The sequence below is a fragment of the Mytilus galloprovincialis genome, chromosome 2, assembly GCF_965363235.1.
Source record: "Mytilus galloprovincialis chromosome 2, xbMytGall1.hap1.1, whole genome shotgun sequence".
Classification (NCBI taxonomy): Eukaryota; Metazoa; Mollusca; class Bivalvia; order Mytilida; family Mytilidae; genus Mytilus; species Mytilus galloprovincialis.
In genome coordinates, this window is record NC_134839.1 from 89,030,218 (window position 1) to 89,174,396 (window position 144,179).

At 32.2% G+C, this 144,179-nt stretch overlaps 4 protein-coding genes across 6 annotated transcripts; all 4 read right to left on the minus strand.

Annotated features, from left to right (window-relative positions):
* Positions 1–334: 334 nt before the first annotated feature.
* Positions 335–41,631, minus strand: LOC143064780 (ATP-dependent translocase ABCB1-like). Of its 2 annotated transcripts, XM_076237877.1 has the most exons (26): positions 41,398–41,631; positions 32,117–32,299; positions 31,698–31,858; positions 30,613–30,876; positions 29,824–29,995; positions 29,282–29,406; positions 26,812–26,989; positions 25,446–25,670; positions 24,742–24,867; positions 23,714–23,917; positions 22,992–23,162; positions 21,773–21,934; positions 21,298–21,325; positions 15,985–16,148; positions 15,539–15,694; positions 14,445–14,546; positions 13,755–13,832; positions 11,039–11,122; positions 10,069–10,272; positions 8,271–8,371; positions 5,927–6,067; positions 5,255–5,411; positions 3,943–4,140; positions 3,061–3,267; positions 2,158–2,304; positions 335–1,621 (listed from the first exon to the last, which is right to left on the minus strand). In XM_076237877.1, exons 2-26 carry the CDS (start codon positions 32,249–32,251, stop codon positions 1,424–1,426), a joined length of 3,888 nt encoding a protein of 1,295 aa, XP_076093992.1. In that variant the 5' UTR covers positions 32,252–32,299; positions 41,398–41,631; the 3' UTR covers positions 335–1,423. The 2 variants fall into 2 exon arrangements, with proteins under 2 accessions (XP_076093992.1, XP_076093993.1); XM_076237878.1 differs by lacking the exon at positions 32,117–32,299 and having other exon boundaries at positions 41,398–41,630.
* A 9,442-nt stretch (positions 41,632–51,073) lies between these two features.
* LOC143064781 (ATP-dependent translocase ABCB1-like) lies at positions 51,074–86,037 on the minus strand. Of its 2 annotated transcripts, XM_076237879.1 has the most exons (27): positions 85,886–86,037; positions 84,751–84,986; positions 83,271–83,431; positions 78,962–79,228; positions 77,824–77,995; positions 76,999–77,123; positions 74,806–74,983; positions 73,309–73,533; positions 72,815–72,940; positions 71,811–72,014; positions 71,129–71,299; positions 70,193–70,354; positions 69,830–69,857; positions 68,844–68,921; positions 67,492–67,655; positions 66,210–66,365; positions 65,830–65,934; positions 63,802–63,879; positions 62,728–62,811; positions 60,581–60,784; positions 59,892–59,992; positions 58,521–58,661; positions 57,761–57,917; positions 57,065–57,262; positions 56,345–56,551; positions 55,161–55,307; positions 51,074–54,541 (listed from the first exon to the last, which is right to left on the minus strand). In XM_076237879.1, the coding sequence occupies exons 2-27, from the start codon at positions 84,913–84,915 to the stop codon at positions 54,344–54,346; spliced, it is 4,002 nt and encodes a 1,333-aa protein (XP_076093994.1). In that variant the 5' UTR covers positions 84,916–84,986; positions 85,886–86,037; the 3' UTR covers positions 51,074–54,343. The 2 variants fall into 2 exon arrangements, with proteins under 2 accessions (XP_076093994.1, XP_076093995.1); XM_076237880.1 differs by lacking the exon at positions 68,844–68,921.
* A 9,400-nt stretch (positions 86,038–95,437) lies between these two features.
* Positions 95,438–112,656, minus strand: LOC143064779 (UPF0047 protein YjbQ-like). The gene is made up of 7 exons (XM_076237876.1): positions 112,443–112,656; positions 101,418–101,452; positions 99,889–99,908; positions 98,661–98,700; positions 97,318–97,359; positions 96,788–96,905; positions 95,438–96,202 (listed from the first exon to the last, which is right to left on the minus strand). Exons 1-7 carry the CDS (start codon positions 112,585–112,587, stop codon positions 96,153–96,155), a joined length of 450 nt encoding a protein of 149 aa, XP_076093991.1. The 5' UTR covers positions 112,588–112,656; the 3' UTR covers positions 95,438–96,152.
* On the minus strand, positions 111,026–112,173 carry LOC143064778 (uncharacterized protein KIAA1958-like). Its single transcript, XM_076237875.1, has one exon. It carries the CDS (start codon positions 112,084–112,086, stop codon positions 111,121–111,123), a length of 966 nt encoding a protein of 321 aa, XP_076093990.1. The 5' UTR covers positions 112,087–112,173; the 3' UTR covers positions 111,026–111,120.
* Positions 112,657–144,179: the final 31,523 nt, after the last annotated feature.

Consider the following 144,179-nt stretch of genomic DNA (forward strand, 5'->3'; position numbering starts at 1 on the left):
GTGGTGAAGCAGATGACAAAAAAGAATATACTCTGAATCCAGATTTTCCCCATACCTTATAGTGTTAAATATTGAAAAAAAAGTTGATTGATAAGATTCGAAAAACAAAAAGTAAATATGTGCCCTTTTCGCGACAAAAGATTCTGTCTCAGACAAAAAACATATCTCTCTTTTGAAGTTAAATGGTTGCTCTCCTATGGTATAGGACTATTATGACTATTTTCTCAGTAATCTCTTAGGTTTTTAAAACCAGTCAAGGTCATCAAAACCCCCAATTTATAACACCATCATCAATCCTTTATAATGATCAGAGGGTTTGACGACATACGAAGCGTTAATAATTCAATATTTTATTCTAGTCTCAGTTGAGACATACAAATATACAAACATAAAATTATATTAACAGAATTAAATATAAAACAACAATCTTAGAATGATATATGAGAGCTTTTAAAGACACAATAAATAATGCATATGAAAAAATTTAGACACATTTTTACACATTTCCATTTTCCATTCATACTACATGAAAGTAAAACATTTGTTTCTTTGAGAACTAGTGAATGCGCATATATATGTTTTTTTAAGAGTACTCGAATATCGCTCGGTAAAATCAACGAGGACTCGATTGATAATTCCTCACCGAGTTAAGAATCCTACTTTTTAAAACCACAGGGTCAATACACCTAGACTCGTAGCCGTTTCTTCCCCGATGGTATAACATACCCATTAGCTAGCATTCCCGATTTGGCATGAATTGTTATACAAACAGACAATTGCTTTAAATTTACTGTTGGTATAAGACATATATTGTTAAAATTGTTTAAAAACCTAAGGTTAAAGATGGCCTTTGCCAGATTTGACGCAACTATCTGTAATGTATAATGGTTTAATGCTTCTCAACTTAATACTTTATTTGGCCTTTTAAATCTTTTATTCGAGTGTCATTGCGTGAAAAAAACCAAGACCAAGACAAATAAACCATACCCCTCCCCCTTCTCCTTGCTTGAAATTCAATAGTTGCACCCTTATGTGTTCCAATCAGATATAAAATGCATACAATCCTAAACATATATTTTTAACACAAACTATTAATGAACTATATTTGAGAAATGATTTTAATAAGTCATTGTCAGCTACAACACAGAATTCAGAAACAAGAAATTCGTAATTGTTGAACAGTTTCATATTTCACATATGGAAATTCGAGTGAACCATTCTAGCTGCAGAATCTCGGAAATTTACTGTTTAGAAAACATGTTAACTTTCACTTCAATCACACATTACTTTAATACTGATAATAAATAGATTGTCTATTTTCTCAATCGTAGGTGAGTTTGTCAACTGTCCTCAGTAGCATGTCTAATACAATCTACCACTGATGTTTGATGCATGTATTTGTCTTGTTATTTTATACAGCCATTCATTTCCCTTGATTGTGGGTACTTAATTTGTAATAAATTCCTTTAAATGCCATAAGTTCTGCATGGTTTCCTAACTCTACAACCTCTCCTTTGTGTATGATGGCTATTTTGTTTGAGTTTTTGATGGTGGATAGTCTATGAGCTATAACAAAGCATGTCCGTCCCTGCTGAGCTTTATCAAGAGCCTCCTGAACAACCTGAAACATAGTTTGATAACAAACTTAGAAATTATTCTTGTCCTTGTTAAGGTACTTTCAATATACAGATAATGATGATGGATGACTGTTCACCGTCAAGTAGAAAAAAAAATACATATTCAAGGCAAGAACTTGTAAATGCGATTTGAATACGAACACTGGTGTGTACCAGACCGACATATATAGCCAAATTTTCAACATGCTAGTACAAAAGGTACGAGGAACATATGTCACCCTTCTTGCATATATCATTCCAACTCCGAGACAAACGGCCTTTTCACTTTCTCCTTAATTTGTTTGACCTGATCTGGGGTCGAACTTTCGACCTCATGTAATCGCGGCTGTCAAATGAAATCACGAAATATTTTTCTCATTTAGCTTGTTTGTAAATATCTCTTTGCTAAATTGTTACAAGTATATATGTTATTTTAAATGCAATACAGATGATACAAAATTACATAGAAAAGTGATAAGAACAAAAAATGGTATTAATAATAAAGAGTATATAATATTTTAGATTTTGATACATTACTTACTCGTTCACTTTCTGTATCTAATGCTGATGTTGCCTCATCCAGTAGAAGTATTTTAGGATTCTTCACTAAAGCTCTTGCTATTGCAACTCTCTGCTTTTGTCCACCACTAAGTTGTGTTCCCTTGTCACCAACATTTGTATCATATCCCTGTTAAGAAGTGTAATTATTTTACTATAGTATTACAACATTTGATTAAAAGTCTAAGCCATATCAGACTTCATAAAGAATATATCATCATATATATGTAAATATTTATTCATACATAAAGCCCCCCGAGTGTTGGCTCAAATATATCAAAATATGGTATCTTAAAAGAGGGACGAAAGATACCAAAGGGACAGTCAAACTCATAAATCTAAAACAAACTGACAACGCCAGTTAGCAAAGAGATATTTACAAGTTAATATGTATTGTCCGAAGGTTAAGAGAACTTCATCTTCATGCTCCTTAATCATACGTTAAAATGGTACCAAAATACATGACGAATCATACTAGCGAAAGAATGTTGTTAGTTACTATGAAATACCCTTTCACCATATTACCACAAAAGCAGAGCACTTTACTTTGAGGAAGTTAGACACATAAACAATATGTCACAATAAAGAAATATCTTGTAAACATTTTTAAAAGAGGGACGAAAGATACCAAAGGGACAGTCAAACTCATAAATCTAAAACAAACTGACAACGCCATGGCTAAAAATGAAAAAGACAAACAAACAACAGCACACACGACACAACATAGAAAACTAAAGAATAAACAACACGAACCCCAAAAGTTTTAAAGTTTTAAAGTGGCACGAGCTTACCATTTGAAATTTAAAAAAAAGTGTAGCTGAATTTTACTGAATTCGTATAAACATATTTCCAATGTTTTGGTAACAATTATTGGTTAAGTAATTACATGAGGAAGCTTTTCAATAAAAGTATGTATATTTGCTGATCGAGCTGCTTCAATGATCTCTGGCATGGGTACAGTTCGTGAAGTATCACCATAGGCAATATTCCCTGCTATACTGGCATCAAACAACACTGGTTCCTGGGACACTATTCCAATCTTAGATCGTAACCAGTTTATATTCAGGTCTTTTGTATTTGTACCATCTAACGTCTGCAATTGGAAAGTGTAAATGTATATGAATTTCAAGACTGTAATTTTTAAAGAAACTTCATGTATCAGTGTTAGTTAGCTTAGGATGCCTGTATAATAGTCAGCATATACGTGGTGCAAAGATAAGATGTCATCCCTAGCTACTTTTGAGTAAATATCATTTTGTCAATGAAAACGGCAGAAAAAAATTAGCTGAGACATTTAAACAATCACATAATCATCAATTTCATGAGAGCAGGGACTTTCTATACTAACTTATTATTAAGTATAGACAGTCCCTGGTGAGGGTTTCGTATTTTTACAATTTTACAGCTCGATAAAAACATAAGCAGCATAAACTTTAAAATTTGTAAAAAAAAATGAACACGATTTGGTTTCATAGATTGGCATGTTATTATCTGAGGATAAGGTTGAAGAATGGGCATATGCAATGCTTTATCTTAAAATGAGTCCATATTTTTCCTGCATGGCAACTTGTTATTTCCATCTCTTCAGCTTGACTTTATATACGCCCTGATATATTTTTCTAAAATCGATGTCTGAATAAAGGATTTTCAAAAACAAGTGCTATGTTCAAAATCTTTGCGATTCATTTTACCATTCATTCAAAATTTGAATGCATTTTAAAAAAGGTTCGGTGTTTTTATTATTATGTGAAAAAGATACAAAACTTACCACTCGACCATCTTCCTGATCATAAAACCTTTCCAACAACTGTACTGTTGTACTTTTGCCACAACCACTTGTCCCAACTAAAGCCACAGTTTCTCCTGGTTTGGCCCGAATAGTAAGTCCCTTAAGAACTTGTACATCTGGTCGACTTGGGTAACGAAATTTAACATTCGTAAACTCAATATCTCCTTCAATGTTATCCTGCAAGACAAAATTATTCAGATTAGTATAGTACTTCACTTTGAAATTTAGTATTCTAAAAAATATTTTTAAAAATTATTGTCAATACAAATTAGAATTTCATACTCATAAAACATAAACTTATACTTTATGCTGACACTATAATTAAAGACAAATCCGATCTCGAACAAATAAAAACAGAAATTGGGATTTGACAACATAACTATTTATCAAGAAAAAACATGGTACAATACTCTCTTCTAAACCTGATTCATAAACATGGAAAACAAAACCAATAAGATGTTATAGTTTTGTAACAAATGACCAGTTGCAAACCAATGTTTTCAAACATTTTAACAAACATAAATTAGTTTTTTTGGTCGAGATTTGGAAAAACATACGAAGAATGTGACAAGGGTTAAAACCTCTTTGTTTTCACTCAACCTTCTTATAAGTGGACAGTGATGTAACAGCGTAAACATACTAACAAAATGTGAAAATCAGTTAGAAAGGCCTTATCTCACCAAATCAACACGAAGCACGAAAAAAACTTAACAGATGAAAAATAGAAAAATAAGAATGTGTCCTAAGTACACGGAAGTCCCATCTGCACTATCATTTTCTATGTTCAGTGGACCGTCAAAATGGGATAAAATCTCTAATTTGGCATTAACATTAGAAAGATCATATAATAAGAAAACATGTGTACTAAGTTTCAAGTTGATTGGACATTAACTTCATCAAAAACAACCTCGACCAAAAACTTTAACCTGAAGCGGGACGAACGGACGGACGAACGGACGCACAAACCAGAAAACATAATGCCCATAAATGGGTCATAAAAATACGACAGACATGTTGATTTTCGAAACAAACGGATTATTCCAGGTTTCGAAACTTTTCTAGTTTTAAATAATGTGATGTTCAGGGCTGGTATACATTTAACCACTTAAGTTAAGATATTCAATCTTAGTAGTAATATGTCGTCAAAAAATCCGTCAATGCAGAACAAGTCTTAACATGAGTAGTTTCATGCATATCAGCCCAGTTCATTTTATCAAAATGTTTAAACGAAGTCTAATACATAGATAATATCATCACAGTCAGTCGTGCACAGCACGTTGTTATAGCTTACTAGTTTGTCCCCCTTTTCTTCTTGTGCATCTATATCAGGCTTTCTTTCTATAATATCGAAAAGTCTGGCTGCAGCTATTTGTCCTTTTTTAAAATCCATCGACATTGACAAAGTTCTACCAGCGTACATTCCACCAATTATAATTGCAATAAATACTCTGCAAAAAAGTACAAAGAATATTGGAATATGTAGATGGTTGACTTATTGACAATTACAGTGTGTGATTTGGGACAAAACATTTCACCTTGTGTTGTCATGGTCGTGGAAAAAAAACACCTCAAAGAAGTCTTAACAAAAAGTCATAAACATGAAAGGATTGACTCCAGTACATGCTCTCAAAGTACGTCTCCTCATGTTTCAGTATAAGTACACATTTGATTTTCTCTTTTTATAACATAGTCTCATTTTGGACTTTAACACAGTTAGAAAGAATGTTTGTGTATAAAAAAGGTTAACGTAGGTGAAAATAATTTGTTTAGGAAGAGACAAATAATGCCATAAACTGATCATAATAAGTAAGTTAGATGCTTTTAATAGAAGACAATTTATTTTAGAAAGATTTCACTTTTTAAGTGTATAAGTGATATAGTAAACAAAAATACTGAACTCCGAGGAAAAGAAATGAGTTAGACGTTTGTTTATTATTATGTTTATTGCTGCCGTAGTGCTTACCTGAAAACAAGGTGAAACTCAAGTTCTCCAGTTTGAACTAAATAAGATCCATAGGTGAAGGCACCAGCATAAGCAAAAAACATAATACTGTTAGATAATCCATAAACAAAACCATTCACAAGTGATCGTTTTCTAGATGATCTGTAAATGAAAACGAAACAAACAGTTACATATACCATAAACAAAATAATTCCAGAACAGTCTCCTTCTAGATAATGCATATCTATCCCGCATTGATAAACACTAAAAACATTTTTCTCACAAGTGATATCTTTGTGGATGGTTTTGACAGATATATACATAAAATATTGTGTACTTAAAATAAAAAGAGACGAATGACATCACAGGGGCATTCATAAGTCGAATAGTGGTAAAGGCGTGGTAAAAAGAAAATAAAAAGAGACGAATGACATCACAGGGGCATTCATAAGTGGAGTAGTGGTAAAGGCGTGGTAAAAAGAAAATAAAAAGAGACGAATGACATCACAGGGGCATTCATAAGTGGAATAGTGGTAAAGGCGTTGTAAAAAGAAAATAAAAAGAGACGAATGACATCACAGGGGCATTCATAAGTGGAGTAGTGGTAAAGGCGTGGTAAAAAGAAAATAAAAAGAGACGAATGACATCACAGGGGCATTCATAAGTGGAATAGTGGTAAAGGCGTGGTAAAAAGAAAATAAAAAGAGACGAATGACATCACAGGGGCATTCATATGTGGAATAGTGGTAAAGGCGTGGTAAAAAGAAAATAAAAAGAGACGAATGACATCACAGGGGCATTCATAAGTGGAATAGTGGTAAAGGCGTGGTAAAAAGAAAATAAAAAGAGACGAATGACATCACAGGGGCATTCATATGTGGAATAGTGGTAAAGGCGTGGTAAAAAGAAAATAAAAAGAGACGAATGACATCACAGGGGCATTCATAAGTCGAATAGTGGTAAAGGCGTGGTAAAAATACATCACAGGGGCATTCATAAGTCGAATAGTGGTAAAGGCGTGGTAAAAAGACATCACAGGGGCATTCATAAGTCGAATAGTGGTAAAGGCGTGGTAAAAAGACATCACAGGGGCATTCATAAGTCGAATAGTGGTAAAGGCGTGGTTATTAAAGACATCACAGGGGCATTCATAAGTCGAATAGTGGTAAAGGCGAGGTAAAAAGAAAATAAAAATGACGAAAAGACAAACAACATAATTTCATAGAAAGCTTAACTCAGCAACACGACCCCCTCTAACCCCCCCCCCCCCCCCCCCCCAAAAAAAACCCACACATAAAAATACAGCCGCGTGATCTCAGTGCTGCATGTATCCCTTCAGTTCAAATCCAGCAAGCGTATATTTAGTATTTATGAGATTGGAAATGATGAATGTTAAACCGTATTTCATAGTATAGTTTGTCGAAATCAAGTTTATAACAAAATTTCAGGAGGTTATACTCAAGAAAAAAATAACGGCAAATTCACGGGACGGACAAACGGATGCATAACTACAGACAAATGGGCATGCAGACAGTGGGGAACCAATATACCTCTTCCATCGAAGCGGGAAATAAATAACGAATAACTTTATTTTTTTAATTATGATGTTTCCGTTTGTTTATAAAAACTCAACTAAATTACCAAACGTTCATCTTAGTGCACTTAGACTCACCAATTACATTCAAATAAAAAAGTTGAAGAGCATTAAAACCATATATCACAGAAAGTTCTATCAAATCTTATCTTTAACCTTAGGTTTCCAAACAATTTTAACATTATATGTCTTATATTAACAGTTAATCTACTGCAAATGTCTACTTAAAGAATAAATCATGTCAGATCAGGAGTGCTAGCTACTAGGTTTGTTATAACATATGGACCGAAACGGCTACCAGTAGATGAGTTGGCCTGGAGATTTTGAAAAGTAGGATTCTCAACTCGCTGAAGAATACTCGCTAGTAAAATATCGAAATTTATGCACACATATACGAACCGGTTTACTACTGTTGCCTTTATTTAACACTTTGTAAGTCGTCAAACCCTCGGATCATTATAAGGGATTACAAAATAGTCACACAAATAACATAATTGATAGTTCATCTACTACATGCAATAATTAAACAATAACATATGCAATAATTCAAGTAGCACCTACTGAATAAACTACTTGAGTATTTGCGTACTCGTTGACATTCCGACGAAAAACGTTTACGTTTCCACCAATGTGTTATCAGTTTTTTCCTCGACTTATGAATTTAATTATCACTTTGGCATCAAGCGCCTCTCTTTAAGACAAGCAATCAGGTCATTCGATGACTCTAACCATCTTGCATGGCCTTCAAATCAAATCTAAAGATAATCTTACGTGTAAACTTGGTCTATATGTTCATCATACCGCCCTACGAATGTTTCTTCTCTTGTAAGTGATGCCACTGTTCTTATGTTATCTATTGCTTCTGATAATATCTATAAAGAAATATCACGATCATAGACCACAACGAGGGTTGGTCGAAGGTCGACAGAGTCGCTCGGGAAAGATTTTGGATAAGAAAGTTACGGACAGTCTCCCCAGAGGGTATAAATGAAAAAACATAGAACGAGTCCCTCATTTTCCTGTGACTACCTGTTTCAAACAACGCCGGATTTAGTACTGGCTTTACAGTTCGAAATTATTTTTAAAATAACAGTTTAAATTACAGGTTTTCATTGATTCGGGATGATGTATAAGTACGTTGCCACGTTCAATTATTTTACCTCATTATACAAAACTTATTTTTTCAATCATTATTAGACTGATATTCGTTTGGGAGGCTTAAATATGTAGTTTCTGTTGTAATTGCCCTACCGTTGTCTAATTTATACCATCCTGGATCGGTTAGGACATTTTTGATTTTTTTGTTTGAGGACTGCCCTCAATGCAGTTATAACATCTCAACTGTCACAACCTTTGGAAATCTAGAGTTGTGCCATTTCACATCGTAAATAACTATTTTTATTTTTGGCATATTTCTGTAGTCTTTGCGGTGTGTTTGGAAATTTTAAAATTGTTCCAGCGTTCGCTTAAATTGTATAAATCAAGATTTTGATAGAGTCTCAATTTGAATTGACATGATTCATTTGTCATTGTGCAATTACCGAAGAAGGATATCTGTTATCCGAAATATCTAATATTTGTATATTTTATAGTTATTTAATGGTGATGTTGTACCCTTTTTGACTTGTTATATAAAGAAATATATATATATAAATTTATAGAAGTCCAGAACAAACTATTTATAGACAGAAAAGACGTTCCTATTATACACACATTTTTCTGGAGGTAAATGTGATTCCGTAATCAAATTAAACAATTTTACCATGATAATTTTTACTATTGATGAACATGTCTTCTCTTAAAAAGCTATTCGAGTACCATTTATGCTTTGCTCTCCTTAATTTCATGTTTCAAATTGTTATCAAATAGTTCCTTGTTTTATGTATGTTTGCGATTGTTTTTGTTGCTCTTCAGGGGTCCTGTTGTTCCTTTGTTTTCCTCTTATTGTTGATGTGTTTCACTCGGTTTGAGTTTGTATAACCCGGATTTGTTGTTTTTTTAATCGTTTTATGACTTTTAACACCGGTATACTACTGTTGCCTATATTCATTGTTGTTCTAAAAAATCGTTTTCCATTACTCTTTGAAACTTCGGTCAGGTTTAAAGTATAGGGAATTTACATGACCGAGGGTTTTATGAGGTTTTTTTATATTTAGATTAGGTAAGGGACATTGAACTATCCGCTGTTGTATTACGCCTACCCAATCACCAATAAATACTCGTCAAAAGTATTTCCAAAAAGGTGGGTGTCACAAGGTATAAGTAGAACTTACGAATTCTACCAAATCAGCCGACTTTACCACATTGTTTCAGATTTTACTGGTTTTTTCCTATGTAGCGTATTTTGTTGTTATTGACTTTTGTCGTTAAGCTTTTTGTACAAAGTTAAGTGTGGTTTGTTTTCTCCCATTCTTCTATTTTTTATTTTTTCAAACATATAGTCTCCATAATTGTATCTCCTGGCTAGCTAAGACAATTGTTACCATTATGTTTCCGACTGTTTAGCGAACTTGCTATCTTTTAACGTTTTGTTTGAATAATCCTGATCATTTAATTAGAAAAACATTACCTTTCCAGCATGGTCCAAAGAATCTTTATCTCCCCTTGCAAATCCTGTTAGGATTTTACTTTGAACAATTCCTGTAACTATCATTAATGGCAAAAATCCAAGTGTAACCAGTGTTAACTTCCAACTGTAGTAAAATGAAATGCTTAGAGCAACTAGGATGGTAGCCATTGCTTCAAGAGTGACTCCAATCTTGGATCCAGTAGCCTACAATACAACTCTCAGAATGAAATATGCCGAATTTAACACATATTGCTCCCCTCAGGAATAGCTTTGATGCTAATACATAATTTGATAATTTCTTGGAATAATATAAACGATACCAATTTACAGCAACAGGTGCGCAACAGATTCGAAGAATATTGCTATTTTATTTGAAAGGACTGCAAATCTTTACTGTCAAAAGATAACTTAGATTTGAAAATTATTAAGAAATTAAGGTTCCAACTATCTTAAGCAAAAATCGGACTTCTGATGATTTGGGGTATTCTTTTTTATGTCACCTTTTGTAATATAACTCCTCTCGTATTTAGGTAGTTGAGAGGATGTGGATGGGGTTTATAAAACATAGAAAATAATGTCCATAAACAAAAAACGAGGGGGATAAATAGAAGGAAAGAAAACTAAGCATAATGGGACATTAAAATATATAGATCAGATATGCTTGACAAACACTAAAGAAAAGAGAAAAAAAAGGTTCGAACTTCCTCAAGCAAAGTTAATTTCAGATTATTTCGTCTATTCTCTTTAGATCTATTTTGGAAAGTTGTACAGTTGTACAAGTTTTTCAGTTTCTTTACATTCTTGAACATCTTTTGTCAGAGTTTGAGCATTCATAATCAGGTCAAATACATAAAAGTGCAACATAAGCAGCAAATTTATAAAGTGTTCTTTTATTACTCAAAGAGTGTAAAAAGACACAATATTATGAAGACAAAAATGTAAATTGTTTGAATTAATCCATTCAACTCACCCCTTGAACAAGAGCAGCATCAGATGAAAGTCTAGTTGTTAAGGAACCAACAGTATTTTTAGGGTCATCAAAGAATTTTACATCCTGATTAAAAAAAATTGCAACATTGATATTTAACAGTCGATATCTATAGATAGCTTTTACCAAAGAAATCCTTTATTGATTATTGATTATGATTTGTAAAGAGATAATAACAACTTCCCAATTGTGAACTTGTCATTTGTCTAAAGCATCATTCCAATAGCGCCTGCATAAGGAGTATATATCTCCCAGTTGAGACGACATACAATGCCTTTAGGGCTTGTGTTTCCTATCATGATTTCCTTGGTAGAGGGTTGCTACTCACAAGAAAGCGATTGGTTTGGTTCGTGTTACTCAGTTTTATATAGTTATATATGCTGTGTTTTTAATACAGTTGCTTGTTATTTGGTCTTTTTCATTTTGTGTTTGCCTTGGCATTACCGTAGCATTTTATCTTTCGTATTTCTTTTTGAATCCTAGTGAATGGTACAATTACATTTCTCTAATTCAATTAAACTTTCCTTATTCATTTTTTTTTTGCCCACCGTCTTGGTATGAGATGCAACCATGCGACTATGTATTTAAGCACAAACTCAGGTAGAGAATTTAAATAAACAAGGGTAAAACTATATGGCACCGACAACTCCGTTGCGGAGCCATAAAAACCACTGCACTAACAAAAAAAGCCAAATCAGAGACGAAGTTTTAGAGCATTAAAAACCTTTTTTTTTTATCAAATTGTGCCAAATTTTCTCATCTAAATTGGGAGAATTTGGGTAAACGTCAATTGGACGACAACATAAAACCCAAAATGATAATAATAAAAAAAGACATTACAGAAAAGGTTCACAATACACATACATATTTCATGTATCAATAATGATCATACGATCTTGTAATGTTCTATTTCTCATATAAAGTCTAATGAAAATAATTTCAAGTAAATTCATCGTCTTTTGACTTGGTGTAATTTTTCAAAGACTCTTACTTAAGGTAGCACTACAGTCAGAATTTTCTGACTCCAATCAACAGTCTTTAAAGATTAATTTCTCCAAAACTACTCAATGGATTTTTAAAATCTTTAACTCATTTTAAAGCTGAAATATAACTCTTTCATAATTTATATATAAATTTATTTTTGGTTTGATTTATCTCAAAATATAGCTTATTAATTGTCAAAAAAGTGGTCTTCCAACTTGGATGAAAATGGTACATTCATGTCAAATGGTAGTAACAATTTGTTTTCATCCCTGTAATCAACCATATACAATCTCCAAAACCGTGTCTTAGATTTTTGATATATGCCTCCAGTAAGAAGATATATTGATTTAACTGCTGGGTGCCAAACCTCATTTCACCTTTCATCTTTGGAGACCTATAAATTCATTTAGAAACAAATTATCCCAAAACTGGGACACGGTATTGTAGAAAATACACCCTTTAATCATATATATCAAAGTCAAGCCAAAGGGGGTACCCATAAAGTTTCTATTTTCATTTTTTCCTTACAATTCTCATGAAAAATTGTTCTGAGAAATGACCTAAAAACTGATTTTTCCCCTTAGAACCCCTATAAAGTCAATATAATTACAAACGTTCCACTGGGAACACCCCAGGAGTGTTCTGATACCATTACTATATCAATATAACCACACACTTTGTGTCTTTGATGCTCTAATGCTGTAAATTTTGCATTATATGTGAACTGTCCAACACTAACTTGGTATTTGGCGGGAGTTTGACGTCACAGATATGACCAACATCTGTGATGAAGTAATTAAATATAGACAAAGCTCCGCCTCTTTCCAGACAGTCTAAGATAAGAGAATAACATGATTGACCAGCTGCATTTAATAAATGTTTAACATCATTATTCTCTATATATAAAGAATAATTTTCATTTGAATTTTAAAAAAGAAATAAACTATGTCTGAAATTAGCTAAACATTAAAAGTGTGCATCAAAAAACATGTTCATAAAAAGATCAAGACCACCCTTTTCTTGAAAATACATTTAATTTAATGGGACTGAAAAAATACACATCAACTGAAAATTAGTTAAAATTCATAAAACTGTATTTAGATGAAGAAGACCAAAGAGGCAGTCAGAGGCTTTCAAAAATACTTCCCCACTCTTTTCCATAGTACTTTTTTTCTTTTTTGGTAGATTTTTTCCCTTTAGTTTTTTTTTCTTTGTTCACTTCCATGTTATATAAATAATTTGTGTTGCAAAACAATGAGATAAGACTACAATATTTATCTTGTGGTCAGGGATTAACAGCTGGACACTGGTATCAACAGATGATTGACATATAAGCCCCTCCCAAATGCCTATATATTTAGATTAATTACCATGTGCTTTTATTTACATAAATTCATTATCAATTTACTCACTGTTGTGATATGATAATAACTTTGGGATTTTTACAAACTGTGCAGAATAATACTTATTTCAAAATTATGTGATAAAAAAAATATGATCAAAAAATCATTGTTAGACTGTAGTGGTACCTTAAACACAATTATGTCTGCAATGCAAAAGCTTGTTTTAAATTGTATTTTTTTTTACACTAGCTTTTCTCTAATTGATTTTTTTCTCAATTTAAAGTTTCATCCTCATTATTTTTTCTTTTATTTTTCACTCTCTATTCAATTATTTAACGATCAGTGTTGATAATCTTTTAATGTTTACTTGCCTGCCAAACAATTGACTTAAAAGCTAACTTTCTAAATCTTGTTGTCAAGTTTCCACCAGCTGTACCGAACGTTACAAACTACAATACATAATTATGTTTTGTTAACAATATATGTTAATAAAAGGCATATTTGACTGTACATCAACAATAGTTCCATCAGAAATTTCCATATAAATAAATATCAACTAGTTGGTTCTGAAAAGTTGGTAGTTCTACCGTTTCTGATGAAGAAATAAATTAGAGAGCGCTACAAAGCCAGGAAATTTATAAAAGATTTTCATAAACTAACACATGGTTGATTCCACAGCTGATGGACTGTAAGTTTTATAAGGTATCATTGGCCTGGTATTCATTACATCGGTACAAACAACATGTATTGCTTTCATAGAAATTGAAATTTATGGTTGTAAGGCTATGTCATATTATTCGTTATAGTAATGATACAGGTATCATTGACTAAAGTTTTTATATTTTTAGGTCATTTTCATGATTTTTCCTGATATTAATTTTTAACAGATATATTTCATTTGTTTTATTTCATTAAGTGCTGACTTACTGTTTATATAAAATGTAATATACATATTGATGAACAATTACCATGCTGTTTTAGAGGAAAAGTTGTATTCTAAAGCAGACGACGAATGACTAACGACTAAAACTAGCAGGTGAACTTAGATTATCATGACTTACAGTGATCATTTTGAAAATTGCTGAAACCACAGCTATGGTCATAATATAAATAACTAACATTTCAGATGTAGACTCTGCTTCGTCATCGTCATACGTGAACACCTTAAACACGAAAAAAAAGTATTTAGTATCAAAACAAGTGTGTGCATTAACATTCTCACACAGAAACCACATATGCTGGTGTACCTGGTTATAAAAAATAAACAAAATCTTCTCTATATTAAGACAACTAATATGTATCATATTAAATAAAGAATCTGCCGATTTTTGGAGTAAAAACGTGGTTCAAATGAAAGAGATATAGGTTGAATTGCATAGGCTGTTTTGGCATTTGTATATATTTTCTTACATGCATTCATGTATATAATTTTTGCCTTTATAAAAAAATGCACTTTGTGTGCACTTTTAAATACCAAATGTTCCCGACAGTGGAGTATTCTGGAAATCTGTGACGTCATGCATATTAAAACTATTTTATAATGAAGAGAGAGTCTCATATCGCAGGCCATTTCTTTTCCTTTTCTTTAAAGGTATTTGTTAAAGCTTCTACAAGGAGTATGAAATATTTTGAAGTGTACCAAATAAACGAGCAACACATCAAAATAACATTTGAACATGAGACTACAGTAACCTCAGCTTGAACAAACAACAACTATTTACACGTTTTTAGATTTTTGTTCCAATCAAAGTGAGTTTTTTAATTATGATATATATCTTCCTCCGCCAGACTTATTTCTGCGTTTTTAAATCTTTGTTCTAAGCGAAATTTGACTTATTTTGACAATCTGTTTTTAAGTTTAGTATGAAAAATACTGGAGTAAAGATTAGAGAATTCAGATGTTTTCCTATAAACTATTGAAGGAGGGGATTTGTTTGGTGTATTTCCTAACAGGTCACTAGATTTATAGTATCAGCACTGAATCACATTGTAAAATAGAGTATGTTGGTGATTGCAGATATCATATATGATAAAAATTAGGAAATAGGTTACGATGACGACTATGTTTCTATGACGACTCGATTAATTTTTTTTCATTACTTACATCAAATACCTTAAGAAAATTAAATTCAATAAATTTGAATTACTTTTTTACCTTCAAAAATTCTGACAGGATGATGGAAAATAATGGCTGAGAACCTCCAGCAAGTATAGATATAATGATACCAATCACAATAAGATGAAATTCTGGTCCATTCATCTTTAAAATTTTAGTCATTGGAACATTTGGGATATCTTCGGGGTCGTTTTTCTGAAATTAAAATTCATTCAAACTTATCTAAAACGAACTTGGTTTGAGCAAGTATACTATAGATAAATTGGTACTTCTTATTCAAGAATTTTTATGAAAATCCGAATGATTCAAATTTTTATTCCTAGCATAAACTAACTAAACATTGTTAAAATATTATGGAGAATATATATTGTATTTTAGATAAAGGCATACATTGTGAAAAATGTACAGAAACACAACAATTTAAACTTGAACAATTTCGACATTCAGTCAGATGAATTTGTTGAGTATAACAAAATAAAACGTACCTTTTTCTGTTCACTATCACTTGCTGAGCTAACAACAGACACTTCAGTATGAAGCTTGGGATTTTTCAATGAGGATGAGCTGAATGTCCGTGGACGAATCAATGAACTTTTCTCCAACTTATTATTTTCGTCTGTAAGTAGTGTATGTTCCAGCTCCTCAACAACTGTAAATGATAAACCATATGAATTTATATATACAGTTGTTTTAGAATATATATACATATGATAAATTTGAAAATGCAAAATGCAGCTGAAATGCATATTCATTTTCAAAAAATATCAAAGTCGGAGTTTAAAAAAATGGAATGAAACCAATGGGGATAAAAGGAACTCAAACAAAGTGAAAGTATATGCTTTTATAGGATAAACCACTACAAAACTATCTAAACGTATGTCCCAACGTAAATACTTGGACAATCCCGTATAGTATATAATATTGAGATTAAAGGACAGGTGAAATATACAATGTCACTAGAGAGTTGACTGAGGCACGAAAAAGACGATCTACAAATTAAGGATGGTGACAAACATTGTGATACATTGATTTCATTTTGTTATTTCTAATTTTCTGTGCGGGTATGGAAAGAGTTAATCAACCAATCAACCAATCACGTAATTGTGAAGTAATATATAAAAAAAAGGTCGAAGTAGATACAGAGTCTTTGTGTAAGGACTCAATGATCTCACTTTGTAAAGCATCATCCTAATTCTTAAAACTAAAACGCCGAAGAAATTATAATCCGTTAGAATTAGATCAAGATTTAACCTACCCACTGATACACAGTTTTCATTTATTGCTACTCGGGATTTGGATCCTTCCGCGGATTCAGGATACGAATACCCGGTGTGAAGATGATATCATGCAAATGCTGGACTTATTTTTATCGACAACACATATGTTAAGTTGTGTGGATTAATTATTCCAGCAAGCAGTCGGTAATATAATGGTAACTAATTAAGCACTATTTTTGGCCAACTTGTTTTTGTACTCGTGTAGTAGAACTTATACAAAATCAAAGACAAAAAGAAAAATTATTTTGCAAAGATTTTTATTACACTTTCATAAATATTGATGATGTTCTGTTGTTCAATAAACCAAATTTCAATAATTGACAACATCTCATATATCGAAGTAAATTTGATATTAAGAATACACTGTTAGGAGGTTACGCTTATTATCTTGTATTTTCCCACGATATTGACAAAGAAGGATGACTTCAAAGTAGAATCTATGAAAAACGTGGGGATTTCAACTTTCAAATATCAATCACACATTTCACAGCACTAACATATATCCTCTGCTCCATTTTCATATCTCAGTTAAAACATTACGCTGTTGCATGTGTACACGATGATACGGAATTCATGAACAGCATAGTGTTTTTTACTCAAAAACGAACTGAAATCGATACCGCAGAATTTTGAAACAATTTTTTTTCACAAACTGGTTGACCAATACGACGTGTTGGTGTTTGAATTCATGTAATTGCGATATAAGATTTTCAGATACGAGTATAGTTATCTGATCTTAGTGTAACGACTGTGTACTATTCTCGATTGCGCCATTTCCACGGCCGACACTCGGCTAACCGAGAGATTGGTCGGTTAATCTATATTGAGTATGCGGCTATATCGGCGGTTGGTCTGTTAATCGGGTTGGCTAAAGTCTGTTAATCAGGTGTTATCGAGAAAATCATTGAAAGTTCAGCATGTTTCATTGTATAACTTTCTAAATATATTTTCATCATAAAAAGTATTCATGTCTAACAAAACAATTCAATGTACTGAATTCAGTGGTGTAATTATTATTTTTCTAGCTTCGATGTACGATCTATAAAATGAAAAGGCGGGTTACTCATCAATAAATTTATACACATTTTACACACATAAAATGTACAAAAAATGACACATTGGTTAAATTTACTTGCATTCCATATTTTGAACATCGAAAAAAGAAAGGCATTATGTTTGTTAACCATATTGATATCATTGTGTGGAAAATCTACACGAAAATCTGTATTTTGGTGACATAAATCAATCTTTATTTAAAACCTGGTCTGTTAATGGGTAGGATATATAAAACCCGGTCTGTTAATTGGTCTGTTAAGAGTTATGAATGGCAATAAAAGTATAATTTTATTGCTATATGGGTTGTTATCGGATCAAATGAGTAGCCTAGGCTCAAGAGCGGCTAAAATATACGAAAACAACACATGAGGAATGAAACATTACTTATACGGAAACAACACATGAAATTGAAAATTGATAAAAATGGTTTCAAAAAGTGTAATATTAAAGTAATATTAATTTCATCCAAGAATGATCGCATATATCATGTTGATTCTGTTTAATTGTCATGAATGACACAAATTTGTCATCTACATTGGTAACCAGTATATAAATCAGAGATAAACGTCGTAATGAAACTAAACATCAGTAAGTAAAATATATTGGGATGACAAAATATGAAAAATAAAGAAAGAATAATGAGATAGATAAATAAAATGTAGAAAAAAAATGACATATAACTATTTAAAGAATACAGAAATAAACAATACCCCCAATCCGGACCTTCATGGTATACACGAGAATCTGGATGGAAACGCAGAATATAGAATAATATATAAGGACAGTAGAGAGTGATACATTGCTAAAAACGAGAGAAAAATAATACTTGTTTAAGAATACACACATGAAACACCGATGGTTGTTGAAACAGTCACGGATTGCGATGTACTTATATTGGTGACAAATTCTAGAAGTTTACATGTTGACAACTATGGTGGCAGGTTAATGCCATTTTGCGTTTTAGCGCTTTAGCGTTTTCGCCTTATATATTCTATATGGCGAAAACGCGAAACCGATTTCTCGTTTTCGACTTCGCGTTTTTTGCGTTTTCGACTTCGCGATTTCGCGTTTTCGCCCTATAGAATATGAAAGGCAAAAACGCGAAATGGACTTCACCGGCCACCATAGACAACTGTTGTTCTCCTCTGCACTTGTGTAGAAAGGAACTAAACGGAATAAAATGAATTGAAACTTAAAATAACCAAATGTAGCTGCATTCGCTCCTTTCCGTTTACTTCTTTAAAGTGATTTGTAAACAACATATGATTAAGTAATAGAAGAAAAGAACCTATTGGATGATGCTGACGAATTAGGGTTCAACGTCCAGTGACAAATATCATGTTCATATGTGAACGAGAACACGTTATATGTACCCTGTGTTGTATTAGAAAGACACTTTCGGTCGGAATTGAGAACGTGCTACATTGTACTTCGAACAGACACAAAAATTAAGGCTGATTGAAAACGTCAATAAAAAATTCATGCATATTCCATAGGGCGTACTACGTTTGCGCGCATTTGGGGATTAAAATATTTTACGTTTGCGCGCATTTATTTTACAGGTAATCTCCGGTAAAAATATAAATAAAAATTATATTAAGTTATAAATAACTATATTTTTTTTTTGTATATTCATATTAATCAATTATTAATTTTAAAAATAGTTTGTTTATCAGTCAAATTATATACTGTTCATATTGAATTCTAAAAGCAAGTAAAAACTCCGTTATAGCTTAAGGTCAAGTTACAATATATGAATGGGCTATGTCACGGATTTCTTAAAATTTTGCATACACCTTTGACTTATTGAATTGTGTCTGAAAATCGAAAAAAAAATCTGTTATTTTATCTTTTTTTCCCCTTCCTTATGAGACTTATACTAATGCGCGCAAACGTAATGCACCGATTCCAGAGGCCAATCCATATCACGCTATATTGAAGTGACACACCCTTCAATAAAATGCAAAGAAAGTCTAAATAAAAATGCTCTTTCTAGGATACTGTGGCACCGTATTGTCATTTTTGTTTACTCAGGAACATCTCATTCTTAAATATTTCAAGGGGAAAATATAAAGGTAGCAAAATTATTGTCGTGGCTAAATAACTCTTAACTGACACAATTTCAATTGTCCAACCCATTAACAGACTTTATTCACATAATTTTCACTAAAACGTGGTATTATTCACGTTATTTTACAATTATGAAATATTTACTAATGTCAATTTATTTTTTAGAACCACAGTACTATTTTTTGTCCTTTAAATGATATCTAAATTTGTTTGTTTCGCCTTTTATTAAAAAAATTGCTATGCGTATAAGCATAAATACTACATACTGACGCGACGCCTTTTAGTTTTACTGAAAACTGCGCAGACAAAGAAATGTTTTTACAAATGCAAAATGTTCTATGATAGATATCATTTTGTCAGACACTTTTCTTTTTTTGATTTGGTTCTTATAACATGCCAAAAATCTGTATATTTAATAGAGTTTAATATTAAATTAAGCGTTTTATTCTTAACAGACGTATAACCAACCCGATTAACAGACCAATCGCCCATATAGCCGCATACTCAATATAGATTAACCGACCAATCTCTCGGTTAGCCGAGTGTCGGCCGTGATTTCAACTTGATGTGAATTTGCATGGTAGTGATGCATGAATAGCACACAACGCTTACCCTGTCGACACACATGGTACCGCTCCCTTTCGGAGTTAAAGCGATTCCGTCGGTTTTTTTTTATTGTTATCTTGATTTGAATTGTACCTAAACGATCGGTAGATCTATGAAATTTGAACATCAGTAAACTGGTGTAGTCTTAATTCTAATGTAAACCTAGTATGAGCGTCAGTAGACTATTGTCGCCTCAATATAAATCTAAACCTAGTTTATTGTATGAACATCACTAAACTACTGTCCCCTAAATTCAAATCTAAACCTGGTAAATTGTATGAACATCATTAATCTACTGTCCCCTTAATTTAAATCTTAACCTTGTAAATTGTATAAACATCATTAATCTACTGTCCCTTAAATTCAAATCTAAACCTGGTAAATTGTATGAACATAAATAACCTACCTTTGAAAAACAAACGAAATATCTAATTATACATCTCTTTACTTTTTTCGTGCAATTTTCTATCAAAACATCATTCATTTCCTTCTCAGTAGAATGTTTTCTTAGCAACACTTACCTTCTTTATGATAAAAAATAAAACGCTCCTAAATTTTTCGGTCGCCTTTTTTTGTCGATGACATTATCGAAAAAGATATAAAAAAAAAAAAAAAAATAAAAAATAAAAAAAAAAAAAAAAAAAAAAAAAAAAAAGAAAAGCTGATCTTTAATAATTTATACGGGTTTGTGTTACTATCTATCAAGATTGGACACAATATTTCTTCAACAGCAAATTTATATGGGTTTTTTTTATTATTTCATTATGTCCATTGATAAATTAAACATACCTGCTTCTAATTTATCATGATGCTTGGTCTGAAATCAAAAAAAGAAAATTTACTCCATTTAAGTTCTAATCAATTTATACAAGGGTTCCTAACAATTAACACTTTACACATAACCCTGCTGAGGGTTTTGCTATTACATGGTGCGCTTAGACCGTAAAGTGAGATGAACACTTAATAGTAAAATTTATTTTGAAAACCGAAAAGATTTCTTAGTCATCATATTTCAGTATTGTTACATTCAAACCTTTGAAGAAAAAGTAAAAAAAAAATAAAAAAATACCGAACTCCGTGGAAACTTAAAAAAACAAATCCATTATCATATGGCAAAATCAAAAGTTCAAACACATTAACTGTCATAAATGATGCCCGATGATTTAAAAAAAAATGTTTCAATCAAAATTACCATCCTAAATAAGTATTCATCTGTTTTTAAAAACCAAAGTATGATACAAAAAAACACATTAAAGCTGCTTACTTGTAACATAACAAGCTGGTGGTACAATCCTTTCTTCCCCATTAATTCATCATGTGTTCCACTCTCTTTTATAACTCCTTGATCTATTGCATAAATCACATCAGCATTTCTTATAGTGGACAGTCGATGGGCAATCACTATGGTTGTCCTGCCTTCCTGGGCCTACAAAAATCATGTATGAACTTTTGAATTCGGTAGGTTGTTTGTTATTATACTTAACTATGATATTTGCAATTTGAAATCAGAGCCGTATTTACTCACCATTGAATAAAACCATATTACTATTGTAAACTGTCTTCGGGCATTAGTAACTACCATAAGAGTGACAAAAAACAGCCATTAAAAGAAAATAAGATTTTTTTAAAATTCAGTTCCTGTGAACCGATTTCCTGGATAAACATTCATTATCAACATTTGAAAGCCAGGGAGGTAGGTATACATGCGTAAAAAACGTTATAAGTTATAATTCATTTGTACATCACATCTGCTGGTGGACTATCATTCCCCGAGGGTTTTTTCAGCTCAGTAGTCAGTACTTCGATACTGACATGATTTAACAAACTTTTCTAAAATTATCCGATTAAACTTTGAAATTATTAAGAAACTAAGGTTTCAACTCCCTCAGGCAAAGTTGACTTTAGATGAATTTGGCTATTTATTTTAATTATTATTTTGTCATATAGCTCTTTAACGGGTTCGGTACTTATACATCTTCGGATTTCATATGTTTGGCTTTGAGCGTTCCTGATGAAGGTCAATCCAGAAAAACGCTTCGGACGCATGAAATTATTAAACGTGTTGTTTTCCATTTTTTATACCTTTATTGGCATATTGGTTTATGCTGTTTAACACTAGGTGCTTTGAAATGTACTAGGTTAGTAAAATTTAATATTTTATTTCTAATGGATTATTTTGTTGTTGATTCCCCTCTAAAATAGACAGTACTTTTCAATAAAAAAAAATAGAAAATTGCCAGAAAAGAGCCATTATTTAGCCGCTGAATTTCTAAGAATGTTGCTAAATTCATTTATTCTTCCCGAATAATCCTTATGTTTGTCAATAAATAAATAGAATGATACAGTCATTACAGTATAACTACTTATATCTCACAGACATAACCATTTTAGAATATCTCAAAGACAAAATAATGGCATCCGTGATTTTGAATTCAAAAACAAAAAATGGCTTTATGAATGTCTTGGAATTTAACAACCCATACCTTTTCTAATGCTTTCTGTACAATTCCTTCACTCTCATTGTCTAGAGCTGATGTAGCTTCATCCAGGAGAAGGATTTTAGGATTCCTTACTAACGCCCTTGCTATGGCTATTCTCTGTTTCTGACCACCACTTAACTGGGCACCACGATCTCCTACCAAGGTCTCAAAACCCTGTTCACAGATATAATTATTTTTTATAAACCCAGAAACAAAAAACACACACCGGTTAACACAAAGGCATATGCACTACACGTTTTTAGAAATACTTTATTATCAAACAACCTACTGATGACATATTAACTTGGATTTCAAGCCTATGTATCAAATTCTTAATTTTAAATATAATGGTTGTTTATTTGACCCGATCAATACAGCCCTTTAGATTTCCCAAGTTCGTATTGATCGTGAAAATGTGGTCCAAATTGGTACCGTTAATGTTATTATATAGTCCTATGGATCCTATGCTTGTATTGTTGCTTATTGGTTCCAATGATTATAGTCATTTGAATTTCATAAGTTTTAAAATACAGAAATCAAAACTGACACTGCTGCAATCTTGGTTGAAAAAAACTACTAGAATGCTATCTTTTGAGCCAGCTCAGTTCAGTTCATACACTAAGTAGTTCGTTCTACATAATGTATCTCTATAAATGATATGTTGTAGTTTTTTGTATTCTGTACAGCTGTTATCAAGATATCTATAAAATTCAGCATCAACTTACTTCTGGTAGCTGTTTTATGAAATCGTGAGCGTTTGCCATCTTACAAGCCTGTTCTATATCTGCTTGTGTCACATCTATTCTACCATATCGTATATTTTCAGCAATTGTTGTGGCGAACAGAACGGGTTCCTGACTGACTACGCCTATCTGCTTCCTTAACCAGTTGACATTCAATTCCTTGATATTTTCACCATCTAAGTAAATCTGGTTGAAATATATTACACTACATTTTTAGTTTTTAGAAAGGGGAAAACTGAACTTCCAAAAGTTTACATTGAGAACTATGGAGTTATACATTCTTTGAGCGTTCCGGATGAAAGGCTAACAACAATGCCAAACTCTAAATACCTTAGATAAACTTGTTTATTTTTGGTCCCTGTCAGTCATGTTGTTATTCATGCTTCATGTGTTTTAGTCTTATACATCCTTAGCTTTCTAAAGTTTGGATATAAACATTCCTGATGAAGGTAAATATAAACAAGAATGTGTTCAAAGTACACGGATGCCCCACTTGCACTATCCTTTTCCATGTTTGTTCCATGGACTGTAAAATTGGATTATAATCTAAGTTGGCATTAAAATTAGAAAGATTATACTATAGGGAACATATATACTAAGTTTCAAGTTGATTGGACTTCAATTTCATCAAAAACTACCTTGACCAAAAACTTTAACCTGAAACTCCCACTTTCATTTTCTATGTTTAGTGAACCGTGAAATTGGGGTTACAAGTCTAATTTGGCTTTAAAATTAGAAAGATCATATCATAAGCAACAAGTGTACTAAGTTTCAAGTCGATTGGACTTCAGCTTCATCAAAAACTACCTTGACCAAAAACTTTAACCTGAACGGACGCACAGACGCACGAACGGAGCCACAGACCAGAAAACATAATGCCCCTCTACTATCGTAGGTGGGGCATAAAAACGAGTAGGACGCACGAAATTAATATAATAGAAGTGGTTTTTTTTTCTTTACCGCTCCATATTCTTGTTTTATAAAATCTCTGTAATAGCTGAATTCCTTACCTCCCCTTGTTCTGGGTTATAAAATCTCTGTAATAACTGGATTCCTGTGCTCTTTCCACATCCACTGGATCCTACCAATGCAACAGTTTGACCGTTTCTGACGTCTAGGGACAACCCTCTCAAAACCTGAAAAAAACCACAATTAAACTGATACAAGTTTCAATTTCAAGTAAATACAAGTGACCGCCTTGAAGGCTTTATTTTCGCATATAGTCTGTCATTACTTTCCTAAGGATATCCCCACACAACCTTAAAGTAAAATGTTTTCGTTTGAGACGTACTTTTATCTTATCCTAAACGAAAACCATAAATGGAATAATCGCCGTAAGTGAGTAGATTGGGATAATAAAAAAAGAATTAATGTAATGCCTCTTTTAGTATATCATTACATTGTAAAACACATAAAATTTAGAATGTTGTGACTTTTTTTCACAGCTCTTTTTGATATTATCTGCATATAATTCAGTGTTTCTGAACTGTTCTCCATTTAATACATCTGTTTTAAAAGTATTTAATTTCTGTTCATTATTTTACCATTTTTTCAAGAAAAAAAATTAGTATTCATTAAGGCTAAGTTGATATATTTCAAATGATTATTTCGTTTAAAGTTTGTGTAGTGCCTCTACTACTATAGATTAAATCCACGACTTCCTATAACTTAAGTTTAATTAATTATGCCACTTTAAACATCATGTCAATGATACCTGAACATCTGGTCTAGCTGGGTATCTAAAATATAGGTTCTTGAATCCAATGTTTCCCTCGACTTTTTCAAGTATGCGTCCTTCTTTTGATGAGAAGTCAATTTCTGATTTCTGGTCAATGATTTCAAATACTTTCTGTGCTGCACCTCTGGCATTACCTATAACCTCTAATGTCGGGAAGGCCTGACCCAGGGACATTGAGCCTATCATTACTCCCATAAATATCTATAAAAAATAGTAGTAAAGTATCAAGATTTATAATTAACAGGAATTGTACCTGCTGTAATGGTACATAAAACATTTCAAACAGAAATACATAAATACATAATTACATAATTATCCTCTATATAAATGGCGTAAAATTTACTACTTCAGCTATTAAAGCGAATTTATGACAAATACAAGATTATTCGGAAGTAATTCGGCTCCGTACTTGTATATCCCGTTATTGTATTGTACAATGATAATTCTCGTATTCTTGTCCTTCATGTTAAATATCCGTTATTGTATTGTACAATGATAATTCTCGTATTCTTGTCCTTCATGTTTGCCTATGTGCTTTGTCTGTGTGCCTTTTGGTGTTTCTTTGATACATATGATGTGGATCTGTACCTTACATCCCGTTGTTGTGGTATTGTGCTATTGTAACATATGTTTGTATTCTTATCTCTCATTGTTGCTAATGTGCTTTGTCTATATGCATTTTCAGGTGTCTTCAAGATACATATATGACGTGGCTTTGTACTTATAAATCATGTCATTGTGTTGTTGTACTATGGTAAATTTGTGAATTCTTGTTTTTAATGTTTGATAATGCGCTTGATCTATATGCAATTTTGTGCATCTTTGTTACATATTTGTTGCTTTTATAGTGATTAAGATTATAACACAATGTTGACGGCTGTACCCCTATTTTTGACATTTTTACCTGTTATTTCTGTTTATTTTGTTCACACATCGTTAACAATATAATGGAATTTGATGTGACTGTCATACAAATTAGACGTATAGCGAGCTTTAAAACCAGGTTCAATCCTCAATTTTCTACATAAGAAAATGCCTGTAGCAAGTCAGGAATATGTCAGTTAATTGTTATCCATTCGTTTGATGTAGTTGATCTTTTGATTTTGCCATTTGATTATGGACTTTCCTTTTTGAATTTTCCCCGGAGTTCAATATTTATGTGATTTTACTTTTTAGAATATCAATAAACATGAAATTGCAGAATAAATCAAATACCCGACATTAATTCAACTTCAATTGAACAATACTTTCAGGTTAAACTTTTCATAAGTTTTGGAATGATTGGAAAATCATGCAGTCCATTTAAAGAACAATAATACTGCTTTCTAGACAGATTACTTACAGTTAGTGTTTCTCCTGCTTCAAATCCAGCCTCACCATTCCGTATTAAATAGATACCATACCAAAATGCAACGGCAAATGCTGAAAATGAAAAAAACCAAAACACAGACTGTCCAAGACCTGTTACGATGCCTTTTCGGATTGCTTGACTGTTAGCATCTTTTAGGTTTTCGTTGTATCTGAAAGATTAACACTTTGCAGTGGCTTTCATTAACGTTTTGTAACAGACGGAGTACTTAGCGGTGTAGATTTACAATATAAAAACCAGACAAATACGAGTAAATTGTAAAAAGGGTATATAAAATCCCGTTTGCATTGAGCTTAAATGGTAGAAGGGTCTGTTCGGGTCTATTTCACTTTTGTACAAAACCTTCAAAAACATGGGTTCAAAATTTCCGCTGTTCTTATTTTTGAAGAATTCCTATGATATATCACAGATGAGAAACCTGAACAGTTTTATTTTCTATCCATACGTTTGATCCGGTGACATATATATTGTAAATATGTCATGCTTTTAAATTTTACATTGATCTTATTATAAGAATAAAATTGAGTAGGTTGTTTTCTAAATGTGTTTATTGATGAAAAGTCCTAATGGTTAATAGTTATCAAAGGTACCAGGCTAATAATATGATACGCCAGACGCGCATTTCGTCTGCATAAGACTAATCAGTGACGCTGATATCAAATCAGTTAGACAGTCAAACAAGTATAAGGTTGAAGATCATTGAGGACCCAAAATTTTCAAAAAGATGTGCCAAATTCGGACTACGGTTGAATATGCCTAGGAAGCGAAATTCCTTACTATTTGAAATATACACATGGAAAAAAGTATTGCAACACCAAATTGAAATTGAAATTAAAAAAAACACTCCTTATTTTTTTGTGATATAATTTGGTAAAATAGAACTAGTTAAACATTATTTAAGTATCACCTGAGTTTAATCAATAAATATCGATTTGATAAGTTTTTATCTGCACATGCAGCTACTGTACCCGTAAACAGCAAAACAGATGTTTTTACCCTCATTGTTTTCAACACTTTAAATAACCAAGTTTTTAAAGTTATGTGATTGACACCTTGTAATGGGTCCCTGACAACTCTTAACTGCAGCAAGATGGCAGATTATCAGCATAAGAGAAGCAGAGATGTCACTGTAACAACTGCACGTATTGTTGGTCATCACCATTCCACTATAAGTCGTTTTGAGAATAAAAATCAGGCAAGTAATGATGTTAAAGACCTTCCGAGAGAATGAAGACCCCATATACCATTTGCTAGAGAAAATCAAGCATAATGAAGGTTGGTCAGAAGGAAACCCATTGCATACAAGACAATCCTAAAAAGAGAGTGGTGGCCATACAGGAGCCTTTTAACAAGAACTGTTCGAGATCAACTCATCGCTACTGGTTATCGTGCGATAAGACCATTTCGGAGACCTTTGCTAACGAACAGACACACAGTTTTCCGTATCTAATGTAGTGCAGAGCTCGCCAAAGTTGGAAATTAGCATCGTGGAGGAAGATCCAATGTTCAAATGGAATTTGGTTCATCTTCCTTGGCCCGATCGTAGCCCGACTTTGAACCATATCGAGCATATATGGGACACTATTGGGCGGAAAGTGCGCGAAAGGACACCCAAGTTCAAACACATCATGAAATAAACAATGCCCTTCATCAGAAATGGTTGCTGCTACCTTAGCATCAAATTAGTCGATTTATGGCAGGAATCAGAAGACGTTAAGATGCGGTTATCCGTTTGAATGGAGGCTGCGCACAAAGTATTAATTCTTTGGCATATAACGATCAACCATGATGTGAACAGTCATCTGAAGATTAATTTTGAAATGTCTGACATTGTAAAGTTCGACTACAGTAAAAGTTGTAAAATGCATTTTTTTTGTACAAAAAACACTTCATTTTGTTATTAAAATTGTGGTTATATAAATCATTTTTTTTCAAACATTTTTTGTTCGTTTCAATGCCAATGTTATCATAAACTATGTTTCAATAATATTATACACATATTTTCTATTTCATCCAAAAACAAAGGCTGATTTTTCAAGCTTTAACAAATCAAGGTTGCAATACTTTTTTCCATGTGTATAGTTCATACTTTTGAAAACAGTTAATTTTTGAAAATAACCATATAATTGATATTCATGTCAACACAAATGTGCTGACTCTGGGTTTGTGATAGCAATGTCCTTCGTAACACCACGAAAATTAAACAATTTTCATTGTTTTGTTTTTACAACACACATCTCACCATATGAATTATATTAACAATATAGACAACAGGGCTTGCAAGCTTGACTTACAAACCACATTTTTTAGTATATCCATTGAAATCCATAACTATGATAAGCTAAAGCACCAGCAATGGCATAAATCTGGGCTTTTCTCCGTGATATATTCAGTACTCACTTAAATGTGATTATATTTAACAAATCAGGCTTAGATAACATACCTTTCACATTCTCTTGTCTGTCCATTGAAGGCCATTACAGTTCTTATTGACAGAAATACTTCCTCGGCCACAGCACCAGCACTGGCATAACTCTGGGCTTCTTTCCGTGAAATAGTTTGTAACCACTAAAATGTGAGTATATTTTTCGAAACATTAATTGGAATCTATAACTTCAGAACTAAGATTATGCATGTATATATAAGTCGAACTGCAGTGTTTCGTAGTCCTTGTGTTTATTTAGCCTTAACAAATTGTGTTTCCTTTCAATAAGAAAAAAATGAATGGCATATCTTTATATTAAAAATTAAAATTACAAAAAAACTGAACTCCGAAAGTAGGGTATGTTATTAACCATTACATGAAAGTATTATTTACATTTATTTTGTGTTTTTTTTTTATATTTATATATCACTATTAATAGTGTTATTTTTTTAAAGGAATCAAGTTCGTGTCGGTAAGTTATTCTTATAAAACAACATTGGAGAAACATGTGCCGTTGCTTGATTAAATACAAGTCAATGTATTAAAATTCTGCGTTTTACCCTTGTCATAAATGCTCCAACCACGACCAGTACTGGACAAAATGCTACAGAAGCCAATGATAATTTCCATCCACTTATGAAGGCTATGATAAAAGCAGCAATGAACGTAGTCATCCACTGAATCATTGTGGCCACTTTGTCTCCAATACCATCAAGTATGACATGCATATCTCTGTAATATAAAACAACACAAAAATAAAACCGCGATCTACTAGGTCATAGTGGCCATTATGTTTGCAATACCATCAAGGATTACATGTATATCTCTGTAATATTAAAAACAATTCAAAAATAAAACCTCACTCAGTGATAATGTGTATACTCGGTCCTTAGTTATTAAAAACATCTACGATATCATATACTAATGTACAAAATAATAAATACTTCAATAACACAAACATAACTTTCTCACAGTGCACGTGGCTATCTTGTCTCATGTACGATAAAACGTGTATAAATTATATACATGTATGTATAAATACAATAGAAAATTTTCCTTCGAGCATACTTGTTCACTATTTTGTTCTTTATGTTGTCTTTAATGCAGTCATTTGTCTCATTGTCAATGGTGCACATCTCCTTATTTGTATAAGTCAAATTTAATGTGATCTTGCAAAACGCAACGCTTAGTAATCTGAACATAGACTATTTTGAACTTCTTCCTTCATTTAACGGCCACTAAAATGTCCTTTAGTCTTAGAAATACTGTCATGACCTCAAATGGAACTATGAGTTTTGTCATTCTCCTCATTTTAAACAAAAAGATAAACAGATTTTAATAAAACTTACTCTGAAAATCTGGTTGACAATTCTCCACTTTCATGAGTATCAAACCAACCAATTTCTTGTCGCATTACTGACGTAAAAAATAATTGTCTAATTGTTTTTATCTGCCTTTCGGCTGCCAGTGTCCACAACGTAACGGCCAAAAATCCAGTTATGATTGCACCGACCCCTATCATGCTGAACCAAAAAGCATAATCCTTTGCTATGCTATAAACATCAGAATATTCCTCTAGTGCAGCTATCCTCTGATTAATCATACTGGTCTTACTGAATAATTTAGAAAATAATGCAAGACAGTTAGGAAATAATTAGAATAAAAAATTTAATCAAATGTGCTAAACATATCGGTAATTTTTGTGCTCCCTTTTACTCCCTTTTTGTGCATCCATAAAATATTTGGATGCATACATATCTGACCGTATACAAACTAATCACAAGTTTGGAACAACAAGCATGAAGGATGGAATATCAGCATAGTTTCATCATTCTGTGATGTAAAATTATAGCCATGGCCGTTTCAAAACAACACGTTTCTTTTATATGCAATAATAAAGTTCGTAATTGTTTTTTTTGTCTCTAAGTAAACTGTTCATAATACCTAAAAAATGATAAAACGTCCACACCAAGGTGGAAATCATACTGGAATACTTGAAATAAAGTGAATATCTTGACGACATAATCGAACTAACTTCGGAACACTCCATAAAATGTCTTTGATTTAACTCATAATGAATCTCAATGAACGCTATCAAATTTAACTGTCTACACAAATCTGTCGCAGAAGAAGTACTTTAACGGAAAAAAAACCTGTTTACTTAGTTTTATATAGATGAGTAAATAACTAACTTGTATTAATTTTTTCACAAATTCTAGTAGCATGCAAAATTTCAAAAGTCCAGGATTACCAATTCACGTACCTGTGTACGGATTCAAGACATTTTATCTGTTCTAATGGTAACCGTGGAATAGTGCAGTCATCACTTAATACTAATTTATCCTTATCCTTAATAGTACATTTTACCAGATAAAACTGTCTGCGAGACATTAAATCAGTCTACCTTTTACCAGCCTCAATTTGTTCAACTTACTTTTGTATTGCTTGCAGATTTATATAATTTGTATACTCAATCAAGGCATTGGCTACCTTGCCATATACTAGAAGGTTCAATGGCATACATGTTCCTAGTCCCATAGCAAATACTGTTCCAAGAAACAATATCACAATATCTAACTTGCCAGCATACTTAAACTGAAAAAAAACAAACGCACCATGTTTATGTACTCCTATCTAAACTAACTTATTAAAATCCTGTTATTGATCAAATCAACTTTCATCTTTTTATATGGATTAATTTCATACAAACCGTAGAGAAATTGATTTCCAAAGATTTGTGAAATTGTCAATTCTTTTAGTTTTGAATAAAAATTCAACATTTTTATTATGTTGTTATCCTTAAAATCAAACTTAGATGTGTGTAATCATTTTTATACAACCATAAAAACTGACCAATCCAAAAATCCCTAGTGTTGGTTCTGTACGTTTTTCGTTGTAATGAGCTCTATTTGATATTCCATTAGACTTTTCATTCTCTTTTCCATTTACATGGACGACAACATCTTGAGTATTCGATGCAGATGTCATTCTCTTGTTTTTCAATATTCTCTATAGTTTTGATATTAAGTAAACATTCTGGAAAGAATAAAGAGAATGTGGCATGTACATGTTATGAGCAATATTTCTTATTTTAAAAATTTGGTCTAGTGATTAGATTCCGTTATTCTGACTTCATCATAAACAAAAAGGTAATGCAAGTAAACTGAACGCCAGTTATCTCCCTTAAATATGCATCGAATCCCTTTAAAATTATATACGTATTTAAAATGAAAACGCAAATACATCTTGTCTAACAATTTTGTTTTCTTTTCTTAAAAACGATACAAATCAGACTGCTTTTAAAAGATAATTAAATGTTTGCTGCATATGGGAGGACACGTGTGTATACGCTGAAATGTCTCAACGGTCTGCTGTATCATTTGATTATGATTGTATTGCACGTCAAAATTCATTAAGATCAAGATAGTAATGCAGATATAACATGAATTTAACATTATAAATTATGCATTCAAATAAAGACAAAGTCAGACGGACATTTAAACGTTATAACTTTTTTCCTACCCTGTTGATATACTACACTGCGTATTTTTAAATGAGACAAGAGCCTAATCATGAAAGTTCTCTGTAAATCAAAAGTCAGATTAAAATGTCTGAAGGACGTATGCACACCAAGGCAGTTAACCTATAAGTATAGTATCTGACAAGCAGACCTACGGAAAACTGAATATGCCGAGTTAACAATGATAATTAGGTCAAGATATGATACCTCGATCCAGTCAGACGGACATGTTTAATACCTAAGAATCAGGAGTCGATTTCACAAAAAAAACTTACTACTAAGATTGATCGTAAGTATACTGGTTTGTTCATGACTAAAGACCGTAAGATTTTTTGTGAAACTTACTCCAGATATTTAAAAGTATCAAGGGCCAGTTCTACTAGATGTACTGCCTCATGAAATGAAAAGCTGGAAACAAAGCGCTGGATTATCGTAGCATCTAAACACGTGTCGCATTCTATGATATTCGTTGCAGGCAATAACAATCATTTACATAACGCGTCAATGTTCAAAGTGTTTCTTATATTTCCAACAACAAAGTTGCTGAACATATCAGTTCACTTGTTGTCATGGGAACTTTCAATATAGAAATGTTGTCTCTGTATCAATATATCGATGAAAGCATATATGCTTATGTGTGTGAAAAACAGGAATGGAATTAGATATATGAAAACAATTAGCCATTCAAATATAATCTATTTTGAGCAATATTTAGTTTAGGTCGACTCTATTAACTGTATGTAACGTAAGGCTAGTTTTACACATATGACATGAGTTGTGACAATAACAGATAACAATTCTATCTATCCAAATATAAGAGAATTCTGTTTATTATACTTCACGTCAAAAACCAGATTTTCATTGGATAATACGAGGGTGGTAATTTACTCTATCCCATAGCTCAGCGGGAGACATTATTTAAATGGTACCCTGTTGTGCAGACCAATCAAACTCGATAATTTAAAGGTCAATGAGAATAAATTAAAGTCAATGCTCAATGTCTACGTTTTAGCAAAGAAGAATTTCATAGAATGTCAAAATGAAAGACAAAATTGTCTTTCTTCACTTCTGTTGTTTTTCTACTGACTATTACGTTATTGTGTACGTGACAACATAGTTTTAAGTACTTTCAATCCAAAATTACAGTAAAAGACAAAAATATAACAATTAAATAGCAGATTTATACCCCTCGAAAGAATATTGTAAACCTCTGTTTCGCCTCTGTTGACAATGTCTTCTCGGGGAAACAATCTGCTCTACCAACCCAGCTATGTGCTATTTGTATAGTATATTTACTGCTTTTAACTTGTTGAACAACATGAACTTAAATTTCAGGAAGTTTTAAATAGGAGACATGATTTTAATCATTCTCAGTCTGAATTAAATGAAACAACGATTCAATGAAAACACGTGTTTAACAACAGCATGGTTTAAATTTATTAACATTTAAAAATAATAAGGAGTTCATCATGTTATGAAGGTATTGGAGGGGTTTAAAGAATAATGGCCAAAATGATAATGAATAGAGAAAATGAGCAAAAAATTTAAAGCATACGGTATAATGGGGTGCATAAGTTAGAAATTAACTGTGGAAAATAATAAAAAAAAAAAAAAGTACAATGTTGATTACAAAAAACAACAATGTACAGATTTAAGAAATTCTTGAATAACAGGATGATAAATAGCAAAATTATTACAAAGGGAACTTGACTAAATAGGCGTTATTTTTTAGATACAGAGAAAAATGGCTAGAACAATTTAGATAATACAGAGACCCACACATCAAGATCCTCATTTCTGTATGTAAAAATATATACCTAAAATCGGTAAGTAAACGAGTTAAAGGCTATGATAATAAAATACAACACAAAACTAATATTTGTATAGCACTAATTAGGTCAAAAGCAAGCGAGTGTAATATTAGTTGATAAATATTTCGGGTTTACGTCAAGACAGTAAACTAACGACACGTCAAAACTAGAAGACACCTAGAGTTTAACCAACATACAAGCTCCAACACCGTCAAAACTAGAAGACACCCAGAGTTTAACCAACATACAAGCTCCAACACCGTCAAAACTAGAAGACACACAGAGTTTAACCAACATACAAGCTCCAACACCGTCAAAACTAGAAGACACACAGAGTTTAACCAACATACAAGCTCCAACACCGTCAAAACTAGAAGACACCCAGAGTTTAACCAACATACAAGCTCCAACACCGTCAAAACTAGAAGACACACAGAGTTTAACCAACATACAAGCTCCAACACCGTCAAAACTAGAAGACACACAGAGTTTAACCAACATACAAGCTCCAACACCGTCAAAACTAGAAGACACACAAAATTTAAACAACATACAAGCTCCAATAATATCCACTAATTCAAACTTTAAACTACAAAAAGTCTATAATAGTTGCTAATAAATCTAATAGGAGTTTTCAAAAATCTTTTATCCATTTAAATGTTTTGTTCTTTACGTTCTCACAAGTTCATATGGTGAACGTTATGATCTGTTATTGGTGGACAAACTGGAACGTTAACCAGTGTCGGTTTAATTAAACACCAGTAGAAAAGCACATTGTCATATTTTCAAAAGACAGGAATGACAAATAGAATATCTTCCTTATTAGTGATAGGCTGAACTGATTTGCAAGAAAGGTGAGTAGTAAATTCACAAAAACTTTATCAACTAGCAGAGTGGCCATCAAGATACACGCTGGCAATCATGCAATCAGGTTTTTTCCCACACAGAACAATCTTATACTCAACTTTAGAAGAAAAAAAAACGTAGACTATATATATAATTATATGATATAATAAAATATGTTTTCTCTTTTGCTCTGATTTTCGTTTCGTTTTGTTTCAAGTTTTGTTTTTGTTGTTCGGGGTTGAAATAATGTATTAAGTGTCTCATTGGTATCTACCTTTAAGTTGGAGTGAGACCTTATTCCTTAGAATAAAAGTCAAAGCAGCAAAAAAAAAAAAAAAAAAAATAACAAAAGGAAGACGAGTAAAATTTCAGTAAAAAGAAGTTACTTTTTGACATCTTGATGCACTGTAAAACATTTTTACCTGTCCCGCACGACAAAAAAAGTTGCCTAAAAAGGACTGGACATCGAATGTAAAGAGATACAAGATGATGTGGTATACATGAGTGCAACTGAGACAACTCTCCATCCAAGTCACAATTTGTAAAAGTTAACCATTATAGGTCAAAGTACGGTCTTCAACACGGTCCACTAAAAGAGTAAGCCCTACATACGTTTCCACCAGACAACCTGTATACGCTGTGAATTATTGTAAATGGCATGATGTGTAATGTGCAGCTACCATAGATATTTAATTTTTAGTCAGTATAGACGGGTTTTTAATTTTCGTTATATCATTTCTGTACATAAATTATTGAATTATTTCATCTTTTCGAAAATTTCGAAACTACCTTGAATTGTTGTTGGCCACCGTTGAGTTTCTGTTAAAAAGCTTACCGTGGCACCAATACTGACGAATTTTGTGATATCCATTTCTGTTGCGGTGTGCGCAGGTATTTTATAAAATTTTACCAATTAATTATGGCATTGCATTCTCAAATTTAACTCACCACTGTGAACCTTGTACAAATTAGGACCCTGTTTTAATATTGAAACTCTTTAGAACTTTGTATAATGTGTGAACCTAATACCCCAGTCCCACTAGGCCACGATCGCACTACGATCTGTGAAAAAAATGCAAATGTTGATGATCGTAGTACAATCGTGTAGATCGCAGTAAGGTCGTATCACGGTCGTTGTGAGGTCTTCAAGATCGTGATGAGCGTGGCCAACTTTGAAAAAAAAACAATGTCCAAAACAATCGTTGTGCGGTCGTGGCGAAATCAGATCGTAGTAGAAGCGTACTGAGAGCGCACTAAGGTCGTAGTAAGATCACAAAGGTCGCTGTACCATCGTTCACACAAATGTTGCTGGTGCCAAAGTTTTAAGCCACAACATTATCTCCTGCGTCAACAATTTGTTTCAATTCTCAAATTGTACATCAGAAACTGAATCAAATTTTCAATCGGTGAGGTCAACAGGGAGGAGATTTATACCATTCAACAACACAACAACTCAAGAACAAAGTGTGTCCAGTCAAACGTACTGGAGGTAAATTTAACCAATAACTTTTCTACTACCAGAACATGTAATTCTATTTTAGGAAATATTGTCAGTATTATTATTTTGTATTTATGTACTGCAACACATATTATATCATCTAATTCCAAATCATCTCCATATACAAACCCTTTTATATTTCCACACAAGTCACTTAATATATGTCACTTAAACATAAATCATATATTGCCAAAGTTTTCTGAAATTAAATATTTGCTATCAAAATCTAACACAGATGTGCTGTGTTTAAGTGAAACATTTTTGTCAGATTCTGTCCAAAACAAAGAAATAGATATTAAGGGTTATGATACAAACAGAAAAGACAGAATTGGAAAATCTGGCGGTGGGTTTTTAATTTATATTTCTAACATGTTAACCACAATAAGACGATATGATTTGGAAAATGATGATATAGAATCAATGTGGATCGAAATTATTTTTGTTCATCAAAAACCTATATTAATTGGTAACATTTATAGACCACCAAAAAGTAATGCAGAGTGGGTTACAAAATTTGAATTAATGTTAACAAATGTCGATATTGAAGATAAGGAAATGATTATTTTGGGTGACTTTAATATTAATTTGTCGTCGAGAAAGATTCCAGCTAAATGGTCACATTTAAAAAACATTTTTAACTTGTCTCAAATAGTCTCAGTTCCTACTCGAGTCACACAAACATCTTCCTCTTTGGTAGACCATATTTATAGCAATGAACCACATAATATTCATTTTATATCTGTTCCGAAGTATTCTATCAGTGACCATTATCCAGTATGCATTTCTCACAAAAGAGGGTTAAAATCGAAAAAGAAAATTCATGAATATATTACGTTCAGATCTACTAAACATTTTAATGAAAATGATTTTGTCAATCACATATCACAGTGCTCATTTAATTGTGTATTAGAAATTGATGACCCCTAAGAAGCACTGTTGTCTTTTTTGAATATTTTTACTAAAGTATTAAATCATCATGCTCCACTCATTAAAAAGAGAGTAAAACGTTTGTATCAAAATGAGTGGATGAATGATGAAATTCTAGATAGCATGAGAAAACGTGATTTTTATCATAAGAAAAAAGATATGTATAGTTATAGACAAAAGTCAAATATCTCATCGAAAACTCTAAACAAAATTATTATACCAATATCATAGAACAAAAAAAGAGCAACAGCAGTAAATTATGGAAGCACCTACATACTGTCAGCGGTACCGACAATCATACCAGTATAAAAATCATAAGTGATTGTAACAAAAAGGAAATTTTAAAACCAAAAGGCATTGCTGATGTTTTTAATGCTTATTTCACAAATATCACAGATAATCTTAATATAGATCAAAACATCAACAATTCTAGTAGTTGTTTTAACAAACTTGGTGATTTTGTATCGGGTCATGTACCAGATGACGTGTATTTTTCTATACCACTTATGAGTTATGATTTTGTGTGTTTACAACTAAAAGCACTAGATGAATCAAAAGCAACAGGCCTTGATACCATAAGTGCAAAATTTTTAAAGATGTCTTCTCATGCTATTTCAATACCACTTTGTCATATTTTTAATCTGAGTATCAAAAAATGTATTTTTCCATCCTCATTTAAACTGGCAAAAGTCATACCAGTTTATAAGAACAAAGGCTCAAAACAGGATGTTTTTAATTATAGACCAATTGCAATTTTACCACTCATTTCTAAAATCCTTGAAAAACATGTGAAAACACACTTAGTAAAATATCTTAATAAATACAAGTTATTGTACAGAATGCAGTCAGGTTTTCGTGCAAACCATTCTTGTCAAACTACTTTAACAGCTTTAATAGATAAATGGCTTAAAGCCATTGATGATGGCGATCTTGTTGGAGCAGTATTTCTAGATCTAGCAAAAGCCTTTGATCTTCTCAATCATGAACTGCTTATTCAAAAATTAAACAAATACAAATTAGCTTATACTTCATTACGTTGGTTTACATCATATTTGGCTGACAGATATCAGAAAGTATCTATTTCAAATACATTATCAGACGTACAAAAACAAAAAACGGGTGTACCTCAAGGATCCGTATTAGGACCGGTGTTGTTTTTAATTTTTATTAATGATCTTCCTTTGTCTAATCCTAATCATAACACCGATTTATTTGCTGATGATAGCACCATATCAGTCATTGGACAAAACAAAAGTTGCATCAGTCAAAAACTTAATACGGTTTTACAAGATATTTTTCGCTGGTGTGATGACAATAAAATGGCTGTAAATGTATCTAAAACGAAAGCTATATGCATTGGATCTAAACAAAAGCTTTCCGTTACATCAAATGAAAACATTAATCTTGCTTTAAATGGACAACAAATTATAGAAAGTACATGTGAAAAAGTTCTAGGTGTTTTTATTGATGCATCTCTATCTTGGTCTTCTCATATCGATTATATAATCAAAAAAGTTAACTCTTCTTTAGCTTTACTAAAACGGATAAAGAAATATTTAAATCATAAAGCTAGACAAATGTACTATAACGCTTACGTTTTACCTCACTTAGATTATTGTTGTTCAATATGGGGAAACTGTAATAACTTTCTATTAGATAGTTTACTAAAACTGCAAAAAAGGGCAGCAAGAATAATTTTAGACGAACATGATTACACCAAACCTTCAAGAGAATTATTTCACGAATGTAACATTGTGCCAATCACACAAAGAATACTTTATCACAAATCATTACTAATGTATAAGGCAAAACATGGCTTAGCTCCAGAATATATGTCCAGTCTTATTGTATCAGCCTCTGCAAACCAAAAATATAATACGAGATTTTCATCCTCAGATAATTTTATTATTCCAAAACCAAATACAGAGTTGTATAAGTCTAGTTTCTCGTACAATGGACCAAAAGTGTGGAATGCTCTTCCTAATTCAATAAAAAAATCAAATACAGTATTCGAATTTAAACATAAATACAAATCTATGTACTTTTAACATTACCATCATATTTTTACTGTAATGCCATATCATAATTGTTTATTGTATTTTAAATTGTACATAATCTTTATTTACCATTATTATTGATGCATTGTTTATTTGTTATGTAATTATTATTGTATTAAGAGAGCCTTATTGAAAATTGGTGTAATCCAAATGAGTTACTCTCTCTAAATAAAGATATTATTATTATTATTATTATTATTGTAGCGGTAGCGTGATTCTATTCGGAGAGATTGCACTACGATCTCACAGCGACGTTAATATTACGACCTCACTACGACTATCACGTTCTCACCGCGACCAACTCCGCTTCAACTACGACTATACCACGTTTATGCCACGCTGTTCAAGACTATAGTACGATTCTAGCACGCCCTTGCCGTCCTCATCACGCTATTCTTACGATCTGACTACGTTCATACTACAACCATCATTCTCATTGTCATTTCCAAATAAAATATATTATATATATTCAGGTATTGTTTGTCTGTGTGTAGTTCTTGTCCATTTTCTCTAACGGCTCAACCATGCTTCTCGTTTATGTAGATATGACCGTTGGTTTTCCCGTTTGAATGGTTTTACACTAGTAATTTTTGGGACCCTGTATAGCTTGCTGTTCGGTGTGAGCCAAGGCTCCGTGTTGAAGGCCGTACCTTTGCCTAAAATGGTTTACTGTTATAAATTGTTACTTGGATGGAGAGTTGTCTCATTGGCGCTCATACCACATCTTCCAATATCTATTGACACATCTGCCTGTGTCATCTCTGCTATCGTTCACTAAAATATCGTTATTTGAGCTTTATGTACCAGCAAAAGGTTGAAATTTAGGTTGGATTGGTTGGTCCGAAATCTCTTCTTGTTCAGGATTCGTTACTATCAGAGCTCCCTCTGCATCTACATCAACACCTACCACCACGCCCACGTAATCTGGAAGGTTTGGTGGCTTGACTGTATTGTTTCCGAGAAATCTATATATTAATCAGAAATACAAGGAATTATGGAATTGTATTGATATGGAACACGATGTTGACGTTATTACTGATAACGTAGTTAGATCGCGGTATGAACGTAGCATAATCGTGGTAAGAAAGTACTATAATCGCAGTAAAAGCGTGGTAAGATCGTGTTGCAATCGGATAACTCGAGGTATGGTCGTAGTGAGAACGTAATGAGCGTAGAAAGATCTTGATAAACGCGGTGAGAACGTTGTATAATCACAACGGGATCGTTGTCGAAGCGTAATGAGGACGTAGTAGCATCGTGAAAGCAATGAAAATTTACATTTTCATGCCGCTCATACCGCGACCTCACTACGATCTGAATTTATTTTAGATCGCGATGAGCGTAGTGCGATCGTGGTCTAGTGGGACTGGGGCTTAACAATAGCTAAATCTACAGACATGATTCGGTATATGATTTAATTTCGTATACATACATTGCAGGTATACATATTAATCTAACATACTAAAATTTCTTACCCCTGTGAATTTATTCCTTCAAATACGACAAAATACTGTTACCAATAATGGGAGTTTGTATCTATATCCAATGTCTTTTATCCGTCACAATCCACCTAATGCTCTATGTTTAAAAAATCTATAGAAATCAATATCATGAGTTCCGTTCCAGGTATTTTTTTCACAGTCCACCTAATGCACTATATTTAAACATTGTCTTGAAATGCTTCCAAAGTATGATCCTAAATGTTGACATTCTGATCGATCTTTTACCTGTATACCGGTATTCATATGGTGGTTTAAATTCTATGAGGTGTCATTCAATAATCATAATATTTATTTTTGTACCGTTTAAACTTCTATCAACTTAATTCCGTTTAATCTCAGCATTTTCACTTCGTCTTTTGTATGAATGAATGAAGATTTGTAACCCCGGGAATACAAACAAAAAAGTAAAATAACAAAAATACCGAACTCCTAAAAAAAAAGATTCCATACGGAAAATCCTATATCAAATGGCAAGCCAACATCAAAAGCTCAAACACATTAAACGAATGGGAAACAACTGTCATATTCCTAACTTGGTGCAGGCATTTCCTTGCGCCGAAAATGTCGGATTCGACCTGAATATATATAATATTCTGTTAAGTATAAAATTCATATTAAGATCAATTTTGTTACATCTTGTGATAAATTTATTTGGCAATCGCTAATGGCAGTCAGCAGGGTTTAAGAACATCAGCTGTTCGACCTGTTAGTTAAATGCGTTTTGTTAAAATATACTTTTTCACTTTTTTGGCCTTTTGGAAAATGTTAATTGTGCTGTATTTAGACCCTTTTACAACGAAATTTGTTTTACATGCACACGTATAAAAAATGCGGTTTTTATCCAACGAAACCATAGGTTTGAACGTAGTTTTCAATTTAGACTTGTTTATATATATCTATAATACTAAAATGACGAGGTCCAATTTGTCAGCCGTCATCAGGTAAAAACGGCAAATAAAAAAATTCAACTTTATATATAGCTAATATAGGACATTGGTGTTGATTAAAAATTACACCACTCCAGACCCTTTTGCAGTCCACATAATTAATATTGCCAATAATTAACAAGTTCCGGGTCGAATCCGATACCGATACCAATAGTATATTCACCTGTTACCTATTACCTTATCTGTACGTTCCGCATCTAACAGGCGCACCACCATCCGGTGTATTTAGGATTTTGCTATATACACGGGTCATGACCACAGGGTTGACACTACTAAATTCAACCATTGTCACATTGTTCCCTATTGCAGTATTTTAATCAGTATGACTTTCTAAGATGACAATACGAATACTAAAAATTTGGACTTAAATTAAGGCGTATAGGTACAGTTTTCAATTTGTTAGCCTGCATGGCGTAAAACAGCGAATCAAAGATCAAATAACTAATATAGGACAATGCTGTTGATTAAAAAATACTCCATCCCAGGCACTTTTATTTTCCAAATAGTTAATATTACCAATAATTGATAAGTTCAAGATCGACGGGTTCAAACAGAAAGCTTTTTAAAGCAGAGAAAACTGTGCATCTTATAATCGGCATGACTTTATCAGATAATACGCCGTATGATAGTTCTATACTTTAATTCAGTCACGGACCCGCGATATCACGGGTGTGTTCTAGTATTATATATACAACTCGTCTAAACATCAACCCAACAATGTTAGATCTGTAAATTTGCTTTGGCAAATTTTTTGTTCTTCCCTCGCCGGGATTCGAACCCATGCTACTGAGATATCGTGACACCAAATCGCCTGCACTGTATCTGTCCCGCTAGACCACCTGGGCTTCATAAAAATGAAGCTTTCGGTGGCCGGATGTTACCTTTCGTCGTCAGTTTTAATCTAGCGGCGTACTACAGTACATGATATATAAGGCATGGAGATGTTATTGTTACAGATCAGCTCAATTATCTATAGTAAAGGATCCTGCAAAGGAATGCAAGATACAGTCACAGAAAATAATTATATTTATAAGTACGTCTGGGTCAGTGACAACTCTACAACAGATTATCCATCGGATCACCAGCAATGATGGTGATACATGGCTGTGTACAATATGTATATACAACTCGTCTAAACATCAACCCAACAATGTTATATCTCTTCCCTCGCCGGGATTCGAACCCATGCTACTGAGACGAAAAGAGAGACGAAAGATACCAAAGGGACAGTCAAACTCATAAATCTAAAACAAACTGACAACGCCATGGCTAAAAATGAAAAAGACAAACAGAAAAACAATAGTACACATGACACAACATAGAAAACTAAAGAATAAACAACACGAACCCCACCAAAAACTAGGGGTGATCTCAGGTGCTCCGGAAGGGTAAGCAGATCCTGCTCCACATGTGGCACCCGTCGTGTTGCTTATGTGATTACAAATCCGGTAAATAGTCTAATTCGGGAGAAACGTGCATCTGGCGTGTTAAACTATAAGCCTGGTACCTTTGATAACTATTGGACCTGAATATATAGATAGCCAAAACTCTCACTTGTATGATACTTGCATAGAATTCCATTATATTGAAACAAAAGATGAAATATCACTCCAATCACCATAATCCGAATTTCCTACTAAACAACTTCCTACAAAACAACGACCAACATCAATCCGTTAAAGTGGTTCATTCAAAATCAATCACCATTCGGCAACACAAGTTCATAGAAAGACAAGGATAAATAACACTCTGTCAAAAAAGTGCATAGAAAGACGAAAGACAAGGATCAACAACACTCTGTCAAAAAAGTGCATAGAAAGACGAAAGACAAGGATCAACAACAGTCCGAAAAAAAAGTGCACAGAAAGACGAAAGACAAGGATCAACAACAGTCTGTAAAAAAAAGACAAGGATCAACAATATCACAGGCACTCGTCTCAGAAAAAAAATCCTTTATACCTTTATGTTATATAAAGGTATATAGGGGGGATCTGAGACGAGTGCCTGTGAACAATACATTAAAAAAAATCCATAGAAAGACGAAAGACAAGGATCAACAATAATCTGTTGAAAAATGTTCACTGGGAGACAAGGATCAACAACAATCTGTAAAGAAAGTTTAGAGAAAGACAAGGATCAACAACAATCTGTAACAAAAGTTTACAGAAAGACAAGGATCAACAACAGTCTGTTAGGAAAAGTTCAAACAAAGACAAGGATTAACAAGAATCTGTTTAAATAATTACAGAAAGACAAGGGTAAACAACAATTTGTTTTAAAAAGTTCATAGAAAGACTAGGATCAACAACCATCTGTAAAAAAAGTTCATAGAAAGACTAGGATCAACAACAATCCGTTAAGAAAAGTTCAAACAAAGACAAGGATTAGCAACGATCTGTAAAAAAAGTTCATAGAAAGACTAGGATCAACAACAATCCGTTAAGAAAAGTTCAAACAAAGACAAGGATTAGCAACGATCTGTAAAAAAAGTTCATAGAAAGACTAGGATCAACAACAATCCGTAAATAAAACGTTTTTAGAAAGACTAGGATCAACAATAATCTGTAAAACCAGTTCATAAAAAGGTAGATAGGGTGTCTTCCTCCATCTTGGATTTGGAAATACCAGAAAACAAGGTCTAGATCTTTAATAGAATGTGCAAATTTTAGAGTAAAAGGTAATTCATGTGTAAGAACTTCCACTTCGGTATAGAAAATGACATGTTTTATCATATTTATGGTTGTATTTTACAAAAAACAGAAAACTTTTGTTTGATCAATTTTTTTCCAACTTTGCCACATAAGGGGAGGCAACTCAAATACAAGGGCAGATAATTCAAATTAAGGTACTTTTATAATAGAATGTGTTAGGAATTTACCTATTTTATAATGTAGCAAGAAAACGGGTCCGGTGACCCCATTGTTTCTTTTTCTTAACTGAAAGCATACTATTAAAGCCATCTTCTCATATGTTATCTCAAAATTCTATGGTGTAGATTACGCTTTATTGCAGAAAATTGGGTTTTCCATGCATAATCTATACAAAATTTGTCAATTTTGAACGCCGTGTAGCGTGAAAATAAGCCCGGTGACCCATTCTTTTTATTATTATTTTTTAAAAAGCATGATATAAACTACATTTTGGCAAATTATTAAAAAATTCTATGGATTATAACTTAAACACCCCATCTACCTTAAAAAAAGTTCAACAAAGACGAAGATGAACAACAATCTGTAAAATAATTTCATAGAAAGACAAGATCAACAATAATCCGTTTAAAAAAGTTCCAAAAAAGATAAGGATCAACAATAATATGTGAAACAATTTCATAGAAATACAAGGATAAACATGAATCTGTACAAAAAAAAGTCACAGAAACACAAGGATCGATAACAATCCGTTAAGAAAAGATCAAAGAAAGACAAGGATCGACAACAACGAACAACACCAAGTCCACAGAGCCTAACTTGGTACATGCACAAAATGTTTGAGTGGTTAAACCAGTGTTTTACCTCACAACCCAGCCCTAACACCTTTTGGAAATTCTAGACCATATGTCTTAAAAGTAAGTTATAAAATAAAAAAAATATTGCTTATTCTATGACCAGTTGTTTCAGGTATGTGACATTAGAACAGGAAATCAACTACACGAGTCTTAAAAAGAATTGAAAAGATTTAACTAAGACTATTCAAGATTGTCATAAATTTTGAATTCCGAAATAACCACCCGGACGTATTGATTAAAGTATGCATGTTTACTGTTATATTCATTGTACATGTATGATGTGATAAAACATTCAAAATGGTTTGTTTCAACGTATTTTTGTTCCAACAAACAGAAGTTCCCATGGAAACGTAGATGTAAAAAATGCCATATTATCTGTTCATGATAGAAAAATCATAATAACTTTAATTTATTCCGGACAGTAATCATTAAGTTCTTCCAGTGGAAAAAATATTACAGAATATTTCTTCCAATTGGAACTTATGTTACGAAGGAACTTGTATTTCACGATCTTTCAAGACAGTTTGTATCGGTCTACAATACTTTAAGTGACGTAATCTCTGTTGAAAGTGTTTGCCCATCGTTGTTTTATAAAAACATAATGGTCAACAGAGATACGAATATCATGTTTAGGAAGGCACAAACCTTGTTTTATAAAAAAAAACAAATCGACTTTTAACTGATTCTTGAAGTTTTCCAAATCTGACGTCATAAAGATGCTTGATTTATTATGACAATATATTTGCTACGTTTGGTGGATGTGTTTGTCATCAGACAATTTGCATTCCTATGGGGAACAAAATGTGCCCCTCTTTTCAATGACTTGGTGTTTTATTTGTATGAGGCGTATGCACTTCATACTTCGGCTTTTAAAAAAAGAAATATAAGAAATATGAAGAGATTGATTGATTAATGGTTGCTTAACATCCAGTGGCAAATATTTCATGCATATTTAGGACGAAAATATGAAGAGAAGTTACCTTCACATTCCGTGTATAGAAGAGGGACGAAAGATACCGAAGGGACAGTCAAACTCGGAAATCTAAAATAAACTGATAAGGGAGCTACCATTTGATTTTTATGGGGGGGGGGCTAGGATGAAAAATTGTGTCCTGCCTTTTTTTTATTTGTAATCTCTGTCCTGCCTTTTTATTTTTCAGTCTATTCGGTCCTGCCTTTTTTTTTTCTTAGCTTATCCTGACTTTTTTACAACAATTGTAATCCTGCCTTTTTTTTTGCCAAGTTACTCATCCTGCCTTTTTTTTTTTACTCAAAATCCTGTCCTGCCTTTTTTTTCAAATTTCATCCTAGCCCCCCCCCCCCCCCCCCCCCCCCCCCATAAAAATCAAATGGTAGCTCCCTAACGCCATGGCTAAAAATGAAAAAAAAAAACAGACAAACAACAGCACACCTGACACAACATAGAAAACTAAAGAATAAACAACACGAACCCCACCAAAAAACTGTTTGATATCATCTACCTGGTTTATTCAACTCGTCAGAGGAATGTATCGATCGCTTTGTCCCATTTAACTTGAAAAAAGATAACATTATAAATACAATTTGATCTTACTATCTCCAATTGCATCTAGAAAGTGATACTTTTCGTCGGTAAAAACTTTATGGTATTTTAAAGAAGAAATAGATGATTTTCTTTTTCTTTTCTATTTTGAAATTTTCATGTGATGTTATTTAAAAACATTTTGCAGCACCTACATTAGTGAGTAAGGGAGCTACCATTTGATTTTTATGGGGGGGGGGGGGCTAGGATGAAAAATTTTGTCCTGCTTTTTTTTTAGTTGTAATCTCTGTCCTGCCTTTTTATTTTTTACTCTATTCGGTCCTGCCTTTTTTTTTACTAGTTTATCCTGACTTTTTTTACACAAATTGTCATCCTGCCTTTTTTTTTTTTACCAAGTTGCTCATCCTGCCTTTTTTTTTTTACTCAAAACTCCTGTCCTGCCTATTTTTTTCAAATTTCATCCTAGCCCCCCCATAAAAATCAAATGGTAGCTCCCTAAATATCACTCAAGTGATATGGTATTCAAGGAATTACGTTTCCGAAGTAGATTGGTATTAAACGATCAGTGACAAAAATTACATGTAATAAGAAAGAGAACATGTTAATGTAATATGAACTAGGACACACCCGCGAAATCGCGGGGAAATAGAGCGTATGTAAACTGTAAACAAAATTATACTGACTGGAGAATTTCAGGAGAGATATCAAAAGTCAAAGGTACTTAGGGACTGGGCACATTTTTTGCCCTCCCCCTATTTTCCAAATACCTATTTTTATACCTTCTGTTTTTCTGTACTCTATGAACATGCATATATACTTTAATTACTATACAGAGAATTGCAGGGGAGGTATCAAAAGTCAAAGGTACTTAGGGACTGGGCCCATTTTTTTGCCCTCCCCCTATTTTCCAAATACCGATTTTTATACCTTCTGTTTTTCTATACTCTATGAACATGCATATATACTTTAATTACTATACAGAGAATTTCAGGAGAGGTATCAAAAGTCAAAGGTACTTACATATATATATATATACATCAGTGAACGCCATGAATAGTAAAGAGCACCCCCCCCCCCTTTTAGGTCAGTCAGTGCCCCCCCTCCCTTATGAAAAGTTCTGGATCCGCCACTGTAAACTAATTGATAGTAAATAGCCAATATTATTCATTTTCGTTTTCCTCCCAAAATAACCCAAACTGAAACACGTTAAGCAAGTATGATGAATGCTAACTCAAAACGATAGCAGATAGCAAATTTATGTACTTTATTCATAGTCTTTGTATGTTCAAGGTACAGAAAAGGAATTTATAGTAAATTATAACAAATACAGTTATTCATAGTAAATGTATACATGTAAGTATGTACAGAAATATATCCACAGTGACCGCCGTTGATTATAAACCATAGGCGGATCCCAGTGGGAGGCCTGGAGGCCCTGCCCCCCATTTCGTTGAAAAAATTTGTTGATTATTTATATGGGCCAGGGGAATCACTGAAGCATGAGAGGAACCCCCTTTTTTAGGTCAGTGAGTGCCCCCCTCCCTTATGAAAAGTTCTGGATCCGCCACTGTAAACTAATTGATAGTAAATAGCCAATATTATTCATTTTCGTTTTCCTCCCAAAATAACCCAAACTGAAACACGTTAAGCAAGGATGATACATGCTAGAACTCAAAATGACAGCAGAAAGCAAATTTATATACTTTATTCATAGTCTTTGTATGTTCAAAGTACAGAAAAAACACAAACCGGAAGTCTAATCCGACTTAAAATTTTGTCCAATGACGGGAAAATATCCGGACGCATTCTTTTTCGTTTTTATCCCCAAATAACCCCAACTGAATGATCATAAGAATGGATGACAAATGCGACTATACATGTTACCTATAGGACACAGAGGCATGATGATTAATTTATTGTGGAAGGAGGAGAAGCGACACCCAAAATGAGGTCTTCTCGTTTAATAGTATAGATATGCAACCTGCTTTTAAATACCCCGCGCAGGAATTTTAAAAACATGCCAGCTTTTAGGTTACAGTCCCCATGAAGACATTTCGCTATACCTAGACAAACTCATGATTCTGTCACTGAGGTGACCGGTCTTTCATGTTGCACCTAAATGTCGTGTGCTTAGTGGAAAAGAAGCAAATACTATTTTTCAACTGAAAGAAGAAAAAATCAGATCCAAGTAAACTGGATCGATACAGCTTGGCAAATTCTTACATGATATACTTTTAAAACAGTACTCATACAGCCATTGCTTTTGTCATTAAAGTTTCAAATTCTCGATTACAACTTTTGCCTTCAGTATATCCTGAATGATGCCCATATTATATATCATTTTTAATTCTGCAACACTCAAGCAGACACAAAGACTTCTATGGTTTTAGTCAGTTTGAATGCGTGTCTCGTTTACACCAAAGTTTTCATATGCATGTTTGTATTTCCTATCATGATTTCCTTGATAGAGGATTGCTGCTCACAAGGTAGCTATTAAACCAAGAGTCCCAAATGCTGAAGTTGAAATCATCCCTTCGTAAATTTTACGAACGCCATCAAGAGTTGGTTGACCGTTATTGAATAACTGTTTCATAGATGATATTGGATATGTTATGTATGTCGTAACTACTATACCCTTTCCTTTTCACGAATGTGACCTGCCGAAATAGACTATTTGCACGATTTGTAATAACATAAGCAACATGACGAGTGCACATGTGGAGCAGAATCTGCTCACCCTTCCGGAGCACATGAAACCACCCCCGATTTTGGTGGGGTTCGTGTTATTTAGTCTTTAGTTTTCTATGTTGTGTCTTCTGTACTTTTATCTGTCTGGTTGTCTCTCTGGCACCTTTCGTTCCTCTTTTGTACAAACTTGACATGAGTAACAACCGAAGAGACGTGAGGAAAATGGAAGAGGCTTTTGATCTTTGAGAATGTCTGGTGATAAATAGAGGCAACAGTAGTATACAGCTGTACAATTGTCATAAATCGATTGAGCAAAAACCAATCTTAAAATGTTAATGATTTAACATTCGTTTATAAATATACCAGATCTCACGGTGTACTATTTTTCTTTCTGAAAGTAAACAAGCTTATTAAATCTTACTTAGAAAAATCTCCCTTTTCCTATGTTTGTAAACAATTTTGTATTTTTGTAAACTACTTTTGGAATCAAAATACGAAAATACTATAGATAACACTAATAGATATTGGTAGTACATGTACAGGCACTTTTATCTAGTTTTAAATTGTTTATTAAAAGCAAAAACCAGATGTTATAATTCAAAATCCTTGATACTTCTACAATGGAAGAAAGTAATAAATGATTTTAAACGGAGATATCGTTTTATATTTGGACAAGCTAAGCATAATACAGCGATAGATACCTTATTTGTGTTTTACAAGAATCCATGATTAAACCTAATGAATATTTGATTTAGCCCTCAACCTATGCCATCAGTAGGTTGCTAATGAATATTTGATTTAGCCCTCAACCTATGCCATCAGTAGGTTTCTGACTCATTGAAATTAACCCCATATTTGCAAATGTGTTTATCAGTTATTGTTCCAATGATAGATAGTGATGGCAAAAAAATGTATAAAATTAGGCACTGAAACATAAAATATAAACACAAATATAAAATAACAACAGACTGAAACTTTTATTTTGAAGAAAAAAAAAACAAAAAAAACATCTTAGCTTCTATTAAACAATATGATATGGCAAGTTACATCAAAATAACAAAATTTAACAAGAAAATCTGAATAAATGGATATGTTAGTCTGTAAAATCAATCTGTATTGATGTTGATTTGTTTAGTGATACATCTTTTGGGAGGCCTCCAGCTACAATACTTTGAAATATAATTGATCAAAATATGGCACATATTGGAAATACCTTTCAAACGTCTTGCATTAAAAAAAAATTGTTAAGTTGCAACATCCTAAAATATTGCCATCAATATTCTTAGAATATGAGTAACAACTTATGAATAACAGCCTTACCCAAACAGATATTTTAATGAGATATCTTAAATGAGCAAAATATCTTTTTGGGTACAGCTGATTACTCAGAGCAAAAAACTAATAGGCTGGTTAAATATTTTATCTGATCAAAATGACACAAGAAACTATTATGAAAGACGTGGAATACATGTTACTAGTAATGTGAAAAGTTGACAGGACACCTGACATTGAAACACAAATCTATGAATTGTTGTAGATTATGTGAAAAATTTAACAATAGACAACAAATGGTAAAATACAAAATTTTCTCATGTAAAACCTGCCAGTATATAATTCATTTATTGTTCTTCATTAAATATTACAAAGAAACCATCTTATATTCAAATAAGCAGAGCTAAGTATATTTTACAAAAGTATCAATAAAATATTTCAAATAGGGGTGTTAAAAGATCTTCATACCTACAAGTTTCCCAATTATCATTATCACTTGATGATTAATTCATCAAACTAACTGTCTATGAACGGCAAGATGTTGAATGATGATTTCGGTCAATATAACATACATTTAAAAGTTACAGCAGATCTTTTTTCAGTAAATAACATAAATCATAAATATAAATATATTGTGATGATATAAGAATACACATGTATAAAGTAGAAATAACAATAAATATATGAGATTCCAAAGATATGCCATAATATAAATAATAAAGATACTATTATACATAGAAAACATACCAATTATAATTTAACCTTTGCTGAATACAATTTAATAAAAATGCTTATTACAAAAAAAAATGAAACAAAACTAAATAAACAAAGCAATAATATTTGTATATTGTTAGCTGCAATAAAATTAACCAATCACAGTTAGAACATTGCAATATATATCAATCAAAGATTTTAATAAAATGTTTGAATTTATGAATTCAATGACATCTCCTAGAATTCACCAAAGTAATCTATGAAAAATGCTAAAATAATGCAACTTGTTCAATTTTAGAATAAAGGGTTATTTTTCATATCAACATTTTTATTAAGAATTTCAAATATAAAAAAAAAACAATTTCAAAGAGAATAAATAGCTCTGCCATAAAAGTTATCAAAGGTACCAGGATTATAATTTAATATGCCAGGTCCGCGTTTCGTCTACATAAGACTCATCAGTGACACTCAGATCAAAATAGTTATAAAGCCAAACAAGTACAAAGTTGAAGAGCATTGAGGACCCAAAATATCCATACTAAATGCATAGTTAATGCACTATTATTTTCATAAAATAAGCAGAAAATCATTACTAACATTTAAGAAAAGTTCATTATTAAGTTATGTCACTGTTAAAGTAAGTGCCATTCAAGAAACGTGTTACAAAATTATACGGGAAAAAAAAACAAACTATTTTCTACCTTTTATATAATTAAGACCTGCAATTTCAAAAACATATAATACAGATTATTGTACAAAGTTTGTACCAATGGAGGGGAATTGTATATCATTTTAAAAAAGTGATTACTGTTAGCAAATCTCATAAAATGATACTCCTGCAAAATCCATGCTTTGGTAAGGGAAACTCCCAAAATAATTGACCACAATAACAAAATAAGACGTGCATTCATCTATATGGTAACACTTGTAAGGAAGTTTTTAAAAATTGTAATAAGGGGTTTAGAAAGAGTAGTACTGAAGTGTTCAGATATAAATGAGTTTATGTGATCTCAAATCTTAACCAAACAATCATGCAGAAACTTATCATATTAGAGGTTATAAAAAATTATAAAATTGGCAGGCAACTACACATGACAGGCAAACAAACTGAAAAGAAAAAAATGTGCAAACATGTGCAACTTATAAACTATCACATTGAAGAATGGCAAATATCTTAGCGAGTCAAAAATGTCTTTAGGACAAATATGACTGGTGCAATCAGCAATTTAATAATAACATTTAAATGAAGTAATATTAATTGATGTAATAAATTTGGCAAGTACTAATTGTTTAAATTGAGGACAACATTCAACATTTATGTGTATTTTCATATTGCAATAAATAAGTCATGTGATAAAATGCTGTAGAACAACAACAAAAACAAATAATAATAGAAAACCATAACAACAAAATATAAAAAACATAACAATTTTTTATTCAACTATTTAAAAACTGTTGGTCATATGTGTAATAAAATGTTCCTGTCAGTATCCTTTTAAAAGGAATAAAACCAGTAATTCATAGTCCAATTACTTTCTGTGTTAAATTTTGCTATTTCAAGCATTTATAGCTATTTTTTCTTAAGTTCAAATAAAGTGACAGTCATGTCAAAACTATACCTTATCCTGACTTCGGCTAAAAAATTCAAAGTGATCACATATTCTAGTACACTTGTTCATGGATATTAGAAAGTGAAAAAACACTTTTTTGTCCTGCTGACCTGAGGAAGAGGGCAAATATGCCCACCTATTTTAATTTCATACTTTAGTTTTACTATTTAAGAAAAAATTACAACAAGGGTTCTACAGTGATTCAAAATTTAAAAGCTTTCATTTGATTCTAAAATTACACAAATGTTTTAATTTGACAAGGTATGTTCCTCTCTGTGCGGCCTAAATTAGTGGTTTTATACCTAAAGGATTGTATGGCCTCAATAGCTTAGTGGTCTATGTAGTTCAGCTGCACTGATTAATAACATGTCAACAATAAGGTTGTGAGCTTGAATCCTGCTTGTGGCAAGATGTGCTTGCTTCCAATCTTAATTAATTTGTTTTTGTGTTGAAGGTTGGTGGTTTTCTATTCAATACTCCAGCTTCCTCCACCAACAAGAACTGGCCAATAGGATGCAGCCATGTTTGCTGAAAGTTAAACACCAACATTCAGCATAGGGAAAAGGAATGTTTCTAAACCCGCATGCATTATACTATAAGACAGACCTGACATTAGCAAAGGTACATGATTGTCATTGTTCCATTTTGGTTACCGGCTGGATTATTTCCCTTGATTGTGGGTACTTAATTTGTAATAAATTCCTTTAAATGCCATAAGTTCTGCATGGTTTCCTAGCTCAACAACCTCTCCTTTGTGTATGATGGCTATTTTGTTTGAATTCCTAATGGTAGATAGTCTATGAGCTATAACTAAACATGTTCGTCCCTGTTGTGCTTTATCTAGAGCCTCCTGAACAATCTGAAAGAACAACCAATGGAATTGACTATTTTTCTGACTTTATTTAAAGTAAACAATCTAAAGAGAAAAAATACTTGTATTATGTAAGAATATTTTAGCTTAACTTTTGATTAATTTCTATCATAGATTTTTTTTTGGTGAAAAAAGCAGCAATGATTCAAATTATATATTGAAATATATGTTAAGTGATTGGTAAGTTAAATGAGGAAATTAATCAATTCAAAGATGTTTAGAAATAATGTTAAGTCATCCAATCTTATCATTGTTTGATACAGTGACATAACAATTTATTTTTGATTCAACATCACAGGCATATTAGTAGAAGTTGATATGATAAGGCCACGATATGGTCCTTATATCTAACTAAAATTTAACATTTGTATTTCATGACTAGACGAGGAGTCATAGCTAAAACATAGCAAATACATGTACAATGACTAGATAGACATTATGTCTTTTTTTGAAAATTTACTATGATATTTATTGTTCTCAAAATGACACCACAATTGCTATAAAGTGCATACCGGTACTTAAAAATTTTCAATACCACACACACAAAAGTATAAGAACAAAGAAATGTTTTACTTGTTGTGCATAATGTATATGTAACATTACTTACTCGTTCACTTTCTGTATCTAATGCTGATGTTGCCTCATCCAGTAGAAGTATTTTAGGATTCTTCACTAAAGCTCTTGCTATTGCAACTCTCTGCTTTTGTCCACCACTAAGTTGTGTTCCTTTATCACCAACATTTGTTTCATATCCCTGTTGGTAGTAATAAATTCATCATATATATAAATATTTAAAAATTGATTCAAACTTCCTGATGTTTAAATTGATTAAGTATGACTTGAAAATTTTGTTAAACCTTTTTTTCTCTCAAAATTTGGTGATAAAATTGAACATTTGTATTTGTGCTCATTTTATTCTAACTTAAAGTCATAAGAAACCTCAAATTAAAAAAAATAATGCATATGTTTTTTTATAACTCAATGGATAGTTTTCATTATAAAACTTATGTACATAAACTTTTTTCTGAAGAAAATTCTTTGATTTATTTATATTTAGAAGAAGTTTACTTTATTTTAATTGCTTCCTTCTAGGAAGCAATTCCCCGACATATTTTCCGTATGCAAAGTGACCTCAGTGTGACCCATCTCTTAAAAATCCGGTGATCGCAATACGCATGGATGTCCTTAAAATAAACTATAATCTGAATTTACATGTTAAACACGTGCTCAATTTCCATGCTTTTTTGTTGATTTTTGTGAATTGTTGACAAACAGGTGACAATCGTTAAACTTCGGCTTCAAAACACGAACTTTAATTACCTGCCATATTTTCACAACAACACTGACCGATTGAAAAATAAATTGACGATTATATGAAATTTATGTGAAAAAAATGAAAAATTCTTGAACAGAAGACTAAGTTTATGATGTTTGTATGCATTGGTTCAAAAATTGGAAGAGCATTATTTTCCAGAGGTCACTCGTTTCTTATGACTTTAAAAGTTGGGATCCTTTTTTTTGAACTGTTGAAATTATTCATAGATTCATTGAATCAACAAACTTGTATTGATTGTGTATGAAATTTCTTACTCCCCTTGAAACAGGAGTAATAGCTTGCTGAAGCTTGCATTACACCTGATTCTTAGCCTTTAACAAGTACAGCTGGTATTTAAAGACACTAAACAGTTATTATGTATACACATATATCACTAAGTACTAAATATAAATTTGTAAGGAATATCCAAATAACATGCACCCAAGATATGGTTCTTCATTCTTATTGTCACTTACATGTGGAAGACTTTCAATAAAAGTATGTATATTTGCTGATCGAGCTGCTTCAATGATCTCTGACATAGGTACATTTCGTGATGTATCACCATAGGCAATATTCTCTGCAATGCTTGTGTCAAATAAGACTGGTTCCTGAGAAACTATCCCTATCTGGGATCGTAACCAGTTTATGTTTAAGTCTTTGACATTTCTACCGTCAAGCATCTGCAATTAGAAATTTAATTAAATGACAGGTGAATTTAAGCTATCTTTAAAATCATTCTGGTTTACTCTACTCATCTTTGAAAATTGTTCCATGGAGATCAAATCTGAGACTCTCCAAAACGCTCTGTATTTTTATATCATTAGAAAATATTTTTTTTAAATAAATATATATATCACCTTGTGAGTATGTATTTAAATCCTTTTAAAATGAAATCTCTAACAGGACCAGTTCATCTACACTTAAATACAAATGTAAAGAAATATTTTTTTTACCACAGCATTCTATTCATGGTATCAATTGTCAAATTAATGTGATAGGCATTCTTACCATAGATGACAACAGAATTGTTGAAAGCAATATAATTACAATTGACAGAGTCTTTCAAAAGAAACTGTACATTGTGTGTATTTTTCAATCAAGTCTCATATAAGAGGGTCAATATAAAAATGTGTTCTACCAAGGTGTCAAATAATTTAATCATAAACTTATCACAAAGTTATTAAAAAAATTACCACTTTGCCCTCTTTGGGATCATAAAACCTTTCCAATAACTGGACTGTTGTACTTTTGCCGCAACCACTGGTCCCCACTAAAGCTATGGTCTCTCCTTGTTTGACCTTGATTGTCAGTCCTTTAAGAACTTGCACATCTGGTCTAGCTGGGTAATGGAACATCACCTTGCTTAGTTCAATATCTCCATCAATTTTTTCCTAAACAGAGTGAAAATAGTCATTTTAATCTGTGCTCATAGTTAAATTAGTATATATCATTATCCTTTTCTACACATTAACAATGCTAAAGCCTAAAAATTGAAATATTAAATTCCACTAGATAGTATCAATCTAAAGATAAAAAAGCATGTTTTCTTTCCATCAACAACTAAAAAGTCTTCTTCCAACAACAAATTTAAGTCTTCTTCCAACAACAAAATTAATAACTACTTGGGAATATGCACATAGAAAAATAATGTTATTAAATTTTGTTGGCTTTTGAACATCAAAGGAATAACTAGTTATTCAATCTTTTCATTTGTTGAAGTCAGGTTAAAAAATACTGTTCATTAAAAAAAACCATAATAATGTCCCACCTTCTGATTTCATGGAATAAAACCTTGGATTGGTTTGAATATTTACTTTGACAAAGGCCATAACTGTATAATACTGCGATTACTGGGTAACACAGTCCACTGAAAAATAATTTTGACTTACTGGCTTATCTCCCTTGTCTTCCTGTGCATCTATTTTAGGTGTTCTCTCAATAACCTGGAATAGTCTGCCTGCTGCTAATTGTCCTTTCTTGAAGTCCATGGAATTTGATAATGTTCGACCAACATGCATTCCTCCAAATATAATTGCACCGAATACTCTGGAAAGAAAAAGGAGTATAATCAGAATTAGGTCATATCAAGAAGAAAAACTTAAAGCCAAAAAATGAAACCAACATAACAGCAGAAGAAAAAACTTGAAGCCAACATAATAGTAGAAGAAAAAACTTAAATCCAACATAATAGCAGAAGAAAAAACTTAAAGCCAACATAATAGTAGAAGAAAAAACTTAAAGCCAACATAATAGCAGAAGAAAAAACTTAAAGCCAACATAATAGTAGAAGAAAAAACTTAAAGCCAACATAATAGTAGAAGAAAAAACTTAAAGCCAACATAATAGTAGAAGAAAAAACTTAAAGCCAACATAATAGTAGAAGAAAAAACTTCAAGCCAACATAATAGTAGAAGAAAAAACTTAAAGCCAACATAATAGCAGAAGAGCTGGTAATTGAAGGGAACAGAAAGAGTTTATAATATAAGCTATGAACATCTTGTTTTGGAATCGTATTCATATATCTAAACTTCCAGTTAGAATGATGTAACACATGTATGTTTTATAAAAATAGCCTATTTTGGATTCATTTATTTTCATGCATTCCAATTTCAAGAAGCCGTAATTATTTGGACTAACTGTTTATCATACCTGAATACAAGATGAAACTCCAGCTCCCCTTGTTGAACTAAATAAGATCCATAGGTAAAGGCACCAGCATAAGCAAAGTACATTATACTGTTAGATATACCATAAACAATACCATTCAGGACAGCCCTCTTCCTAGATGATCTGTATAAAATACAAATACATGTTACACATACTGTAAACAATACCATTCAGGACAGCCCTCTTCCTAGATGATCTGTATAAAATACAAATACAAGTTACACATACTGTAAACAATACCATTCAGGACAGCCCTCTTCCTAGATGATCTGTATATAATACAAATACATGTTACACATACTGTAAACAATACCATTCAGGACTGCCCTCTTCCTAGATGATCTGTATATAATACAAATACATGTTACACATACAGTAAACAATACCATTCAGGACTGCCCTCTTCCTAGATGATCTGTATATAATACAAATACATGTTACACATACTGTAAACAATACCATTCAGGACTGCCCTCTTCCTAGATGATCTGTATATAATACAAATACATGTTACACATACAGTAAACAATACCATTCAGGACTGCCCTCTTCCTAGATGATCTGTATATAATACAAATACATGTTACACATACAGTAAACAATAACATTCTAGATTGACCTCTTAATAAGTGTTATGTACAAAATTAAAATCCATAGCATTTTTTAATAATTAGTCAAAATGTAGTTTATATCATATAAAAAAGAAGATGTGGTATGATTGCCAATGAGACAACTCTCTACAAGAAACCAAATGACGCAGAAATTAACAACTATATGTATAGGTAACCATACAGCCTTCAACAATGAGCAAAGCCTATACCACATAGTCAGCTTTAAAAGGCCCCTAAATGACAAATGTAAAACAATTCAAAGGAGAAAACTAACAGCCTAATTTATGTACAAAAAGTGAATGAAAAACAAATATATAACATATCAATTTTCAAATTGAACAAAAAATAGGGGTCACTAGACTTTTTTCTCGCTGCAAGTTGTGCAAAATTGACAGATTTTATATACATTGAATCAAAATTGACAGATTTTATAAACATTGAATCAAAATTGACAGATTTTGTATACATTAAAAAAATGAATCAAACAAAAATATTCTGTTTTTTTTTAAATACAGCCATCAATATGATAAAACACATAAATTTCTATATCAACATTAACAGTCTTTCACCTGAATTACATACTACTCTCGATATTTGCACATTTTATCAAAGATATAGACCAATCGTCATCTGCTATTTTAACATCCAAGACGGAGGAAGACAGCTACCTTAATCATTTATGAAAAATTAAAACGAGCAACTAACAATTTTTTTTATCAATTTGCTAATACAATGTACTTACACATAAACATGTTTTATATGTCCATTAAACAGTCCTATAAATGTTTCTTCCCTTGTCAATGATACTACTGTTCTTACATTATCTACAACCTCAGAAAATAGCTGAAATAAACAAAAAACGTTTCAAAGAGTTAACTCATCAATTCATGAAATGAAGCAGCCAATGCATGACATATTTACTATACATTTTAAGTTTAGTTTTTTTCACTGAACTTTTCTCTGATGTTTTTTAATCAGACATACAACTTAACCTGAGTCTTTAGATGATTTGTCTCTGGTTGGCAGACTATTTTCATATTCTTTTTTGATTGATCATGTATGCTATGTTTCAAATCAAAATTCATCTTTTAAAAACTGTCTTGAAGGTAATCCAGAAAAATGAGATGATAACCAAACAGTACGAAGAAAAATAATGAGTTGTATTTGAAAGATATCTTTCACTTGCAAGTCTCTTCATTATAAAACAGAATTGGAAGAGTCCAAGTGTTGGTATAGAAAACCCAAAATCACTCAATCAAAAATCAATAAGCAGAAGTGGTCCTCATAAAGCCCCACTGCCTTCTTACCTTTGGCAACACAATTATTATAAAAAGAAATCTAGTTACTTCAGGCCCACCTAGATAATCTATGCTTTCAATGATTGGAAAGAAAAATCTGCATTTAAAATATCATCATGATAACTATCCTTACCTTTCCTGCTTGATCTAATGAATTTTTATCTCCCCTTGCAAATCCTGTCAGGATTTTACTGTGTACAATTCCAGTAGCAATCATAAATGGCATGAATCCGAGTGTAACCAGTGTTAACTTCCAGCTATAGTAAAATGAAATTCCAAGTGCAACAGAGATGGTGGTAAGGGCTTCTAATGTTACTCCAATTTTTGAACCAGTTGCCTGAAATAAGAAATTATGGCACTGAAACAATATCAAATTTCAAAATATACTACAAACGGGTCAGAATTTTAAATCCTCAATTCACTTCAACTTTGTACATTATTTGTCCTTTATAACTGATTTAAAACTTCATTGATGAGTCTTTTGTTAACAAAACATGTGTCTGGCGTACAAAATTGATCCTGGTATATATGATGATTTTATTCACAGACCTTCAATAGATATTTGTAAATAGTGTTATTCTATATGACAATCATTTCAGGAATATACTTCAACTTCTCTAAATATTAATCTTGGATTTTATTTTGACAAATGGAAAATTACTGTTAACATTTCCTGTAAGAATTTTTACTTGTTATAAAATAAGTAAACATTTGTCATGGCTAATGGAAGATGCTCTAAGAAAATCAGAATGACAGGGAGTTAAAAATAATTTAAGCCAGCATTGTAGTACATTGAGTGTATTGAGGGACAAGTGAATCTTAGATACATGCAGTATAACCTGAGAGAGGGGTTAATTAGCAGGATTAAAATATAGTTTATATATAGAATTTAAACCATTCAGGTGTCCTCATTTTCAGTTTGAAGACAAAGAGAATAGCACTAAATGTTAGGTTGAAGTATATAAATTTGAGTTTAAGAAATTAAACTGATAAATTATAACAGATACACTTTTATCACCTGGTTCTAGAAGTTATGTGTCAAAAAACTAATAACTTGTACAACAAGAGTGCACACACTGAAATGTCTCGCCTTCTTTACTAATCATTGATATTATGTTGATATCCTAAGTATAAAGCTTGATTACAACTGTCACATAAACTTAACATTAACCAAGATAGCTAAACAAAGACCAATGAACCATAAAAATTAGGTCAAGGTCAGATGAACCATGCCAGGCAGACATGTACAGCTAACAAAGCTTCCATACAACAAATATAGTTGACCTATTACTTATAGTTTAAGAAAAATAGACCAAAACACAAAAACTTAACACTGTGCAATGAACCGTGCCATTGAGGTCATGGTCAAATAAAACCTGCGGGACTGACATATAGATCATAATATATTTCCATACACCAAATATAGTTGACCTTTGGCATATAATATAAGATAAAAAGACCAAAACTTAAAAACTTAACTTTGACCACTGAACCATGAAAATAAGGTCAAAGTCAGATGACATCTGCCTGCTAGACATGTACACCTTACAACCATTCCATACAACAAATATAGTAGATCTATTGCATAAAGTATGAGAAAAACAGACCAAAACACAAAAACTTAACTATAACCACTGAACCATGAAAATGAGATCAAGGTCAGATGACACCTGCCAGTTGGACATGTTCACCTTCCAGTCCTTCCATACACCAAATATACTAGCCCTATTACTTATACATGTAGTATCTGAGATATGGACTTGACCACCAAAACTTAACCTTGTTCACTGATCCATGAAATGAGGTCGAGGTCAAGTGAAAACTGTCTGATGGGTATGAGGACCTTGCAAGGTACGCACATACCAAATATAGTTATCCTATTACTTATAATAAGAGAGAATTCAACATTATAAAAATTTTGACCTTTTTTTAAGTGGTCACTGAACCATGAAAATGAGGTCAAGGACATTGGACATGTGACTGACGGAAACTTCTTAACATGAGGCACCTATATACAAAGTATGAAGCATCCAGGTCTTTCACCTTCTAAAATATAAACCTTTTAAGAAGTTAGCTAACGCCGCCGCCGCCTCCGGATCACTATCCCTATGTCGAGCTTTCTGCAACAAAAGTTGCAGGCTCGACAAAAACCCCGTACAAATTATAATTTGTACAAACATATATCTTGTACACAACATATATACTAGTTATTCTTTGTGTTGCTGATCATTTGTGATATTTAAATTATGAACTTAGCTTTTTTGAAATATAAACACTCACCCCTTGTACAAGTGTGGCATCAGATGAAAGTTTAGTTATTAAGGAACCAACAGTATTTCTGTGGTCATCAAAGTATTCTACATCCTGAAACAATAAGTTCATAAGTTTACATTTTAATTTATGGACATAAAAATACTGCTTTTGTTTAAAATCTTTATTTCATCCCAACCGAGAAACTTGAGACCTGATGAAGACAGTTCTTCTGAGCATTGCAAAGGATCATGTCTTTCTGTACAGTATTAATCATGAATCTTAAAAACAATTTTTTCAAAAGTTTATTGAGCTTGCTTTTAGTAACTGTCAATTCTTTATTGAGCTTGCTTTGAGTAACTGTCAATTCTTTGAAAATGTATAATATGGTTAATCATTAGATTTGTTATCTTTAAACAGTTATTTGATTCTTAGATGTTAGCATCTGATCATATGTTTCTGACTTGTGAAAGGAAAATCTAAAATATCAACAAATAATAACTGAGAATATTGTGGAAAAAAAAACCCATCTAAATCTAATTTAAAACAAAAAGGGGTTACAGTTTAGGTTGCTTATCATCACTTAAACTCTTTATCTAAGATTGGTTTAACCGCGCCGCAATTTTGCGTCTGTCCCAAGTTAGGAGCCTCTGGCCTTTGTTAGTCTTGTATGATTTTTAATTTTAGTTTCTTGTGTATAATTCAGAGTTATCACTGAACTAGTATACATATTTGTTTAGGGGCCAACTGAAGGATGCCACCGGGTGCAGGAGTTTCTTGCTGCATTGAAGACCCATTGATGGCCTTCGGCTGTTGTCTGCTCTATGGCCGGGTTGTTGTCTCTTTGACACATTCCCCATTTCCATTCACAATTTTATCATAACATATATTTCCTATAGTTTCCTAATACAATGTACTACAACTTTTTAACTAATATTTCTGTATTCTTTGAGTTTGCAAGAAGATATATTAGTTTTGATGATATATTAGTTTTGATGCCAATTTATTCATATATCTGTAATGTTTTTTTTTAATGATAATTATGTGTCTAACAAATATTGATAATTTGTTGCAGGTACAAAAGTATATATTTAGTTAACATACCTGCCAAACAAGTGACTTAAAAGCCAACTTCCTTAACCTTGTTGTCAAGTTTCCACCAGCTATACAGAATGCCAAATTCTACAATAAAATCATCATGTTAAAAACAGTTATCTCCCCCTGTCCTGGCTTCAAAAGACAGCAGCCATATAAACAAATCATGTGATCTGCATAAAATTCTCAAATGATAAAAGCATTTTTGTCAACTTTTCTTCTCTCACAGGCTTAAACTTTCTTTCATCTATACTATTAAACGAGAAGACCTCATTTTGTGTATCGCTTCTCTTCCTTCCACAATAAATTAATCATCATGCCTCTGTGTCCTATAGGTAACATGCATAGTCGCATTTGTCATCCATTCTTATGATTATTCAGATTGAGTTATTTTGGGAGAAAAACGACAAAAAATTAGTCCGGATATGATTCTGTCATCGGACTGACTTTTAGTCATAGATAAGAGTTCCGGTTTGAAAGATGCACAAATACAACCAATCGTATAATATATAACAAAAATGAAAAATAAATAAGCCAATCAGAGCATTCTCCATATCATGGTGTTTAGATCGCAAGAACCAAAACTATTATACTTCCTTATAGAGGACAATTATTTTTCGCGTTTATCTACATGTAAACTACGATTATACTACTTTAATATATAGAGACTCTCTGTATTCTGTCGGGGACTTTCTATGTTAGTATGTTAGTATAGAAAGTCGGCCTTGATTCTGTCTACTGTTTTCTTTGAAATGTTTACTAATTAAAGGGTCATACCACTTGCATATATATTAAAATAAGAAAAAATGCTCAACTTCATCTAAAACTACCTCGACCAAAAACTTTAACCTGAAGCGGGACAGACACGGACAGACGGACGAACAAACGAACGGATGTACAGACTAAAAACATAATGCCCACAAATGGGGCATAAAAAATTATTGTTTAGAAAATAGTGATTTGGCAAAAATGAAAATAAGGTAGAGATTAGAAGTAGGCAGGGCCTTTTTCTGGGCGTCGGGATGGTTGTTTTTAAGCTCGGGATTTGGGGATTGATCCTTACGGGATCCAGGAATATATTTTTTCGATTTCGGGATTTCGGGATATGCATTTCCTTAAATTCTGCATCTCGGGATTTCATGGTTTTAAGCCCGGGATTTCGGGATCAGGACCCCTCCGATCGATCACCCTTCAAATTATCCTTAGTCATTTATACATGATTCATATCCTACCGTTGGCATGTTAATAAGGCTCTCAAAAGAAAAAAGACACTAATAGATTGTCCTAGATGCATATTTTATTAGACTAATAATGGTCTATATATAAGCATTTCCATTTATTTCATGTTTGAAATGGTGCAAATTGTTAATTTGATTTAACTTTTACCAAAAGAAGCATTGTAGCTAAGGAGAAGAATAATTGTGGTCTGATGCCAGACACAAGATAAATAATTGAATTTAACAGAAAGGAAACAAATATCGGACTTTGGAAAAAGGGAGAGGGCTTTTGATACCTTTTATGAAATTCTCCATACAAAATATCTTTTACAAAAAATCATCCTACAACAGTCCACAAGCTGTATATGCCCGCGATTTCGCGGGTGTGTTCTAGTTACTTTGTATATGCAGTTAGCATGCACAAATGCAAATAACTGCATAGTTAATTTCAGCAAGTACAAAATATGTTTGAAACAGCTTTTCAAGTTTTGCTATACAATAAAATTAATAATGGTTCCGCAGGACCCTGTGTATTGCCTGCAACTGCTGCTGTCAGTGAACAAATGTAAAGTTGACCATCAAAAGTGAATGAGATGCTATTTCTTGATTTTAAAGATTACATCATGTCCAAGTTTCATATCAATCATGATAATAAAAAAAAATACACACAATAATTTCTGAAGTTACAGGATCAAGTAACACAAAGTCCATCCCTAAAAACATTAAAAAATAAAGTATAAAATATCAAAACTGAATAATTCAATTGAGAACATGTCAATTTATCAAATAATATAACATAATAGCATTTACAGTTACTTACAACAATAAGTTTACAGGTAGCTGAACCAACAGCTACAGCCATTATTATTCCAACTAACATTTCAGATGTAGATTTAGCTTCCTCATCATCTTGAATGGTAAACACCTAAAAAATATCACATATTTTATTCTATATCATGGGTACTCTATCTAGGATTCCTGAATATAAACACTTTCTTATGTAACAGTCAATTCCTTGGATGGCATATAAAAGGCTTAAAGAAGACTGCTTGAATTTTTGTTTTATTAATCAAGATGCACTTGGTAATAGCAACAGAAAATATACCTAGATAAGCAGTTTAAAAATAGTATATACGATTCTGCTTTGGCAGTGCAGAAATGTACATTTTTTAACAGATCATAAATACTATTTCAACAAACCTTTAAAAATTCCGACAGGATAATGGCAAACATTGGCTGAAATGCCCCAGCCAGGATAGATACAATAATTCCTATCATAATTAAATGCCATTCTGGTCCGTTCATCTTTAAAATCTTCTTCATTGGAACAGTTGGTATATCTTCAGATTCTTCTTTCTGGAATAAAAATTAGCAAATGCAGGCAGGATTTCTTTTAAAGGATGCCAAGAAAACAATGCATGAATTACTTTTATTAGGCATAGATGGGTAGGCACTCAATAAAAATATCTATTTAAAAAATATAATTTAGCAACTGTAGTGGTTCAAACATGATTTTTAGTGAGGCTACTAACAAGTAAAGGGAGAAATTTATACTATATAAATCACAAATGTTTTTGCTATAAGTAATACTTAGTTAACTACATACATTTACATTTTGTGAACAAACAAATATGGAAAGGGTTAAGATAATAGACATCAATGTGAATTACTCATTTAAAATGGCATATTAATTTCCCCTATTCCAAGTATAAAGTATTTGTACACTTCTTGGCACATTTATACTATACATGATAAGAGCCGTTATTAGCCCTAATTGAACTGTCTAAAATGTTTTAATCTATTCAAGACTTTCAAAACCATGCTAATATCATTACCCATTGTGCAAGATCCTCATAGGTAGTTAAACACCCCTAGTAAATTAGTGAACAGCAAAGACAATAATGGAAGACTGTCACTTTGGTGTCACTGTGATTTTGAGATAAAGAACAGCAATAAAAGAACCAAAAATGGCAATTTTACACAAGATTTTTGGACCAAATAGATATTACCAAAGGATTAATCAAAATATATATAAGTATCTATAATACACTTTGTAGCAAAATATCTTTCGGGTAACTGCTACTGAGACAACATGGTACAGATAAATTATTGGTTGATACCTTCCTAGCATCGGATTTCTTTTAATAGATTTGTAAATAGAGTTTCAGGTTTCTTCATTTTCAAATTGATGTGAATTTTGAAACATTTGCTTTTAAAGCACATCAGTATAAATTATTATTTATTTGCATGTCCAAGCAAATTCCATATTTCTATACACATTCAACCCTTTCGGTTGTAAAAAATATAACATGTAGAGATATATACCAAACTTAAAAAAATCTCAGTCCAAAACAACCAAGTTTTAGCAAATGACAATATTTAAAAGTCGTTTATATGACCATTAATGAAGAACAAGCCCATTTATTTGTCTATTCATACCAAACTAGTATGTTTTTACAGACAACTCATCCTTTTATAATACCTCATCATCTTCTTTATCACTATGAGTGCTGATAACAGAAATTTGAGACTGTGGCTTGTGTTTCCTTAACGATGATGTGCTGAATGTCCTTGGGCGTATCAATGAATCTTTTTCCCCAATTTCCTCGTCATTTGCAAAGAATTCATGTTCTAACTCTTCCACAACTGTGAAAATAATTAACATTTCAACTTATCTGTGTTAATAAATGACAAGGATCTGAAGAATATTGAATATAACAGGTTTTCAACTACAAAAGTAACAAAATTACAGCAAAAGAAAAAACACATTACAAATGTTAACACCATCATAAAATTGTTTTGTTAACTTTTAATAAGTTATGCCCTAATGATTATTCGAATAAAGTTTGACTTCAGAAAAACTAAACTAATGACAAGCATTGACAATTATACTTGATAAAAAGTGTCCTCATTTGGTCTGAACAAGGGAGGCTGAAAATCCAAAACATTAGGTTTTCATCTGACAATTTAATATCATTGATGAACCATTCTAAAATATCCCATAAATGCATATAACTTCACCATCATGCATCCTTTTACCAGCAGTCATAATTAAACACATTAATTATACCTTCAAAAGTGGTCAGCATTTGCCATTACCAGTAAATGACTATTTTTTAATGTGCAACTGATTTTGATAGTGTTCACAGTATTATATAAAAATAACCAAAACAATTACAGAAGTTTTTTTAGTAAATTCAGTAGCTTTGTGAAAATTAAGTTGTCGTTCATTATACATATGGTATAAACATAATAAATAGATGACTGTCAGCGATATCATTCCCAACAAGGGTAATATTAGTGTTCTTAGAAATGTTTCATGTAAATTTATCTAGTGCTACATTATGTGACAATAATAAGCTAAGTGACAAATATTTTATCATGCAATCACATATCAATAACCTCATACAACATACTAACATAACATTCCAACATACTTTCAGTATTATACAACAACAAAATAAAGTTCATGCAATTGACCCCATTTTGCATTTTTTTTAAAAGATGCTTTGCAGTAATTCCAATTTTTTTAAATGGCTTGAAAAGTTCATAGTCATTTTAGATTCAATATATAAATTAATCTAATAAATAACATTTTACAGGAAAGTAGAAAGAATTTTATACTTAATTTTACACTTGGATAGAGTGCCTATAAATTTTCAAAAAATCATCAAAAGCCATCATTTAAAAAAAGAAGAAATTACAATATTTTTTTTTAAAGCATAATCTGACACCTAATAAAATAAAAAAAACAAATATAGTAACATGCTAGGACTTCTAAGGACATTCATTAAAAGCAAACAAAGGGAGACAATTCTTACTGTTGTAACTTACCACCACTTAAGGAAGCACCAAGTGATAACGAACTTAATTCATTATTACTTAGATACTTTTTCTCCAGGCCAACAAATTCTGTTATCAAAAAAGTTAATATATATCATATTTAACAATTTATTAAAAGGCTGACACATTTTCAAAGTGAACATACTTATTTCTATGCTTTTGTCAAACTGATCTGTTTGTACAGTGGTGGATCTAGAAGGCCGGTTCCTGGGAGTTGGAACCCCCTTTTTTGGATGATCAATGCATTTGAATGGGGACATATAGTTGGACCCCTCCCCCCTTTTTATAAATGGCTGGATCCGCCCCTGTTGTAAAATATTTTAGTCCACTGTTAAGGAAAGACTTCTGGAAATTAGCAATGTTAAGTGTGCAGGTGTTATAAAAAGTACTTACTTAAAAGCTATCTGTGCCATTATTATTTCAATGAGGCTGTGAATTTATAGCAGTATACTTATACTTGTCATATATTAACTGCATTTTTAATAACAATTTACATTCATTGCAGTCATAGGCAGAAGCAAGAAATTTTAAAAGGTAAGTATACTTTCTTACTGCATATGTACTACTAACAGTTACCAGAGTTTTGATCGAGCAACTATTTTACCAATTGATGCACTACTAACAATTATCAGAATTTTTATTTGTTAAATTTGTTAAAAGTTTTCATCAGACTGCAAAAGCAGTCCATCAACACTCATAGTCAAGTTACAGTAATAAGTCTTATTTCTAGTAAGGCTGTAGTCATTTAACTTGGAACTCAACACCAAAGCCTAGCTTCAACATATTAAACCACAAAATGTTAAAATAGGCTTATCATATTTTGAATTACATATACATGTAGTATTAAATTATTATCAATTGACTTTCAATATGAAAACAATTTATGTTTCTAAAACATGGATGAATTCATATAAAAGTGACACATACAATGAGCAGATTTTAAAATATAAAGTTATAAAATAATTCATATATCATACCTTCTTCTGATTTGTCAAGGTGTTTGGCCTGTAAGAAAAATAGAATCAAACATGAGAACTTTTTTATTGTTCAAAATTACATACATAAAAATGCTTCAAAACAGAAATACAAAGTGCATTTATTTTTCATTCATTTTCCTCTGTGAAAAATAATTCTTGTTGCAAATTATCCTTTGGGAAAATATTATGCTCATGTCTAAATATCAATTAAAACAAACTCAAAATGAGGCTATTTAAGCAGTTGTTACAGTTCTGCAGTAATTTTTGGACATCACTGGTTTGAATTTGCAAAAAATATTTGAGCGCCAAAAACAATCATCAATATTAAACCTCCTAAGAGACATAAACTTAGGAATAAGTTACCTGTAACATAACAAGTTGATGATATAATCCTTTCTTCTCCATCAATTCATCATGGGTTCCACTCTCCTTTATAACTCCTTGGTCTATTGCATATATCACATCAGCATTTCTTATAGTGGACAGCCGATGGGCAATCACTATGGTGGTCCTGCCTTCCTGGGCCTTTAAAATAAAAATAAATGATATAAGTTTTCCTGACAGTATACAAACACTACTTATACATGTTTATCCTCCCAATAAAACTCTTTATAATACTCATCTCACAGGTTAGTATTATTTACATGTTACATATGTCTACAGTCTACCCTTGTTGTTGGTTAACTATGGACTAAAATATCCCTGTCTAACCTAACCTGCTGGGTAAGACAGCTTACACACACCTTTTCATGTGATACTTGAACAATTTAAATTCACACAAGTAGTAGAAAAAATCAAAGTGCTTGTAAGCACTGAAAGGTAAAAGATTGCTTTAATTTATCAGTGGGAAGTAAAATTAAATATTGCATTATAAAGCATTGGATGTCGTTGATTCAACTAAAATTCTGGACAAAGGAAGATAACTTCAATTTTTAAAGATGACTTTCACATTGATATCATTTATATTTTTAGAACCAATATAAGATGCTTGCACCTTGCAAAAGTTATGTAATTTTCTTGACAAGTGTAACATCATTCTGTGACTTGAATATCTGAGCATATACTACATTGATAATTTTTGGGAAATGTTGATGGATAGGATGTATAGACAGTTGTGATCAGTGCACTATATTTTGTGTATCAAAAAGGTAATGATAAGCCTTGCATAAGGTTTTGATTGCATTTCATGCAATTATTACCAAAACCCCCAGTGAAAATACATTACTTTAATTGTAAAAAGACAATTGAATCTTATGACCCAACTATTTTAGAAATCAAGTTATATACTACATGTATAACCTTTTCTAATGCTTTTTGTACAATTCCTTCACTCTCATTGTCTAGAGCTGATGTAGCCTCATCCAGGAGAAGTATTTTAGGATTCCGTACTAAAGCCCTTGCTATGGCTATCCTCTGTTTCTGACCACCACTTAACTGGGCACCACGATCTCCAACTAATGTTTCGTACCCCTGAAAATAAATAGAAGTGATATTATCAAAGAAAAGCATCGATTAAAATATATCATATTTCTTGCAACTAATTTATTGCAACAATTATGATGGAACTGGATTAGCAACCTTACAATGTTTACAATGTAATATTGCCATTTAACAAATTACATCATTAAGTTTAGAAAAACTATGTAGATTTTCTTCAAAAACCCTTTACACTCAATAAGTACACACATAAATCTTGTCTTTTTTATAGATCTTTTTTATATTGGCTGTTACCATAACAGTTTTAACTATCATTTATAACTCATTTTAAGAATCAGTATATCACCTATGATTGATCTCTTGGATATATAAATAATATTTCAGCGCTATGAAATACCCATTCCCCCTTCAACTCCTTACTTATACATGGTAAATGAATACCGGGAAATCAACACTTTCTCCTTCTTATATCCCCCATCAAGGTATCAAACCCAAAAAAAATACAGCGGCTAGGAATACTTTCCAATGTGTGTTAAATAATTACCTTAGGTAGCTGTTTGATAAAGTCATGAGCATTGGCCATCTTCCCAGCCTGTTCTATCTCTGCTTGTGTCACATTTATTCTACCATATTTTATATTATCTGCAATTGTTGTGGCAAACAGAACTGGTTCCTGACTAACTACACCCATCTGTTTTCGTAACCAGTTCACATTTAAATCTTTGATATTCACATTATCCAGAAAAATCTGTAATGATATAGCTTTATATTTTCAGTCAGCTTATGTTTAGGAATTACTGACGCATATTATGTATTACAAAGTTTACACAAAAATGAGAGATCTATTGTATAACACTTTTAACATAAATATATTAATGAAGAAATTTGTTTACATATGTTGTTTGTTTGAAATAAAATCATAGGTGAAATTACAATAAGTAAATTATTATGAGGGGCCTGATGGGGGTGGGGGGTCTCATCATGATTCATGAGTTGATTTATTTTTTTCAATCACGATTCACAGAAAATAAATTTCCATGATCATGGATCACGAATATATAAAAAAAAAAATCTGTAGAAAAACGGATCACGATAGCGAAAATGTGCCGATCACAAAGAACAAAAATAACACATCAGGCCCCTCTATTATTGGAAATAATGTTCAAGTCCAAAAAAAATTTATAATTTTCAGCAATACTGTTGTCTGAACAAGTTTTTTTAACCTGTTACAAAACTATTTTAAACATATTTTATTTCTAAATTTTCATATCACCCAAAAAATAAAATAGGAATGGAATATCTGAACATGTTAAAATTAGTTTTTATATATTAAATGCTGCAAAATTTATTTTTCTGAATAAGAGTCTGCTGATAACTTTGTTTTTCCTTTTTTTGTAGTTAATTTTTCACTGATTATTTTTCATGTTCACTTTTGAGATCTCAGGTGCTTACCTCCCCTTGTTCTGGATTGTAAAATCTCTGTAATAGCTGGGTTTCTTACCTCCCCTTGTTCTGGTTTATAAAATCTCTGTAAACTGTTTTCCTTACCTCCCCTTTTTCTGGGTTATAAAATCTCTGTAATAGCTGGATTCCTGTGCTCTTTCCACATCCACTGGATCCTACCAATGCAACAGTTTGACCTTTTCTGACGTCTAACGACAACCCTCTCAAAACCTGAAATACAAATTACAAATTGCATATTATGTATGTGTTATTTTCAAACATGTTGTGAATACTATAAATGGCATGCACTAGTTTTGGTTAATATTGTCGAACACTGAAAATGATGGACCTTTTATTTAACAATAGACTAAATTATATATATTTTTTTTGTGTGTACTATAACAGTGCATAATCAAACTCCTAAATATTATTCAGGAAGTCAATGTGTAGAAATTAGGGATGGCAACGAGTACCAGAGTACTCATCAAGTACTTGATCGGAAGGCAGAGTACTTGAGTACAATAGTACTCTTCCTGACAAAGCAACAGGTCAAAACACATGATATCCAGATTATTCCTGTGATAAAATAAATACTATACCTGTACATCTGGTCTAGCTGGGTATGTAAAATATAGGTTTTTGAATGAAATATTTCCTTCCACCTTCTCCAGAATGCCTCCTTCTTTGGAGGAGAAATCAATTTCTGATTTCTGTTCAATAATCTCAAACACCTTCTCTGCTGCACCTCTGGCATTACCTATCACCTCTAACGTTGGAAAGGCCTGGCCCAATGACATTGCACCAATCATCACTCCCATAAATATCTAAACATTTAAACAAGATTAATATGCTTATTAGAAATTAGTGTGTATGCAGTGTATATATATATGCAGTGTAACATGAAGCAGTATCAATTTTAGTCAATATATTAAGGTACAGACACTAAAGGAGTATGTTCGATAAGGTCCTAAAATGGCCCCCTTTTCTATTGTAAATTTCAAATTAGGATTAATTTACCAATATCACGATAAATTATAGCTAATACATTGACTAGATAGGATATAAGCCATTTTATTGAAAATTTCACGTTTCTGCGTTTCATTATGACGTCACAAGTTGTACTCATATTGATTTTTCACGAAAAAATCAATGAAAATGGGTAAATTTCCATAGATTATTGGACAGGAAACATAGAGCGCATACGTCGACAACAAAGATCTTTTAAAATAATGTTTGTGAAGTCATTTCACATGTCTTATTTGAATATTAAGCTTGTCGACGCCTGCGCTCTATGTTTCCTGGTCCTTTATTTGGTTGAAATCCAGCTGATTTTGTCAAATTTCACAAAAATCCCTTAAGTTGACCTTTTTGGGATGTAAAATTCAACGTATTAGAATTAAACTTTGACAAAAACAGTTCTGTTTAACTTTCTCACATGTCTTTAAGGCAACTTAAAGCATTTATTGTCTTGTAACTATGAACTTTATAATTGGAGCCAAATATGGCCCTTACCGAACTTACTCCTTTCAGCATTCCATATTTTATTATTAGTTCTATGGACCCTGAAATGCCATGTTTGTTGGCTGGTTGGGTCATCTGGCAAATTTTTTCAAACTAAATATCTTTATCATGATTTTTGCCTAGTTTTGTTAAATTTGTTGCAGCAAGTTTAGAGTAAAACTATTTTTAAAAGTTAACAAACAACAACAGAAAATGATGGACAGTGGACACCTTCTGATGAGAAAAGCTGAGTTAAAGCTCACTAAAGGACATGATGAGTTAATAAAAACATTTTGTGGGGAATTTATAAAATATCGCCTGAATCTATCTGTAATTGTACAATGTATCAACTAAACAAATAATCGAAGGACAATGGATCTACTCAGCATTTTGGTCTAAATAAGATGTGAAATTGCAGATAATATAATGTCAATTTACGAGTTTGATGCAGTAGTTTCATATTTTTTCATAAGGGGGAAATGTTCACTGGTTAGCCAGGCATAAGACAGAATTTGAGACCAGATCCCTTGTTTTAATTGCCACTATAATTTAAGGAAGAAAGAGAGCATGATGAGCTTTAAAATAAGTTGTCTTACCGTTAAAGTCTTTCCTGGTTCAAATCCTGCTTCTCCATTTCGTATTAAATATATTCCATACCAAAATGCAACAGCAAAAGCTGAGTATATGAAGAACCAGAACACAGAAAGCCCTAGACCAGTAGCTATCCCTTTCCTAAATGCTTGACGGTTTGCATGTTTCAGGTTTTCATTGTACCTAAAAACCAAGATAAGGCATTTAAAGTAGTTTGTACAAATATTAATATTCTTTTATCCTTTTCAACCATCAACCATAAACTTGATAAACAAACCTTATTTTGTCACATAAAAACTTTAATGGTGACTTTATTCAAGATAGTACAAGTCTGAGAGTATAGAAATTCTATATTCATTTTCAAATTGTACTCAACATAATTATCAGAAATTATATATAAACAGGAATATATCCATCAGTTAAATTTCATGCTGCAATTTGCACTAAATTCACAAATTTTGCAAGGATTTTATCAAAAACAATGAAGGAAATTAATGTGTAAATCTGGAAGAAAACTAAATTAGAATATATAGGACAATCTATCATTAGATAAAAAAAAAAAAACATCTCCATATTTTATATTCAATAGTTTTTAGGCATTTGTAGAAAAATGCTGTTCAACTGTACTAATATATTTGTTGTATATGATCTTTTTTCTGCTTTTTTCAGTGTAGGGAATTTGGTATGAGTTGTACCAATTTTACTGGTTTACCGTATTCGGCCGTGTATAGTACACATTTATGTATAGTCCGCACCCCTTTCCATCCCCTTTTTTTACATTTTTTTTTTTTTTTTTTTTTTTTTTTTATAAAAGCCTAGTTCAGTGTAAAAATCCATTGAAAGGGACCTATTTTCCTTGTATTTTATAAAAAAACAAGAATGTGTCCAAAGTACACGGATGCCCCATTCGCACTATCATTTTCCATGTTCGATGGACAGTGAAAATGGGTAAAAAATATAATTAGGCATTTAAATTAGAAAGATCATATCATAGGGAACATTTGTACTAAGTTTCAAGTTGATTGGACTTCAACTTCATCAAAAACTACCTTGACCAAAAACTTTAACCTGAAACTCGCACTTTCATTTTCTATGTTCAGTGGACCGTGAAATCGGGGTCAAAAGTTTAATTTGTCTTTAAAATTAGAAAGATCATATCATAAGGAACATATGTACTAAGTTTCAAGTTGATTGGACTTCAGCTTCATCAAAAACTACCTTGACCAAAAACTTTAACCTGAAGCGGGACAGACGGACGAACGAACGAACAGACAGACGAACGGACGCACAGACCAGAAAACATAATGCCCCTCTACTATCGTAGGTGGGGCATAAAAATTGCTTTATTTATTTCATGAAAAATAATGAAATGGTAGATCTTTTCATCAGGTAATTAATATTAAATAATTTTATTAAAGTAGTTAATAATCAAAACATCCCTGTTAAAAATCAACATTTGTCTAAGTTTCTCCAAGCTGATATAAAATATAACAAAAATAATTTGAATATTATGGAACAAAAGAAAAAAAGAGATCAAACATTTCTCTAAATTAATTAGCTGTAATCAAAATGTTAAAACTATCTATTCTTATATAATCTTTTCATTGATCATGTTGTTTTTTTTGCCTTGGATTATAATATTTAACACCTGTCAAAACTTGACATCATTATTTAATTGCTACACACCCATACTTAATCCTTAATTACCCCTCTTGATTACCTTTGCAGGATGTCACACCTTTACTTTGAATAATCAATTTTGAAGAGAAAAGTTAAAAAAGAATAAGAATTAAATGAAATAAATAGAATAAACGTCTCCAATATACATTATTAATGCAGGAAAAACGAAATTAAAAAAAAAAAAAAAAAAAATTTTTTTATAAAATTTTAAAAACCGTCTATAGTTGTGTATAATCCGCACCCCTTGTACAAACTACATATTTAAGGAAAAAAGTGCGGACTATACATGCCCAAATACGGTAGGAAGAATATTTTCCAATCATATGATAACATTTACAAACATACCCTTGATCATGTAAACATACACCTCTGATGTTTATCAATAGACTCACAACTCCTTGGTCTGGGTAATCATAATGAACAAAATAAATCTAACCCTTAAATTTTCTGTTCAATAATAAGTGTTTGATAGAAAATGCATACAGATATTGATAAAACCAATAGCATTGGCATCATACCTTTCACATTCTTTTGTCTGCCCATTGAAGGCCATTACAGTTCTTATTGACAGAAACACTTCCTCGGCCACAGCACCAGCACTAGCATAACTCTGGGCTTCTCTCCGTGAAATAGTTTGTAACCACTAAAATTGTAAAAACAGATTTAATGACATTGAAAATTGTAAGCACAGCTCATAAAGTCATACCCCTAGTACTTTATTTGTACAGATAAAACAACATAAATGTTTCGCTAGCGGAAACCCTAAAGCTGTTTGTATGAAAAACTAAAATAAGAGGTATACATTGCAGTGAGGAACTTAGGATCCTGTGAAAGTTTCTTTAAAAGAAAAGTTAGGTACTAAAGATTTAATGAAAGTCCCTTTAAAAGAACAGTTAGATACTAAAGATTCAGTGAAAGATTCTTTAAAAGAGCAGTTAGGTACTAAATTCGATGAAAGTTATTATAAAGAGCAGTTTGGTACTCAAGAAAAAAAAACAATTGCACATTTACAGTTTAAGGATTGAAGGATATTGTACTTGTTTTCCAAATTACAGCAAGAGGTAGTGCCAAGTATATTTCATACTGAGCCAGATGTATGTGATTTTATGTCTAGTTTTTATTTACCAAAGCTTTCACTTATTTAACTTCCAACTGATAATAATATTTTTGTTATGAGTAACATGTGTAACAAGTACCTGCTTCACCATGTTCACTGTATATTTTCATATATTTTTCTAAAATTTGACCTTTGACACATGAAGCATATCTTCTGGTATTTATCATTTTCAACACTGACAGTTTTCTTTGCAATTAATTTCAAATAAAATCTCTTAAAAAATTACCCTTGTCATAAATGCTCCAACCACTACAAGTATAGGACAAAATGCTACAGATGCCAATGCTAACTTCCATCCACTTATGAACGCAATGACAAAAGCAGCAATGAATGTAGTAACCCATTGGATCATTGTGGTCACTTTGTCTCCCATACCATCAAGGATCACATGCATATCTCTGTAACATAGAACAACACAAAATAAAAGTTTGAATGAAATAGGACATAGTGACCACTTTGTCTCATATACCATCAAGGGTCACATGCATATCTATGTAATATAATAACAAAAGAAAATAAATTTATAAGAAACTGGATAATTGTAGGAATTTGTGTCCCCCATACCATCAAGGATTACTTCAAACATGCATATCTCTGTAATATAAAAACAAAAGAAAACAAGAATGTGTCCAAAGTACACGGATGCCCCACTCGCACTATCATTTTCCATGTTCAATGGACCGTGAAAATGGGTAAAAAATATAATTAGGCATTAAAATTAAAAAGATCATATCATAGGGAACATTTGTACTAAGTTTCAAGTTGATTGGACTTCAACTTCATCAAAAACTACCTTGACCAAAAACTTTAACCTGAAACTCGCACTTTCATTTTCTATGTTCAGTGGACCGTGAAATAGGGGTCAAAAGTTTAATTTGTCTTTAAAATTAGAAAGATCATATCATAAGGAACATATGTACTAAGTTTCAAGTTGATTGGACTTCAGCTTCATCAAAAACTACCTTGACCAAAAACTTTAACCTGAAACTCGCACTTTCATTTTCTATGTTCAGTGGACCGTGAAATAGGGGTCAAAAGTTTAATTTGTCTTTAAAATTAGAAAGATCATATCATAAGGAACATATGTACTAAGTTTCAAGTTGATTGGACTTCAGCTTCATCAAAAACTACCTTGACCAAAAACTTTAACCTGAAGCGGGACAGACGGACGGACGGACGGACGGATGGACGGACAGACGGACGAACGAACGCACAGACCAGAAAACATAATGCCCCTCTACTATCGTAGGTGGGGCATAATAAATTAATTCAAAACTGGATATTTGGCATAGACATAAAGCAAATCTGATCAAAGTAAAATTCAACACCTAAGATGTAAAAACACTTAAACATTTGAAGCTTACTCTGAAAATCTGGTTGACAATTCTCCACTTTCATGAGTATCAAACCAACCAATTTCTTGTCTCATCACTGATTCAAAATATAATCGTCTAATTCTCTTTATCTGCCTTTCAGCTGCAAGTGTCCACAACGTTACAGCAAAGAAGCCAGTGACAATGGCACCAACTCCAACCATGCTGAACAAAAAAGCATATTCTACTGCTGTGTCATAAACATTCGCATATTTTTCAAGTGCAGCTATTTGTGGATTGGTAACATTAGAGGTCAAACTGAAAAGAGAAAGAATGTTTTTTTTTTCTTTCAAAGAATCTCTCTTTGCACCTTACATGTACTTTCCATACACTGAAGGTTACATATATAAAATTATAAAATATAATCATGCATACAATACCCCAAAAAAACTCCATTGTTATGGTTTCCAAATTTTCTGCACTCTTGTGTATTCTTCAGAATGCTTACAGTTTTGAAAGCCAAAAAATTATGAATACACAGGGAACAATGGAATCATCAGAGAGTTATCTTTAATGTTCTTCATTATAAAAATTAAGGGAAGTAGTATGATTGCCAATGAGACAACTATCTACAAGAGTTAAAATCAAGTTGATGTAAGCAATTATTGGTAACTGTACATCCTTCAACAATGAAAAAAACAAGAATGTGTCCAAAGTACACGGATGCCCCACTCGCACTATCCTTTTCCATGTTCCATGGACCGTGAAATTGGGTAATAATCTAATTTGGTATTAAAATTAGAAAGATTATACTATAGGGAACATATGTACTAAGTTTCAAGTTGATAGGACTTCAATTGTATCAAAAACTATCTTGACCAAAAACTTTAACCTGAAACTCCCACTTTCATTTTTTATGTTTAGTGGACCATGAAATTGGGGTCAAAAGTCTAATTTGACTTCAAAATTAAAAAGATTATATCATAAGCAACAAGTTTACTAAGTTTCAAGTTGATTGGACTTCAGCTTCACCAAAAACTACCTTGACCAAAAACTTTAACCTGAAACTCCCACTTTCATTTTCTATGTTCAGTGGACTGTGAAATTAGGGTCAAAAGTCTAATTTGGCTTTAAAATTAGAAAGATCATATCATAAGCAACAAGTCTACTAAGTTTCAAGTTGATTGGACTTCAGCTTCATCAAAAACTACCTTGACCAAAAACTTTAACCTGAACGGACGCACAGACAGACGAACGGAGCCACAGACCAGAAAACATAATGTCCCTCTACTATCTTAGGTGGGGCATAAAAATATACCTTAAAGTTCAATCACCAAAAGGCCCTAGCATGAAAAATATGAAACAAGAAAACAAGAAAACTAACGGCCTAATTTATAACAAAGTAATTTAGGAAAAAACAAATATGAGAATCTATATGTTGTAAAAGAATCCTCATAAGGTTCATCTATTGGTCTAGATGTAATTAATTGTAGAGATTTCTATGTAACTATTGACTTAACTTGCAGAGCTAAGCCATCTCTTAAACATAACAGAGGGATGAACAAATATTAGCTAATGTAAATTCTGACAATGTTTGGCTAATTTCAGAGGAAATATATATAAATTAATGTCTATAACCATAGATTATCTGATGTAGAAAGTCTGTATTGAAGTTGTCAAATGAGTATATTTATGGAAATATAAATATTATTTCATTACTTTCTTACTATAGAAAACCTTATTGTCAAGAAGGCACACATGAGAACATATATATAAAATCTCATCCAGACCTGAGAGTGTAAGTAATTGTAGTATCTGTGGTCACCTTGCCTGATAGCTGAACCATGAAATCATTGTGAGATCAGTTGCCCTTTTGTATAGTGTACTCACTTGGATACTAAGACGGATACATGTTAAAAGTATACTGATGATTTTTATAAGTATACTGATGTTTTTTATAAGTATACTGATACTTGTTCAAATTTTACCGATAGTAATTTTATGTATACTAACTTATATAATGTACTTAACTTTAAAGTGCAGTCAAACTGGTATATAAAGGTCACTTTTGGGATCAGAGAAAAATGACCTTAGTCTTACACAGAGAGAGGTGACCTTTGATTTGATTTTAGAAAGTCTTTAAAATGCATAAAACAAAGAATTATTTCAATCTGGTATACTTTTGAATTATGGAAAATTTATTACAAATATAAGATGAAAACTATTCCAATTTAGGAGGGGAGTCAGTTATTTCATACTGAAATATCAATCAAAGTAAAATTAACCTTATCCATGTCCGCATTGCTTAAACACTCTTTAGCTAGGTTGGTTTTCATCAGACATTCCTTACAAAGCAGAAGGTGACCTGGATTTTTGGTTAAAAGAGGTGACCTCTATAACAGATTTGACTCACTCAGTACATAATATGTTTTTTGTAAGTAAATTGATACTTTTTTAAAAGTTTTTAAAAGTATAAATATAAATATACATGCTGAAAGCATTATAAAGGTATTAAAGTGTATCCCTATAGAATTTCCCTATTTTGGCATGATCCTCCACTAATATTATTGGCTGTTATATTTAATGTGTTTGTATGTTACACAATCATTCAAGTGCAAAAAGTATTGTTCTGAGTAATCATTAACTTTAAAAACTATTTTTTTTTTCAATGATCTAGGTTACTTATTTAATAAAAGTTCTACATTTTGAACTCTTTAATATTGTATTGTTATGTTAATAATGTCACAACCATATAAATGAAATACTGAATGGATATATAAAACTTTGTTTACAAGTTTATGTGCTGTAATTTCATACCATGTCATATGTATTATAAAAGTATGAATACTTTAAAGGCAGTCAAATGACAAACACAATTATCCTTTTAACATGGTTAATTAAAGGGAAATGATCATGCTGGATAGAAGTTTATTGAAGTATTTATAATTTAAATTATAAGCTGGTTAGGAAATTTCTGGAACCCCTTACCTGGATTTATTTTAGTTCTTTATTCCAAGCTGAAACTATTTTGAAAAATCATACTGATTTCAAAAATTTTATAATGACTTTATCAAATTCCACCGAAAACAATTAAAAAAAATTATTGTTACAAGTTATTATTGTGTGGCAGACAGAAAGAAGCAGATATGATAATAGGGCCAATGGACAGGGATGATTTTGTCTTGACATAAAAAAAATTCACAAACAGTACAATGTAATCACTACTGTTATCATCTATATCACACTTTGTTATTCCACAACTTCTTCAAACAGATTGACAGATTTACACAAAAACTTGCACAGATTCTAAAGTTGCAGAAAATCATTCACATTTATCTGAAATACCGTCCATCCCCTTACACAAGTGACATTTTCTACAAGCTCCTATTAAATGTAGCAGAACTTAAATTGTTTATCAAAAAGCAAAATAACTAATAAAACAATTTCTGCAATAATATATAAACATGAAAATAAGGAAATGTGGTATTATTTTATTGCCAATGAAACAACTATTCACCAAAGTTCAAATGAATTGAAAGTAAGCAATTATAGGCAACAGTATGTCCTTCAACAATAAGAAAAACTGTGTTATTGGCTATAAAAGGCACTGACATGAAATGAAAAAATATGAAATAATTCAATTGCAAAAAAACTAATGACCTATTTATAAAAAAACTATTTACGAAAAACCAATTTGTCCAACATGAACCAGATAACAACTGAGGCTCCTGACTTGCAACAGGCACATAAAGAATGTGGCAGGGTTAAGTGCTAGACCCTTGCATAACCTAGGAGAATGGTGTTACACAACATATATCTCAGACTGTTTATGATGTCTTTACACTAAGTCAGTTGAACATGTATTGGTTAATACTTTCGTCTCTGAGAAAACAGGAATAATCGGAATTTTATGCGACTGTCATACAAGTGAGAGGTTTAGCTAGCTTTAAAACCAGGTTTAATACACCATCTTCTACATAAGATAATGCCTGTACCAATTCAGGAATATGACAGTTGTTATCCATTCTTTTGATGTGTTTGAACTTTTGATTTTGCCATATAATTAGGGACTTTTCTTTCTGAATTAACCTCTGAGTTCAGTATTTTTGTGATTTTACTTTTTAGTTATTTTGGGGCTTTTGACTAGCTTTCATTTACTGTGAGTAACCTTAAATCTTTTTTTTGTTTCTTTCTTCTATATAAATGTTATATTTTTTTGGTGTACCAATGCAATTTGTCTGAATATATTACCAGTAATTCATTGAACAATCATAATATGTGGCACAGGTGTTATACTATTTTCACATGTCCTTATATACATGTATCTAGTTTTAAATGAATATAACTATAATGTACTTACTTTTGCATTGATAAAAGTTGCACATAATTTGTGTACTGAATCAGAGCATTAGCAACCTCTCCATACAATAACAGATTTAAAGGCATACATGACCCCAGTCCAATTGCAAATATTGTACCGAATATCAATATTACAATATCTATCTTGTCAGCATATTTAAACTGAAAAACAAAATACAACAGAAACTGGTTATCCTTGTTTGTATATTCTAAAGTTGAAAATATATTGTTTACACAAAACTATATAGATATAGGAAGATGTGGTATGAGTGCCAATTGGACACCTCTCCATGCTAGTACATCTAGTTTTATGTAATTATGATAGTATTAGTAATATGCAGATGTTTTAACATAAATACTGTAAATTCATAACTTGTTGCAATGTTTATTTGTTAATGCAGCAGAACAAGGTTCACAATAATGAAAATCCTCATTCCTAATTCAGAACACATTTCTCCTTCGCCTGGGCAACCCCCTTTTTTGGGGGGAAATTTGTTTAATTATATAGGGAATCACTGAAGCATGACAAGAGCAGGTCCCCTCTTAGGCAGTCAGTGCACCCCCACTTATGAAAATTTCTGGATCTGCCACTGCTAATGCATCTCAAATTGAAAGTACATGTAAGAATGTTTTAAAATGTTGCTTTAACTAAAGAATGCAACTCCTTTTAACAAATTTAAACAGTATGTGGTTATTATTTTTAGGCTTTTTTTTTTAAAATATGTTCTCTTTTGCCATGAGTTAAATGTCAGCATATCAATAAGGAATAAAATAGAATTTTTCAATTGATCTTTTAGATAAAAAATGTTTGTAAAGGTGGCTCGGGCCTATTCGAAGTTTCTATCAGAAGTGTCGTATTTTTTGTTACTTTAATCTTTATAGAGAGTGAATCAAATTGGTCGGAAAAAAATAGGGGTCCTGGACAATTTTAGCTCAAAATATTACATTTAAAGAGGTATGTAAAAGGGACCTTTTTTTTAATGAAATGATAGGGAAAATAGAGGTGTTGACGTATTTTTATCGAAATATCAAAAAAACGTTCTATGACACTTGGTCCAAAACTGTAATGTAAAAAGCTGAAAAATTGTTTCAAAGAATGAGCAAATAAAAAACATTGGTCACCGATAAGGAAAAAAAAATATTTGGCCTTAAACCCAAAATTTTGGCGGGAAAATGGTGAAATTGGGTAAAATGTCATTTTGAGTCTTTCACAGATACACATAATAACAATAATAATTTGTTAGGGACGAAAGTACTATAATTTAACATTTTTAATCAAACAAAAATTAAAAAGAAATAATAGTGAATTTACAACACAAACTTTTCGTGTGCATGCGTGAAATTATGCGCAGTCGAATAGTCCTGAGCCACCTTAATTAGTATATTTATCATGTTATAATTACTTTCTCTTACAATTAAAAAGCAACTTAATGTTGGCATTTGAAAGGGGGAATACATGTTCATTAAATCTTAAAACTGACCAATCCGAAAATTCCTAGTGTTTGTTTCTTGCTTGTCACCACTGTCACTTCAGTTTGTTTTTCACTGTAGTACGCCCCATTTGATATACCATGGCCATTGGACTTTCCATTCTCTTGACCATTTACATGGATGGTAATATCTTGAGCAGAGGATATTGAAGTCATTTTGTATGTACTACGTGTATTGAATACAATGTATTTCTAATTACTAAGTGTTGTTATATTCAATCAAATTTCTGAAAAATAAAGAATTATTTTGAAACAATGATAATAAATAATTTTTCAGATCAAGAGCTATAGTTAGTTTTTTTCCTAGAAGTTAAATTGTGTCTAACTGCAGAAAAACCCAGACAAATATTAACTTTCTGTTCATCCCCAAATTAACACAAAATCTGCCCCTCCTCGTTTCCCCTCAAAAAGACTTTTCATCCCTAAAGTGATCCAAAGTAATTTATCTATTGTTATACATATATCCCCTTTTTTAAAGATACACATACAACTTCAAACAAATAGAGCAGTTAAAATGAAGCGTAGAATATATTTCTATTTATATGACAATATAATTTCATTGCAATTGAGGAATAGGTCTCAGAAAAGCTTGCAGGAAAGATTAGGGTTTTATTATCCAAAATGGTCAAATTTCTGGCAAGCCTTAATTTTATTTAAAGTAATCATTAACATGATTAACAAAATTAGATTTTTTCAGGTCAAAATAGGAGGGTGTTCGCTACTTATCCCTCAAAACAATCACTGATAATAGATCTTTCCTGATTTTCTGAAAATATTGATTACCTTTGAATTTGATTACAGAATATTTATTTTCATGTGCGAGAAGGCAAGATTATTTATTTCCAACTTAATGGGGCCCAGAATATTTATGAATATTTCAAATTGTGAAATATACTAATTTTGATGAATACGTATAGTATACTTTAATAACCAGAGATCTATATTTATATGTGTAGTAAATATGTCCATGTTTAAAATTTTTAAAATCAATAATGGTGGAAACATGTAAAATTGTTACATACAGTGTATAATACATATATTTATCACAAAATATTGATATAAACATGATAAATTACACTATATATGTAGAGTCTATATAAACAGAAAAATAAACATAGGATCCTACCTTTGTGAATTATTCCTACACATTTACATATTAAATAAAATTGAAATGTGTTTGCAAAGCTTTTTAAATCCTAAGTTCTTGCATCAGAATGAGACCTCTACAACCCTTATCAGTTACATTCTACCTAAAACACAATTCAACGTTCCACCTATCGAACCCATTACGACATAGTTTCCGACCATCGTCCTAACTATTGACCTTCTGATCAGTTATTTTTAGGTCACTGTCAGAATTTTTTTTAAAGATATCTATAGAATAAGATCTATATATTCCTTTAGTCCTAAGACAGCTTCATGAAATGTGCCCCATGATAATAAATTTCCCCATTTTTAGCTTGTTATGTCAGCCCTCTAAGTGATTGTTTGTCCTCGGTCCTTCTGTCTTGTAATGGTTCCATGCAGGTTGGTTGTGGGTATATATGCCTTCTATCCATGTCAGAATTACACATTAATTTGGTGCGGGCATCTGTCTATGGTGCGTTTTCCAGGGCGTGAATTTTGGTCTAGTATTTGGTATTTGTGGTACAGTTTTTGTCTGTTATGTAGTGTTTATCTCCTGCTTTCGAATGAAGGCATTTTTTTGTGCAGTATCAAGGGTCTAGGCCATGGTGAACTATGATTGGTAATTTTGGCCAATCTTGAAGAAGTCAAGACATTGTATACTAGTATCATGGATTTTCCTTATTGTATATAATTAGCACAATTTTAAATGTTTCTTTATTTTTATACATCAAATTTTCTGTTATATATGAAAACTAGACTGTTGGAAAACATATGTTTTGCTCTATTGAATTTTTGTGTTGCATATATATAAGGGATAATTGAAATACTTTATAAGTTTTCTAATTGCATAAAATTTCTAAAATTGCAACTTTTATTAAATGAAACAAACAATATTTCAAGAGAAGCAACTTTCCTAATGACAATTTTTTTTAGTGTACATGTTTTCTGATTTCACAATTGTTGAAATCATAAAAATTGTCACTTTTATTAAAGGAATATAAAAATAAAAATTCAACACTTCCCTAATTACATGTTATTTACATTGTAATTACATGTTATTTACACGGAGGTTTAATCTGTTTATTTAACATTTTTATCCAAATTCACATTTCGCCTTAGTTCAATTCCCATATCGCCTTAGTATTTTTTTACCTTTTTTACCTGGAATTCACAACTAAGGCGAAATGGGAACACACCATATATTCTAGTCTAAGCAAGCACCTTGTGTGAATTAATGATTATATTATTATATTATTGTTTATATTATATTTTGTAGATTCTATTTTACAGTTTTTAAAAGTTAACATTAAAAAAGTTCCGTTAACACGAATGAAATGTTATTCAAGCATTGTCACGTTAACATAGTTGATATTAGTCCGATTGACGCCTTAAAAGGCTATGTTTTGCTGACTGTGACGCCTGCCTTATCATGATAATGACAAAACCTTATAGTATATAAATGAAGAAAAAGGTTGTCATTCATCAAGTTAGGAACACATAAACGTTACAGTATGATATAAAGAAACATTTGCAGAACAGAAACTTTCTATAAGTATAGAAAGTTATAATTGTTCAAGTCAATCTTATATGGCCATAATGCCTTTAATGGGGGTCTTATATTTCAAATGGCGACAAACCTCGAGGGACAAACCCTCTAACGTTAGTCTGCGACATCAATAAGGCAGCAACGATTTTCGGTATACACTACAGATACTGAACATTTCTTGCTACAATGTACTAGTACATATACTGAACATTTCTTGCTACAATGTACTAGTACATATACTGTGAGGAGTCCATTTATTTCAAAGCTAAGAACTCTGCTTTATGACTTTAAGGGGACGACCATTTGATATTCTGGTGGGGAAAGGGGGGGGGGGGGTACAGGAGGATTTGTTTTTGATCGGTTATTTATTTTTGTACACTAAGAGGACAGATTATTCATTTTCTGCACTATTGAAGCCAGATTTTTCATTTTCATTAAAGCAAGGGACTGATTATTCATTTCCACAACTGTATTTATGATATTCAAAAACATACAATTTTTAAATGATTTGTTTATTATAAATAATACATGTATATATAATATAGTCAAGTCATTATGTACCATTTAATCAGAATTAATCATCATCCTCTGCAGAAATGAATCTTTTATATTCCCAACTGCATATACATGTATTGCATACATACAATAGTATTAAAGTTTGGTCGTAACTAGCCTCTTTTAAAAGTCTTGGCAAACATATTTCGCCGAGAGCAGGGAGGCAAAAAAAAATTTGAAGGGTTTTGGAACCACTGAAAGCCCAAGAAGCTATAGAACAAATGATGCAAAATCATGCTTTCTGGGTGTTCCGAAGACCCTTTCATAATCTGAAAATGCAAGTTTTGTTTTAAAAAAATTTTGACAATATTTTGGTCTCAAAGCAAAATGTATAACTTCAGTGTAAGACTTAAGTTTCTAGGGAGAACATCAAAAGACCAATGTGCATGATAAAGCAAAAATGGAATTCACATTATAGTTAAGTCTGTGACTGCCGTTTTTTTTTATGATCAAGTTCATAACAAAATTCCTAGATTACAAAAGGAACGCAACACTAACAGAATAAAGAAGGGCAATCAATGAACAAAAGACAAATAAATAAGAAACATTGATCCCGAAAAAATCAGGGTTACGTTTGAGGGAAAACAGAACTTTCATCTTGCAAGGCACTCGCCGTGAACACAATTTGATATGGAGACAAGCGTTTGGTTTTGAAATTTCCTACATGAGGCATTTGCCTCAATGTAGTTACGGCCCTGTTAAAATAAAAGTGAGGTAAGGTTTCCTGAGACAATACACCTCAATTTAAATGAAACCATATTTCAGACATTTCAAGTATATTTAAATAATATTTATACTTTTATTATCAAAAAAAATTTTTTTGGGGAAAAAAGATGAATTTATGAAGAATCTGGTGCTATCTCATATACTTTCGATTAGACCTGCTGAGTTATTTATTTTCAATACATTGCAAGTCAGGTAATTTATTTTCAAACTACCACAGAACAAACCATTTATTTTTGTGGTTATCAAGGCTGAGTTATTTATTTTCAAAATCCTCCTCCCCCCAGAATATCAAATGGTCGTCCCCTAATCATAAAATAGGAAATCTAGTCTTCTCAAACAATTCAATGCTATTGAGAGTGATCTTGGATGTCTCTAGTCCACAAGTTCCAATATTAATACAGACATCAGACTCGGACTTCTCTTGAACTGAATTTTAATGTGCGTATTGTAATGCGTTTACTTTTCTACATTGGCTAGAGGTATAGGGGGAGGGTTGAGATCTCACAAACATGTTTAACCCCGCCGCATTTTTGCGCCTGTCCCAAGTCAGGAGCCTCTGGCCTTTGTTAGTCTTGTATTATTTTAATTTTAGTTTCTTGTGTACAATTTGGAAATTAGTATGGCGTTCATTATCACTGAACTAGTATATATTTGTTTAGGGGCCAGTTGAAGGACGCCTCCGGGTGCGGGAATTTCTCGCTACATTGAAGACCTGTTGGCGACCTCCTGCTGTTGTTTTTTTTTCTATGGTCGGGTTGTTGTCTCTTTGGCACATTCCCCATTTCCGTTCTCAATTTTATATTTCTTATTTATGGAGAAAATTGAGGCCATAACAAGAGGAATGGTATATGCCTTACACCATAAAAGATGTTCTATACTGGATTTAGTTGGCAGCTAGGATGGCAATGTCATTTAAAATCATTTAATAGTTTAAAATAAAATAAAGCAATTTATTAAGTTACAATTAATCAAAAGTTTAAGGTTTAATATGACAATTTAATGTTAAGTATAAGCCTTGCATGTGTTCTTATATTTTTTGGCAATACTTATATTTCAGTCTGTATAAGGATGAAACTTAAGGGTTGATATTAATGGCTAAGTTGTTAAGGAAAATTATACCCAGATAATAAAAATATATGACCCAATTAAGTGATAAAGTAACTATTGTGTAAGCTACTGATTTTCTCCCTAACTTAACTTGTTGTGTTTTTTTTTAGTGAAGTAGGAGTTATAAGGCAACTGGTGCAGTGTAAGGAGACTTCAGTGAAGTACCAATAAAGATGTGCATATTGGTTTAATTTATAATGAACAATAGAAAGTTGAGTTATATGCTGAGTTACAAACTGTCACAGTAACATTGATAACTTGGTGGTACATGAAGTGTTTTTAGATTTTAGTATATGCCACAGTGCACATGATCATGAACTTTTAAAGTACTATACATAGATTATAGTGTATAATTGACATATTAACATGTGTGCCTTAAATGGAGTACAAATGTATATAGTATGGTGATCGAACAGTTTCCTGCATGTGTACAAAAGTGAATTGAAAATTAAGTTATTTTAAAGCTACTAGTGCCTCAAGTTTTTTGTTTTAATTGAGCACCAAGCTGGGATCGCAGCCTTAGCTCATTTTGGATAAGACCAACTGCCGTTGCGTTGTAAATAGGTGGTGATTACGCCAGGCTGTGTTTATATCCTTTACACCAGTATCTTGAACAATTTATTATAGGCGAAATAATACTGGTTTGTGCACCGATCATATTCACTGTAAATTATTCCTGCACATGCACACAGTTGCTTTACAGTATCAATCAGTTGCTTATCCGTGCTATACCACAAAAGTAGTGGTACTCCAGATAGTGGAGGAAAGAATAAAGAAGGAGAAGTTGGAAAAGGGGGGGGGGGCTATGGACGAAAAACAATCTATTTTTTTTTACAAGTCGAAAACAATTTTTTCATTCCATTCACTTTTAGCATTACATATAGTGGCAGCTGAGGGTAAAACAAACATTTTTTTTTATCAGGGTCAAAAACAAATTATTATTTTCTCCAAAAACTGGAAACAAACTTTTTTTTCCAAAAAAATCCATAGCCCACCCACTAGTGTAGAGAGTATCTAGTAGCCTGTACCTTTATTCTATCATGATATACCACTTGTGAAGAGAGTGTCGAGAAGCCAACACCCTTGTTTTATCGGGATATACCACTTGTGAAGAGAGAGTCGAGAAGTCAGTACCTTTATTCTATCATGATATACCACTATTGTAGAGAGTGTCTAGAAGCCAGCACCTTTAATATATCATGATACACCACATGTGAAGAGAGTGTCGAGAAGCCAGCACCTTTAATATATCATGATACACCACATGTGAAGAGAGTGTCGAGAAGTAAGTATCTTTGTTCTATCATGACATACCACTAGTGTAGAGTGTCGAGAAGCCAGTACCTTTGTTCTATCATGACATACCACTTGTGTAGAGTGTCGAGAAGCCAATACCTTTGTTCTATCATGATATACCACTAGTGAAAGAGAGTCGAGAAGTCAGTATCTTTTTTCTATCTTGATATACTACTAGTGTAGAGAGTATCTAGTAGCCAGTACCTTTGTTCTATCACGATACACTACTTGTGAAGAGAGTGTCGAGAAGCCAGCACCCTTGTTTTATCGGGATATACCACTTGTGAAGAGAGTGTCGAGAAGCCAACACCTTTGTTTAATCACGATACACCACTTGTGTAGAGAGTATCAAGTAGCCAGTACCTTTGTTCTATCATGATATACCACTTGTGTAGAGAGTATCCATTAGCCTGGACCTTTATTCTATCATGCTATACCACTTGTGAAGAGTGTGTCGAGAAGCCAGCACCCTTGTTTTATCGGGATATACCACTTGTGAAGAGAGTGTCGAGAAGCCAGCATCTTTGTTTAATAACGATACACCAATTGTAAAGAGAGTGTCGAGAAGCCAGCACCTTTAATATATCATGATATACCACTAGTGAAAGAGAGTCGATAAGTCAGTATCTTTGTTCTATCATGATATACTACTAGTGTAGAGAATATCTAGTAGCCTGGACCTTTTTTCTATCATGATACACCACTTGTGTAGAGAGTGTCGAGAAGCCAGCACGTGTTTTATCAGGATATATCACTTGTGAAGAGAGTGTCGAGAAGCCAGCACCTTTGTTTAATCATAATACACCATTTGTAAAGAGAGTGTCGAGAAGCCAGCACCTTTAATATATCATGATACACCACATGTGAAGAGAGTGTCGAGAAGTAAGTATCTTTGTTCTATCATGACATACCACTAGTGTAGAGAGTATCTAGTAGCCAGTACCTTTGTTCTAACATGACATACCACTAGTGTAGAGAGTATCTAGTAGCCAGTACCTTTATTCTATCATGATATATCACTTGTGTAGACAGTGTCAAGAAGCCAGTACCTTTGTTCTATCATGACATACCACTAGTGTAGAGAGTATCTAGTAGCCAGTACCTTTATTCAATCATGATATACCACTTGTGTAGAGAGTATCGAGAAGCCAGTACCTTTGTTCTATCATGATATACCACTTGTGTAGAGAGTGTCGATGAGCCAATACCTTTATTCTATCATGATATACCACTTGTGTAGACAGTGTCGAGACGCCAGCACCTTTATTCCATCATGATATACCACTTGTGTAGGGAGTGTCAAGAAGCCAGTACCTTTGTTCTATCATGATATACCACTTGTGTAGAGAGTGTCGATGATACAGTACTTTTATTCTATCATGACATACCACTAGTGTAGAGAGTGTCTAGTAGCCAGTACCTTTATTCTATCATGATGTACCACTTGTGTAGATAGTGTCTTGTCTTTGGTCTATCATAATATACCATTTGTGTAGAGAGTGTCAAGAAGCCAGTATATTTGTTCTATGATGATATATCACTTGTGGAGAGGGTGTCGAGGAGCCAGTACCTTTATTCTATCATAATGTACCACTTGTGTAGTCTACACAAGTGGTACATCGTGATAGATCATGATAGAATAAAGATACTGGCTTCTCGACACTATCTACGAGATAGTGTCGAGAAGCCAGTACCTTTATTATATCATGATGTACCACGTGTGTAGATAGTGTCGAGAAGCGAGTACCCTTTATTCTATCATGATGTACCACTTGTGTAGACAGTGTCGAGAAGCCAGCACCTTTACTCTATCATGATATACCACTTGTGAAGAGAGTGTCAAGAGGCCAGTATCTTTTTTTTTTATCATGATATATCACTTATGTAGGTACACTGATCAAAGATAACAGGCGTAAAACTTTGAATGCCAGACGATTTGCACTTAAATTTAACCATCGGGGGACGTTAAGCATCAATGTACAGAAGACACATGAGTGTCGCTCGAATCAAAACAGTTTTAAATTTCACATTAAGTTTGAAGTTGAACAGCATCGGAACCCAAATGTCTGAAAGGTTTTTATCAAATAAAGCTGATGTTATCTATTCCTAGGGAGGAACATCTTTAGTATTTCGATAAATTCGAAGTTTTGTTAACATGTTATTTATAATAACTACCATATTAACGATAATTCATGACAACGCAGAAGTGCTGACTACTGGGCTGGTGATACATTCGAAGGTGTGCCATAGCAGGTATCTTTGTAGTATCGTTGTTATAGTAATTGTTAAGTAACTAGACAGTATTATTGTGATACACCACTGGTATCGAGGGTGTTCAGTAGTCAGTACCTTTGAACTATTGTTGCCTGTACTTATTTACTTCTCTGATATACCACAGCTGTGGAGGATAATTATAAGTAATCTATACTTTAATGAAAGAATACCTTGAAGCCAGTACATTTGTTCAATCATGGAATTACACGCATGCCTGTTATTATGATATACCTTTTCCAACTATTATAGATGGTGTATGTTATCCAGTCTTATACTTCTATCCTAATTTATCATTGATGTAGTTGATTTGCATTGTCCAATACTAGTACCTGTTTAGTATCGAGATATACCACTGGTATATAGGATAATAGTAGCAAGTACCTTTACTGGGAAACACAATCGGTGAAGGTGTTCAGTAGCCAGTACAAATTTAACAGTAACTTCTTAACGTAAATTGACAGCTAACACCTCAAGGAAATACAATATTTCTTTATACATAATTTTAAAGAAGTGTAAGGGAGATAATCCAACATATTATGTTTGGACTAATTTTGAATTACCTCCCTTACAATGCTTTAAAATTGTCTTAATTGTCTATTAACCAAGAAACCCTTGTGTTCCCCCTTTTCCCCCCTAATTCCTAAACGGTTTGAGCCATAACCCCCCAAAGCCATTCCTAACCATCCCTGTGTGGTATGGAAATTTGTGGTATAATTTCAGAGAGATCCAGGAAACTAGAAAAAATGCATTTTTGGGCCTCTTTTTGGACGATTATTCCTAAACTGTTAGGACCATAACCCCCAAAATCAATCCCAACTTTTCCTTGAGTGGTTATAAACCTTTAATTTTTGCAGTCGTATAAAAACTATGAGAAGAAGAACAGACCATAAAACACTTCATTCAGAACTCAAGACTGCAACACAAACATCACTTACAACCAGTGATGAACTTGTGTGCTCCAGAAGGTGGTATTGGAGTCATCAGCGATCTTGTATAGCAGCAAATAATCAGTTTAGTAATGAAATAGACAGATTATCCTACAGGAATACAATTATTCTGTGAAACATTTGACTTGCATGAAGAATGATATTTGATTTAATTAAATTGGTTGCAAAGAAATGCAGTGGATTTCCAATTAGATATTAAATGATACTTTCACATGAAAAATAAATCCCATATTTACACTTCTCTGACGTCATACAATGGTTGTTGTTACAAGACATTGTCACTGAACAATATTAATTGGGAAGGTGAAGAAAAAGATATACTTCCTATTTTTTTACTGTTTTTCCATAAAAAATCCTATGGTCAATGTAATTTTTCAAAAAAAGATAAAGAATTCAAATACAAAAAAAAAATATTCAACTGGTGACTATCTTTCTAAAATTTAAATTAAAAAAAATACTAAGTAATTCTATGATTATTTTTTTATTTTTATTTTCACAATTTCCTTGTATTTTCAATACAAAATGTGTCAATTTCTTACTATCTGTAGCTTCAGAAACACTCTGGTGTAAAAATTTTATTATATTGTGCAAAATAGGAAAAGATATAACTACTTTTTTTGAAAATCTGTCACTGTTTTTATATAGCATACTACCTAAATATATAAGAATAAAATCTTCCAATGGTTATTGTTATGCGTTTACTTTTCTACATTGGCTAGAGGTATAGGGGGAGGGTTGGGATCTCATAAACATGTTTAACCCCGCCGCATTTTTGCGCCTGTCCCAAGTCAGTAGCCTCTGGCCTTTGTTAGTCGTGTATTATTTTTAATTTTAGTTTCTATATATCTAGTGTATAATTTGGAGTTTAGTATGGCGTTCATTATCACTGAACTAGTATATATATTTGTTTAGGGCCGGCTGAAGGACGCCTCCGGGTACAGGAGTTTCTCGCTGCATTGAAGACCTGTTGGTGACCTTCTGCTGTTTTCTGTCCATGCATGGTTGGGTTGTTGTCTCTTTGACATATTCCCCATTTCCATTCTCAATTTTATTATCAAGATTTCTGGTACATAATTTGAAAACATGAAAAGAAAAGCAATATTTTTTCAACTTTTAATAAATGAAGATGCTAAACATAACATATAAATAATCAAAAACTTAGGAAAGCAGTAAATCAAAAACATCCTAATGACTTTTTAAATCTATCTGAAAACTATATCTATTGAAATTTAACCAGTTGTTTGAAGTAAAAAATAAAAATATCTAAAAAGAATACAAATATTTGAAATAAATAATTTTAAGAATATATAAAACAAATGGATTCTACTATAAAATTATAAATCCTCAAAGACAAGTTTATAAACAAGAGTTGAAACTAAAATGGCTTGGCTGTAGCAAACTTGACATTGTTTTAAAGACAATGAAATCTTGAATAGGTCATATCTCTGGTCAAATGCAATTTGTAAGATACACATGTTCCTGGTCATGCACATTCAGGATACTTTCAACCTTTTAAAAAGCAATAACATTTAACCCACAAACTTCTATAACCACTGTGACCAATTTCATACCACATTTCTTTATTTTCATAATACCAGTACACATGTATTTATTTTTCTTTAATGGACTAGATATTTTGTTTTCTGAAATATCCTTAATTTTGAGGAAAACATTATCCATTTTGACTCTCATTAAATTTGAATCATGATTTTATTCTAGTTATTACACCATGTAATGATAATCATATAAAGTTCTGTAGTACTTTAGATAATCAATGTATGACACTAGTGTTAATATTCTGACACGGATGATTCTCATTTTTTCATTGGAGCTCCTTGCACAGTTACAACCAGGTTTCTTTTCCCTGAAAATAAAAGTATATATAAATATAATATGCTAGAGTGAAATATTCCATCTCATCCTGAACAAAATAAACTTTTACCATACAAAAATCTTAAAACAGATATTGAGATGTCACATTCAAACTTTGAATTTTGTCAACTTATTACTTAAAGAATATGTGATCATAATCAGGAACTTGAATTGGGTAAATATAAAAGAGTACCATGAAATCTTAGATTATGCAATTTTTACTCTATTACATATACAGATAATGAGTTTCATTTCTTCTTTCATTGCAAAAGAAATAAAAATTTAAGAAACAATTAGTTCTCTGATTTTGTATAAAATTTAAGTTTTGTGGTGCATGGTTACCAAATTGAATGCCTGGAGTTGTCCTGATATTTATTTGAAAGTCAACCATTGAGGTAAGTAAAATTCATTGCCACATAAGGTTTAAATAAACCTAATGAATATTTTATTTTAATAATTTAATTACTTCTATCATAATCATATTAATTCGTGGAAGAGGTAGACAAAACTTTTTTAAAGTATTGTTTACTATATCTGAACATCATGGGAAAATCTAAAAATTATATGTGAGTGTTACCTGCATGATCTCTATGTTCACACAACCATATACCCTGCCATGTACCTAGGTTGAGTTTCCCTTCTGTTATAGGTATGCTGAGTGATGTTCCTATAAAAGCTGTCTTTATATGTGCTGGCTGCAAATATAAAAAGTCTGAATATAATTTTGACAACTTCAAACAAATGAACAGATTATAATAGCAGTTATAATATGTTGAAGATTTTATCGAGGTTTAACTTATACCTGTTCATATTTTGGGGGAATTTAGTATTTTTTCAGAATTTCTGGCTACCTATGTAGGAATGGATGAGAAATTATGACCATTTTCTTGCCTTTTACAAGTACAGAAGACATCATTTTGGGTTCGTCTCAGGCCTTTTATTAATAGTAAAACACAAAATTAAATACTGTTGTTTTGTAAAATTGAATATACAATTGTAGATGTACATGATGTAAGAACATACTGTCCGTAAAATATTGTGAATAGAAAACTTAAAATATTGGATAAGTTTAAAAATATATTCTGCCAAAAAAAACCAAACACATACCATGTCATCAGGCCCCTCACATTTGTGTCTGAATGGTGTACTCTGGAAAATAGAATGGAACTTGATTTTGATCAGTTCATTGAAAATAAAAGTTACGAAACTCAATGGTGAAAAGAATCACTTAAAAATATGAAAAATCTGAATCTGATGAGGTGGTTCAATAAGAAGAAGATTTTCATGTTAGTCTTCTCAGTGCTACTAGCACATGATTATGCAAATATGAATACTTATATTTATATTGTGAAATTTAACATTACATATATACATAAATATATCATCATTAAATATCATTCCAACTGAATCAATTCCTTCTTATTCTGGATGACATCAACAAATATTTTGATTGTAATTTCAACAAATGTTAGCATACTTGCAAAATCCTACAAAAGTCATTTCACTCATTCATTTGTTAAAAAATGGTTATATTTCATAAGATGTTTGAAAATGATATAAAAATCATTCTCTGGATCCTTCTTTAAAATACAGTTAATCAAGAATGTTTGAAAAATAAATCTCCAGAATTCATCTTCAAATTTTCATTTCTTCAAAAGAAATCTACAAATTTTACTTTAAATTAGACCTAAGTGGTCATATCTTATTTGTTCCTGTTTAAGGATTGTAGATTGCTTGATAACAACTTTCTACATTGGTTAGAGGTATAGGGGGAGGGTTGAGATCTCACAAACATGTTTAACCCCGCCGCATTTTTGCGCCTGTCCCAAGTCAGGAGCCTCTGGCCTTTGTTAGTCTTGTATTATTTTAATTTTAGTTTCTTGTGTACAATTTGGAAATTAGTATGGCGTTCATTATCACTGGACTAGTATATATTTGTTTAGGGGCCAGCTGAAAGACGCCTCCGGGTGCGGGAATTTCTCGCTACATTGAAGACCTGTTGGTGACCCTCTGCTGTTGTTTTTTATTTGGTCGGGTTGTTGTCTCTTTGACACATTCCCCATTTCCATTCTCAATTTTATCATTTGATTTAATAACAATTGTTTTCATATTTGGTAATTTACAGAACTAAGTCATCTCCAAAATGTACCTTCTCACTTTGTCTTATTTCAAGTGGCAAAACAATAACTATTCCATAATCCAAAAAGATACCTACAGATGTTGCTGTGGATTCATTTTTATTCGTTGGGTACCAATTTTCCTTATTTTCTGTGGTACAGTTGTATATTCAACATAAAACGGACGAACGAACGAACGAACGGACGCACAGACCAGAAAACATAATGCCCCTCTACTATCGTAGGTGGGGCATAAAAATATGATTTTCCTACAAGTCACCAAAAACTTGGTACCCACAGAATCAGATGTTTCATGTTTATAGTTATACATACATCTGGAATCAGTTTATTAAGCATGCTTTCCATGTCCACCCTGTAAAAAGTAAAGCAATTATCATATACAATTTGTCAAACAAATTCATAAATATCATATTCAGTATACTACATGTATAAACTTCACATCTTAGCTTGTCGATATTAAAACAAAATTTAAATGTCCTTCAACTGTGAACCATTCCTGGAATCAAAGTAATGGGAAGCTGAACAAAACTTAATAGTCTGACTATCTTAATGATTTTTGAACAAATGAAAATGGGATTCAAAAATCAATTAGGGTTGCATTGATTAAAATCTGAAAGGGGATACTTTCATGGCAAGGGTATCTAACCAAGTGCTTTCATGAATATATTTTGTGGTGTTACGGCCAGAAATCGCCTTTAAATTGTAGCCAACAAAAGACACAAATCAATACTAAAATTTAACAATATTTATTATACAAAAGTTTACAAGAAGTATTTTACAAATATTACTGATAACTTAACTGTCAAAATATGAGTCCACTCTTTTATCTTTATCTGTATCCGGAAATCTTTCGGAATCCAATCTGAATATTATGTTCACTACTAAGGTCACAATCCAGTATGATGTTGTTTGTAGAATAAAAGTGTCAATCCAAATGCCGTGTATACTAATGTCTATCAATGTCTAAGTCCAAGTTTAATTATGAGAGTTTAACTTTAGTGTCTGTATATATAGTGTTGTCATGGAAAATTCTAGAACACTCTATAATGGAACATTGTGGAAAATCCTGGAAAGTTACAACGGAAGTTTCTGGAATAACGTAGAAGTTTAAATTACGCATCTTTTATAAGGATCATTCTAGAAAGTTCCAATCATTCTGTGATTGTTCAAGTGATTCCTAAACTGCACAGTTATAAGATTATTTGGTAAACAACTATCAGGCCATACAACACAAATTAGGCCAACATAAATAAACATAATAATTACAATATCATAACAGTGGTATTAAATTTGTTTTTCATTTATTGTAATTGTATGTTCTGCTTCCTAGTGGTAACTTTATCCTCCATATATTTCTATAATTTGATTTTTTTTCATGTAGTCAGAGATTTCTAATGATGATATAGGTTGGACATGTGTTGAATTCCAAAAGTTTAAAATAAAACATATGGAATGCACACCTCATTTTATAAGGTTGCAGATATATTTGCAACTCCAAAAAAACCAAGAGAATATGATTCTGGGATATAAATATACTCACCGTACATCAGAGTCCCAGTTCTGAAAAATAATCAAGTTTAAAGCAATAATCATAAATTGTTTTTGAGAAACGGCACAACATGTAAAAAAGCCCTCCCCCTTTTTTACAAAATACTCAATAACTCAAAAATGAAATTTTGAATCATCACCAAAAAGTATACAGATCTTAAGATATATATAACAAAGTCATGTGTAAAGTTTTAAGCAATAATCATAAATCGTTTTTGAGATATGGCGCGACATGTAAAAAAACTCTCCCCCTTTTTTACAAAATACTCAATAACTCAAAAATGAAATTTTGAATCATCACCAAAAAGTATACAGATATTAAGATTAATATAACTAAGAAGACTTTAAGCCATAATCAAGAATCTTTTTGAGATACGGTGCGACATGTGAAAAAAACACACCCCTGTTTTAGTTACAAAGTGCCGTAACTCAAAAGTTTAAATCTTATTTTCATCAAAAAGTAAACAGATCATTTGACCATCATAAGAAACCAACCCCTATATTAAGTTACAAGAAATTTAAATAAGTCGTTCTCAAGTTACGGTGCAACATGTTACGCCGGACAGACAGACCGACGGACACCAGACATTTGTATACCATAATACGTCCCGTCAAAAATTTGACGGGTGTATAAAAAATGTGATATGGTTAAAATCAGCTCCATCTGACAAACTCAAACTTCAATTAATAATAATCTTAAACTTCTAAATGTGCAACTACTTTAACAGGATCAGCCCATAATCTGGTATACAAAGTTAAATCAATAGAACAAAGTTCTCGTTTTGCCCCAGTCACTTGTTATACAAATCTAGGGAATACCAAATATCAGACATGTAAATGTCCATATTATTGCTAAAAAGTAATAATGACTATTGTCTTCACTTGTCATGACTTACATGTATGTTTTTGGGGTTTTGTATTATACAAATGTACTATAATTTAATTTCATGTACTGCATGTCATTTATGTCATTACATGTATATGTCATTTAATGTCTTTTCTGTACTTATGTCATTTTATGTTCTTTTCTGTAAATATATGTCATTTTATGATCTTTTCTGTAATTATATGTCATTTTATGATCTTTTATGTCATTGTATGTTTAACATGTAATTTATGTATATTTATGTACTTGTACAATGTATGTACCTTTTCTTTGTCCACTGATTGAAATGACCAAAATAGTAAAAAGTTGCATTACTGCATGCTGTGGATTCATTTAATATTTTCATAATTTTTCTCTTAAAGTTATATAACTAGAATAGCAGCCCTGCATTTTGGGTCAAATTCACTATATCAACATCTGCAAAATTTTCACATTGTACATGTATGCACTTACACAACTCATTAGGTCTTTGGAAATTCCATAAATCCTTATATTGAACAAAAATGCAAACACAAAATTAACTTTTGCATGTTGTGGGTTGTTTTTGATTAACAACAGTGTTTTTACCCACACAAAACTAAGCTGTGTCAGTATACAATTTCTATTTTTAGTCTTGACCATAAAACAAAACTTACCTCATTAAGACAAAGACTGGCTGATGTATGCTTTACTGGAAAAAAGATAGTTCTTATGCAGAGTTGTTAATAAAATCAACTAACATATATTTTGATATATATATTTAAGATAGAATTAATCAAAATCTTTATTTTTCTATAAAGTAGAAAAGTAGTCATGGTAATGGAGGATCATTGTCAGTGTAGGAATTTAGTGCTATTCTACATTGTTCGTCAACAAGAGCATTGTAATGACTGCCAAATGCTGCAGGACCCTATGCTAATTTTTCCAGAGAATTTTGTGTCCCGCACGACTTCATTTCCCATTTTTATGTTTATATATTAAACTTTCATGTGTCACGCTTCAACTCCAATGAAACCCACAGAACAGGTAATTGCTGTATACTGGATGGATAAATTTTCAAGAATTTCAGACGTCATTAACCACTTTTATTATGTATCTTCTAATGTACCATAGTTGCAGCAAATTTCCCTTGAAAAAACAGTGAGGTATCTACATACAAACCCACTGTTTTATACAAAGCTTTCAATTTGTTAACCAATTAAAAGTTTTGTTAACAGTGGTGTATACGTATACCTCATTCTTTTTCAAACGAAATGTTTACAAACTCCGGATCGCTTCTTTCTCCAAATTAATATTTCTTCGTGCAAATCTTCACATAGTATAATATATGAATTGTTTTCTAAAGATTCATTAAGATCCATGCATCTGTTTATGGGTGCTTACAAGTTTCACGTACAGACAGACAGACAGACTCACTAACGAAAGGGGGAAGGAAGGACTAACGGACGGACATAAAGACTGACCCGGTGATTTTTATATACCCCCGTCAACTTTGATTGATTGGAATATAACAATGAAATAGAAACTAAAGTGGGACTTTTATTCAATTTTATTAATATGTTTTTAATCATCACACGCATGTTCGAAAATATAACGAAATCGCACTTTATAATAACCACACAAAATAAATTACTTCCTTGTAATCGGCACCAGAATAAATTTATAGTAAACATAAGTATCACCTCAATATATAATCCCAAACACATTTTAATCCCACAATAAGCATTTCATTCACTTTTGAGTTCCAAAGTGAAACACACATCCACTAAAATTACTGTGCGCACCACATGGTATATTAATATTTTATATTACGTCGGTTTCATTCTCAGAAGTCACGGAAGGAGAGGTCACGGTTTCACATCTCATTTTTTTAACGGGTATCGCCTCCGGTTCCAAAACATTTGAAATATCTTTAAGCATATCGTCAGCAGCCCTTTTGTACTTCCTTACACTTTTGACCGACCTGTGCCCAGTTCTGTACATGATTTCTTGCTCGGGTATTCCCGCTTGGTACAACGTTGAGGCACAAGTACGTTTTCCTGAGTGATTCGTGAAATATCCCTCAACGCCTGCATCAGCAGACATGGTTTTCATGATGGAGGAAAGCTTGTTTACACCAATAGGTTGCTCACCAAATTTTACACCATTTTTCGAATCTAACGGTCTTCTGTAAAAACAATTTCCTTTTAAACTGCCGACCAACTGGAAGTAGTATTCGTAAATCTCATAAAGCTCATCATTCTGGAAGTAGTGTTTGATGTTCTTGGCGGATAAATGGCGTTGGTTTAGTCCACCTTCAATAAAACAAAATTAGAAAAGTAAACATTGATATAGTTCATTAAGATATATATATCTACTTTTCAAGTCAGTAGTCTATAAGCGAATTCATCGATTAAGACGCGGCAATTATGATTTCTACTCTCATTAAAATACACTTTTGCAAATAGACCTGGCGCGTTCGGCTCGATGTCAGAGTGTTAGGGAAACAAAATGCAATCAATGAAGGAATTCAACGGATATCCTGCTTGCCTCAACTCATTTATGAGGGTGCTCTTTAGAAGGGAGGAATCTACCAGAATACAAAAATCGGTGTTTTCGTTGAGGTCCGCGTTGAATGGTAATTAAATGAAATTCACAAAAAAATCCAACAAATTAAGAGTGCATTTCTTTCTAACACAAACAATGCAAACGGCTAAGCGCGCACATGTTTTGATCATTTCTTTCAAACATACGTTTGCAAAGTTTGCATAACCTTTGACAAACTATGAAAACGATAAAAATGCGTCTGCAGTTTGTCGTTTGTCAGTACAAACGCTACATTTGTTTCTTACTACAACCTGATTAATCGATGTTTCTATGTTTTTCAAAGTCTGTTTACCAACAACATGTGCATGCCTTATTGAAAGTTCAAACAGGGTCAGTAAAGAATTATTAAACGATGTATTTGTTTCTACTTTTGTAGCGTTTAGAAAACAACAACAAACGCGACACAACGTTTACAAAATTTGGGTTAGAAAGAAATGCGGCCTAAATAAAATAAAAACAATGAATATTGTTGTCGAGCTATTTGTAAAAATTGTATCATAGGCACTTGTCTCAGAATTTGTTTCCTTTTCTACCTTCATATAAGATTTAGGTAAATTGTATATAGGGAAACAAAATTCTGAGACAAGTGTCTGAGGGTTGTATAGGGGTTTATTAAGGGATATTGATGATTTGCCATTTTTATTTTAGGGATACAGATTATTTTATATTTTATTTAAAAGGATATTGATCAATTTGCTTCTGAAATTTGATGTATATACTAACTTGACGATTTTTTTTTTTAGAGATATGGATATTTCTTTATAAATTAAAGGGATATGGATTATTGGTGCCCCTCCTGCATACAACCGTATGTTTTATAATTGAATTTGCTTGAAAATGCATAAGGATTTTTATTTGTTTTATGACAATCTCATTCTGCCGGAGGGGGGGGGGGGGGGGGGGAGGGTAGACGAATTCGGTCTTAATATGATCAAATCACCTTTGTAATATTGTTTTATTCGGAATTGTAACAGCAAAATCGTAGTGAAAAATGCATTTTCTGATAGCTTACTGTTTATCTTGCATAAACGTGTGTAAAATGTATTTCAGTATTTATCTTCTAAATAACAACTCGTTAAATGGATACAAAGGGATAATCTATAAAGTTTCTTCCATTTCTGACGAAAACGAATACGAATGAGAAAGTTTTATTTTGATTCGATTTACATATAACAATACAAACATAATATAAAATAACATAAACACAACATTAAACACACATTTAAATTGAATAACAATGACCAGTCCAAATCAAAATAAGTACTAGGGGGTAAATTGGGCTTGGAGATAATGACATATTTTATTTTATGATTTTTTGCAATAACAACCGAAAAATAATTGACAAAATTAAACTTTTTAACATAGTTTTCAGATCATTCATTAGCGTACTAAGTATAATACAATATAAGGTTTGGGCTGCAAAAGTCAACAAAACTATTGACTTTTTACAGAAGTTTTGTCTTTTTAAAAGGGCATGAAGGGTGTCTTTTTGAAAAATGTTACATCTATTCATAGCAAAATAATTTCTAAAAATAAAGCAATAAAAAACATTCTAGTTTAAATACTGCATTTATATAATTGGCATTGTGATAAACAGCCTCTAAGTGAACCATAATATAGCAAACACCGAACTTGTAACGCACTATAGATACTAATTGTTAGCATAAACAGATAAATATATGAATCCCACCGGCACACCTGTACCTACTTTTAACCGAAGTGACCCCCCATCACCACCCCTGGCTCATTCACCCGATTAAAATTACAGTACGAGGTTATTTTATCATCACTAGGAATATTTTTGTAGTTACCAATACTGTTTATAATTTATTTACCACCAGACATGGGGTAATTGAAATATGTAATTGTAATTGACTGTAATTAATTACAATTTATCATGTAATTGAATGTAATGTGTAATTGAGCATTTTTTCAATTACATGTAATTGAATGTAATTAATTACATAGCCAAAATTGCCTGTAATTGACAATTACTTTTCAATTACAAGTCAATTACATTTGAAATTTTGGATCAAAAGATTAAATCTTGTGTTTTCTCAAAAAATTATTAAAAGCAATAATCTTAACAAATGTTGTAAGCTGACAAAGAAAAGCCTTCACAGTATACTTTCTGTATTAACACAACCATGGTAGATTCTTCATTTTGTATTGAATGATAAAACTAGAGGCTCTAAAGAGCCTGTGTCGCTCACCTTGGTCTATGTGCACCAAATTAATGAAAATTGTTAAAAATTGACTATAAAGGGCAATAACTCCTTAAGGGGTCAATTGACCATTTAGGTCATGTTGACTTATTTGTAGATCTTACTTTGCTGAACATTATTGCTGTTTACAGTTTATCGCTATCTATAATAGTATTCACGATAACCAAAAACGGCAAAATTTCTTTAAAAATTACCAATTGGAGGGCAGCAACCCAACAACCAGTTGTCCAATTCATCTGAAAAATTCAGGGCAGATAGATATTGACTTGATTAACAATTTAACTTCTTGTCAGATTTGCTCTAGATGCTTTGAATTCATAGTTATAAGCCAAAAACTGCATTTTACCCCTATGTTCTATTTTTAGCCGTGGCGGCCATCTTGGTTGAATGGCCAGGTCATCGGACACATTTTTCAAACTAGATATCCCAAAGATGATTGTGGCCTAGTAGTTTCAGTGGAGATTTTGTAAAAGATTACTTAGATTTATGAAAAATGGTTAAAGATTGACTATAAAGGGCAATAACTCCTAAATGGGTCAACTGACCATTTTGGTCATGTTGACTTATTTGTAGATCTTACTTTGCTGAACATTATTGCTGTTTACAATTTATCTCTATCTATAATAATATTCAAGATAATAACCAAAAACAGCAAAATTTCCTCAAAATTACCAATTCAGGGGCAGCAACCCAACAACCGATTGACCGATTCATCTGAAAATTTCAGGGCAGATAGATCTTGACCTGATAAACATTTTTATCCCATGTCAGATTTCCTCAAAATGCTTTGGTTTTTGAGTTATAAGCCAAAAACTGCATTTTACCCCTATGTTCTAATTTTAGCTGTGGCGGCCATCTTGGTTGGTTGACCAGGTCACGCCACACATTTTTTAAACTAGATACCCCAAAGATGATTGTGGCCAAGTTTGGATTAATTTGGCCTAGTAGTTTCAGAGGAGAAGATTTTTGTAAAAGATTAATTTAATTTATGAAAAATGGTTAAAATTGACTATAAAGGGCAATAACTCCTAAACGGGTCAACTGACCATTTTGGTCATGTTGACTTATTTGTAGATCTTAATTTGCTGAACATTATTGCTGTTTACAGTTTATCTCTATCTATAATAATATTCAAGATAATAACCAAAAACAGCAAAATTTCCTCAAAATTACCAATTCAGGGGCAGCAACCCAACAACCGATTGACCAATTCATCTGAAAATTTCAGGGCAGATAGATCTTGACCTGATAAACATTTTTATCCCCTGTCAGATTTCCTCAAAATGCTTTGGTTTTTGAGTTATAAGCCAAAAACTGCATTTTACCCCTATGTTCTATTTTTAGCGGTGGCGGCCATCTTGGTTGGTTGACCAGGTCACGCCACACATTTTTTAAACTAGATACCCCAAAGATGATTGTGGCCAAGTTTGGATTAATTTGGCCCAGTAGTTTCAGAGGAGAAGATTTTTGTAAAAGATTAATTTAATTTATGAAAAATGGTTAAAATTGACTATAAAGGCCATTACTCCTAAACGGGTCAACTGACCATTTTGGTCATGTTGACTTATTTGTAGATCTTACTTTGCTGAACATTATTGCTGTTTACAGTTTATCTCTATCTATAATAATATTCAAGATAATAACCAAAAACAGCAAAATTTCCTCAAAATTACCAATTCAGGGGCAGCAACCCAACAACTGATTGACCGATTCATCTGAAAATTTCAGGGCAGATAGATCTGGACCTGATAAACATTTTTTCCCGTCAGATTTCATCAAAATGCTTTGGTTTTTGAGTTATAAGCCAAAAACTGCATTTTACCCCTTTGTTCTATTTTTAGCCGTGGCGGCCATCTTGGTTGGTTGACCAGGTCACACCACACATTTTTTAAACTAGATACCCCAAAGATGATTGTGGCCAAGTTTGGATTAATTTGGCCCAGTAGTTTCAGAGGAGAAGATTTTTGTAAAAGATTACTTTAATTAACAACTAGAGGCTCTAAAGAGCCTGTGTCGCTCACCTTGGTCTATGTGCATATTAAACAAAGGACACAAATGGATTCATGACAAAATTGTATTTTGGTGATGGTGATGTGTTTGAAGTTCTTACTTTACTGAACGATTTTGCTTCTTACAATTATATCTATCATGAACTTTGCCCATTAGTAACAGAGAACTATATTTGGTAAAAATTTACATAAATTTACCAAATTAATGAAAATTGTTAAAAATTGACTATAAAGGGCAATAACTCCTTAAGGGGTCAATTGACCATTTAGGTCATGTTGACTTATTTGTAGATCTTACTTTGCTGAACATTATTGCTGTTTACAGTTTATCGCTATCTATAATAGTATTCAAGATAACCAAAAACGGCAAAATTTCTTTAAAAATTACCAATTGGAGGGCAGCAACCCAACAACCAGTTGTCCAATTCATCTGAAAAATTCAGGGCAGATAGATATTGACTTGATTAACAATTTAACTTCTTGTCAGATTTGCTCTAGATGCTTTGGTTTCATAGTTATAAGCCAAAAACTGCATTTTACCCCTATGTTCTATTTTTAGCCGTGGCGGCCATCTTGGTTGAATGGCCAGGTCATCGGACACATTTTTCAAACTAGATACCCCAAAGATGATTGTGGCCTAGTAGTTTCAGTGGAGATTTTGTAAAAGATTACTTAGATTTATGAAAAATGGTTAAAGATTGACTATAAAGGGCAATAACTCCTAAAGGGGTCAACTGACCATTTTGGTCATGTTGACTTATTTGTAGATCTTACTTTGCTGAACATTATTGCTGTTTACAATTTATCTCTATCTATAATAATATTCAAGATAATAACCAAAAACAGCAAAATTTCCTCAAAATTACCAATTCAGGGGCAGCAACCCAACAACCGATTGACCGATTCATCTGAAAATTTCAGGGCAGATAGTTCTTGACCTGATAAACATTTTTATCCCATGTCAGATTTCCTCAAAATGCTTTGGTTTTTGAGTTATAAGCCAAAAACTGCATTTTACCCCTATGTTCTATTTTTACAGTGGCGGCCATCTTGGTTGGTTGACCAGGTCACGCCACACATTTTTTTTTAAACTAGATACCCCAAAGATGATTGTGGCCAAGTTTGGATTAATTTGGCCAAGTAGTTTCAGAGGAGAAGATTTTTGTAAAAGATTACTTTAATTTACGAAAAATGGTTAAAAATTGACTATAAAGGGCAATAACTCCTAAACGGGTCAACTGACCATTTTGGTCGTGTTGACTTATTTGTAGATCTTACTTTGCTGAACATTATTGCTGTTTACAGTTTATCTCTATCTATAATAATATTCAAGATAATAACCAAAAACAGCAAAATTTCCTCAAAATTACCAATTCAGGGGCAGCAACCCAACAACCGATTGACCGATTCATCTGAAAATTTTAGAGCAGATAGATCTTGACCTGATAAACATTTTTATCCCATGTCAGATTTCCTCAAAATGCTTTGGTTTTTGAGTTATAAGCCAAAAACTGCATTTTACCCCTTTGTTCTATTTTTAGCCGTGGCGGCCATCTTGGTTGGTTGACCAGGTCACACCACACATTTTTTTAAACTAGATACCCCAAAGATGATTGTGGCCAAGTTTGGATTAATTTGGCCAAGTAGTTTCAGAGGAGAAGATTTTTGTAAAAGATTACTTTAATTAACGAAAAATGGTTAAAAATTGACTATAAAGGGCAATAACTCCTAAACGGGTCAACTGACCATTTTGGTCATGTTGACTTATTTGTAGATCTTACTTTGCTGAACACTATTGCTGTTTACAGTTTATCTCTAACTATAATAATATTCAAGATAATAACCAAAAACAGCAAAATTTCTTCAAAATTACCAATTCAGGGGCAGCAACCCAACAACCGATTGACCGATTCATCTGAAAATTTCAGGGCAGATAGATCTTGACCTGATAAACATTTTTACCCCATGTCAGATTTGCTCTAAATGCTTTGGTTTTTGAGTTATAAGCCAAAAACTGCATTTTACCCCTATGTTCTATTTTTAGCCGTGGCGGCCATCTTGGTTGGTTGACCGGGTCACGCCACACATTTTTTAAACTAGATACCCCAATGATGATTGTGGCCAAGTTTGGTTTGATTTGGCCCAGTAGTTTCAGAGGAGAAGATTTTTGTAAAAGTTAACGACGACGGACGACGACGACGACGGACGACGGACGACGACGGACGACGGACGCCAAGTGATGAGAAAAGCTCACTTGGCCCTTCGGGCCAGGTGAGCTAAAAAATGTAGACACATGCCATAATTTTAAAAGAAACCACTAGGAAGTCACTGTCTTGACCTTAATTAGTAGATTTAGATAGATATTTTAAGACATTGATTTAACATAATTAACTTTATTCAAGGACTTAAATAACCAATAAATATAACCTCTGGCTATTTGTTTTATTACAAACTATATAATGACTGTTTTTATAACAGTTATGTTAAACAGATATAAGGCTAATTAGAGAGAGATAAATATACCCCAGGGCCTATAGGTACATGTTTAAATTCTTGAAGGGATAATGCATATGACAAAATCTCACTTGCAAAATTTGTTCACTATATATATGAATGTTGAAAGAAAACATTTTATCAGATTCAAAAATGAGCTCCAAGAGTGTACTGGAACAGTAAAATGATGACTTCCAAAATGGAAATACTTTCAAAGGAAAATGTATGCATTGTGGCACCCTCATTAGTGGAAGTTATAAAGTTACATCCAACTTTGTTACACATATGAAGGTAATACTATATAAGAATTTTAAAAATTAATAAATTCATAATGCTTCTTTTTCATTTCTAATCAGATTTCATTTATCTTATATCCTCTAATAGCTTACATTTAAATTTGGAAAATATTTTGTTTATTAAATTAATTAGTTGTGATTAAAACTAAAGTTTATTTTTGTTTTAAGAAGTCAGATTTCTAAATCACTTATTTAAGATAAATAATTTGAATAAGCTGGGATAAAAATGAAAATGTAATTGAAGTAATTAATTACATTTGCCAAGTAATTGGAATGTAATTAATTACATTGGTAAAAAAAGTCAAATGTAATGTGTAATTTAATTGAAGATTTTGTAATTGTAATTGAATGTAATTAATTACTTTCAAATGTAATTGACCCCATGTCTGTTTACCACATACTCTATAATTTAAATAAATAAATATTTTAAGGGACCGACCACTGATCTAACCTATACAATGTGTGTGATTTGGGGGGAAAGGTGGGATAATTAGGTGTTTTTCATTTTTTTTTCTTTTTCAAATTTAACTTTTTTGTTACTCAAGTTTATTTCCCAATAATTGGCTGGCTTATTTTTCAAAAACATACATGTACATGCCCCCCCCCCCCCATTTTTCAATATTTCGTTTTCTCAGTATTTTCCTGTTATCAGCACCGATAAACACAGACAGTTCGAAAAGTATTTCGCTACGGCGAATTAGTAACCTAACGAATAAACAATGGTATATCAAATGCATTTTATCAACACAATTATAGGAAAATCCTCTTACCTTTGTATGTTTTACTAGCCCTCCCATTGAAAGTAATGTATTTCCCTCTCTGATCTACTCCAAGGTCGAACTGGTCTGTGTTTAGATGTTTGTGCTCGTCTACCCCTCGTAATCCAAATAGCTTACTATTATAGTAGAACATGGTATTGGTCATGGATTTTGCGGTGGTCTTCCCTAGAAGGCCCTTATCCCAGAGATGTTTTTCTGTTTCTTTAGATATGGGCTCGGCTTGTTTTGTTGTAGTTCCCACCCCTTGAGCGGTAAGCTCTATCATTCTTGCACTCAGCGCGCGTCTGAATTCATAAAACCTGGAATCACGTTCATCTAAAAAGTTCAAATTGACACCATTTTCTCTGAGACACCTCAATAAACCGACACATAAGATGTACAGTGTTCTTGGAGGGTAAGGTTTTCCATCTTTCTGGCGAGTTTCAATTGCAAATTTGCTCAACCACTGATTTATATCCATAGCCGTGAAGTTCAGCAATTCAGGAATAGCACAATTTGTTTTCATCATCCGTTCTCCTCTCCAGTCATTAAAAGTCGCTATACTCCAATTGGTATTTTTCCGTTTGTTTTTGCTCTCTGTAGATTTTATCAAAGTTCCAACACTTGCATCGTCGACAAACGAATACCGGGAAGTATGTAAACTATCAAGCGCCTTCTCAAGATGTTCAATAACATTTTCAGGAGTTATTTCAACCTCCATTAAATCGAAACTACCCGGCGTGTCTATCATTTTATCCATCTCTGCGTTGACCTCATACATGTCCATAACTTGACTCAAACTTAAATCTTCTAGCTTCTCAACTGCGGTGTTTTCATTTTCTATATCATTGCAAATTTGCGACAAAGTAACATCATCAACAGTGTTGTCCCAGTGTGCCTCTAAAAAATCTATCTCAGTCACGTCCATCATAGTGTAGATAATGTGCCACGAATGCATGGGCCTAATAACCTTTACTCATTTTATTTACCCTATATGAAAAACGATTGGCCAGTATGTAGATACACCATGGACAGGACAAAAAAATACTGGGAAGGGAATGCACAGGATCTATTGTTTTCTAAAACTAACCATGGTACATATTATTTACCCTAATGAAAAACGATTGGTCAGTATGAAGATACACGATGGGTAGGACTAAAACTCACTCGAAAGCAGAGCTTTCTCGTGCATTTAGTCCCACCCATAGTGTATCTACATACTAACCAACAGTTTTTCATAGGGTAACTAATACTAGTATGTGACACACGTTTCAACTTTGTTAGCTTATTAAATTTGGATCAAAAATATCTTACTATGCACATTTGCAAGTCCTATTTTAATTTGTTCTATTTCAGGAACTAATCTAGTAAATTCATCTGATATTAAATGACAGCCTCTTTTCTTCGCAGGGATTGAAATTTCTCTCTGTAACCAAACACATCCTTCAGCAGTTGTCATGATTTTAATTTGATCAGTTTTCACGAAAATATTGGAATATGTTACAACTAGGGGAAAGGAACGTATACATTTGTATTGAACTGCTACATATATATGTACTCGTGTTAATTATCCTTTCTTGGAGCACACAACTGTCGGTGTTCGGTCTCACTAATTAGCGACAACAACAATTTTAGCGACAACAAGCGTCAACAAGCGACAAGAAACTATTTAGCGACAAGAAAACATTTTTTTTTAATTAAAATAAATTATTGCAATAAATATTAAAAGAATATGCAAAAGAAAATAATTTTAGCGACAAGAAAGTTAAAATTGATAGAAAAAAATGAAACATTATTTACATAATATTTTATCATCTATTATGAATAACAGCCAGTATTACGTTTAATTATTGTATTATGAGATTATACAAATCCTTGCTTTTCCTTTGTTTAGAACATATTATTTATCTTATAATTTGTTTTTTAAAACAATGAATTATACTGTTAGAATCAAAATATTATATTCCATTATGCCCGCTCCATATATATCGCCATTCGTTTATTCATACTTTGACTTTGATGAAAACAGATACATACATTATCTCACGGGGGGGGGGGGGGGGGGGGGTTGGTAACTTCGATATTTTTTTGGTAGGGGTGTGCCATTTTTGTCACAAAAAACGTACCCATTTTAATATAACATTCACTGAAATCCAGTACCTATAGTTATATAAATATTTAAGAAAGAATGACATATACTTATATACAATATTTAAAATATGACCCATGCTTATATAAGCACTAACTCATCATCACTCATAATTCATAAATATACCAGCTACCCTTAAGTTTTTATATATGAATTGACATCGTTTGGTGCACATATCAATAGCATATTTATATATGATATGTAGATCATACCCCAAATCAATATACAATTATCAAACGTAAATGCATTTTAATATAGGATGTCATTAAAAAGGAGGGTCATTTTTATATAAAATCTCGCAAAATTATGACCCATATTTTTTGGCACATCCCCGTATACCCAATAATAGGAAGTTACCCCCCCCCCCCCGTGCATGATCTTATACATATTCTTCATATTTAAAAATAAAAAAAGAAGCTCAGTCTCTTTCTTCTTCACAAATGTTAAATTTCTTCATCTACCAATATAATAAAACATTTTAATTAGACATATCTGCTCGTATATTTAAAAAAACCCATTAAATACAAATTTCTTTATATCTAATAAAAAAAAATGTTTTCTTGTCGCTAAATAGTCTTCTTGTCTCTTGTTGTCGCTAAAATAATTCTTGTTGTCGCTTCTTGTCGCTTGTTGACGCTTCTTGTCGCTTCTTGACGCTTGTTGTCGCTAATTAGTGAGACCCGTCGGTGTTAGTTAGTTTTCATATATTTATTTACAGTGGATTTGGAAACAAGTTTTGCAACTTATATTATAATCCCTTTCCACTTTGCGGGTGCGAGTGCTGCCTTCGCGTTCAAATTAGACTGTCATTTATAGTAAAACCAAACATATTATGCAATTCTGTTCCATCTTTATAAAAGAAGTTCCACAATTTAGTACCTGGTGAAATTACTTACAATTACACTCTACACGGCCATGTTCTTGAACATGTGGACAAAGCAAAATACCTAGGCGTGACAATATAATCAGACCTAAAATGGCATAGTCACATAAACACCATCTGTAACAAGGCTAACAGTACACTAGGTTTTCTAAGAAGGAACCTTAACATCAGTTCCACCTCAGTAAAGGAACAGGCATATAAATCCTTAGTCAGACCATCACTAGAACATGCCTGTTCAGTATGGGATCCTTACTTTAATACTGAGGACATAAACAAACCAGAAAAGGTACAACGAAGGGCTGCTAGGTTTGTCACTAACCGACATAGAAACACATCAAGTGTTAGTGACATGATTGACCACCTAAAATGGAGAAACCTAGCATACAGAAGAACTGATGCACGCCTTGTCATGTTCTATAAAATTTCATACCACCATCACAAAAACAGACAGACTAATACAACCGCTCAGACAGTCCCGGAACATGCACACACTCTCATATCAGATTCCATCCTGCAGAACGCAAATACGCCAACAATCATTCTTCCCACGCACAATAAAAAACTGGAACAGCCTTCCTCTGAGTATTGTTATGAGTGACTCTATAGAATCATTCAAAACAGCCATATCAACCCACACCTACAGTCAGTAAATTCATCATGTGTAAATAGTTTTATTGTCTCTGAAATATGTTCCACTAGTTATATAAGCTATCCATTGTATCATTGTATGCGTAAACACTTAAAATAGACCTAATATGATAAAATTGAGAATGAACATTGGAAATAGGCTATATGTCAGAGACAACAATCCGACCAAAAAGGCAGATAACAGTCGAATGAATCTGGTGGAGTATAGCGAATGTTTAATTACCAAATGACACTAATGAGTCAGAAAAAAAAGACTCTGAAAGAAAATATAGTCAGTAAAGACAACCATAATTTAATTAAAAGACATGTAGTGACAAAAGAAAAAATCAAGTGTATTTGGAAAATGTGCCACGACTTAAAATTTAGTATTAGTATGTGACACCCATGACAGATCAATCTAATAGACAACTTTCGAGTTCGATGCATTTTTGTCAAAAACTCTGGTTTTAGTGAACCTCATTTGTGCGTTTAGGGGAACTTCCATTCCAATGTTGAGCGAGTAGTTGGAAAACTACGGTTCTATATTGTACGAATTATTCGGCAAATTGAATTCTAAAAATTGACAATCAGCACTCAGCTGTCATTAGAGAATTGTCATCTGGTTACCTACAGGACAACTATTATTTCTAGTTTATCATGTACAAAGACGATCACTAAGACGCTTGATGAACGTTAATAGTGCAGGGATACAGGCGATCCCCTTAGACTGGTTCGCCTTCTTAGATAAATGTGCATATTACATATTTCATATATATTTATGGAACAAGGTGATTATATATAGCGGGATTCCAGTCTAGCGATCCCCTCTATCTAGTAAATGACATCAGAAAGGCGCATATAATTGACGAGTTTTTTTCCGGTGACGGATGAACTTGAAAGTGTTGTATTAAAATATAGATTTCCGACAGTTATACTACGTTGCTACATATGAGTAGTTACATAGTTAACGAAATTGGAGATCTATATTTTAATTAGATTGATGACAGATGACAGGAACCAAGGAGAAATGCCGCATAAAACACAAACAAATACAAACTATGAATATATATTATAAAAACAACTCAAACGAGAAAACGAACAGCCTGATTTATATAAAAAAAACAATAAACCGTAAAAACACCGAATATAAAATGGTATGAATAACAACAACAAACGACAACCACTGAATACACGGCCGACTCTCGGCTAATTGAAAGATTGGTCGGTTAATCTATATTGAGTATGCGGCTATATGGTCTGTTAATCGAGTTGGCTGAAGTCTGTGAATCGGGTGTTATCGAGAAAATCATTGCAAGGTTAGTATGTTTCATTTTATAACTTTTTAAATATATTTGTATAAAAAAAAACTATTCATGTCTGACAAAACAATTCGGAGTACTGAATCCAGTGGTGTAATTATTTTTTTCTAGCTTCGATAAACGATCTATAAAATGAAAAGGCGGGTTACTCATCAGTAAATTTGTACACATTTTACGCAAACAAAATGTACACAAAAATGACAAGTTGGTTGAATTTACTTGCATGCAATATTTTGAACATCAAAAAAAGACAGGCATTATGTTTGTTAACCATATTAATATCATTATGTTAAAAATCTACACGAAAAACTGTATTTTGGTGACATAAATCAATTTTAAATAAAAATCTGGTCTGTTAATGGGTCGGATGTTTCACATTTTACGCAAACAAAATGTACACAAAAATGACAAGTTGGTTGAATTTACTTGCATGCAATATTTTGAACATCGAAAAAAGACAGGCATTATGTTTGTTAACCATATTAATATCATTATGTTAAAAATCTACACGAAAAACTGTATTTTGGTGACATAAATCAATTTTCAATAAAAATCTGGTCTGTTAATGGGTCGGATGTTTAAACCCGGGGTGTAAAATTGGTCTGTTAAGAGTTATGAATGACAATTAAAGTATAATTTGATTGCTATATGGGGTGTTATCTGACACCCTGAACAAATGGGTAGGTTCAAGACGAGTGGCTTAAATATACGGAAACAACACATGAACAATGAAACATAAATTATGCTGGTGGAGAAATCCCCGAAGATATCACCACCCCAGTAGTTAGCACTTCTGTGTTGACTTGAGTTAACATTGATATGTTCATAATAATAAATTAACTGTTAACAAAACTTTGATTTTTTTAAATACTAAGGCTTTTCTACCTCAGGAATAGGTTACCTTAGCTGTATTTGGCAAAACTTTTATGAATTTTTGGTATCCATGCTCTTCAACTTCGTACTTTATTTGGCCTTTTAAATATTCGAGCGTCCCTGATGAGTCTTTTGTAGACGAAACGCGCGTCTGGAGTAAATATAAGATTGTAATCCTGGTATCTATGATGAGTTTATTTAGACAATGAAAACTGAAAATTGATGAAAAAGGGTTTCAAAAAGTGCAATATTAAAGTAATATTAATTTCATCAAAGAATGGTCGCATATATCATGTGGATTCTGTTTCATTGTTCTGAATGACACCAATTTGTCAAGTAATTAAATCAGAGATGAACTTCGTAATGAAAGAAAACATCAGTAAGTAAAATTTTTTTCTTTTTTAGATGGAAGAAATCAAAAGCCAATTCATCTGATGTTTAAGCTGATAACATCGTTCTATAAGATGATGATAATGAAGAAGATCATAACGATAAGAAAACAACGGTCATATTCAGTGCTTGGTACAGACATTTCCTTAGGCAGAAAATAACAATGATGACTCGGTAGAAAAGACAATAATACCGGAAAACGCATGGAATTTAACCAGCTGCATTGCAACACTTGACAGATTCATATGTGTTGCATACTTTGAACAGGTCAAAAGCTATAACGTCTAATCAATATATGACATTGAGATCAATTTCAAGGTTATAAACCAAGGACCTCAAATCAAAAGACCTTAGGTCTAAATTATATTTGGGTAATGAGTTATATCACCATAAGCATATTTTTAAATACAAGAGGGGAGAAAACAAACTCCCTTTTGCATTCAACATACCCTTGCAATCAAAATTTACGTGTTACGACATGTCACAACTAACAATTAAGTAAAAATAATTTGTCGATATCTTTTACAGTTTTTGGATATAAGTAAAAATAAGCCAAAATAAAAAATTCAGAATATGACCTTGACCTTGACCTAATTTTATTTTTTTTGGACCAAAGACCTCAAATCATAAGATCCTAGGTCTCTATCACTTATGGTTTACAAGATAGAAATGCATATCACTTATATCAAATGCATAAGGGGAGATAACTCTCATATTTTTTGTTGCGAAGGAGATTCACACATTAGATAAACAGTGAATAGGGAGATAACTCTTACAAAGAAAATGGTTCGGCTTAGCAGGGTGAAATTTGAAAGCGCATAAACTATATGATACAATATGAAAAATATCTAAGCGACATATTGCGAAACACAAATTTCAGAAGTTGGCAGAAAAAAAATAATAATAATAATAATCAGAACAAATACAATAGGTCTTTCCACAGAAAAGTGGAAAGACCTGATAATCAGAAGAAATACAATAGGTCTTTTCACAGAAAAGTGGAAAGACCTAATAAAAATGGCCTTTCTATAAGGATACTGTTGCACCGTATTGTCATTTTTTTCTACACAAGTAAATATCACTCTTAACGTTTTCAATGTGAAAATATAAAGGTAGTAATTAAAACTATTGTCGTGGCTAAATAACTCTTAACTGACACAATTTATATTGTCCAACCCATTAACAGACTTTATTACCCAAATATTCATCTAAATGTGGTATTACTCAAGTTCTATTACAACTATGAAATAGTTCTCAATGTCGATTTATTTTGTGTCCTTTAATGATATCTAAAATGTTTTTTTAACCTTTTATCCAAAAAATTGCGTATAAACATAAAAACCATATACTTGCGTGATGCCTTTTAATTTTACTGAAAACTGCGCAGGCTATGAAATTTTTTTTTTTACAAGTGGAAAGTGTCCTATAATAGATATCATTTTGTCAGACACTTTTCTTTTTTTGATTTGGTTCTCATCATATGCCAAAAATCTGTATATTCAACCGAGTTTAACATTAAATTGTGGATTTTACTCTTAACAGACGTACAACCAACCCGATTAACAGACCAACCGCTCATATATCCGCATACTCAAAATAGATTAACCGACCAATCTCTCGGTTAGCCGAGTTTCGGCCGTAGAATAGTTCACATTGAACTCCTTTGGGCTAGCCAGTATAATTAGTACATCATTTGTTAGATAAGAACGTATTTATCAGCCTTAAATTAATTTTCCTTAATATCGATTTGGACAACGTTCATTTAAGAAGAAATCTATTTCATTTTGCCTTTACGATTTCTTCGATGCTAAACCCAGATTGAATTCATTCAATTAATTCTTTCTCTTGTGATAAAAAGTAATAAATTGTTAAGAAGATATAATTTACTTTAATCCTACACACTGGATGTAATTGAAGTAAGTCTTTCTTGCATACAAGACTGCTAAAAAATGTTCTTTACACATCAAAAATATTTCCAGCCTCTGCAAAGCTAATATGTATGTTTAATCTTTATTCAACAATAATTCTTATGAAAGCTAAAATATTTCTATAGTCTTTAAACAGTTTAATTTATGGTTTCTTCGTTCGAAAAAAAACTGTGTAGAGATCATACAAAATTCTTGTTGATCACTAAGACGATTCCGCAATATCTCATCTACGAACCCAAGCAATATATACAGTGCATAAAATATATATAAACTACATAGTAAATAAAATATTGAACAGGCTATACAGTGAATTATATGTGAACAAACTAAACAGTGAATAATATGTGAACAAACTAAACAGTGAATAATATATAAACAAGCTATACAAAAAAAAACCCAGTACATAGAAAATAAAAAAACTGAGCAACACGAATCCCATCAACTTGAAACTGGGAGTGATCTGAGGTGCTCTGGAAGGGTAATCACATCCTGTATTACACGCGGCATCCGTCGTGTGGCTCATTCAAGTTCAAACCCGATGATAAATTTGGTATGTTACATTCAGGGAAAAGGGGACGGGATTGTCGAACATATCCTTTGTCATCTTTAAAACATACAACCAATTTGTGATGGCGTTCGTAAAATTAACGAAAGATGACTTCAACTTCACCACTTGGAACTCTCGGTTTCATAGCTTCCTTGTGAACAGCAACCTTCTATCATAGAAATAATGATAGAAAATGTAAACCCGTAATCCGTATGCAGGTGCTGCTGGAATGATGCCACATAGAAATGGAAAGTTCACAATTTAGAAGCTGAAATGATTTACTAGTATTATGTTATCGTGGTTTTTTTCATTTGAACCTCAAAGTCAATTTCTAGATGCAAGTCAAAATATAAGGCAGACACAACTGTATCTGTTTTATCATAATCTTAAGTTTGATGAAACACTAGTAGATGCGTTCATCATAGTCACTAACTTTTTATTTATTTGTTGAAAGAACACCATTTATATAGCGGGAAGTGGAGTTAAAGAACACTGCTAACTTCATTTCTTTGTTCACTGATTTCCAGTCTGAAGTCAGTCCTATATGAATAATGGAACGCAAGAAGAGGAGCACAGTTAGTTGCTATGAAAAATGCCGATTGTTTGTTGAAGAAAACGTCCATCAAACGTAGCAAGTATGTTGTCAATCAAGAATTCAAGCATCCTGATTATGTCAGTTTCACTCGGAGAATTGTTTTGTTTGAATCACAGTGGGTTTTTTTTTTTGTACAAAAGAAATATTTATCCCTCCCTAAGACAAGATAATTAAATGTATCTACGTTTTTTTTTTCTTGACAAAGCAGGATTAACCCTTTGAATTTGTCGTTTAGTTAGGAATGGGAAATAGGGAAAAGTGTATAAATGTCAATTGTGTTAACACTTTTGCAAGATGGAAGAGTCTTAGATTGTATGTACACTAAATAGTCTTTGATTGTATGTAACCTAAAATGTCTTTGGATTTTTTTAATATCCAAATATGATTCACGCCACCTCTAAAAAAAGTTAGTTATCACAATGACTTTGAAGCCCGGCTTTGACTGCTAATAAAATTAATGTTAATACGTTAGAAAAAGGTTCTTTAAAGTACTTAGAAGACCAAGCAATATGACGTTGCTTGTAAGGACACTTATATAGTTAAGGTATACAATATATTGAAGGAAAAGGCTTGTGATTAAATATGATCAAACTGAATACGGTGACCTATAGTTGTTATTTTCTGTGTCATTTGGTTCTTGTGGAGAGTTGCCTCAATGGCAATCTTACAACACCTTCCTTTTTTTTTTATAAATAATGAATAACATATGAACAAGCTTGACAGTAAATACCATATTGACAAGCTAAAAAAGGCAACATGAGTATACCGCTGTTCAATAGTTATAAAACGATTACGAAATCGGAAACTGAGGGAAACACAACAAAAAACAACGGCACAACAGAAACATTAAACTACAACAAAACAAACTCCAATATACATAGAAACAAGTTAACAACTACCATATTCCTTACTTGGTACAAATTATTTTAAGAAAAGATGTTGAACCTGTTTTAACTCACCTGAATTGAAAGGTCAAGTGAACTTTTCTCATTACTTGGCGTCCGTCGTCGTCACCATCGTCGTCGTCTGTTAACTTTTACAAAAATCGTCTTCTCTGCAACGAATGGCCCAAATTTAACCAAACTTGGCAGCAATCATCACTAGGGTATCAAATTTAAAATAATGTGTCCGATGACCCCGCCTTCTAACCTATATTGCTAAAAATATAACATAGGGGTAAAATGCCGTTTTTGCCTTATATCTCTGAAACTAAAGCATTTAGAGCGAATCTGACAGAGGTAAAATGTTTATCAGGTTAACATCTATCCACTCTTAAATTTTCAGACGAATCCATCAACCCATTATCGGGTTGCTGCCCCTGAATTGGTAATTTTAAGGAAATATAGCAGTTTTTGGTTATTATTTTTAATATAATTATAGATAGAGATTAACTGTAAACAGCAATAATGTTCAGCAAAGTAAGATATACAGATAAGTCGACATCACCAAAATTGTCAGTCGACCCCTTTAGGAGCAATTGCCCATTATAGTCAATATTTAACAATTTTTCGTAAATTTTTGTAATCTTTAACAAAAATCGTCTTCTCTGACACTACTGTGACAAATTTAACCATCTTTGGCCATAATCATTATAAGGTATCTTGGGTAAAAAATGTGTCCGATGACCCCGCCTTCTAACCATCATGGCCGACATGGTTAAAAATAGAACATAGGGGTAAAATGCAGTTTTTGGCTTATCTCTCTGAAACTAAAGCATTTACAGCAAATCTGACACACGGCAAAAATGTTCAGGAGATATAAATTAATCTGCCTAGAAACAAGTTGTTGGATTGCTGCCCCTGAATTGGTAATTTTACGGAAATTTTGCAGTTTTTTGTTATTATCTTAGATATTATTTTAATATTTTAAAATACCTAATACTTATAATGACGATTTTAACCTTATTATACATGACTTCCAAAACATAAGTAAATACAGGTGAGCGACACAGGCTCTCGAGAGCCTCTAGTTTTAGCTAGCCAAAACTGCTGCTAATATTATCTAATATGACAATGTTAAAAATACCGCTAATATGATAACACTACGTTACAGGAATACAGTACAAACAAATGCAAGAATACTCAGCACAGATACACGAAAAAATATTATACCGGTTATAGTTCATTATAACATGAAAAACGCATAATAAAAACGGACACCTCCCTCGAATTTACGATAACACACAAGGACACCCAATTCGCTTTAGCTTTATAAACTGCGCTTCACATGAATGGATCAACGTGACAAAGTAAATTTCCAAAACACGAAATAAATTTGTTTTATTTATAGACATATAAAAGACCATTTAATTAGGATATAGATTAAAATGATGATGAAGGGAATTTTTAACGACAAGGACTCGCACGTTCAGCTCGTGACCGGAGGCGATTGTTGAGCATTAAACATTTTCTGTTGCACTTGGTCAGGAACAGGTCAAATTTAGGCGCCATTTTAGTTGGCGACCATCTTGGTTAACGTGATTTTTTTTTTTGGTTTGATTTTTAACTATTTTGATGTTTCTTTTCAGTATGGAGTCCACAACGGCTGCTTTCAGGGCAAGGCTGATCAGCTGTGCAGCCCACTTACTACGACGATGTGTTGCTGGTGAATGATTCATTGACTCAGTAGTAGATATAACTGCAAATTGCGCTAAAACTACGATACAAATAACCCTTGGACGTCTGTACAGCATATGACATCCACTCATCCATATTTATGGGTTTCAGAGTTTCGTCGCTGACGATAATTTACTGTACATGAGCCTCTATTAAACTATTTTGTCGTTGAACCATTTGATCAGCGTAACATGTTGTAGTTAACGAATAATCAGGAACTGATCCAACACGTCCTTTCAACTGTAAGGACTGACACGTTTTCTTAACCACAAGACATATATCAAGAGGCAATCAAGTGCCTGAATCGTTCACCTGCAATTTTTTTATTTAAATTTTTCATCAAAGTTTTTAAATTAATATAAAAAAAGAAGATGTGGTATGATTGCCAATGAGACAACTATCCACAAAAGACCAAAATGACACAGACATTAACAACTATAGGTCACCGTACGGCCTTCAACAATGAACAAAGCCCATACCGCATACTAGTAGTCAGATATAAAAGCCCCCGATAAGACAATGTAAAACAATTCAAACGAGAAAACTAACGACCTTATTTATGTAAAAAAAAATGAACGAAAAACAAATATGTAACACATAAACAAACGACAACCACTGAATTACAGGTTCCTGACTTGGGACAGGCACATACATGAATAATGTGGCGGGGTTAAACATGTTAGCGGGATCCCAACCCTCCCCCTGGGACAGTGGTATAACAGTACAACATAAGAACGAACTATAAAAATCAGATGAAAAAGGCTTAACTCATCAGATGGACAAAAATACAAGTGGAATTAAGTTTTTAATTTATAGTTAATAAGTGTGGACACAAACCAGTGTGGATAGTATCTAGAATTCTAAGAGTATCGCATAAAAATAATTAACAAATTCAATAATATGTAATTCTGTCTTTGCTGAACATTTGTACTGTTTAAAGTGTCTCCCTATTCATCTATCATTTAACCGTTATGTTCTATTTAAGCCACAGTGACCATATGTTTCTTGACGTTCAAGAAAATAAAACATAAAATGCATACTATTCAACCTCAGGTTCATTTCAACCCACATTTGGCTCAATTTGCTTCAATAGTTTCAGAGAAGATTGTTGAAAGTAACCAAAATGATGAACAAATTATATAAAGTTACCCTTAAAGATAAAAAAACACCCTACGGGGTCAATTGACAATTTTAACTTCAACTGAACAGTTTTACTGTTTACAGTTTATCTTTATCTATAATAATATTAAAGATAATAACCAAAAACGGCAAAATTTCTTTTAATAACATTAACGGTACCAATTATCCTGCAACAGATGCGCATTTCGACAATACATGTCTCTTCAGTGATGCTCCTGGCCAAAATATTTGAAATCCAAAGCTTATATAAAAGATGAAGAGCTATAATCCAAAAGGTCCAAAAAGTATAGTGAAAGGAATCAGAGCTTTGCATGAGGGAGATACATTCCTTAATTTATAATAATTTCTAACATTTTGTAACAGCAAATTTTAATAACACAAAAAACTCCGTATTTTCATGCCAGTATCGAAGTACTGGCTACTGGGCTGGTGATACCCTCGGGGACTAACAGTCCACCAGCAGAGATATCGACCCAGTGGTAGTAATAACATTAACGGTACCAATTTTCCTGCACCAGATGAGCATTTCGACAATACATGTCTCTTCAGTGATGCTCCTGGCCAAAATATTTGAAATCCAAAGCTTATATAAAAGATGAAGAGCTATAATCCAAAAGGTCCAAAAAGTATAGCCAGATTTCCAAATTGTCCCTAAATTGATAATTTAATCAATTATTATCAATTCAGGGACAATAACATAAAAATCACTATTCCAGTTTGGCTGCAAGTTTCCAGGCAGGCATATCTTGTCCTAATGAACACTTAAGTTTATTGTCAGATTTGCTCATATACCTTGAGTTTAGATATATCAGAGAAAAACCAAATTTACTCCTATATTATATATCATACTTAACCATGGCGACCTTGTTTTTTATGAAAAATAATTAAAAAAACACAAACTCTATACAAGATATCCTCAGAATCATTTCAGCTTAAAAAAGGGAAGTTTGGGAGTTTGGTTCAGTTGTTTCAGAGTAGAAGATCTTTGAATTAATAAGCCAACAGTATATATACCGATGTTCAAAAGTCGTAAAATCGATTAAAAGATACAAACTAAAACCGAGGGTAACACATCAACAGTTCGTGATGGTGTTCATCAAATTAACGTAGTGTCATTTGTAATATTTCCTCCTCATAACTCTGTTGGTGAGGGTTTCTTCGTAAAGGAACACTCCTGTATATGAACATGCACAAGCATAACATATTAATTTAGATATGTTAACCCCGTACGACGGAGCAGAGGGTAGTATTTTAATAACATCATCTCCACTGTTTTGTCTGATAGAATTAGTGTGGTTCTTCACAAAATAAGAATTATTAAAGCTCTGTTAAATGAGATGGTGAAGTCGTTCTTTCAATTGGGCATGGGGAATAGTAGTGTAAATAGTTTACACCGACGGACGACGGACGACAGACGCCAAGTGGTGACAAAAGCTCACCTTTCCCCCTTTTAAGAAAGGTGAGGTAAAAATGAAATTTCGTTTGTTATCAGTGTTATTATTTGTATTTTCTATCCATGTCGGTTTTAATTCTAAATCAAAACTGTATAAAGAAAAAGATCCTGAGCATATAGTTGCTTTAAACTTGACAACATTTAAATTAAGTAACTGAGTTTTTCCTCTCTTAAACAGCGAATGACACAAGAACAAGTTATATACAGTGAATAACATATAAACAATGCATACAGTGAATTACAAGATAAACAATGTATACAGTGAATAAAATATAAACGATGTATACAGTGAATAACATATAAACAATGTATACAATGAATTACAAGATAAACAGTGTATACAGTGAATGACATATAAACAATGTATACAGTGAATTACAAGATAAACAGTGTATACAGTGAATAACATATAAACAATGTATACAGTGAATTACATATAAACAATGTATACAGTGTATAACACATAAACAATGTATACAGTGTATAAACAATGTATACAGTGAATTACATATAAACAATGTATACAGTGTATAACACATAAACAATGTATACAGTGTATAAACAATGTATACAGCGAATAACATATAAACAATGCATATAGTGAATTACATATAAACAATGTATACAGTGAATTACATATAAACAATGTATACAGTGAATTACATATAAACAATGTATACAGTGAATTACATATAAACAATGTATACAGCGAATAACATATAAACAATATATACAGTGAATTACATATAAACAATGTATACAGTAAATTACATATAATCAATGTATACAGTGAATTACAAGATAAAAAATGTATACAGTGAATTACAAAATAAACAATGTATACAGTGAATTACATATAAACAATGTATACAGTGAATTACAAGATAAACAATGTATCCAGTGAATAACATATAAACAATGTATACAGTGAATTACATATAAACAATGTATACAGTAAATTACATATAATCAATGTATACAGTGAATTTCAAGATAAACAATGTATACAGTGAATTACATATAAACAATGTATACAGTGAATTACAAGATAAACAGTGTATACAGTGAATGACATATAAACAATGTATACAGTGAATTACAAGATAAACAGTGTATACAGTGAATTACATATAAACAATGTATACAGTGAATTACATATAAACAATGTATACAGTGAATTACATATAAACAATGTATACAGTGAATAACATATAAACAATGTATACAGTGAATAACATATAAACAATGTATACAGCGAATAACATATAAACAATGTATACAGTGAATTACATATAAAGAATGTATACAGTGAATTACAAGGTAAACAGTTAATAACATTTTATCAAGCTATATCATTAATGAAGGATATCCACTGTTATGCTATTATACTTACTTGATAAGAATTAGCTCTGTGTTCGTATGAGGATTTCTTAGCCGTTGCTTATATCATAAATGTTTGTCTCATATCAATTTTATATCATACTTACTTTAAGCCCATATTCATATGATTTGAATTTGTTTTGACCAGCGACATAATCAAGAAATGCAAAAGAAAGACTATATAATGCTCTCCTGACTTTCAATGCTTATTTATAAATAAATGCATTTTGAATAAATGTGATTGGGAATACTTTCTGTTCGAAGTTTCTGTGCTTGAATTTATTAAGCAACAAGTCGCTAAGACTTATTGTTGCTATATAACACGTAAATGAAATTGGTTTTTACAGCCTATCACTTGCTCAAAGGCTAAGTGTCTGACTGTTTATTAATTTTATCGAGATTTCTATGGGCAGAAAAATGCTTTCGCTGAAGAATACAATGCGTTAAACCATTAGAATATGTGTAATGGATGTAATAACCTGGCTGACAATAGGTAGGAAATATGTTTACAGTTTAACTTTAGAGAAGTTAACGCACAAAAGTATGACAGATAAATTGGATAAAGAACCAGATTGAAATACATTTCAGATAAAAAAAAAATGTAGTATTATCTTCAAGCAAAGATTCACAAAATTAGCAGTATAATCTTTCTATTTTTTTATAACGTTACAATTGCTGAGAAAACTTTCGCTTTTAATATTGATATTGATTTTATTTGATACTTTGACATTTCTCCGTTTCTTTTACTTTTGATACTGCAAGTTTGGTTTTAATAAACTGTGAATGTCTTCTGCAAACAATGCACGCATTCCACAGACCTTCTGTGTGATTTATGTTTGTATTGAATGAATCAATTTTATTTCAACTATATATGCTCTATTGAAGACAGTAGAAAAGTGGTACGTTTATAACACATACCCCCTTATTTGAACAATTAATGATGGTCCCTTTTAGCACAATATAGATGTAATTTTTAACAAAAATATGTCTCTACTACACGGATGCACGGATCCGCACTATCATCACAATTAGAAAGATCATATCATAGGGAACATGTTTACTTAGTTTCAAGTTGATTGGACTTCAACTTCCTCAAACACTACCTCCACCAAAAACTTTAACCTGAAGCGGAACAGACGGACGAACGGACGGACGGACGGACGGACGTACAGACCAAAAAACATTATGCCCATAAATGGGACATAAAAAGTCGTTGACAGTTTTGTGTTATACTGGTTATAGTACACTATTACAAAATCTTATAAAACGGAGATTATACCGTACTTGAAACTTATTGTTGACTTGCAACACTATACTTCTTGATATTTGACAAGGTGAACATCTAGTCACTAGGTTTTTTCAAGTCGACAATCTTCCCATATATGAGGAATACTGTTTACTTGTGGAGAATTTTTTTTATGATTAAGAAACACATTTTAGCACGCTTAGCATTGTGTCATTATATTTTTCAGCTCTAGAAGCAATCTGTTTCTTAATACAAATTTCAAACCCTTTCCATTTAAGAGTTTGTTTTCTGTTGTTTATTAAAATCTAAGCCGTCAAAGTATAAATTGACTATATTGTCATATATAACGGAAACGCAGCCTACATGCAAATGCATTTTATCTTTCCATTTAGTTTTTCAAATGTTTCTTTTTTAATATCCAGATTAACATGAAAAAAATCTGAACAGTTTTATCTACTAAAAACACAAGAAAAGGTTATCAGTAAATATTGAGTGCTAGTATTAGAAAAAGACATAAAAATCCATGGTATGATTTCCTTTCATACAACACAAGTTTCTGGTATAATTCTCAACCCCTCGTGACCGAAGGAAGGACAAAAAAGAAATCAAATGTTTGGAAGCATAATACACAAAATGGCATAAAAAGAACTGCCATGTTCAATTTCCTTTGTGAATACCAAAAACAATGGCGTATATTACCCTAGGTGAAATTACTTTTAAACTATGCTACATGCACTTTTGGATGTGTTATATTTGTACCATATTTCATGATCAAATTAATTAATGGGATCATATTGAATCATATTTTCATCGTTTCTTTTTAAGTTTATATTATTTTATAGAGGTTTCACAATTGCTATTTTCAATTATACTCTAGCTATTCAGAAACATCGAATGACCGTTTAGAATGTTACTAGTATACGGTTTCGTCTGATTTTTTCAAAATTTGAATTTATATATTTTATTTTAATAGTTGTTAAGTAAATCGTGATTCTTTACTTTCATTTATATTCGTAAAATTTTGATAACTTTTAGTGTTGACAATGTTGGAGAATATGTAAAGCATAGACAAATATCTATGCCTTTGTTTTGTAAAAAGGGTATTACGTGAAAACCGGAAAACTACAAGACTGATTAAGATGTTTACAGAGAATCGTCTTCCGGTATTTCAGGTAAATACAAAAAAACTTTGATTTTCCCCGACACTAATGACTTTTTAAATGCGATATTTCGATAATTTTGTTGCCGAAGATAAGATGATTGCAAAATAGCAAATATTTCAAATCATTCTACATAATTATGTACATGATAGCGGAAATTGTCCAGTGTTATTTTCGAGAGAATTTCTTGTTATCACATATACGACCATATGCAGATGATACAATGCTGTTAAAAAATGACAGAATAATTCTTCTTTTATTTTAAACAATTTTTTAGGAAGATAAATGTTTTTAATTTTGAGTAACTTTTGAAAATTAGAATCCTGCATTATAGCATTAAAAATGAGATGAAGCTACCCGTTATATATTTTAACGACATAGGGCAAAGCTACTCGTAATGATTTATCGAACTAGAGTGAAGTTTCTCGTTATAGTTAAACGAACTACGAGGAAGCTACCCGTTATAGTTTAACGAACTAGGCTTAAGTTATCCGTTACACTTTAAAGAACTGGGATGAAGCTCCTCGATAAAATTTATAGAACTAGGGTGAAAAAGAGGGACGCAAGATACCAGAGGGACAGTCAAAGTCATAAAACGAAAATAAACTGACAACGCCATGGCTAAAAATGAAAAGGACAAACAGACAAACAAAAGTACACATGACATGTAACATATAAAACTAATGAATAAACAACACGAACCCCAGCAAAAACTAAGGGTTACCTCAGGTGCTCCGGAAGGGTAAGCAGATCCTGCTCCACATGTGGCACATATCCGATATCATTTGGGAAACGATTATTCCATAACGGTCAACCAACTCGTGATGGCGTCCATAAAATTTACGAAGGGATTATTTCAACTTCACCATTTGGAACTCTTGATTTAATAGCTTCCTTGTGAGCAAAAACCCTTTATCAAGAAAATCATGATAGGAAATGCAAGCACGGGAATATGGTATCAATTGGGAGATATATACACCGTATGCAGGTGCTGCTGGAATGTTGCTACTTAGAAATGGAAAGTTCACAATTGGAAAGCTGAAATAATCTCTTTTGTCGTAAAGTTTTGTTTTCAATCGACCCTCATTGTCAATTTCTAGATGTAAGTCAATATATGAGGCCGTCTTAACTTTATCTGTTGTATCCTTTATCTCTAGTTTAATGGGATAGATGCATTCGACATAGTCACCAAATTTTGAATTATTTAGTGAAAGAACATCATTTATATAGCGGAAAGTAGAGTTAAAGGATATTGCTAACTTCTTATCTTTCTGCCTAAGAAGTTCCTGAATGAAGTCAGCTTCATAATAATAAAGAAACAAGTCGGCAAGAAGAGGGCACAATTCGTTCCCATTGGAATGCCGATAGTCAGTTGAAAAACACGCCCTCCAAACGTAACAATTATGTTGTCAATCAAGAAATCAAGCATCTTGATACTGGCAGTTTCAGAGAACTTTTTTTTTAATCAGAGTGATCCTTTACAAAGTAGGGTGTATCCCTTCCCAAGACAAGATACTTGTATCTTCGTAGGCCATTCTTTTTTTACGAAACAAAGCAATACTCTTTCAATTTGTCTTTTAGTTTGGAATGTGGAATACTTGTATAAAGTGTAGAAAAGTCAAATGTTTTAATACTGTTATAAGATAAAAGATAGTTAGATTGTATGTACTCTAAAAGATCTTTGTGAAGTTACCCGTGATAGTTTAACGAACTAGTGTGAAGCTGCACGTCATAGTTTAACTAGCTAGCTAGAGCTAACTAGTGTGAAGTTTACAGTTGTCAATGTTCACGAGACTAGTCGGCATTTTATACGGACTTCCTATGTGTTAAACTTTATCAAGATATGATGGTACGGTGAACTATAGTTGTTAATTTCTGTATCATTTGGTCTATTGTGGAGAGTTGTCTCATTGGCAATCATATCACATCTTCATTTGTAATGTTATAATCATCTGTCAGACAGTGGAGATAAATAGTTTTTCCTTCTTTTTATACGAAAGTAAACCTGAGATGAATTCTCGTTAAGTCCTTTAAAATCATATAGCTCTTCATTCCTACAACCTTTGCTATACAATTGTCCAGAAAATCGCTTCAGACGCACAAAATTTATTGAAAGAAATTTATAAAATGTTTTGTATATCATTGTAGTGGTTTTTCTCATAATAGTCAATGATAATTGTAGTCTTAAACATACAAAGTGACAAATAAAATTGTTTTAAACGTTTTCTTTCCTATATAACTCTAGGGAATATAAAGACAGACAGACAGACAGACTAATGAGTATCAGACGATCTTATCGGATAATTAGAATGGAAGATTTTAGTAGACATACCAAATAAAGATGACTGTATATCATCAAATTGAACATTAACTATGTAGAAAGTAACATTATTTAATAAATAAAATAAGGAAAATAGAAAGGAATTAAATTTGCTGTATAACAGGAGTTATTGTCTAGGTGTTATCCTCCTGAAAAAGAAATAAATGTGATGAACAGACACAATATCAGCTTACATGAAATCGGTGTTGCACTATCATATGGTCCTTTATTTTGTGGTTCGCACCATGATAAACATTTATCTTTTTTACATCTCATTGATTAGCTGACATTTGCTGATAATACATAATTCATGAAATGTGGCTACAATCATTCATTGAACTTTTATATTAGACAGTCGAAATATACTTACGTTGACTTTGCAGTGAGGTAAATTGTGACATTACATCTGTTTTACACAAACCAACCATATTCCTAGAAATATGATCATAAACTTTATATGACGAAAGGTTAAAAATAGGAGGCGAATAGATATTGCTATTTTGACCAAAACAATATTGTTGCTACCGTTTTATCTTGATCGTTCATTTATTTAAAAATGATATTGATCCCTCTACCTTTAAGGGTACTTATAGAACTAAAATAAAAAGACAGAGTTGTAATTAAAAAGATATAAGGGGTCATCCATAATTGTCAACCATTTTCCAAAGTGTACAAAACGTACACTTTTTCAGACCCCCCACCCTCCCTCAAAAAGTGTACATCAACCATTTTCAGATTTCAAGAGAGGAATCAATCATTCTTAATAAAAAGAAGATCCCGTTTATTATATTTTAGTTTAATATAGAAATTTGCATTGAAAATAAACTAAAACATATTTGACTGTTTTATTTGATGACATCTGTCTGTGATGCTTGTGTTTTGTCAGAATAAAGAGTACAAAGATTAGTGTTTCCCCTATCACACAGTTGGAATGGTAACTCCAATGAAAAAGGGCACCTAGAGCATGCAAAAGATAAACAAAAGGGCACATAAATTATGCTATAAAGAATCAAAGAAAGGGAAATGCATGGTTATATTGCATTGGTAAAGGATGGACTGACAGTTGTTGTGGAATCAGAGCTCAAGACAGCAGTCAATAAAAGAGTAATGTTTTAAAACATTTAAAGTTTTTAAATTTCCCGCCTGTATTTCTATTTAAAAGGTCCCTGTAAATTTGCCATTCATGGCACTATTATCGTTTATGTATATATACTGGATATTTTTTAAGTTAATGTTAAACTTCATATGGAGGTGCTCCTAATTAAAAGAGGCTTATACTAAGAAAAATAAGTTTACTTCCGGTTTACTGGTTTACTATTTTGGAATGCATTACAAGAAAATCTTTTCACAAAATGGCGTCTTGTCAAAATCAAAACATTCAAAGAATTTAGTGTTTCCATCGATTTTGTTTATTAAACAGAGTGAAACGATAACGATCTATAATAAAGCAGGTGAAATTGACAACTTAGTCGGGGGAACTGAGAAATGCTTGCAAACTTTTTGTTTAAATAATTTTACTAGTTGACATTTTTTGAAAGATTTAGTTTTCATATGATTTGATCTTTTAATCGTTCAATCCGGATTGAGGAGAATGATGATAACGAAAGAAATATCATCAAGTGAAAATAATAAAGAGGAAATAAGAAGAGAAACACACCCAAGCCAATTCTCAATTTTATACATCGACCTTCCCTACCATGCCTAGATCTACGGACACGAAATAAATTTCGGAAATAAAACTTGAAAAAAAAGCGTACGGTAAAAATGTTGATTTTTTAACCCCCTCCCCCCGAGTGTACGTTTTGTACACTTTGGAAAATGGTTGACAATTATGGATGACCCCTAAGGGAACACAATATTCTTCGTCTATTTAGAACAGACGGCACCATTCTCCATATTCAAACTTACTGATTTCTCTGCTTACCCTTGCGGGCATTTATTCAAATATATCACCAATAAATCAAAATGCTGACGCCCGGACGAATTTCTATTCGAATTTATGATTAGCACTCATCAAACCTGCTGTAAAAGCCTAGACATGTGCTTCACCTTTTACAAACGGTGTATGAATTGGTTTTTTTCATACTCAAAGGAATCCTATTTGAATGTAAACATGAATCCTAAATATGTTTGACAGGTGAGATTTACGTCGCAATTTGTTTTCCATTGCAGTAATGACAATTAGACAGGTATTAACACTTAGCTGCTGGAACTGCATTGGAACTTTTTGTGAACAACAAAACACAGATGATAATACAGAAAAGAAAACATGTCAAGAAGGGGCGTCTTGTCAGGTAAGTGTATTACGATAAGAAGATCTTTGCTGATTTTTCAATATCGTTGTTTTATTCTTTAAATCTGTAGTTCTAAGGCTAAAGCTGCTAGTAAAATGAAACCAGACAGTCAAATGCTGGCAAATAAAGGCAGCAGTAGTACACCGCTGTTCAAAAGTCGTAAATAAAAACAATCTTATTGTATTTTCATGACTATTTGGTGGTTTAACATTACAAACAAACTATAGAATAAGAATAAGAATACTTTAATAATCCAATCATGGACCCTTGCGGGTTTTAAATTTCATACAATGATTACAATGATTTGTGTTATAACAATGAAATAATAAAATGAAATACATGACAATAGAACACCGAACAGTTATTGCATGCACATGGAAGAGAAAGTAATATGGGAGACAATTTCTGTAAGGATTATTTCCCTTTAAACAGATATGGTGTTTTGAGCAGCATAAAAATGAAATGCAGCCCCAACTGATTAGATATAAGGGTATTTTTCTCCCATGTACTTCCAGCAAGCAATTACTAGATATTTATGTATATAATTATATTCCTTTCACAATTGCAAGAATATGAGAGATTAGAGATTTGACTGCAGTTTATTAATGCATATATAAGCATTTACATATTAATAGATGAAATATGCATACACATAGATAGAGAAATGTGTATTTAAATTTAATTCTTGAATTTAAAATATATCTATGGATAACCTAAAAGAGATTAAGCCATTAACAGAATTTGTGGATCTGAATTCAAAACTCTGGATAAGAAAAATACTTAACTTTTTAAGTATATGTTTATCTTCAGTGGTCATTAACCATAAAAAGTTTGATTTGCAGTCTAAGTTATTAAAATTTTGACAGTGCTCATGAGCTTGTGCAAACAATGATTCCCGAAATTTATTATACAATGGACAGTTTATTAAACTAGAGGCTCCAAAGAGCCTGTGTCGCTCACCTTGGTCTATGTGAATATTAAACAAAGGAAGAAGATGGATTCATGACAAAATTGTGTTTTGGTGATGGTGATGTGTTTGTACATCTTAATTTACTAAACAGTCTTGCTGCTTACAATTATCTCTATCTATAATGAACTTGGCCCAGTAGTTTCAGGGGAAAATGTTAATAAAAATTTACAAATTTTATGAAAATTGTTAATAATTGACTAGAAAAGGACAATAACTCCTTAGGGGGTCAATTGACCATTTCGGTCATGTTGACTTATTTGTAAATCTTACTTTGCTGAACAGTATTGCTGGTTACAGTTTATCTCTATCTATAATAATATTCAAGATAATAACCAAAAACAGCAAAATTTCCTTAAAATACCTATTCAGGGGCAGCAACCCAACAACGGGTTGTCTGATTCATTTGAAAATTTCAGGGCAGATAGATCTTGACCTGATAAACAATTTTATCCCTTGTCAGATTTGCTCTAAATGCTTTGGTTTTTGAGTTATAAGCCAAAAACTGCATTTTACCCCTATGTTCTATTTTTAGCTGTGGCGGCCATCTTTATTTGATGGCCGGGTCACCGGACACCTTTTTAAAATTATATACCCCAAAGATGATTGTGGCCAAGTTTTGATTAATTTGGCCCAGTAGTTTCAGAGGAGAAGATTTCTGTCAAAGATAACTAAGATTTACGAAAAATGGTTAAAAATTGACTATAAAGAGCAATAACTCCTAAAGGGGTCAACTTATTTGTAAATCTTACTTTGCTGAACATTATTGCTGTTTACAGTTTATCTATATATATAATAATATTCAAGATAATAACCAAAAAGAGCAAAATTTCCTTAAAATTACTGATTCAGGGGCAGTAACCCAATAACGGGTTGTGTGATTCATCTGAAAATTTCAGGGCAGATGGATCTTGACCTGATAAACAATTTTATCCATGTCAGATTTGCTCTAAATGCTTTGGTTTTTGAGTTATAAGCCAAAAACTGCATTTTACCCCTATGTTCTATTTTTAGCCGTGGCAGCCATCTTGATTTGATGGTCGTGTCACCGGACACATTTTTAAAAATAAATACCCCAACATGATTGTGGCCAAGTTTGGATTAATTTGTCCCAGTAGTTTCAGAGGAGAAGATTTTTGTAAAAGATAACTAAGATTTACGAAAAATGGTTAAAAATGGACTAAAAAGGGCAATAACTCCTAAAGGGATCAACTGACCATTTCGATCACGTTGACTTATTTGTAAATCTTACTTTGCTGAACATTATTGCTGTTTACAGTTTATCTCTATCTATAATAATATTCAAGATAATAACCAAAAACAGCAAAATTTCCTTAAAATTATCAATTCAGGGGCAGCAACCCAACAACGGGTTGTTCGATTCATCTGAAAATTTCAGGGCAGATAGATCTTGACCTGATAAACAATTTTACCCCCATGTCAGATTTGCTCTAAATGCTTTGGTTTTTGAGTTATAAGCCAAAAACCCCATTTTACCCCTATGTTCTATTTTTAGCCATGGCGGCCATCTTGGTTGGTTGGCCGGGTCATGCTACACATTGTTTAAACTAGATACCCCAATGATGATTGTGGCCAAGTTTGGTTTAATTTGGTTCCGTAGTTTCAGAGGAGAAGATTTTTGTAAAAGTTAACGACGACGGACGACGGACGGCGGACGACGGACGCAAAGTGATGGGAAAAGCTCACTTGGCCCTTCGGGCCAGGTTAGTTAAAAATGAAACTCATGTTCAATATCATTTTGAGAACAAAAATTACAAGTCCTATGTGACCTTTCTATAGGTGTGTTCTTATGTCGCTCTTTTTCTACTCGTAATTGGTGGGCACTTATGCGAAATTTACATAAAATTTGTCTTGATATTTTTTCATTTGGAAATTATTTTTATGAGAAAAAATATATATCTAGCTTTCCGTTAACATTATCTTTATCAATGAACCATGCTTTTAAAAATAATGTCTTTAACTTTTTCATAAGTTGTTTTAATCTATTAATTGAATAATCAATACAATATGTTTCTTTCAATTCAAGCTTTTGTAAAATAAATTTAACAGAGGAATACCATGTCATAGTGTTATTTTCATGCATATCTTTGTTACATAAAAACGCTTCTTTCAACAAATTTGAGTTACAATGATGTAATCTATGAAGATAGCTTAACATAGATATAACAATATTAAAATATATAGGAAATCTACCTAATTCTGATTGTACAGCAACATTTGTACTTTTATTATTTAAGCCTAAAATATGCTTACAGAACTTTAAGTTCATTTTATCAGCAACATTATTCTGGTATATTTTTTCCAGTACATTTGTAGCATCTTTTTTACAAGAAGCAGAGTTGGTTTTAAACATTCCCCATATCTCTGAGCCATACAAAATAATAGGTTTAATGGTATGGTCAAACAGATGTAAATTTGTTTTAATACTAGCATCTGAGCCAGATAAACATCTGTTAAGTTTATATGAAGCTTTTAAAGATTTATTAAATAAGTCTTCCTTTTGCATAATTAAATAGGCCACTTGACTGGAATATAACTCCAAGGTATTTATATTTGAAAACAGTTTCAATTAATTCATTTTTAAAATAGAATGGTTCTTTTATGTGGCGTCCACTTTTATTAAGAATTAAAACTTTAGTTTTTTTTAAGTTTACATTTAGGCACTTTTACTCTTAGATTATTAAGTGTATACATGTGTTTAATTAACTGGTAAAATGTTCCCCCAATGTCTGACTTGAGCATTTTGATAAGGATACCTGGGTGTATCACAGTATCAAAAGCTCTTTTAAAGTCAAGAAAACAAGCATAAAATTTACTTCCCTTACAATTAGTATATTTATCAATTAAGCATTTAAGGATAAACATCTGATCTGTTGTCCTTGATTTATTTCTGAAGCCAGCTTGGCAATCAGTCAAAATATTTCTCTCATCTAAATGTTTAGAAAGTCTTGTATTTAACACAACATTAAATAACTTTCCAATACAAGAATTTATAGCTATACCTCTGTAATTTTCAGGGTTATTTATATCTCCTGATTTATGTATAGGTATACAGTATCCTTCACACCATAGTTTGGATAAGTACTATGAGCAAATGTTAAATTAAAAAGTTTATTAATGCAGCCTATAGGGGCTGTCTGTCCAGCTTTAAGCATGTCATTTAGTATCAGGTCCAGACCACATGCCTTTCCAGGTTTTAAGTTGGTAATTGCTTTAAATATTTCCTGATTAATCACTTTATAGTCTAATACTCTTTTTCTAAATCAACAAGCATGTTATTTAATAGATTTATTTTTGATTTATCAGTATCAGACATAGAATTTAAATCTTGGAAGTATGTTGTCCATGTGGTATTATTTATTGAAATTTCTGGGGCATCCCTTGCTTCTTCTTTCCAAAGGTTCCAGTATTCCTTTGGATTCTTAGTTAGCAGATTATCAAGTTGTTTAACAATTTTTGATTTAAACTCCCTTCTTTTATATTTTTTTTAACTTTTTGAATTCTCTATGATGTTTAAAATAGTTATTTCTAATATTAATATTATATGGATTTTCAGACATATGCTTAGCCTTAATATTTAATTCTCTCTTTTTATTGTAAAGATCTTGATCATACCATTTGTTCTTATTAATAGGTTTGTTTTTATATTTATTAGATTTGAATTTGAGTGACATTTTTGCTGCTTTAATAATAATATTCTGCAGGTCAGTAGCTGCAGAGTTTATGTTTGATTTGTCTTGATAATTGGGTGGATGTTTCGTCCCCGAGGGTATCACCAGCCCAGTAGTCAACACTTCGGTGCTGACATGAATATCAACAATGTGGTCATTTTTATAAATTTTCTGTTTACAAAACTTTGAATTTTTTGAAAAACTAAGGATTTTCTTATCCCAGGCATAGATTACCTTAGCCGTATTTGGCACAACTTTTTAAAATTTTGGATCCTCAATGCTCTTCAACTTTGTACTTGTTTGGCTTTATAAATATTTTGATATGAGCGTCACTGATGAGTCTTATGTAGACGAAACGCGCGTCTGGCGTACTAAATTATAATCCTGGTACCTTTGATAACTATTAGTCAGAAAAGCATTAATATCAAGTTTACATGATGGGTGACATAGAGCATCCTGATTTTTTTCCTTTGAGCAGTCGGTCCATTTAAATTTACCTGGAAAATTTCGAGTACTTTCATTCTTATTTATAAAAACAGGACAATATGAGGCAAGCAGCATACATGATACCTTACAATGGCAATCTGAATAACAGGGAATAAAATATGATACTTTACAATTCAAAGTATGTTGAATCAAATCTTCTGACATAATAATATAATCTACCACACTTGTGCCATTAGGTTTAAAACAAGTAAAATTACCATTTGAATCACCCAACATACGGCCATTCAGTATTCTGAGTTTTGAAGTTATACACAATTGAAATAATTGCTTGCCTCTAGCATCAACTTTATTATCACAACTCTTTCTTTTCTGTAACCCAATATCATGTTCCTATTCTTCATCATCCATTGCAAATGGATCATTTGTATCATTCTCTATAAAATCTAATTCTGACCCAGTCCTTGCATTTTAGTCTCCACATAGAACTATGTGACCCCTCTCAGCATAATAATTAATTATATCTTTTTCTATAGTTTCTAATGGGTCATCATCTGACTGAAATATATAACTAGATGATGCTGGGATAATGTATGCCAAACACAAGAAAATATTTCTGGCGAAATTAAAGAATTTTTTGTCCAATTTGATCCATTGTTAGCCTAAGCTTGTATTTTTTAATATTTCAATACCAGGTAAAATGGTATTTTTAACGAAAATGCCAAGACCACCAAAATATCTATTGTTTGTTGATTTTGGTCTGCAAACAGGAAAATACTTATATCCTGTAAGGACTATATTTACATCTTTGCCAATATGTGTCTCAGTTACCAGTTCTATATCATAAGCTTTTATATTATTTAAAAAATTAGAATCTGTTAATTTATTCAGATTTGTGGAGATGAGGCCACCGAAGTTCCAAGTGCAAATTATGTATTTGATCAAAGACAAAACGAAAAATTTAGGATATGACTTTTAATCTATAAAATGAAGATTGAAAATAGTAGAACTATTTACTTGGACTTAAACAAATGTCTCACTATGATCTTTAAAAATTCCTGAACTTAATCTAAGTATCTATTTATTGATGGGGTTCTGGACAGTTTTCAATTATGATTAACAAAGTATGATGAGAGGGATTGGGCATGACCCCACAACCCCAACCATACACATACACAGTTTATAGTGTCACTTATGAGTCTTTTGTAGACGAAACGCTCGCCTGGCGTACACAGTTTTAAGCATGGTATCTATGATGAGTTTAATTACAACCACTCGGTCGATGCCATTGCTGGTGGAGGTTTCCCCGACGAGAGTATCGCCAGTCCAGTAGTCAGCATTTCTGTGTTGACATGAAATATCATTGATATTGTCATATCTATAAATTAACTTGAGTAACACGTTTTTAACATCATATCAATTCGGCAGATATCACAAACATATTCAGTTCATTATGTCATAGATTAACTTTCTTCTTTTTCATTTGTCCACCTTATTTTAGTTGACGAATTTTAAATGGATTAATGTTGTGGATTCTACGAGATTCTAACCAATTCATTAGAACATCTTTAATTTTCAGATACATGTATTAATTATTTCAACCTATTGTTTTTATAAATTCGTTATTACAAAATAATGTTCATAACCGACGTATATACTATACCAGAACAAGAATGTGTCCAAAGTACACGGATGCCCCACTCGCACTATTATTTTCCATGTTCAATGGACCATGAAATTGGATAAAAAATATAATTAGGCATTAAAATTAGAAAGACAATATCATAGAGAACATGTGTACTTAGTTTCAAGTTGATTGGACTTCAACTTCATCAAATACTACCTTGACCAAAAACTTTAACCTGAAACATGCACTGTCATTTTCTATGTTCAGTGGGCCATGAAATTGGGGTCAAAAGTTTAATTTGGCTTTAAAATTAGAAAGATCATATCATAAGGAACATGTGTACTAAGTTTCAAGTTGATTGGACTTCAACTTCATCAAAAACTACCTTGACCAAAAACTTTAACCTGAAGCGGGACAGACGGACGAACAGACAGACAGACAGACAGACAGACGGACGAACGGACGCACAGACCAGAAAACATAATGCCCCTCTACTATCGTAGGTGGGGCATAAAAATAAATAATTATTGAAAGTTCAATATATCGTTGGTTCAATCTGTTTATCTGGATAAGTCGACAATTAAAGACGAAAGTAAAATTTGTTTTATGGAAATGCTTGTGCGAAGTAAGAAATATGACAATTGTCTCCATGTGTTCCGTTTGGTTGATAAAGTCTATCGTTTCATTTTGTCAGTTTTAGTAGGTTCCTCTATAGTAATTTGGCTTGGAGTTCGGTATTTTGGTATACTTTTCTGATAACATTTCATGTGATAACTTTATTTATGTGAACTCCTGTGTCGATTGATGTGTTTGAGGTTTTGATTTTGTCATTTGATTAGGGACTTTCCGTTTAGAATTTTTCTTTGAGTTCAGTATTTTTGTGATTTTCCTTTTTTGATTAAGAGTCGTAATTTTATTTCTTAAGTCTATGGTGTTGAATGAGTTTCCTCGACGTATTATTACGTTCGTGGTATCTTATTGATCAAAGAAATCTGAACAAAAATTATTTGCCATCTATATCTTTAAAAAATACAAATTATTTTATTCCTACAAAGTGTCTCTAGAAAGGCACGAAATCAATTAAGAATTGAATATATAATTGTGTTTTTTTTCTGTTTGAGAGATAAAGACTTTCAGCAGAGTTTGACATAATTCATCAATCATGTTGAATTAATCTAGATGGAGATAACCATTACCTATATTACTCGTAAAATACAAGTGGAATGAAATTGAACTTAAACAAGAATTACCATGGTATAATCATTTAATTATTCTCACTTTTTCATCTTTTGTCTCTCGACTCTATGAAGCCGTCCGCGGAGGCCTAACTCCAGTGTTAAATGTGGATGTAAACAATTATAGGCAATCGTACGGAGGTCAACAATTAGAAAACCAATAACGAATAGTAGTCTATAAAAGGCCACAACATGAAAAATATGAAATAGTTCAATTAAGAAAACTATTAAACAAGGGCCTAACATTAAACAAAAACAACCTTCCAAACCAAATATGAAAGACATGATAAAACGACATCCACTGAACTACATGCTCCCCACTTGGGACAATTACAAAGAATATAGCGGGGTTAAACATGATCAAAGGCGCCAAACCTCCACTAAACTGGGACATTGGGGTCATCAGGTAAGTTTTAGGGAACCAACAGTGTTTTTGTAGTTGTTTACTTCTCTGAATATGATAAATGATAGCAGTCAGAATTTAAGAATGTCATACAAAACACCAGCAGTTATTTGTCGTTTTTTTTCCTCGTGAGAATTACTTTATAGCCAATAAACATTCTATAAATATTTGTCGATTAACAATTTTGTTTTGTTTGTTACAGAAAGTAATCTACAGGAAGGGAGAATACAATTCATCAACCATTCACACATCAGTAGTGAAATCCTGCTCAGTTGGAACATGTATTCCCACAAACGAGTCAGATAACTCATATTGTGAAAAGAAGGACCGTTTATATAAAGTGTACGGCTGTTCATTCAAAACTTGTTGTGATGATAAAGATTTCTGTAACAGCGGACTTCGGAATTCATCTTATACGCAAAATCTTTTCTTGACATTTTTATCCTGTTTTATTATTCCTAGACTTGCTCCTTACACATGACTCTACTTCTCCTTAATAATTTTAAAACTAATAGCTTTAAATAAAATGACAACACCTGTCTATTATAGTGGTTAATTACATTATCTTTTTATCCTGTACCAATAACATACGAGTATTATCAAATCTGTGATTTGAGGATGAGGGTATCATTCAAATTACAACTGAAACTAGAAAATGACAGTTACTGAAATTATGAAAACAGTAAAATTTCCTAATTCGTATTGGTCTTTTTTTCTTCAATTCTGCTAACAAATTTGAATATGAAATTCATAGCAGAAAACATTATTTCAATAATCAATATTGTATTACAGATGGAATTGATTGAGTTGTTAAAATCTCTTCATTAGAGCTGTACAATGTTGTCGTCGGTTGTTTGTGTTTTTTTTTGGGGGGGGAGAGGCACAACGTTCATAATGGCTTCTTTGGTCTTTACAACACATTAACTAGCCGAAAGTTTTATATTCCAGGCAATAATGATCCCAGTCGCATCTAGAACAACGCTTTCAACTTTTTGGTTTTCAATAATCTTTAATGTCGTATTTGATTTAGCTTTGCAACTGTTTTAGTTCGAGTGCTACTTTTGGCTTACCAAATTAAAAGCCTGATATCTAGATAAGGTAGTTTTATAATCACTTAGTCGATGCCAGAGATTATCACTATCACCAGCCCAGTAGCAGCACTAAATTTGCTGACGTCAATCATTATGGATAGTCATATTTATAACTTTTAAAACCGTTTTCAAAACTTGTGAATTGATATAAATATTAATGATTTTCAACCCCAAAATGACCCTTACTGTACCTGACAAACACGTTCTGAACTGTTGGCACTCACTGTTATAACCTTTGCACATGTTTTACTTTTAAATTATTTTGATTGGAATGTCACTGATAAGTCTTCTGTAAACGAACCTGGTATCTTTGACAAGTTTCTTATAGTAAACACTTTTGTGCAGAGGTCGTTTTCTGTAAGTTAACTGTTTATTACTTGTTGAATTACTCAAGACACCAAGATTTTTCTTCTGCAGGCAAAGATAACCTTAGTGACATTTTGCAATCTGACATACAAAATAATAAGCTTGTTATCTTTATTGATGGCTTTTAATCTATTTATGTCTTTTGAACAGTGATATACTAATGTCGCCTTGATGTATCACCCTGGATCAGAATCTCTGCTGTTGGACAGTCTGTCCCAGAGGGTTCTACAGTCTGAAATCGATTTAGGACTTTTAAACAGTTTTATACTACTGTTGATCAAGGCCGTAACTAGGCATCTTATTTTAG

Bases quoted from the DNA above. Each gene is read 5' to 3' on its own strand.
- LOC143064778 (XM_076237875.1), bottom strand. From the start codon at position 112,086: ATGCATTCGTGGCACATTATCTACACTATGATGGACGTGACTGAGATA.
- LOC143064781 (XM_076237879.1), bottom strand. From the start codon at position 84,915: ATGACTTCAATATCCTCTGCTCAAGATATTACCATCCATGTAAATGGT. The intron at 72,015-72,814 runs GTAAGGAAAACA...ATATCATTACAG, and splicing joins ATAACCCAGAAAAAGGGGAG to ATTTTTCTGGATAATGTGAA. The intron at 54,542-55,160 runs GTAAGTAATGTT...TTGTTCTTTCAG, and splicing joins TAGATACAGAAAGTGAACGA to ATTGTTCAGGAGGCTCTAGA.
- LOC143064779 (XM_076237876.1), bottom strand. From the start codon at position 112,587: ATGACAACTGCTGAAGGATGTGTTTGGTTACAGAGAGAAATTTCAATC. The intron at 97,360-98,660 runs GTATGTATAACT...TCTATTTTCCAG, and splicing joins TTAATAAACTGATTCCAGAT to AGTACACCATTCAGACACAA. The intron at 96,203-96,787 runs GTAACACTCACA...TTTTATTTTCAG, and splicing joins TGAACATAGAGATCATGCAG to GGAAAAGAAACCTGGTTGTA.
- LOC143064780 (XM_076237877.1), bottom strand. From the start codon at position 32,251: ATGACATCTGCATCGAATACTCAAGATGTTGTCGTCCATGTAAATGGA. The intron at 29,996-30,612 runs GTAAGTTTTATT...TTTATATTACAG, and splicing joins TTGTCAACCAGATTTTCAGA to AGATATGCATGTCATACTTG. The intron at 4,141-5,254 runs GTAAGCTATAAC...TTTGTCTTGCAG, and splicing joins AAGAAAAGGGGGACAAACTA to GATAACATTGAAGGAGATAT.